The sequence below is a fragment of the Fundulus heteroclitus genome, chromosome 2, assembly GCF_011125445.2.
Source record: "Fundulus heteroclitus isolate FHET01 chromosome 2, MU-UCD_Fhet_4.1, whole genome shotgun sequence".
Lineage (NCBI taxonomy): Eukaryota > Metazoa > Chordata > Actinopteri > Cyprinodontiformes > Fundulidae > Fundulus > Fundulus heteroclitus.
In genome coordinates this window covers 5,702,318-5,806,541 of record NC_046362.1, presented here as the reverse complement: position 1 = coordinate 5,806,541, position 104,224 = coordinate 5,702,318, and the positions used below count along the sequence as shown (strand labels likewise).

The following is a 104,224-nucleotide window of genomic DNA, read 5'->3' as shown; positions in this document are numbered from 1 at the left end:
TTAGTCACAATGACATTGGACTGCATTAACTCAGCTGTGCAGATATTAGAGAAGTATTGCAGGTAGTATGTAGCATCATGTATACACAGTTGAAACAGTGGAACCATCCTCATTTGTGTCCTCTTTAAAAAAAAATCTATCTAAAGCCTTAAATTATTTAAATACAGTATACAGAAGGATGTGTGGTATTGATTGATCATTTCTTTGTGCCAACAATGCTTCTTGGCAAGAATTCCTATGCTGCTTGAAAGCCTGTTATTCTCCGTTTAGATGGTTCCCAACTTGTAAATGAAAAAGGCGAGGAGATGGAGGGCGGTAGATGTAGCAGTTTTGGGTTGTGCTGATGGAAAACCTGCAAAATCCTCTCTGCCAAACACCTTATTCCATCATTAACTCCTGGTTGGAGTTTGTTTATTGGATTGGATAATTAAGGATTTCAGAAACAGAACCTACTTGCGTCCATCCGTCTGTCGACACTGAGTTTAAAATCCAGTCCCTAATGGGGTTATGGGATGACCAGTGGTTGCAGAACCTCATCTGTAAGCTACTCGGAGTCAGGTGTTTAAAATCAACTCTGTTGCTCCACCCACAATTGTTGGAATTATCTTTATTTGCCAAGTTTGTGGGTACAAACAAGAAATTTGACTTTGGATTCCAATGTTTTATCCATACATATCTATGAGTGTGTGTTTTATTATATATTATATATATATATATATATATATATATATATATATATATATATATATATATATATATATATATATATATATATATATATATATATATATATATATATATATAAATAAAAATAAATGTGTGTGTGTATGTTTTATGTGTTTTCCTTACAAATGAGGCAAAATCTAAGGGAAACGCCACATTTTCCAACAGTTTACATTTACCAACAAAAACACCCATTAATGCACTTATTTTCAGGTTCATTCTTACCTCAGATGAAATTATGCATGACAAAAAAGTCAACATTGTCAAAATCTGTTGGCAAAGCATAGCTGTTTATTTTTGCACTTAGGACTGGTCCTGCTTCGTTCTACATTGCAAAGCGTCGTAGAACAATGGAGGAATGCTTTCACGGCTCTTCCGAACACCCATACAGTAACGTAAGACAAGATAAAAGCTTTCAGCATAAAATAAACTGATTCAGATGTGTTGCATTTTTCTTTTTTTTTTTTGCAATTTACAAACACATGAAGGTCTGTACAGCAGATATTAAATCATGACATAAGAAGGATTTTGAATAAGAAATCCTGTTCAACTTCAAAGTGCGTACAGTAGCATGAAATCAAAAGGGCACGTATGGAAGAGGACCTGTGCAAAAACGAAGCCGTTTGGGGACACTTGGCTGCTGTTATCTGAGCTGCAAGAACAGGGACACGTGATTGTAAGTTAAAATGGGATTTTCAGCAGAGCTACAGAACAGTGGTAAGGCTTCAAACACTGTACTTACAGTGATATACGCTATGGCACAGTCTGACTCCACGGCTCCATACTGTGCCGCGGTGAAATCTGAAGATTGCTAAAAAAAATAATTACGTAAGAAAACTTACATTTTCTAAAAAAAATCGTTAGAGCAATTAAAAACTACATTTAGATTTGTTAAAACACCAATCAGCTTACATAGTGCAGACTCTCAGTTCGAGGACAACAGCAAACCACCATTGGTTGTTTTCTTTGCCACCAGAGCAGATTGAGAGAATAAACCCGTGTTAGTGAATTTAACAAGAATGCGTGTTGCAGAAAAAAAGCCCAGATGTGGCGGAAATCATTGGGAATCGTCGTGGAGTTTAAGAGCAAAGCGCACAAACTCGTTCTTGTTTTTGTTGTCCCGTCTGTGAACTCTCCCAGGCTAGACTAAAGGAGGAGGTGAAATCAGAGTGAAATCATGCTCTGGAGCTGTAAAAATCAGCGTCTCTCTCTGCTCCACATAGGCTGAGGGAACTGAAGGTTTGGTCACTTCTTTCCAAAGTTCAAATTGTTGCAGCCGGATGATTGTTTCATGTCGATGGTCGCGTCCCAGGAGTTTTTCTGACACAATAGCAAACCAGTCTATGTCAGCAGTAAGCCTTTAGAGTCTTGTTTCCCTTTTTGAAGTGGAAGACAATGACTGACAGGGAAGAATAGTTCTAGTCAGCCAGTGTTTTCTAATCCCAGTTAGAAGGCAACGTGATTATCTTTCCTCCCCCAAGAGCAGAAAAGAAAGTAGAGTCCAAAGAGAGTGAAGAGAGAGAGAGAGAGAGAGAGAAAGAAAAAAAACCCAACCGAGCTGCCAGGACTAGTCTACATCTGAGGCATCGTTGTCTGAATGGAGGTAGTTGTTGCCTTTTACCCGGACGTAGTGGACGTGCCGACTGTCGTTGGCCGGCAAGCCTCCGCAGGAGCAGAGCCGCCTGGTGAACAGGTTCTCAATGTCCTCCAGCTGTAAACCCTTCGTCTCCGGGAGGCACCAGAGGACGAAGAGGAGGCCCAGCACCGCGAGGCCCGCGTACATGAAGAAGGCGCCTGGGAGGAAAGGGAAACCATTGAAACAGCAGAACTGATCACAAACAGACGCAAATTCCTCTGCATTGTTGTGGCACAGCAAACGCTATTACCCAGTGAAGGTTAGAAGTTGAACAAAGTCACCCGTAATAAAAAGTTCAGCCTCAAACGTTATTAGTGGCAGGCAGGTGCAGAGGCCCCCGCTCTACCACTCACTGCCCAACAACTCCAGTGTTTAAAACAGCTTAGGAGTTTATCGTTAACGTTAAGTGGTGCACCACCAATGATCTTCCTGTGTGAAACACTGACTAGGAAAAACAACACAAAAAAATATTGTTCACTCAAAACTACGGTTTTCATGCTGACTTCCATGACCACGTGTGCCGTGCGCACCGACAGGGACCACAAAGGGTGCCACCAAACACAACCAAGATCAAGAAAATGACAGCCGAGGTCAGGAGAAAAAGTTGGTTTTAAAGAAATAATGTGAGTCTGGATCATTTATCTGTCTAGGAAAATCAGAAAACTGCAGAATAAATCTGCTGAGAAAAATCACTTTATTCTTTATTTTCAACAAGCATGAATGGGGCTGCGTGGTTGTGGGCGGGGTCCAGGCGGCTTGCCTACACAGAGAGCTTTGTCTGGCCCTTCAGCTATCAGCTGCTAATACAAGCTCACTTCAAAACTCATTACGTATCGCTCCAGAACTTCATATAGTTTGATGCCAAAGGGCCCAGTGGGTAGTCGTCTATCAAACGTTTCAATTCCTGTTCAATTCCTGCTTCTCCTTGTCACATCTGGATTTGCTGCTGGGCAAGGCACTTAAACCCTACCAAGTTAGCAAGGAAGAGGCTGTGAGTGCACCAAACTCTTGAAGAGCTCCGTTTCCTTAAACCCCATTTTGCTTCCGGGTCTTTCCGGCCAGGAAATGGTAAATGGACTTAACTTTAATAGCGCTTTTCCAGTCATACTGAACACCCAATTGCTCTCACTAACGCACACACATTTGTACACCAATACAAAATGTGTTAGTAGGCAACTTAGGGTTCAGTGCCAAGAGGGAACTGGAATCGAAACCCACAAATATCCAGTTGCAAGATGACTACTCAACCCATCAAGCTACAGTCGCCTGGGAATGAGGCTGTAGACTAGCTATTCGCTCAGTCTACAGCCTTTAATGCTGGTCTATAGCAACAGAAAGTTCTCTACGACAATAACCTGTAGGCTGAGGCTATAAAAATGCATTTCTTTGACATCTGTAACACATTGTTCTAAAAAAAAAAAAAAAGCTGAAAATATGTATCAAATAGTTGGGGAAAGAAAACATTCCCCCAGGAATGGATTAGCCAGGATACATCAGAGCAGAAAGAGACGATACTCTGGTGAGGGTAACTTTTAAAGGAAGACAAGTTCAAGTTGAAAAAGCTTGTCAGCGCACACCGAAAAGCGAGAGCCCTGACCAGAAGTCTCACCATAATACGTCAGATACTCTGCCACATGAAGAAATGTCAACGACACCAGGACGTTGAAGATCCAGTTGACGCCAGCGGAGCAGGCGTTTCCGGTGCTGCGCGCCCACAGCGGGTAGATCTCCGAGTTCACTGTCCAGGGCATCGTGCCCATACCTATAACACGGGTAGCACATGTAGTCATTCATTGTTGCACTACTTTGCTTCAGATGTTTGCACTAGAGAGGAGAATGTAGTTTGGTATGATTGACCTGGAGCGAACGACGCAAGGTAGAGAATGAGGCCCAAAAGGACGACCCATGAGTACGGCGTAGGACAGTGGTTGTAAGCCCAATATGGGCTGGTAGATTCCTCTGTCCTGTTAGAACATCTGGAGGGAAAGCAGATCAGTTTTAGATTTTAACAGATTCTGATCCACCCATCACATGCAGACGATGGTCTTGCCTTCCCCAGGCTGCGCTATCCGTTGATGCCGGATCGACAGGAAGGCACGAAGAGTCGAAGACGCTGGTGCCGTTTTCAAGGTAACAGAATCCACAGTCGGGATCCAACATGCACAGTTCACAGGACCTGTGGGAAGGACCGGCGTTAAAAAAAATTAGCCTCACCCAGGAATCCTGTGACTGTCAGATCCAAAGGAATTAAAAAGTATTTTAAAAGAGCCAGCAGAGCACTTAACACCGCTAACTTCTCACCTTTTTTTTTCAGAAACAACCATGGAAGATGCTTCAGATACAGACTAGTCCTTTGGTAAAGTGCTAACCATCCACTGGTGTTTAAATGAGAAAGCAGCGACGCCGTGGTGTTTTTGTCCTGATAACCTTGTTCTACTGCAGCTGCTAACATTCAACTCAAAATTCTGTCGATCACTAAAGGATGTGGTGTTTTGGTTGTTTTATAGCCAAATACATTCCTTTATCTTCTGATGAATTAAATCTGATACAGTCCAATATAATATTGTAATACTCAGTTGTCATATGCCAAACCTGCACATGGCAGGAAATCAAAATGACACTGTCTTCACGTTTAGAGGCAGTGCGTTTGTTTTTCAGAGTGAGCAAACTGCAAAAAAAAGAAAAGAAAAAAAAGAAAATTGTACGTGCTCACCAGTTCTCAGATCCTTGCACTGGCTATGTGTTGCATGTAGCTTCACAAGCTGTTGCAGAGTGACATTTCTGTTCTTTTTTTTTTAACATGCCTGTAGTTTTATAATCGTGTTTGACTTCAATTTTGAATCCGAGCTTTTATGACACATATAAATGCGTGTTTGTGTCTCCCTCTGCCTCATGAAAGGCAGACAGTGAGTCTGCTGCGTCTGCAATTTCATTTTGTTCCATTGAGAATTTGGGTGCTTGACTCTTTACATGAAATAAGCTGTTAGAGATACTTTCACTCACTTTGCTTGCTCTTTCAAAAAGTGAGGTTGCCTTCAACGGCAAACGGGAACTTGGAATTTCACATAAAACTCGTGTGCAAACAAGAAGTCTCGACAGGATGGTTTATGAACTCAGCTTTCAAATCCTTTCTCAGAAGAGCCACTTCCCGTGAGCACGTGTTTTTTAAACAATGAATTCCTCTACATGCACTAAACCACTGTATAAAATACTAGGATTTTTTTTTCTTTCTCAAAAAAACTGCCTAAATCAGTTGAAAGCAAATATTAAACTATTGTTAGGAAAAGCAAAGGCTGCATGAATCATGACACAAGAACTGCAGGTCATTCTGGTTCTGAACAGCTGGATTCTGCAGGGGAAAAAAGGGGAAGTGAGTCTTTCATGATATTTTTTTTTTTTTTTTTTACCCGTAAAGTCTGCAGGTTGAATTGCGAGCGTCGACAGGGTGGAGGGTAACAGCAGGGGAGTTTTGGGCCGACAGCAGGAACCCGACGGCCAACAAAGCCAGACTCAGTCCAGTACCTGCATTAGAGTAAACAAAAAAACTAAATACAGCTGAGAGGAAGGAGGCCCACATCAGCCACCTCAAGTCCAATCAGATCATCTGAGCAGCGGCATGCCGAGTTACCAACCTAACAGACTGCCCAGGGTCAGCTTCCTGCGGCCCACTCTCTCCACGAGCCACACCCCGACCAAGGTGAACACGAAGTTTGTGGCTGAGGTTGCTGCGGCCAGCCAGATGGCCTGCTTGTCTTCCCGCACCCCCGCCATCTGCAGAATGGTGGCGCTGTAGTACCTTCACGCGAACGCACAGAGGTGAAGTTAGAAGGAACCCAGGCTCCAGTAAAGGCGGTAATAACGTCACAATTAGGCGTACATGACTGTGTTGATCCCAGACAGCTGCTGAAACATCTGGAGGCCACAGCCGACGACCAGAGCCCTGCGAGTCGGGCCGTAGCTCAGCATGCGTAAAATGACTACGCCTCCTGCAGATCAAAAGTTAACACGGTTTCAAAGTGGCGCCTAAATACAGCTCTGCAGAACGAGGCTCCATCCTCACGCGGTCCTCGGACCTGATCCCCCGTCCCTCGCCTCCTCCTCGATGCTGCCTCGGATGGCGTCGTACTCCTCCTCGATGTCCCGGCCCCCCCGGATCCGGCCCAGGACCTGCCGCGCCTCCTGGCTCCGCCCCTTCTGCAGGAGCCAGCGGGGGCTCTCCGGCAGACAGATGAAGCCAAAGAACTGCAGCGCGGCGGGGAGGACAGACAGACCCAGCATGTACCTATGAGCAGGGGGGAGGGGGGAAGCAGGGAGGGAGTGAGGAAGAGGACCGCCGAAAGAGACAACTGCTCCTTCTCCACAATTTCAAAGCCTCCCTACTGCCAGGCCCAGGAAACGGCAAAATCCAAGTGGAATACCTCCAGCCGTCGTGACTCATGTAGCTGAAAGCCCCGTCCACCACACTGGCAACGAACTGGCCTCCGGTGATGAAGAGCGAGTTCATGGTGACCAGCTGGCCTCTCAGGTGAGGGGGGGAAACTTCTGCGATGTATACAGGAACGGTCATGGAAGCGATGCCTGGTGGGAGGAAGCGTTTTTTTTTAACAGTAAGACTTCAACGTAGTGCACGAAGATTTTATGTCGCAGTTCAGCACAAAGAAGAGGAAAAATGATGACATCACGAACGTTTATCTGGGCCAAAAACGAGCGACGCGTTTTTTTGTGCTTCGTCCTAGTTGCATTTACTCTGATGGACCTAAAAGGAACCACGGCAAATAATTGGCAGTAAATTGGCAGTTAAAGGTCTTTTTGTGAAGACTTTAGAGCAGGCGTATCCAAATGGCGGCCCGGGGGCCACTTGCGGCCCCTGTGCTGATTCTGTGTGGCCTCAATTGCATTTCAAGAAAGATTTCGCAGACCAACACTTTATTATTTATAATTATTACAGATAAGTTAAAATCTTACAGTTGATTTAATGGGAATCTGGTCCAACACAAACATGTGTCTTTTAATAACGGGTAGTTTTTTAAAAACTACCCATTCTCCTTCATTTCAAATAGGACTACATCTATCCAGCCGCGCAAATCTGATTGGAATTTATTGATCAAAATTGGCTAAATACAGATAGGCCATTTTGTTTACTTAAAATGATCATATTTTGTAGAGCAGGTAAAAAAAAAAAGTCACAACTGTTTGGTTATGTTATTTTTTTTATTCATTTTCTGGCCCCGAGTGCTTTTGACATGACAGTTACGGTCCACGAGCCGAACATTTTGGACAGCCCTGCCTCGGAGGTTTGCTGGAGAACACGAGTGAACGAGCGGGATCCTGAAGGGCCAGGAAAACCGCAGATGTGGAGAGGTTTAAAGCAGATCCGAGGTTAAAACAGGCCTTTTTGGAAAGGCGCCAAAGAGGAAGCCATAAGGAGTCCTATTTGCAGCGTGTCACAAGACATGTTGACGGCTGTGCTCGTCTCTGCCTTTTGCACGGCTGCGTCAGGGAGCGGGGATGCTTTTCTTGAGGAGGGATGGAAAAGCTGGTGACAGCTGACAGACGGCAAGATAAACTGAGACAAATACGATTTAATCCTAGAAGAGATCTGTTAGAGGCTGAGGTGGAGGTTCGCCTTCCAGTGGGACAATAAAAAGCATGTCGATAAAATAGAAATCGTATTGTGTCGATGTCGATGACTATCAACAAATTCAAAACATATTGTAAGTGCAGCCCTGGCCGTTTTATGTTGTTGCCTGATGACCTATTTTTAGATACATAACACACAAACACTGAATTCAAACTCAACCCTTTATTTAACCAACGTTTTACCAAAACTGCAAGTATTTAAAAAAAGAGAAAGAAAAAGCGTGCTCTCTGAACTCTTGGAAGGGGGCGGAGCTTGGTTCCTGGGTCTGCGTTTGTGATTGGTTGAGAGGTGTAATGACTGCAATGTTAACCTACATGGCTATAATGCAAAAGGAAGGAAAACTGTTACTGTATTGAACCTTTTTTTTTTTTTTTACTATCATCAATATACGTTTATTGATTGATATATATTGAATTATCGTCTAGCTCTGATTTAGAGCAAGGCTTCTTAACTTGCTCTACAGTTTGGAATGGCCCAGTCAAAGTCCAGGCCTAAACAGGTGTCTACAGATGTTCACCATCCAAGGTGAGTGAGGTTGAGCTGTTTCGCAAAGGAGTATGAATAGAAGTTTGTGTGTGTAATATAATCCAAACACTAGTTCCTGCTGGAACCGCAGCAAAAAGCGCTACTACAAAGTACTGACACAAAGGGCGTCAACGCGTGGCAAACTTTCCAGATTCTTAATGGTAAAAGCATATTCCCGTTCACAATCACGCACCAATTGGTGTTGGTCTAAAATCCCATTAAAAGATACGTGAGAGAAGGTGAAGTATGAATACTTACCAATGCCCAAACCGACTATGACCCTGCCCACCAGGAGGACCTCTTTGATCTGGGCCACACCCAGGACCACCCCACCGACACTGAAGACGAAGCTGGCCAACAGGATGCAGACCCTGCGCCCCAGCCAGCCGTTCAGGAAGCCTCCGCTGAGGGCGGACAGCGCCGCCGCTCCGACGGTGCTGGAAACCAGCAGCTCCTGCCACAGGGCGCTCAGGTGCATCTCCTTCTTCAGCAGCAGCATGGCTCCAGACACCACCCCCGTGTCGTAGCCGAAGAGGAAGCCTCCCAGGGCGGAGAAAAAGGCCAGCAGGTAGACGAAGAACGGAGTGGAGGCGTCTCGGCCCAGGAGGCTCTCCCCGGCGTGTCCGGATGGAGGCCCGATGAGACTCCGCTCTCCATCCTCCGCAGCTTTCTGCCTCCTGCGGTCACTCATCTGCTCCAGGGTGTAGTCATTGAGGCTGCGGGGCGCAGGACAAGGCCGGGGTTAGTGTTAGACATCTTGGAGAGGACGGACACGGCTCCTGCGCGGATCTCGCTGCGCATTTATGGAAAGCGACCAGCAGCACGGCTAGGACCCATCGCGTCGCAAACTAATGCAGATTTCGACACTCTCATCGCTGGTTCTGAAAAGAAGGCGTCTCGTTGTCTACCAGATGTGCGTCCTCCGCTGTCAGAACCAGGACTTAACGCTGCTTTCTGGCCGACAGACGATCAGGTCCCACGATCAGTCCTGTTTGCAGTGTCTGCTCACTATTCTGTCCCCACAGAGGCTTCAGTCGTACGGAAAAAAACAAAGCACGACCAAAACTGCACTTACGCAGTATATCGACTGAACACGTTTGTTTGTTTACCCCATCCAGCTGTTACTTGCTCTGGGCGGCCATGTTTACGTGACGTAGGCAGCCTGACTTTCACTTAGAAAAAGTTGCCAAAAAATAAATTAATTAAAAATTAAAACGCAAAAAGCGCCTGTCTGATTTTAGGTTTAGATAAATCAAACTTCTCAGGCAAAACGAGACTCTTACAAGTCAAATTTGAGTTAAGTATAACTATACGTTGTGTAAAAAAAAAAAAGAAATAAAAAAAGGAAAGGAAGAAATACGTATAATGCAACTATACGTATTAACAAAGGTTTTAATCAACTGTGTGATATTGTTATCCGCACAGTTTTTAAATAATAATTAAAAAAACATTGAAGCTGAACTGCCTTTCACGTTTTTTAGACCAGAAATACCCCTCACAACATGGCGGAGATATTGACGTACGACCCCGGACGCTCGTGCCTCGTCTTCCCCCTGTGTGTGAAGAAACTTGAATGATTGGTGCGGAGGGGGGCCCTCGGGACCCTTCAGTTCCAGCCGCGGCCAGACTCACTTTACTAACCGTGTCGGTGTCGAAGATCGCCGCTTTCTCGCCGCGTTTCATTCAAATAGCCGCGGACGTGGATCGGAACAATTGTCTCTCGCTGGTTGTTTCCCCCAAAAAAGTAACATTATCTCAAACGCAAAGATTTGCTCAATTTGACACTTTAAAAGCCATTTAAGTTAAAGGTGAATTCAATGGGTCCAAATTCGCTGAGCACGCAAGTCCTAAACCCAACCTCAATCCGTTTCTTTGTTGACTCAGACGTGTGATTTGCTTCGCTTTGTTTGTTTACCTTTGCTGTACGGGATTCCTGTTCAAATTGTGTCATTTAAATCCATCCACCTCCTAAAAAGCGCGTTCTGAAGCTCTGCTGCACACCATTTCTTCCTCGGCAACCAGGAAGCCTGTGTGGGATCATATGATAGGGTTATGGCTGATTGAAAGGAAAAGGAGGAAGTGGTCATCTGGAACCTGTTCATCTGGATCATCAGAGACAATCAACAAAGCTCTGCTGGTTCTCAAAGGCGGACGGACTACTTGACTGAGGCTGATCACTACCGAGTTGTTTTTTTATTTCTTTTAAAGTTAGGTCCAGTTTCGGAAGTGTCATATTTTCTCATATTTGATATAGTTATTTATCAAAGCACATCAAAATATGCTAATTATTTTTTTTCCCTACAACGGTCCAAAAATATGGGATGACCCAAGTGCCAAAAAACATGAATCTGGAAAAAAGAGTAATACATCATAGAAGTGGGCTGAGTGGCTTTCCATCTCCAGGTATAGGGAGTGACCCATAGACATCAACGCCCCCATGGACTGACACAGCCTATTGGAGCCCGACCGCCATCTTGGATGGGTCTCTCATGGGCCCCCAATGCAGTTATTTGTACTGATGAAGCTGTTTGCCCAACTAAAATAAATTAAAACTCCCCAAATTTTTACCCGGTTTTCACATAGGTTGATTTGTTACAGAGGGCAGAGATCTGGCTATGATACAGGACGCTGTCATACATAAAAAAAAGATGTTTTCATGCTGAAAACTTTGTTTCATGCCCTTTAACAAAGAAATCTGTGGTATATTAATAGATAAATAAATAGATGATTTCATACTGAAATACTTTGTTCAAGATTCTTTTTTGTCATCGCATGTCACTGTGGTGAAATTCCTTTCAGGACATACTCCGGCTTAGGGTATACACAAAAAAACAACAGACAATAAACCTGCTTACAGCTTTTTTTTCCACATGACAGCGTGCAAAAGATAAAAAAGATAAACAATACAAAAGTTTCTGTCAGAGTTCGAGGGCTTTGATATGAGTCCGTTCGCAAGTGATATGAGCCATGATACATAGGTTAGTCTGTCCTTCACAAATCACAAGTAATGAGGTAATAAGGCGCTTTTGTGCAATGATTTTGAGGCTATTTAACAAAGATAGACTTGTGGAATGGTATATTATTAAATGTGTAAATGAGTAAGTGTTTTCATGCTGAAATAACTTGTTTTTAGCTCTTAAACAAAGAGAAATGTTTTATTACATATTAATAAATGTATTAATGAATACATTTTATATTTTAATAAATAAACAAGTCTCATTGTCCGTTTAAATCTCTCTCTCGCACATGTACAATCCTGACCCTTCTCTACACACCAACAATAATTTCTAAATTTTTCCTGCGTGCTGTCCATGCAGAAATACAGGTTTTTTTAAAGCCCAGGAAAAGTGTCCCTTAAAATCATGTAATTCCAGTCTCTTATACTGCCCTGATTGCAACTAGGGCTGGAGTTTAAGACCGTTTAAAAAGAACAATTTTGTACAGTTTCTTAGATGTGCTGGCACTCTTCAGCCTTAGTTTGTGAAATACCGAGATAACAAAAGCATTAAATTATGGTCCATGGGTTGGGTTTTATCGCTACGTAAAAACACATCTTTAGAATCAATCTTGGCCCAAAAATTATGACCTGTCATTGCAATCGCAAGCTGGAGAAAATATGGGCAAAATTGCACCCGCTAGCTTCCTCCACAGGGTGGCCGAGCACTCGGAGGGTGAGGAGCTCAGTCATTCTGGAGAGGCAAGGAGTAGAGCCACTGCTCCTCCACATCAAGAGGAGTCAGGTGAGGTGTCTCGGGCATTTGCGCTGAACGCCCCCTGGTCACCTCCCTCAGGAGGTATTCCAGGCATGTCCCACCGGGAAGAGACCCATGAGGTGGCCCAGAACTCGCTGGAAAAACCATAGCCCCTTTTCCACTGCCTCAGTTTGACCGGGCTCTTCTTGGCTCTGCCGGCCTGCGAGTATTTCAGGAACAGTTTTTTTCAGGGCCAGCCCCGGTTTCTCCGGCCCTGTTCAGGAGCAGGGTCAAACCGAGCGGACTCAGGCAGAGTTTTGACATGAACATTCTGCTTTTCAGTGATTGGGTAAGGTGAGGACAAACGAGGTTTCCAGAAAAATGTTAAACTGAAGGACCACCATGAACAGAGTAGGTCAATACGAAATAGAATTTTACTATTTACAAACAAGGAACCAAGCCTGGATGAAACAAAAGAAAAGATAAAGGCAACTTCAGCTTTCTATATGCAGACAGGCCGGTCCTATTTGTTAACTTAAATCAGATTCCTGGATTTAGCAAGGCTTTTTAATTAATTTCACACGAACATGTTTTGTCTCATATGGCCCATTCACAGAGAACGCGACTGAGGCAGCCTGAGCGACGGATTCACATAAAAAACAAGCTGCAGAAAACTGCTGTTTTTCTGCAGTACTGCCACATTTATGTGTCCAAAATATTTCATTGTGCAGTACAATGCAGTAATACTGTAGTGCTTTTTCATTGATGCCGTTTGTGTCCAAATTATTGCATTTACTGCAGTAATACTGTAGTATACAGTAGTAATACTACAGAAAAACTTAACTTAAGAGGTCAAGCGCTTTCATGATAGTTGTCGCCTATACAACATCCAGACACAATGTACAGTCTCGTTTAACCATTCAGTTATCACTTGCACATACTCATTTCTGAGACAACATAAGCAGTTAAGGAATACTATCCACTAAGTAATAATTACCATCACGCATCACAACTTCATTCATTCACGTTAGAAACTTAGTAAAATAAAGCAATGAACAACAAGCTTTCAATTTCAAAAGCACCTTTTTGTGACGAGCTCCTACGACACGGTTGGACAATGCAGCTTTGTCCATGCTCTCAACTTTTATCAATTTGCAGCAGGCTCCGGATCTAGCAGAATGATCTGTTTTTGGGATTCGTTGACAGCCACTTAGCATAGCTTTTTTTTGGCAAGCCCTGCATCCTGACTCTGGCATTTTCCAGGCATGGCATTATGCGGCGACTCAATGGGACTGGCAATTCACCAATTCACCTGCAAGAAGACTGCACGCACCAATGCATACGCTGTTACGCACAGGTTAATTACGTACATCCAAGGAATCTAAGAATGTAGTGCTGAACAAATAACAAAATAATGAAACTTTAAAAAAACCAAAGGACATTTAAGGACTTCTTTTTAATAACTTTCCAGGGCTCCGACATTGGTTGTTTTTTCACATTTACAAATTTTCAAGGATATCCGGGACCCATGTGAACACTCTATTCAATATTCACTCATGAATGCTACACCATTCACTCCACCATAACCACAGTCATGTTTGCTGATGACACCACAGCTGAAGGTCTGATTTCTGTTAAACATGAGTCGGCCTGCAGAGAGAAGGTCAAGTACTTGACACTGTGGGGCCAGAAAAAGAACCTGGACCTCAACATCTCAAAAAAGCAAGTTATTATGGACTCCAGGAAATTAAAACTTTTCCAGATAAAAGGGGTCTGGTGCGAGTGGTTCATCTTCAAACAAAAAACAACATCATTGAAAGACCTGTAACAAAAATGTGTCTGTTATGTGAAGCTACAAACTGATAAAATGGTAGAATAATGAATGTGTAAACCTGATTTGTCTCTTATGTATACTTATATGGAGACATATGTTTATTTCTGGCTCCTTTAATTTAAGTCTGATAATTGCTATGTCTTTTGCCACACGCAATTAGGCACTGGCATGTAGGAGCCATTTTTCCTTTCCTGTGTTTATCGCCACCAGGGGGCGTATTTCATTTTGAGTTCTGAGTGTCTGATGGGGGATGGGGTTATTTAAGGTCAACCATGATTGTGTTCAGGTGTTGTTAATGGGAAGAGGCAACAGTTTTCTACTGTGCTTGGTTTGGATTGAAGTGGAATGTTTGTTGATCTAAATGGAAACAGTAAGAAAATGGACATTGTTCTGATAATAAATGACTTTATAATAAGTCAAATGACTTTATAATAAGTCAAACTGAAGATCAGCCTTGCGAATCCTAATCGAGCGCACGTAAAACCAACGCCTTTCAGAAACAACAACCAGTAGCCTAAAATATAGGATTTTAGCCGGTACAACGCTATTTCCACAGGAAGTTAAAGCGTGTTCACTTTCCTCGCCAGCTGCAGCACACAAACTTCTACAGGTCCTTGCTAGAGATCCTCCCTGATGTATTGCTGCACTGTGTGGTTCTCCAGCTGCCCTCAGGAGAACAGAGCTTTTGCTCTGTGTATTTCCATTAAGCCTGTTAAGCCACAGGCCTGAATGTATAAACAGATGGGACACTTTGGTCAGCAGATAACTCTTGCAATTTGTTGTCCTGTGCTGTTAAGATATATATAAAAAAGTGCCACACAGTTTGGTTTGTCACAATTTGTGATTTTGACAGCAATTCTTCCTAAATTACATACAGATGTAGAGAGAGGAGTAGCAGCCACATGAGGACCTGGACAGTATGTCAATGTTGCTGCCATATTGGGGGGTTTGGTATACTGATCAAAGGAACAACCCAGAATAGCTGCAGTTTAGTAGATGGTCGGACCCAGCAAGGCATCATAGTTTGTTCCAAGCTCAAATCCTAGTACTTGACCCTTTTTCATGCTTCTAACTCATCAACGTTGAGGACAAATTGTTTTACATTCTGCCTGATATATCTCACCAACCCACAGGTAAAATATAGAAAGATAATCAGTGCTACTTACTTTGCCTTTCAGTGGTGGTCCCAACTTTTTCCCTGATCTGTGCATATTTGTATAAAATACACCTTGATTTACAATGTCATGTGGATATACTTAATAATTTTAAATGTATATGTGATCAATTAATCTCAATCCCTAAAACTCAAGCAAGTGGTAAATTCCTAGAACTTTGTGCCTTTACAAAGCTTTCAAGAACATGATAAAAAAAGGCCCATTTTTATGTGCGTGCCACATGATTAAACTGAATATTTGAGCTTGATGGGAAGAGATGACACAATTTTTTTGTTTAAACTAAATATACAATTTAAAAATCTATTTAAAGATTTAAAAAATGTTTAACATCTCCACTGAAGGGACGGAGTAAATATGACCATATAAATTTGTATATTTTATACCCTAAAATACAGATTTTTTTTGTGCCTTAAATAAATCAAATAGTAAATACATAATAAAGTAAAAATAATTAAGCTGCTCCTCCTGAATTCTTCGTTTTGTATTACCTTTGTATTTTTTATTTATTAGTTCCAATTACCGTAAACCTTGTAGACGCGCGGCAAAAGTCAAACTAGAGTGACGTTTCCGTGACCCGTCATATTCTGCGACTCCAGGGGCTCTGATCGTTTATTAAGTTTGATTAAAAAATAAATAACGGTAGAAATACTTGAAGTATCAGAAGTACTCGTACTTAACTTGCTTAAATTGATTGAAACTAAAGCTTATCTTAATTAACGGTCGTAAAATATATAGTTGGCTTTTTAAAACACAGCCAACTTGGGTGTGGCATGACTAATATTTAGTACCGTTCTGGTTTTAAAGTGAGGTTCAGACAGTGAATCTGCAGCTCATGGGCACTAGAGGGGGACTAAGTTTGTTCCTGTGGAGTCAGCGAAACAGCGCCCCTTGAGTCGCTAAATATGATGGTCGCAGAAAAATGTGCAACAACTATTAATAACTCTGAGAAAGTTTCTTTGTCCTTTCATCCTGATTGTATGTCTTGTATTAAAATTTCTATAGATAGACCTACATTTAAAACACGTTTAGCAGGACTATCTGCTGTGTCGTTAACAAACGCAAAATGAGAAATCCCATGAATGAAACGAAGCGTAAATAACTGTCGAGTATTTATGAAAACAATACATAAACTATCACAAAACCTAAAATGCTTTACACTGGGAGGTGGCGCCACTTATCGGCTCATAGTTCTTCCAAACAATCTTGACGGGACAAACTCGGTCCACACTAAGGTCGGCGTGACGGCGCGCGCTCGTGCTGCGCCGCCGCCGCGCGCCGTCCGTGCGCTTCCAGCCTCCTCTCCTCTGAACGGGAAGTTTTTCCTGCCTCGAGTCATATGATGCGAGCGAGCAGCAGGAGCAACAGGAGCACGCCTGTCCCAAAGGAACCAGAGGCCTCTCTCGCAGGAACAACATAACGGTCCCGACACACGGGACAAAATGGGGAACACCTTCTTCGGCTAAAAGGAAAGTTGTGTGAGGAAGCGGACTGACGTCAGCGCTGCCTGGGACCGAAACTCCTCGTCACTGACAGCTTCCCCTCGCGGCCAAAGCCAGCTGCGGATCTACTGTAGCTACTGTAAATCTTGCGCAAACATAACAGTATGGTGTGAGGATGCATGCGGCTGTCGGCGCGGCGTGTTCTGGCGGCTTGGCCTCTCGCCGAACGCGTTCTCGCTTCTCGTTGCGAGGGAGCACTGATTGACCTAAATGCACGTCAAGCCTTCGGCAGGAAAACAGCTCCTCGACGATCATGGTTAACAAAGAAGAGTTGGCGGAGAGGCTGAGGAAGCTGCTGGTTCGGCTGAGAAGCCCGCAGGAGGACAGGCAGCTGTCCACGCTGATCCAGATCCTGCAGGATCTGCTTTCCCTGGCGCAAACGGACCATGGTAGGACCCCCCCCATCCTAACCCCACATTGTTCCTGCTTGTGCGCCATAGGCTGCTGCTGGTAATAACCAGGCCAACTTTTAGGTAACCATGCTGCAGTAGATCAGGATCAGGATCACATGTTTGCCATGTTTTAGATGATGGCTCCAGCATTTCAGTCTTAATTAGTAGCTGATGTAATTGTTAACAATTTGTAGGATCCAAAAATCACAAGCAGTGGAGGTTCTTGGCTGAGAGAGGACTTTGGGGAAGTACCTATGCTCCAAAACCCCCTCAGATCCTTTGTGTGTGTGTGTTTTAAATATAATTTGAATAAAATATTTAGTCATTTCTAACTATGTTTGTGTGCCGTGTAAAACATTCCGGTTCAGGATTGAATGATCTCTGTTTTATAATATTGAATAAAGTTGAACAAAGCTGGACTAGCTTCCCTGTAAAAATGCCAAAGTAGTCCTTTTTATTTCCCACTGAATTATAATTTAAATCCATCCTAAATTTGTCATTAGCCACTCGCTGTATGAAGCACATTTTCCCCCATACAGGTGGGGTTTATTCCCCATTCATTAGTAATACAACAAGCAGCAGGGGAAACAAAAATAGCTCGGGGCTCAACTGATGTATACTTTTACTTTGGTTACTTGGACCACCCCCAAGACTTTGTTGCCCTGGGCGGAGAGCCTCTTTTCCTATTTTAAAAAACCACCGCTGGACATTAGCGGTAAAATGGGTAGTAGAAAGTGGTAAAAAAATAACATCTAAATAAGTGCATCTTAACTCCTGCAGACTGGCCAGCAAATCTGGCCACCTTTAAAAAAATAAATAACAGGAGTTTGATAGGTTGCAGATTTGAATCGATTTCCCTGGCATTGAAAAAAAAACCTCAGCAACGACCTTTGAGAGGCAGTCTATCACTTTGCTAAGGGGTTAGAAGCCCATTTCCAAATATTCCGTTTATGCATGATAAACATTTAAGTTGCCAGTTGTGCAAGAATGGATGTTTCAGCACACTAACCCCCAACTTCAGAAAAGGCTAGAGGTGCCTCAGTGGTCCAGTCAAAGGCCGGATCTTGGCGGGGCTACTTCTAGAGACGGTGAGGGAGCTTCCTTTCTCCAGACCTCATTGGGTTGTTTCAACACTCCACCTCGTAGCTGCTGTTGTTGCTCGTGGTGGAGCCGGAGCTCATTCACAATCGTTTATTTCGGGGTTGCTACTTCGCAATGATCGGACGGTGCAGAGTCCCCAGAATACGTGCCGGGGCTATGGCGTTTAAAATGTCCAGGTTTATTCTTAAAGCCGGCGTCATGTTACGAAAGCCGGACTTATCCTCCCAGTGGGAGTAAGCTTCCTGCTTAAAAGTACGTACAGCTAAAAAAGCTGCAGCAACTGAATCCAGCAGACAGATGCCAGTCTGTCTATTGGATTTGAATTCTATTTGTTTGTTTTTTTGTCACATTAAAGACAGAAGCAGTCCTCTGTTGAAAGCTAACCTCTGATGCTCTTTGTTGCAGCGGCGGAGCTGTTTGAAGACAAAGACGTTCATGTACCCCTCACGGTGGTGCTTTCCTCTTACGCGAGCAGCAGAGGAGTCCAGGAGGTAATAACCCTTCACGTCTTGTCCACCCGCTCCATCTTTAGCTTGTGTTCAGATGCCGGACCAGTTTGCTCTTTATGATGTGTAACGTCATCAGAAACGTCTCCGTTCCTGATGAAGTCACACATCATACCGCTGCAAGGGCACATGCTGTGTTTGGACAGAAGTTACCTGTAAAGGAGATTTTCACATCTGATCCAGCTTGTGTATGACACCTGGTGTCCACTGTGTACCTGTGTTTATAAGGGGGGGGGGGGGGCTTTGCAGTGATGCAAACTGAAAGTCAGATTGTGACACCGTAAAAGCACGGGCATGACAAACTGCCCAGGCTTCACCGAGACGCCCTGAAAGTGAAACGGCTCGGTCATTTAGAGCAAAGTGCCTTGCACGATTCCTCTTTCCCCAAATATCAAAGGCGTTTTAGTGAACTGTCCGCATGCCTGGTAAATGTTTCAGCGTTCCAACAGAGTCTGCGTGCTGTGTCCACAGGTGGGCCTGTCGTTGCTGTGCCAGCTCATCGCAGTATCCCCGAACACGCTGGAGGAGCTCGCCAGACCTCTGCAGGCCAGCAGGGAGTGGGAGGTCCTGGGAGTCCACCAGTAAGTGAAGGCAGTCCTATTGGTTAGCAATTAGTATCGTCTGCACCATGTATTAGGTCACACCCTTCTTCTCAACATCAGTGGGGGGGAGCAGTCACAAAGAACTGGTTGCCATGTTGGGTAGACTGGAATGTCTGCCTCGCACCCCGAATGCCAGTGAGATAGTCGGGCCGTTCCATGGACTCTCCCAGAGACCGATGCCGTCTAGATATTCAGATTGTTGCGACCTAAACGATAAAAGGTGAACAGTACGACCGTCTGAAGCGGCCGGTTTCATCGCCGCAAAACCGTTGGGCAACAACGCGTGTCTTCTTAGCGTCGATGAATCGAAAGGAACGGAAACTAGACGGAAGGGACCTGCTGATCTACAGGGTGAACTTTTCTTCTTGTGAGCCGCAAGGTTTTGATTGAGAGAAGTTGATTCAAAGAAACACTGGTTTCTATCAGACGAGTTAGAGCCGATTAAAGAAAGCTATCGAGGAGATCCGGTCTAATTCGGACCATTCTGGCCTAGTTTTAATCCAAGCGGATAGATTAAAAGCAGAAAGAAAGCTTGAGGTCAAAACTTCCGAACGTGCTAGCATTCACAGCAGGATCCACTCAGGACAAGGAGAAAGGGCCTATTTGGTTTCAGCCGCGCGTCATGTCCGTCTCTTTGGCTAAGAGACACGTCGTGGCACAGAGGAAAGTGTTTCTTCCATCAGACACGGAAGTAAGCCTAGCAGTGGTGGCCTCTATTGCTCCAGGGTGTCTGCGGGATCTGTTTTGCTCCGAGGGCATTCTCGTCACATCACCGAAGCTTTAGACACGCAGGGCTTCACTCAGTAGTCATCTTGGAGCAGCATACAGTCCAAAGAACTGTTCAACGCAGCCTGCAAAGGTTGATCACTGGAGGCTCTGTGACTGGGTCAGGTCCAGCTTCTTCTATCAGTCAAACGTCTTCTTGAGAAGTCTGTTATCTTCCTGCACATCACGAGGTACCCGTCAGCCAGTCAAAAGCAGAGTCTTGCTGTAACCACGACAACAGATTGACGCAGAGCGCAAATGTCACATCACCGGATTTGAGATGGAACCGGAACAGATGCAGAGTGATGGTATCGGTTAATATTTTATACAAACAGGAGAGTGCGACAACAGTTTTGAAAATCTGAAACATATTTGTTTTTAAGAGAGATTCTTATAAGTGGGCGGGACAGCAAAGCTTTCTGTAAGTAGGGTTTCTATGTGTAACCTAATGTGTAGATTAGATGACATCATCTTAGTGCTGATGAAGTTCAGTCAAGTATAAGTCCTGGATGTGGAACCACTGGTAGTTATGTTTTAGACTTTTTGTACATTTGTGATTTGTTTCAACTGATTTTTATCTGTATTTTTTATTTTATTGTTTCTTTTTGTGTTTATTTATTTATTTGTTTGTAGGCTGTTAATGTGGACCTATTTGTGTCTTCAATAAAGTAATGATGCTGATGATATACCAGTGGGCCATTGTTAGGTAATAATGCTAATGCCTGCTCTGACCAGTCCCTGGTTTGCACAGGAAGTCCTCCGTCACTGAGAGAGTAGAAGGAAAGCTGACTCCACCCCTGCTGTTATGAGTGACCTTTAATCTCTGCCATCATTGTAAAAGGAAATAAAAGCCCTCAGGTGTGCAGCTATGTCGATATCTTCCAAAGCGGGCAGCCATCCACAAATATACAAGTTAGCTTTCTAGCTGTCATAAAAGCCCAGAAGGACAGCGATTAAAACAACCTTTCCCTGGTGGTAAACTTCGTCAAAGCTGATTCCAGAGGCTGCTGGGAGACTTTCCCTGTTCACAGTCAAACATCCAATTTGGGTATGCACTATGAGTACCTTCATTTGACAGAGCAGCCCTCAGGAAAAGCGCGTTGCCTTTCCCTTCCTGGGACATTCACCAGGTTCTTCTCACCCGTTTCCATACTTTGAATAGCCAGAGTTTTCTTATCAGTTCCCGCTATGCAAATTTTCAACACAGGATGCAGAAGGTTTTGATGCAATATCACTGTATTCAGTATTCCCTTTGCAAAGAACGCAATAATTGTTTGCGATATTCTTAGCATCATGAGCTCAGACTTTGCATGCCCGTCAGAACCAGCGTTGGATTGAGTGATGTCCACACCTGATTCTAGATGCTACAGGTCAACAGAAGGTGTTGGAAGCCCAGCGGAAACAGAGGATTAACGGGCAGATATTGTTTTGGTTCTTCACCAGTGATATTGCCATCACATGATTTTCCAGTGTTTTGCAGCTCTGTTTACAATCCTGATGAGGTTTTGTATTGCTTGTGTGTTCAGGCACATCCTGAAGGTCCTGTCCCGGTACATAGCAGACCCCCGAGTGACCGTGGTGGGAGTCAAAGCCCTGGCATTACTGCTCCGATCAGGTGCGTAATATCTACACTGGGAAGAACTCCTGCAGACATACACTATACAGCCAAAGGTTTCTGCTCACTGATCCTAATCCTGTGGGCTCAGGTGCTTGAGTACTCTCCATGGCCACAGGTGTGTAAGAACAGAAAGCCTACGCACGCAGGCCATTTCTGCAAACATTTGTGAAAGAATGGGGCCACTCCAAGGAGCTCGGTGAGATTTGGGATCAGATTGGCTCAAGAATAGTGCACAAAGAGAATAATTGCATGGGTTTATTTGGCTGAAGAGCATCCAAGCCTTAAATCACCAAAGATAATGCACAGACTGTTTGATGCAGTGCTATAAAGCATGTGGTCAGCAGACTCTGGATCAGTGGAAATGTGTCCTTAGGAATGATGAGTCACGCCTCTCTAGCTGACGATCCTGTGGACGAGTCTTGTCTGTCTGCATTTCATCAAGTTTGATGCTGAGTGGATGATGTTGTGGGACTGGTTTTTCAGGAGTTTGGTATGCTTGACATCTTCTGTCTCTCAGCTTTGTGGGAACAGAATGGTGATGGTCCCTCCCTGTTCCTATATAAATGTCCACAAAGACATGGGGGGAAAAGTTTGGCGTGGAGGAACACGATTAGTCTGCAGTGCTGAGCTCAATGTGACAGAAGGGCGTTGGGATGAATTATAGTGGGCACGATAAACCGGGCCTACTCATCCAACATGTCTGACCATAAATGTTCTCCTGAATAAATGGTCAGAAAAGACAAATGATACGCTCCTAAACCTTGTTGAAATCCCTTCTCTGAGGAGGTGAAAGTGTTATAGCTGTAAATGAGGCATTCAACCGTATTTAGATTTTTGGCAGTATAGTGTCAGTGACTGTCAAAAGCACTAATGAAGTTCTATCTCTTGATGTGACTAAACTGTTCAATTCCAGCTAAAGTATGTTATGTGAACTCTTAATGTTGACCAGTAACTTCATCAGCCAGATATTGTTTTCTGGACAGGCTTCGCAGCTTCCTTCACAGCTGCCTCTTTCACAAGGCTCAAACTTCGACCAACAGCTACTAGCTATACAGGAATAATCTGATTGTCTATGTGCCTGTTTATCAAAGCATGTTACACGCCTGGAATGTGGGGTTTCCCTCTCCCGCGTCAACTTGACTGACTCGTATATACTCTATTTTTAGAGCAACACTTTCTCGGAACAGCCTGTTTGCACAAGTTCATATCTAACCAGATTCACATGGTTTATTTATTGAGGAACATTTGTCCTAGCTGGTCTCGGTGGTAAATGTTCAAGTGTAAAAGTACAAGTGGTCTACAATCTGCGGAGTAAACGAAGGATGCAGTCAGTGGCTGCTATCCAACTGCTAAACTCAGGTAACTAAATCAGCTTTGACATAGAGGGGAATTTCTTTTACAACAGGTTAAAGCTGTCGTATTTGCATTCTTGCATTCTTATCGTATGCAGTTGTGAAAGCCAGAGTGTAGTGACGTAATGGGTCTGTTTGCAGTACCAAACACTTGTTGGATTGATAATACCTTCTGAATATAGTGAACTACTGGGCTTTCTAGCTGTAGCTGCAGCTACAAGCCCTAAAGAACCTTAGTGTTTACCACCTTTGCTGTAGTAGAGTGAATATTTAGCAAATTCCTCTTTGCAATTTTTGCTCCAGCTGAGTTGGATCGGATGGAGAGGTTCTGTGATCATCAGCTTTAAAGCCTTGCGCCAGATTCTTAGCTATAGATTTAGGTCTGGACTTTGACTAGACCATTATAACCCACAGAACTGATTTGATCAAAACCAATCCATTGTTTATTTAGCTTTATGTGTGGTCCTGCTGGAAGGTGAACCTCTACCTCAGTCTTGGATCTGTTTCAATCTCTAAGTTTTTCTTCCTGTGTTTATCTCCATTCATCTTCTCATAAACACTAAGCAGGTTTCCTTGATTAGCTGATAAAAAAGCGTCCCCATATTTTAGCACTCTGTCACAACCATGTTTCACTGATGGGATGATATGTTCTGGTCCATGTGCAGTTTTACTTTTCTGTCACGCAAAAAGCTACATTTTGGTCACATCTGAGCACAACTCCGCCTGCTTCCAAAGTACATGGAGAGAAGGCATCATGAAGTGGTAACGTGAGGGCTCCAAGTACTGCGAAATCAAATTATTAACAAGCCGACGCGTTTTGGGCTTGTGGTCGAGTCATAACAAAACAACAGTTGAAAAGGTGCAACGAAAAAAAAAAAATCAAATCAGCCAATCCCACGTTTACATGTTAATAAGCTGACTAAGCAATGAAGGTGGTGGGGTTTATTTTCCGGTTGGACCATAACTAAAAGGTAGAGTCAGTTTCGCCAAGTCCCTTTTTGAATAGCTGAGCATGTGCAAGACCGTTTTACCTGCTCTTCCGCTCCTCAGGGGGATCGCGTAAAAAATTATCCCAAATCCACTCTGGTATTATTTCTTTCTCCTGAACACCACCACATGGTGTTCTCTTTACCTGGGGTTCTGAAAAAAGGATTCTTTACATGCTGAAACCTGATTTCTAAATAACTTCTCAACCAGTGATGTGCAAACTTCCTATTCTTTATCTTATTACTTTCTGATGCACAGATACATAGTTAATGGTTGTTTAACTTTGCCTACAATTTTGGACAGATCCTATTCCTCTGCTGGTGCTGGATGAAGATGAGGATGTGTTTAGCCTGGTGGTGCAGGTGATGAAAACCTTTCCTACCAGTGAGGAAGTGCAGTTCCAAGGTTGCATGGCTCTGCAGCTGCTGCTGGACAGAGGTGGGTAGACACTCTTTCTGGTGTAACAGTGTTAAAAGAGTGAAAGTTCTTCTCATTTAAAAGAAAAAAAAAAAAAATAACAAAACAACAGTTTTGGAGCAATTTCCAATGTGAAAATGCTTGGCCGTGTTGCACAGAGGCCTAATTGGGAAAACCTCCAACACTGCCTTCCAGTTGTAAGCAGTGTTTGTAAGCATGATCGTGGAGGACTGATGATTTCGGCTTGTTTTACTAGAGGCAAATGTGTTCAGTATCACCTGTGGCCAGGTCAGCTTGGGCCCCATTAAGTCCAAGGACAGCCATGTCAATAACTGCAGGACAGGAATAACAACAGGAGGGCTGAGAACGGGGAGGGGGAGTCTACCAGTGAAATGTCTGAGTCATTCAAATGCTAGTGAGACGCTTATAAACAAATGCTTAAAAACCAGAACCGACTGAAGCTGGGTCATTAGGAACGATGGGCCGAAGTTCCTCCACAATATGAGAGACTGAAGATGTTCTCCAGAAATTGACTGCTTCAGGCTATTATTGCTAAAAGTTTGTTACTGTCTGTGAAGTTCTAGTATACCTTGGAGTTGAAAATGTTTTTTTATTTTATTTGTTACATATCATTGATCAAAGAGATTTATGTTTTCTCTTTCCAGTAAGTGATGACCATCTGGTGGAGTTTGTGGAAAACCAGGACCATGTTGTGGTTCTCTCCGCTCTGCAGAGGTTCTCTGGGAGCCACGAGCTTCTCACTCAGGCCATGAAGGTGTTACTGCCTTTAGCTCGCACAGGTACGCCCCCAGTCTATCACAATGTTGATAATAAGAGACAGAAAATGGTTTACTTCCATCAAACCTGACTTATTAGTTGTTCTCTGACTCCTACAATAGAAAGCTGTCTTTGCTAGTCCTAAACAAAGGTTACAGTGAACCGAAGAGAAAGAGGTTCTTATCTTTGATTCAGCAGCTGTGACCACAGTGTGGCAGTAAACCTGTAATGCTTGTTTAGCTATCTTGATGTAAATCTGACTGCATCACATGCTGTGAAACATGGATGATATCATTCTCTCCCTTTACAGAAACAAATCCTTTTCAAAATTTCCCCCATGGGAAAAATAGAGAGGGGAAAAAAGAGTGAGTCCCGTGAAAACTCTGGTTTATCTGGCCGCAAACTTTGTTATTTTCTCCATATAACTGGATTTAGGAATTTTCATGAAAGTATTCTTTTTGTCTGTTGAATATCAAATTAATTGGTAGAAAGCACAAAGACATCCAAATTCTGACAAGTTCTAAGGTGCTGCTTTACGACGTACTCTTAACAAAGGTGAGATTGTTCTCTTTTGCTTTTCTATCACGCTTGAAAGCTTCAGATCATCAAAGTGATTGTGATAGCAGACAAAGAATAAAGACACATTGAATAAAGACACCATGCAGCTTTCAAATGATTTCATTTATCCAAACAATCTGACCCTGTGTAATAAAAGTCGCCAGGTATCAGGTGTGGACATTCAAGTGTTGGCTCCTTTACCACTGAGGAAATGTAGAGAGCAAATCACTTTATTAAATCAAAAGGGACACAAAAATTTGGACACTAACCTAGTACATTATTAAAAATATGTCATTAAAAATACACCTCCCGGACTGGAGTATTAAGGCTCCTGTGACGTATGCTGCGTCCATGCCTCCGACCACTAGGTGGAGCTTGGCGCTTTGTATTTTTACAGATTTTTTTAACTTGTGAAAAATTTTGTAAAACTTGCCTCATTTTTCTTCCACTTCACTTCAGAATATATTGGAGTGTGTGGATGTGACAAAAAAATGTGAAACAGTTAAAGGGATATGAATACTTTTACAGTGTGCATGCTCTCACGTTATTGGCATTTTCTGCCACCACATTTGTGGCTTGTGCTTTGAATTCTGGTGGATATTCTGTCTTCACGTGTCTTTGAAATGTGCAGGACGATTACAGAGGACAATGCAGTGAAAAAGAACAACAAAATGTTAAGCACAACTGTTTTTTCCCCCCCCTCTGTACTAAAGTTCTAGTTGGCAGAAATATTTCTGCACAAGAAGTATGTTCTCGTGTTTGCTCACGACTTATTAGCTAGCATAGAAACCTTCCCTGAAACGGATCGACTCTGCCTTTCACGACCGCGACCCTCTGGTGAGGTGAACATGCGTCTCTCCTGCAGGCAGTAACGTGGAGGTGTTGATGTCGGGAGGCACTCGGTGTTACAGCATAGTCATCGCTGCCATGGACGCCTTCCCGGAGGTGGAGGAGCTGCAGGAAGCCGCCTGCCTGCTGTTCAGGAGGTTCACATCAGGTCAGAGCACTGCTGTAGTGGGGCGGAGCAGGAAAAAGGGTTGTCCTGCTTTTTAAAACCACGCTTCTCCTCCACCAATAGGAGTTGATTTGCTAGGATTTGTTTATAAATGTCATCTCTGCTAAAATTTTATATATATATAGAGATTTTAACATACAGCTAAAAGTAGATGGTCACATGCACCTACCTTTTTTATTCTCACTGTCTACTTTCTTTTTCTAGGTCAGCTTGGATTAGTAATATAATTAAAAAAATTATTACTTCCAATTATTAGATTTTAATACACTTAAGATCACAGGTGTCAAACTCTTGGCCCGCGGGCCAAATCCGGCCCATCAAGGCAATTTATCTGGCCCTCAAGAGCCAGAAAAGGCATATCGTGTCATAAAGTAGAGGCATATATCCTTTTAAAGTGTACAAAGGGGCTAAAACTGTGCCTCCTGTAGCGAATGTTGATTCTTTTTTTTAACTGTGTAGTAACAGCATCCTGCCACTAGTTTTCCCACAACACGTTAAAACAACCCAGAAAGTTCCAAAAAGAGAAAAAAGTGAGGCAGAATGATGAGTTTAAAGTGTAACTCACCACAATATCAACTTTTTTTCATATAAACCTGTATAAACTGGGCCTAATGGTGCTACTTTTATGTTACTGTGCTTTTTCTTTATACCTCTATGTGAACTGGAATGAAATTATGAAATCAAAAGTATCATCTATACAGGTGCAACCGGCCCTTTTAATGACTTCATGATGCCAAAGTGTCCCCGTAAAGAAACGAGTTTGACGCCCCTGCTTAAGATTATTGTCCTTTAAACCATTTATCAAAGCCCAGCCTATGATGTCATGGATTAGTAAACTTCTGATAGGTCAGTAGAAAACATCTGAGCAAACTTGAGGCACGTCTGTGGATGTGTTTCCTGGCAACACCTCAAGCACGCTGCTGCTTTGAGTGACATGGTGGGAAAATGGCCAAGATGTCACGGAGTGATCCTTGGACCTCCTCAAGCCTGGTTAAATCCTCGGCTACGATCTGCTGCTAGCCTTCAGGCATAAACACCTTGGAAATGTCCAGCGAGGATACCATTCAGGAAGGAGAGCCTGTCCCGTTCATGAAGGTGTTGTGGTGCAAAACGTGCACATCAACCCCAGAGGAATGGCAGAAAAGCTTTGGAGGTTGCTGCCCAAAGCTGGTTGGTGTGTCGATACCCACATGGAAACAGGTCCTTCAAGCTCATGTCCTTCAAGTAACATAAAAAGGGCAATTGGGGACAAAGACTTTCACTTTTGGAGACATTTTTGGGCTAATGATAACTAAAATTAAAGGGTTTAGTTGTATTGAGCAGCCTTACGTTTGGACAGAGATGGGGGAAGCTTACATGTCTGAGAACGCCATCCCAGCTGGAAAGCATGGCGGTGGCAGAAACTGTGTCGTGTGGCCATTTTGCTGCACGAGGGTCGGATGCTTTTGAAAAAAATGGCACCTTAAGTCAAGAACATTATGTGGAAATAAACAAGCAACAACTCATTGCATCAGCCAGGACACAAACGGGTCTTCCAAACAGACAACGACCCTGAGCATTCTGCCCAGTCAGTTTATGGTGTCTCAAAGACGACAAAAGTCGATCTTTTGGATTGGCCATCGCAAAGCTCTGATCTGAGTCCCATGGAAAATCAGTGGGTAGAGCAGAAAAGGTGTGTGGGAGCAAGGTGTCCTACAACCCTGGCTCGGTCACACCAGCTCTGTCAGGTGGAAGGAGCCAATATTCCTGAAACGAGTGGTAAAGTCATACAGGTAAAGGTAACTACACCAGATACGGAGGAAATGATGTAAGCTTCTGAAACACTGTTACATTGCCGTTGGGTAAATGGAGATCATTTGGTGAATCCTGACTGACCTAAAACAAGAAAGGTTTAGTCTGATTTAATGTCGGACTGTAAAGAGAAAAAAAGGGTGATGTGGATTTTTATGCACTTTGTGTAAAAATCTGGTTTCTCCACTATACAATATATGTTTTCCTTGTTATGAGAGAAGATTTTATTTCTATTTTTATTAATTCCTCTCTGAGCTAAAGGAAACCAGAGTAAAACAGTAAAGCAGGCATTGATTTCCCCTGTTAACCACTAACTGGAGGATCTGCTCATGTTGACATAGGAAGATTGCATTGCTTGTGAAATCAATACAATGGTGTTTGGATTGGACTCAGCTGGATAAACCTATGTCCTTTTTCAGACCCATTAGGGTTGTGATCCAGATCTTTTTCTTTTTTTGTCTTACATGATCCTGCAGAGAGCTTCTACAACATCCTGGTGCAAAACGGTGTCCAGAGAGTCTCTCTGAGAGCCTGTCAGACTTTTCCTGACAATGCTGCCCTGCAAGCTGCTGCCCTCTCCTGCCTGGCTGACCTCAGTGAGCGCACACATTCACCAATGATGCTCGAGTCAATCACGTCCCAGAAGTCAGTCTGCACAACCTAAGAGTAGAACAGAAACTAGATTAATCTGTAGCTGCGGGGTCGTTACCAGTATGCCAAAAGGCTCAAAAAATCCATTCTAGATATTATTTTGATTTATGTTCAAATGGATATACCGCAGGCAAGTAGGTGGGCAGAAATCAAGTGTGTATGTCGGGCAGAGATTCCTGGGGTTGGACAAGATGAGACACGATCAGTCCAAAAGAAAAGATGGAAGTCTTTAGTCTGACAGGGCCCAGGGAAGAGCATAAATGATGCTGTTGATGAGGTGGTAGAAGTCGGGCGAAGAGGCTGATTGACATGCGAAAGAAACCAGAGGGCGTTCCATTTAGTGCTGTATTCATATCTTGCTGCCCAGTTTTATTTGCCAGCCTTTTATATCTGAGTGAAATGTCTCAATGAGGTCCATATTTTATTGCAACATAATCTCGCAATGAAACAGTAAAGAAAACAAAACTAAAAACACCCTGAATGTTTTGATGTGAATACTGTTTACCACCAGGAAAGCGAAAGGAAAGTTGTGTTCTGTCTAGTTGAATTTGGATTGTCGGTGGAGATTAAAGCACCCACAACCCATGAAAACGAGCAGCAGGTTAGCCTTCGGAGCTGCTTGTTGTGAATAAACGCCTTTAGCCAAAACCTTCGAAACACTGACGCTATAAAAGTCCTTTTTCTGCTTTGAAAATGTGCTACAAAATATTCTTGGCTCTTTGACAAAGGTGACTGTGACCCCACCTGTAGTGTACCTTCAACCTAATAGGTCTCCGAATGCTCCACACTAGGGTTTAATCCCGGGAGACGGGATTCCCGGGAAATCTGATCAAAACTATTTCCTGATTCCCGGGAAATGTTATGACGGGAAACGGGAAATGAAAGTAAAAAAAAATCCAGTGCGCTCCTATTGGAGTGCGCGTCTATTGTTGTCTTACGGTAACATTGCATTCAGTAGCCTACCGCCTAAGGATGTCTACTGCCAGCTTTGTTTGGGAGCTTTTTAAAAAGGTTGAAAATGAAAACGCAAAGTGCATGTTGTGTGACCGGATTGTCAGCTGTCCTGGGGGGTCGACAAGTGGATTGCGCAGACATTTAGAATCTCAGCATAGTAAAGTTCCTGAAGAACGCCCATCAACTAAACGTCTGAAAACGCTAGATTGCTACTTTAGCAAAGCTAGCAAGTCGCTTGGTGAAATACTAGCGGAGATGGCAGCTTTTGATGGATTTACGTTTAATAGTATGGCAAAATGCGACTATCTCAGATCAGCACTTAAGAGAGATGGACATATTCTTCCCAAGAATCCCTCTGAAATCTCCCAACCGGTTAGAGGTTTTGCTAATGAAAGAAAAAAACAAACTGGCCAATATAGTGCTGCGGCAGATAGCCTAGGCCTATCACGCACGCAGCAGAAATGATAATTGCAAACTTTGTAGATGGACATAAACTGTGTTCTTTTGGCCTAATAATGATACAAATAATATAAAAATGTTAGTTTGGGATTTGGGAACGCATATTTGAGTGATATTATACATTACTTGGGCTAAAAACAACAACTACAAAAAACAGCTATTTCCCAGGATTCCCGGGAAATGCGTCGTCTTTTCCTGGGATTTGATACATGTCATTTTCAGGAAAAATATTAAACCCTACTCCACACATGCCATTTGACCAAGAGGTCATCTGGGGTCATGGAGGCACATGTATGAGGAGCCTCTTCGAGTCTGAGCTAGGACTAAGGGATATTCTGGTTTGGGGCTGGGAACTGGTGTTAGGATTGAAAATGCTTACACTGACGGGATGCTCCTCACTTGTAATGGTCATTTTAAATTTTTTAGATATTTTTGTTTCTTATTTCATCCACTTGCTTACTAGTAGGACGTGCGGTTCCCATTAGGCCTTTAGTGTAGAACTTGTTCTGCGCGGTAATCAGACCGCCGTGTCACCTTGCAGCTGCGACCCTCGTGCAGAGCAAAGCGGTGGCCGAGCAGGGTCTGGAGGACGGAGAGACCCAGGAAGAGGACAGAGGCGTGGAGCACATGGGCCTGGGCTGGATGGAGGACTGCTGTGCAGCGCTGGAGCTCCATGCAGCTGATCCGGCTGTTCAGGTGAGTCCTGCAGCTTCGAGCCGCGGGGGACCTGAGAAGGCGTTTAAGTAGTCTGCTAATACGAGACCCTGTTGAAATCTCAGGAAGCTGCGAGCTGGGCCATTCATAATCTGCTACTGCACGGAGCCCACGTCAGCCCCTCGGAGGAGGAGCAGGATGCCAGGTACGTAAGTGCAGGAAATGGTCCTTGCAAAGGATTTAAGAGCTGCTTCATGCGGGCGGGATGGTTGTCTTTCAGGACTCCTGTTCACAGACAGCTGATGACCGCCATGCTGCTCCACTCCTCCTCCCCCAGTGTGTTCATTGCAGCTACCAGCGCCATCGCCACGCTCATCAGCAACAACAGTGAGTCCTCACAAACACACGCTTACTCCTTATGGGCCTGTAGCTGTACTTTAACTTTGACAGTCATATCTATTTATAAGCATAAAAGATGGACTTCTTAAAGAAAAAGGGGGATGCACAAAGCTGTGGTAACTGCAGAGGCATTCAGTCCTGTTGCTTAACCCATGTTAAGAACAGAGGTGATAGTCAATGAACAGAGGTCTGGTTTATGTCGATACTATGCTTGCTTTCAGAGAGTTGAAGTAGGGTGTGGATCTCTACCAAACGTGATAGGGTGGCAAGTAAAGAACCGTGGCTCTGCTTTAGGAAGTAGACTGTGGCCTAGAAGCATGTTAGATATTAACAAAACATGTACAAGGACACTTAGCCAGTGGCGAGGTCTGGGGTTGGCGTCAGAGGTTGAATTACATTAGATGATATCAGACAGGAGTTCCCATTGTTAAGTAGGTTAGTTTCTCTTAAATCTTCTGTTATGCCATTCTTAAACTTTTTATTTGACTTTAATGAGATGGGAGAAAAGCGGTCTGAGTGAGCGGAGCTACATTGTGTTGCCAAAAGTGTTTTGGCCTTCTTTCCCTCACCTGAAGCAGAGGGGCATTGTTTTCTTAACCAGTAGAGTTTAATGTGATGTCAGCCCACGTAGCTATAACAGCTTTAACTCCTCAGGGAAGGTTTTCCACTAGGTGTGGAATTAGGTTAATGGACATTTCTGACCAGCCTTCCAGGTGCACATTTATGAGGTGAGGTCAGTTTAAGACTGGGCAATGAAAACTTCAGAAAAACCTGAAGGTTCGGGAGCAGACTTCATTCACAGACCAATGCGTTTCGGCTTGTGGCTTAACTCAGGGTCATTCAGTCTGATATTATACAAGAATACAAAGTTTCTGCTTTAATTCAACACAGGAGTTGAGATCAGTACACTGTGCAGGCCAGTCAAGTTCTTGACACCAAACTCTCTCTCTCTCTCGTGTCTTTATGGACTTACTTTGTGTGCTGGCACACAGTCATGTTGCAAAAAGAATGGGCCATCCCCAGATGTTCTCACAAAGTTGGAAGGATGGAAATGTCTTGGGACGTTGAAGCATTGAGAGTCCTACAGCCCTACACCATAACGCCCCCCCCCCCTGCACCAAACCTACACTTGACACTGCCCAGTCAGGAAAGTACCGTTCTCCTGGAAACTGCCAAGCCCAGCGTCATTAAACAGATCGTCTAACAGAGAGGTGTGATCCATCAGGGTATTTTACACTGCTGTATCCAGAGGTTTGCACAGTACTTGGTTGATGTAAGGCTCAGCCATGAAAACCCATTCCATGGAGCTCTCTCTGTACTGTTTCTTGAGCCAGTCCAAAAACCAAATTAAGTTTGGAGGTCTGTAGCTATAGATTATGCACAAAATTGATGAGCTCTGCACATTTTTGTGCCTAAGCATTCACTGCCCTGGCTCTGTGATGCCTGAATTGCTTTCACTCCCAGTATTCTCCTATAAGTATTATGCTATAGTCCCACAAACGATTCGCTGCGGGATTCAATTCAATTCAATTCAAAAATGCTTTAGTCCCAAAGGGAAATTAAATGTGGTTGTAACTCATCTTATTAGTTTATTCAGTAGTGAGGACATTTCATGACTGGATTTATTGCCAGATGGGTTTCTTGTCTATCACTCTGATAGACAAGACTTGCAAGAGTGACCCACTCTTTTATATATCTTTGTCAAAACCCACTACATGCCTGGGTTTTTGGTTTGGTTTACATGTGGCCTTGGAGGTGATTGGAACATATGAAGACAATGATTTTGATTGAGGACCTAATAATTTTAACAATATGGTGGGTCTTAAGCAGATACCCATCTATCCATCATCTTCTGTTTATCCAAGATGGTGCCGTGGGGCACCAGGCCCAGAAGGGCAACCCAGACATGCATCTCCTCAGCGACACATCTCCAGCAAAACCTTCCAGCTGAATAAACTCCCCGCCCTTTCTCTGAGGCTGAGCCCGGCCATCCAGGAGAAGACGCTCATATCTGGGATCTCATTCTTCCGGTCAGAGGTCAAGCTCAGAATGTAGACAAACCAAGCAATCAGGGGCTTTATGTTGTGCCTCAGCTCCTTCTTTACCTCAACAGCCTAGAGCAGCGCTGCATTATCGTAGACCTGTCACCAATCTGTCGATCCATCTCCTGCTTCATCCTGCCATCATAAATAAGATACTTAAAATCCACTTGAGCCAGAGACTGACCCTCGTACTAGAGGGAGCAGCTCACTTTCTTCCAGCTGACAATCATGGTCTTAGAATAAGAAGCGCTGACTCTCATCGTAACGGCTTCATACTAACAGAACCACGTCATCTGCATAAAGAAAGCTGAGAACCTTAGGTTCGCTAAGCAGGCGCCCGCCTCTACTTGACCACACATAGACTTCCTGTTCATGACCATCTCCAATAGGATACGTGATAAATGGCTGCTCCGTTAGAGTCGTACCGACACCTAAAATAAGCTCAGCTTGAAGCCACCCAGGGGCCTACCTTCCCCAGTTCCATGAACAGCCCTCAGTATTTCTGCTCCGTTGTTCCGTGAGCAGGATGAAAGCAGGTCACCTATTTTACTCCTAGGGTTACTTTATGGAGAACAAAAACACAATATTCAGCGCCATGAGCTATTGAAACGTACACATTTTGGCTGTCGCCTATTCTAGATTAACATACCTATAAATTCAATCTACAGGTATAATATTTTAGCAGCACAATTAATAATTGTTGCTTTTCTGTTTTAAACAAACACAATAGGATTCTATGTTAGTTATTAGCTTTTTGAGTCCATTTTGTGAAACTTTACTATTTTACACAACGCTGTCGTTGTGAGAAAGCGTTCACCATTCAAAGCAAACAAAAGGGGTAAAGCAGTGAGGACCAGCCTGGTGAGGGGACTGAAGGACTGAAGGACAGCTGTAAGACTGAAATAGACGGTTTACAAGATTATATGATGCTCGTCATGGAGAACTTTGGCACTAGCAAAGAGACAGGAGTCAGACTTGGAGGAAGCTGACAAAAAGCTAAAGGAGGAAGATACGAGTTTTTAAATTGTATAAATCTGCATTATTGTTCCAACTGTAAAGTTCGCTCTCCTTTCAGTTCAAACAAGGTAAAAGGGAAAAGCCAGGAAATTCAAGCTGATTTTTTTACTTTTTATTCTGCATTGCATTTTGGCAAAAGATTAGAAAAACAGTCGGCTGCTTTTGCTGCATCTATAGGAAGTCTCTGCTTTTTCTCGCAGGTAGAATGAGCTCCTTGTTGCTGTCTGGCGGCCTCCATGTCAATCTGGTGGAGATGATGAAGAGACATGCAAGTTCAGCAGAGGTTTCCATCAGTGCCTGCAAGTTGTTAAAGCTTCTTTTCCATGGAAGGTTTGGACCAACACACATCTGCAGACCAAACACGTCATTATGTACATTAACACAAACAATGTGGAAGAAAACCCAGTGTGGGGTGTGACGTTCAGGATTAATCATTGAACATAAAGGCAAATTTATTCAAAAGTCAAACCAAAAGAAGGCTCTATATGTCCAAAAGGCTTTGAGTCATTATCAAGGTCACCGCCTTTAGGTGGAAGAGGTCAGGATCAGATTTCAAAATGTCAGTGCTTTCTACAACTCTAACTTTATTGTGGCAGAATGAACTGAAAACTGAGTAGAACATGGAAATGAAAACCTTTTCTGATTTTTATTTTAAGGAAATCAAAGCAATCTTTCCTGCTCTCTGTTTAAATCTGTTTTTCCTTTCTCCAGCATTTTTTATGATGGCCTCCATAAAGTGGCAAGTCCTTTTCAAACGATAAAACTGACTAATACGGGGCGGGGCGCTTTGTAAGGAATGTTGATGAAAAACTTGTAACCAAGAACAGGGATTTTCTCTTTCTGTTTCTTTTTGATAGATGGCTTTTTTTTTTAATGTATCCCCTTCAAACGTTATCTCTAAATGGACTAAAAGATGTATTGCTCTTGAAAATGTCGCCTTAATGTTCAATGAATGTTTTTTGGGAAAGATTATTTCTGAACTGTGTACTCTACTCTGGGTTTATGTCAGTATTGCTTATTCATATATACATAATGAAGTGATTTGTCTTCGTACCTGTTGTTTGATTACATATTCTGAGAAATCTAGGATCATATGAAAGTTGTACCTCTAAATTAAACTAAATGTGATCAAAACTCCTTCCTTGAGTTCTGGCTCTGGAGCTGTTTGTTAGTGAGAGAACACTGTCGTTGCATTTGTAGGACTGCCAGCCTGGATGAGCTGAACTTGGCCATGAGCCAGATCCTCGCCACCATGAAGGTCCACAACTTCCAGTCGGAGGTTCAGCTGGCAGCGCTGGAGGCCAGCCTGGTCTTCCTCTGCCCAGGTAGGTTCACGGGCCGCTTACTGCTCTGCTGCCAGGGTAGCCGTTTTTATCCTGGGGTTTATGCACAGCTCTGGTGCTGCTTCTCAGGCTTGTTTTCTAGCAGTACTGCGTTCTGCACTCCACATGAATGACAATGATTTTACATTGCTGTAAAAACATTGTTAAAGCTCAAATATATGTGCACATTTTGTACATCTGTTATATGATCCTGCTCGGTTGCACATTTCCTTAAACTTGATTCTGCTATTGTTGTGATGAATTTTTCATTCACTTTTCCAAAACACCCCTCTCCATTGTCAGCGTACGTTACATCAGAGTCTGCAATAGATCGACAACATAACAGGGGAACAAGTTGACCTGTAGTGTAATTTAAAAAAAGAAGGAAAGAAATTAATACAGAAAATCGTCAGCCCCGGTGACCATCCTGCCTTAGATTTTAGTTGGTTCTTTTATTTTAGGAGGATGTGGATTTCACTTCAGACGAAAACACTCCATTTTATTCATCAGCCTGTATGAGAGACGTTCTACTGCGGCCAATCTCCCTAGCTGGTAACACCACAGAGTGACCGGTGAGGTAGAGGTTGCCTTATATTGAGAAATAATCTGTTTGCGTTCTAGCATTAGTGCGGTCTGCACCCATTCCGCAGCAATGCTTGGTAAAGGCTTGAGTGATGAAGGGTCTCCAGGAATATAAAGCCTCTGTGAAAAGTAAATTTCTTGTCATATGACCAACCTGACGAAAGTGTGAATTGCTGTCCAGAAGTCCTGGGCCATGTGTGTCAATGAGCCCGCCTCAGTCTGGCACCTCCCACAAACGGTGGGATTATGTGAGGCTATGTAACCTACGTGGTGTCCAGTAGATTCTGTGTCGTAGTTTAAATTGATTAATTTTGTTCTAAGTGCCCTAGACATCTTTGTTAAATTCTGAAATGTCGTATTCTGTTCCTGATCAGTAAAAACCAGGCTAGGGGCGGTTTCTCAGGCTGCTCACTGTGTGGGGAGTCCCTTGTCTGTGCCCTATACCAGCACTGAGTAATATTTAGAAACCTCATGGGTGAGCTACTTTTTAGAACTACAATATTGTTTTTTGGGTTTTATATTTTTTACCTTTGTGATAATTCACATGCCTCCATTTTGCCTTTCATTTTGCTCCTGGTACTCTTGAATTTCCCCGTTGCGGGACAATAAAGGTTATTTCCATTTTAGATTTATTTTTAGAGTTTCTGACTGTTTTTCAAAACTTTGACCTACAGATACTAGTTTCTCTTTAGGAGCTATGATTAACAGCTTTCCTGAAGTGAGTGGCCATTGGTTACCTAAATCAGAAGCTGAGGAGACATCAGATTGTCCATGTGTGACAGGATATGTTCTAAGGAAGAGCAGCTGATTGTGGAGTTAGCACGGCTATCAGTCCTTAAACAGATTGATGGCAGAAGCACCCATGTGTATTCCCCAGAGAACGTAGATCCTTGGATCACCTTTTATCTGCTAAGATCCTGCTGCCTATTAAAAGCTAATTACTAGCTGAAAACTAGTTTCATCTGATTTCCTTTTTAAACTAGCTGGCTGCCGGTCAGGGTCGGTAAAGCTGGAAATTAAGGCCACCAGTTGAAGACAGGTTGTTAACCCAAGCAACAAGCAAGATGTTGAGCCGCTAAATCTTTTCCTCTATTTGTCAGCGACCCAAGCACATGGAGTAGTAGACACACTAAAGCTGTTTGTGGTATTCTCTGCTCTTTGTTTCCTTGATTTCTGCAAATGTGTAAGTTGAATATCTTAACTTTATCTCTGACTACTGGATTGAATGGAAGTGGTGTTCTCACAGTCTTAACACAACACATTCAGAAGAATCTGTTCATTCTTTCTTGTATTTAAGAATACATCAACCTAACTGAAAACGCTTTATGCTTTTATTTTTCTGTAAATGACGCAAAAGAACCCAAGTGAGAAGTGTAAGTGACTTTTGTCCTGTGTTCGGAGGAGGAATGCAAAGCTCTGCTAGCCACCATGTTTATTTCCTCTCTATGTGCATCTTTTCTTGCCTGTTTTTTGTCTGAACTTGTGTCTTTACTGTGTGGGACTTGCCAGACAGGAGTTTAAGGGAGAACGGCGCCTCCGTTGCGGATCCTGATCTGGCCGACGTGTCGCTGAGAGTCCTGAAGAACCAGTGTGTGGTGGAAGGGGCTCACACTCTCTATCTGGAGGTCCTCAACAGGGTACGTGGAATAATTCTCTCAATATTCTCTTCTTCAGTATTTACAATTTTTTGGTTGATTTTAATTTTTAAACCAGGTTGTTGCTTGGGAAAAAATACTTTCTTTTTGTGTGCATGTGTTTGTAGTTTATCAGCAGGCCCACCCTACAGCAGTGTGGCCTGAAGGTGCTGTCATCCCTGGCTGACTGCTCAGGGGCAGTGGACCTGCTGTGCCAGCAGGGGGCAATAGACACAGTGCTTCATACACTACAAATGTTCCCAAAGGAACGAGGTACGTCACTGTTTTTGACAGAAGTCAACCAAAGTTAACTAAAATCGACTGCTGTCGTGGTTAAAAATGCATTTAAGAGAATAAAATCTGTTAATTGCATTATTCAATTTGCCAGTATCTTATGCTTGTCTCTGTGTAGTAAAAAGACTCTATCTACGTCTCTAAGCTCAAGAATTGAGATATCAGATTCTAAAAAATATACAACTGGATCTAGATATGCATTTTTTGAATGCGAACATCCAGTCTCTGATTTTTGTGAAGCTCATACCTCCCAATACGGATCAGAATCAACTTTATTCAGAATCAACTGTATTTACCAAGTTTGTGGGTACAAACAAGGAGTTTGAGTTTGGATTTCAACACTAACATTGTGTAAAAACCAGTGCCAGTACTCATAAAGATTCCTAAGACTAAAAGTAGCTCTTGGTGACGACATTTAAGGAAAACTCTTTTTTCTTAGAATTTTACCTCTAAGATAAAAGTTATTCACAAATCATCCTGGGCCTTAGGAGCTCCTATAGTGACAGAATGTTAGGAGTGACGTGGAGAACTTTTAGCGAGCCTAAGAGAGTCTGAAGCAGGGGAGATAGTGGAAACAGAGAGAGCTGATGGCTGATCCAACTGAGGATTAGGGGATAAAAAATTAGCATATAAACTTCTTTAACAACCATACAATTATTATGCAGATAAGATAAACTTTATCATCCCCATAGGGGGACATTAATTAGTTTGAGCGGCCCGACGTGTTGAAGGCGAGGCTCTAGTGACATAATTTTATTGAGATCAAATAAATAATGGGAAAAAAATAGAATAATCATGAATAAAACGTGTAGAAATGTACAAAGAATATATATAAAAGAGGTGATAACATATTTTCTGTATTGCATGATAATGTCTGTAGCCTAAATGGTCATCTAGAAGTCTGCTTGTGTGATGCCATCTCCTTGCTTTTTATCGCTGCATGGAGCGCTTCTCACTTTCCAGGCTTGTGCGTAAAAGTGGAGAAAGAGATGCGTTGATCTGCAGCAATACGCTTCAATGTCCGTTAATTGATCCAAAGACCAATTTACCTTCCAACACTCCTCTATTCTCCTCCAGAGCTGTGTGCTGGGCAGCGTTGCTGTCCAGTTTGTTTTTTTCTACCTTCTTTTCCTCCATTTTCTGTCAGTCGTTTTGCCAAATACAATCACTCTATACAAGCAGGCAGTTCCAGCAAAATGCTGATAGGTGAGCGCGCATTAATATCAGACAGATAAAGTAGTAAAATGACTGGCAAGTAAAAATAAATAAGCAAATCAAAATAACGATGAGCATGTAAATAGGGTGTGGTCAAACATTTTGATTGTCTGACAATTAATTGATTTAGCTAAATTTCCTCATCATTACTCACATTTGTGAATACAGTTTAATCCGTTAATTTCTCTCCTTTGATCACTTGGAGCGCATTTGTGTTGTTGTTTTTTTTCTTGTAATATCAACCAATCACAGCTCTTAAAAGATGTCACACCTAGCAACGGGATCAACCACACCTCCTCACTAAGGTTAACATTTCTGTCATCTCTTTACTCCGAGTCGCTCTCAGCATCAATCTGAATCACTCTTAAGCTGAGGCTCAAGGCTTTTTTAGGCTAAGCTACTAGCTTTGAGAGGACTGAGAATCTTTGTGAATACGGACACTGATCTACAACAGAAAAACACAGTATGTACAGGGGAGTTTGACTTGACTATAATTTCTCCTTTGGAACTATTAATAACAGTTGAAACATAGATATTTTCACTTTCTCGATAATCGGGAATTCTTTTGGCAAGTCAATCGTCACTGGAAAATAGGAATAGGAGTGACTTTTTAAACTCCTTAGCGATGTATATTGGCAATTTTCTACATTAGCGGAGTTACCATTAGCAACTGCAAACAGCAGCCTTGGCATACATTTGTTGCCATCAGAGCTTTCCCTTTACTATGGGATTTCTAAAAGGCTGTCAGCTTCTCCAAATCCAGACCTATCATAACAGATAGAGTTGGGCTCTTCGAATGAATAACGCAGAGCGACTTGCTACAAGCTAGCTCTTATTTACAGACATCTCCCAACCTGTTAAAGTTACTTAGCATCCAGAGCTAACAGCTGGCATGCCAACATAGAAACCCGTTTTCTTTGTAGAGTCCTCTTACTTCTCTGCATTTCCTCTGACTTTTTCAAGCTCCGCACTTCAACTGAAAATAGCTAACTTGAGTCTGCTTCCCTCAGTAACAGCTTCCACACCAAAGAATGTTGTTAGCACAGCCCGTTAGCTTTCCAGCATGCTGCGTTCACTGGTCAAAGAAGACAAACTGATGTTTAGCTTGTGAACTGGGTCATGCTGGTCTCCAGGTGATTTCTCGACGCGCCTCTGGTCAGATCAAGTAACTTGTCCGCAACTATACGACTTTCTAAACAGTTTCCAGTTTATGAAGCCTTCAAGAGCGAGTGGCAAAACTTAACGAAGCTTTATGCTGACTGATATGAAGCTGTATAAGCAGCTGTCCATTCGTGAAAGTAATTTTGATCTTCCCAATTTTTCCCAGAGATACACTACTGGGGTCTGACCCTGCTTAGCTACCTCGTGATGAAAAAGAAGCTTTCGAGGATGATTGTACCAGTCTTGGCCTCTGTTGTGGTCGCCTCCCTCAGTCAGTACAGGCAGGACTCTGAGATGGTGTTAAAGGTGAGCTGAACATTACACTGGGACTAAATGTAATGTATGCTGCTTAGTAACCATGCTTCATTCAGTTTAATCACCTCCTATGTCAAATATTTCATTATCTGTCTAATCCTTACATTTTACATCAAATCAAGAGTTTTAACTGTTCGATGATTCAAACCCTCCATAGAAACACACAAGTTGTCTTTATGTTTTAGGGTTAAGGTCAGGGAAGAAAAACATGTCACTGTCACATTTTTTCCTTTTCTCTGGAGACCTAAAAGATGAAAATTTAATGTCTGGCTTTCTGGTGAACAACGCGCCCGTTGAAGCTGCTCTCCAGGCTGTTTTTCTTGTCTTTTTCCAATGACACTTAGACACAAACGTGGGTCTTGCAGTGTTTTCAGGTGGCATTGAGGATGCTGGACGCCTGCTCGGGGGCAGCAGCAGAACTGCAAAGAGAGGACTTCGACAGGCGGGTCTTCCAGCACCTCCGGCAGGAGGGTGAGCAGAGCGTCAGCCCAGTAAGTGTCAAGTTCAGAGAGAAAGGAGAGTAAATACGCCTGATGATCATCAGCAACCGGGAAAAGTCACCAAGTGGAAAACACGCCAATCTTCCCAGGACTGGCATCTGAAGTAAATTAACCCCAAAAGGGTCAGGAATTGCAAAACCAAAAATACATACATCAAGAGCTATCTCCAGCTTTTGGAGTTAGTTAAAGTAGGATTTGCTCCTTTTAGGTTAGTTTTTGATTTTGTTCATGAGCAAGACACCGCCAACATCCTGACCTCAACCTGACCCAAGTGCTGTGGAGGGACCTTAATGAAGCAATGCTGTAAATAGAGAGAAAATGTGTTGCTGCTAAAGGTGGCGCTGCAGGCTGCTGAATCATGGGGTGTGCTTAACTCTTCTCATATGGCCTTATGCTTTTAGTGTTAGCTTTGTTTGATAAATCACAATGTGGAATCAATCTGGTTTTTACACTTAATAATAATAATAATAATAATAATCTGCTAATGTCACAGATTTAATTAAATCATCTTTGAATGTGTTGATAAATGGAAACCGTTGAACTGAAACGACAAGGACCTTCTTTCTCTCTGCCATCAGCTGCGGAAGTCGGCGTGTCTGGCCTTGTCCAAGATGTGGTGCGACTCGGATCTACACTACAGCATGCTGGAGAAAGCCTGCATGGACGGGGACACGGTGATGGCAGAGTGCCTCATTGAGCTCGGTGCCGACATCAACAAGACGAAAAAAAACGAGTCTCTCCTTTTTCAGGTTAGAGGCCAAAACATTTTGGATTAAATTGGGACCCAGTAGTGTTGCAGCTCAATATATAGATATATTGTTGTTTTTGCGTTCTTGAGGTATGCGAGAAAGGCGGTCCTCAGGAGCTGGTGGAGCTCCTGCTGAGCAGAGGCGCTCCTGAGCAGCACCTGCGCAGGGCTCTGGCTGTGACCGTGAAGAGGGGTGATGGGCCAGCCGTCATCCTGCTGCTGGGCCGGCTTGGCTTGGACCTGAACAACAGCGCCCTCTGTCTCGGAGGCCTCAGACTCGGTCGAATGGATGCCGCTTGGCTGAGCCCTCTGCTGGCTGAGCGAAGCATCGCATACAGTCTGCGTTACAACAGTCAGAAAGGTTCTCATATTCTTTCTCATTAGGGTTGTAAATTATCCCCCGGCTTTGGAAAAAGCCCACAGTGGCAGCTTCAACCTGAATAGTCTGTTTTCATTCTTCAAGGTAAAGGTGTAAGTTTGGCGAGGTACATTCAGTCTCTGCAGAGGACCAAGAGCGTCAGTGGCTTTTCCAGACTGCTGTCAGAGCAGTGTCTGACTTCTGGCTATATTTCTGATGAAAGCGATGACTCCAGCTTCAGTGCCATGTCTGTGGAGGACAGCTTGTTCATGAACGACGACATAGAGAGTGATGGTACGTTTCTTTTGTTGTTGCACTCTTGATTATCACATAACAGTTTCCTCAGTAAACACAAAAAGCTGTTTTCAAATAATGATAAAAAATAATATTTTTTTAAGGGGAAATAAGCTATCAAAACCAACCCGATCATATCTGAAAACGTCTCTGCCCTTAAATCTAATAACTGGTTGTTCCGCCCTTGGTGTCAGCAGTTGCCATCAAGCATGTGCGATAAGTGGCAGTGAGCCTTTTACCTTGCTATGGAGAAACTTTGTCATTTTATGGGCCGTGCTAAAGCATCTCATGGGAATTTCTAGGTACATCTCACAAACTGAAAAGTACAATATTTTCACTCATTTTATAGAGTGAAACTCGTATTGATTAATTTCACATTGAGTGAAATATTTCAAGCCTTTGTTGTAATTTCCATCTGGGTGTGGTGGCTGTTAATGTACCAACTCTAGCCTCAGTCCACTAGTTGTGAAGTTCCCACAAATTCTCGAATGGAGAATTTTAGGCTGTGGTTCTCCCTGGTTCTGGTGCATCTTTTCCTACCACACTTTTTCCTTCTACTCAATTTTTCGTTAATATGCTCTGTTAACAACCAGCTTCATCAAGCAATGACCTTTCGTGTCTTCCCATCCTTGTGAAAGTATTGATGGCTGTCTTCTGGAGATCTGTCCAGTCAGCAGTCTTCCCCGTGATGGGGCCACCTACTGACCCAGAGTGAGAGACGTTTAAAGGCTCAGCAAACTTTTTGGCACTTTGAGTTAATTAGCTGATTAACTGAATTGAATTAACTAAAATTTTGGGTTTTCGTGATCTGTAAACCACGATCATCAAAACTGCAAGCAATAAATGCTTGAAATAACTTCTCTCTGTAGTGAATCTGTATAATATGACTTGCATTTACGTAAATGAGCAACAAAAAACATAGAACTTTTTCATTTTATTCTATTTTTTTAGATTAACTTGTAAATATGGCTTTCGATTGGGCCACTCCAAAACTTGATTTTTAATGTTTCTTGAGCCCTTCAGTATGAGGTGAGCTGATGAGCTTTGGAATATTGTCTTGCTGAATATGCCCAGCCAGTTGCACTTAAGCCTAAAGTCACAAACTGATTGCTGGAAATTCCTCTGCAGGATTGTTTCTGGTTGGAAAGAGAATTCATGGTTTCCTGCTGGACTGTAGGTATGATGTTATTTTTCCCTGTCAGATATAACGGGACATAAACCTAGTAGGAAGGACCACAGATAATTTCTCAAAAGACTTAGCAATCATCAAAAATGGTGACAAATGGTTTTATTTTGGTCACAACTTGTGTTGGTCTTAGAAATCTCTCATGTCTCTCTCTGTCTTATTGACCAGAGTCCTGAACCGAGGCAGGTGAGGCTTGTAGTGTTGTAGATGTCGTTGGAGGTTCTACAGTGACCATCTGGATGAGTTGTCATCACCCTCTTGGAGTAATTTTGGTCAGCCGGCCCTTCTTGGGAAGCTTCACCACAGTGTTTTCTCCCACTGCTGTAGCGTGGGTTTCAGTGGGGGGCTTTTAGTCCCAAAACCCAAGAACTGGGCTTTTTAATACTTTGGAGTGTTTCCCCCTTATAAACGAGACGCTAATTTGAAGACTGCTTGTTGTATTTATTCACGTTATCTTTGTTAAAAATGTATTTTTTTATGATGACGATGAATTGAAGTAATTAAATGTGCCAATAAACTAAACTAAAGAGAATCTATCAGAATGGACATATTTTTACAGCACTGTATTTATTTTAGTTTTGTTCAATTCTACTTGTCTGACATTTTTGCGCTTTACTTTGCTTAGGAAGTGATTCTGTGTCGGGGGCTTTCTCTCCTAAGTCAAAAAACAGCTCAGCAGAGGAGCTGAGGGGCGACTCCTTCAAAAGGAAGCAGGGTCGTCACAGACACGCCAGCGCAGAGGTCAGTCCTCCGGGTTCATGTTTTCCTTCCCACTCCGAACAGTTCCATTTCTGTGTTTGCTTTACTTTATGAACTTGGCTCCACGGTTCTCTTGTCTGTCTTTTTGCTCCATGTGCAGAGTCCTAAAGCGGAAAAGGAAAATGGTGAACCCATACACAGAAGATATGGACGGGCTAGCTCCAAGTCAGGTAACTTTGTCCGAATAAAAAAGGAGACGCAACAGATAAATATTTAAAGTGGCAGCTTCTCCTGCTTCACCAGATGTTTTGTGAAACTTGAAAAGTTGAAAAGGGGTTTAATGTTATGTCAATGTTATTGGGCTCAGCACAACAAGACGAGGCAAAATTTTACTATGGAGGAAAACACTGAAACTTGCTGTTTTATGGCCTTGTCTGATTAAAGGTGATCCTGGCTCCCCCAAAAAAGCATTGAAAATACTCCATTTTGTGTTCAGTATTGTTACAACCTAACTGTTACCCAGATATTGATATTGAATTAACTTACTAGGTTTGTTGTAGCTAGCGTGTACTCTGGGCGAGGACTGCCTTACATGAATGCACTTCTAGTTTAGACATTACAGTCAGGCAGTCTGGTAGACAGCTCAGGGGCCCTGTTACGGTCCGATCAGGTATTGACCACCAAAGGCGGACAGAGCACACAGCTTCATTACTTGAGTAAAAGTACAGATACCCCTTGCTAAATTCTACTCAAGTACAAGTAAAAGTACTGCAGTCAGATGTCTACTTAAGTAAAAGTACTGAAGTACTTGTTTTTAAAAGTACTTGAGTATCAAGAGTACATTTTCTAAATATTGCATTACTACTGCCACAGTGCTTACATTTATGTACAGAAATGTCCTACACATCGAGTTATGAAAAATGTTAATGTTAATACCTTGGAGAATGTAAAAGGAATTGAAAGTAAAACCAAGTCATTTAATCTTTTTACCATGTTGCTTTATTTAACATTTCTCACAAGGCAGTAGCACAATGGCAACACTCTGCTCACCTCTGCTAGAGTTTGAATGGATTTTTTGCACCCACATTTGAACCTGACTGTGTTAAACACACCGCATACTATGGAACATCAAACCAAATGCTCGGCTTAATTTTTGTAGGCAGTGATGAAGTTCTGTTTGGGTAAACACAGCAAACACTTGAAGTGAAAACTATCATTCAGTTGTTCCGAAAATTGAAATAGTCGGGCGAGGTGGGGCCACGGGTTGACACATTCCCGGGATGGAACTGCTGCGTCTTCATCCATTGTTCGTCTCTTGTCTAATAAATCTGACCATGAAGTTGATTTCGGCGGAAAGCTGAATGTGATTGCTGATAGGCTGTCCCAATCAGTGGCGCCTTGCCGGCTGCACAATCCAATCACGTTTGAGAGGGAAACAACAAATTAAAGGTTTCCGAGATTTTTTTTATTTTATTTTATTTTTTTAGAAGATTTTTTTTTTTTTTACTCACAGTTATGGATAGAAATGTAGCGGAGTAAAGAGTACAATATTTACCTCTCAGATGTACTTGAGTAAAGTCATGAGTACTCCCCAAAAATTATACTCGAGTAAAGTACAGATCCCTCAAAATTGTACTTAAGTACTGTACTCAAGTAAATGTACTCCGTTACTGTCCGGCTCTGTTGACCACTGAGCTATATAATACACTGGAGTACTGATTTTGCCGAAAAACTGAAGTCACTGGCCGCCATCTTGCTACTCCCTACTCTCACAGAATCCCATAGGATTTGGTTGCAACAACAAGCAGTTTTCTGGCTGAGTGAAAACGTTTCACAGGTAATTCTACAGTCAGTGGATGTACTAACACTATCAACTACTAGGAAATTAGGTGCTGAAATATTTTACATGTTATTCATAATAAATATATATATATGTATATATAAGTATGTGTATATGTATATTTTTGTATATTGTTATTTATATATTTATAAATGTGAAATATTTATATTTAAATGAATAAAATGCAAAATATTTCAGCACATGACTTTCTCAGTACTTGATAGTTTTAGAACATAACATAAAAGTATATGGCATTTGACATTTTAAAAGTCTTAAGCCCCCCCTGAACATGAGAAAATCCTTGTTATTCGATGCTGTAGCGCACATATTCCCTAGTTACTGGAGGAAAATAGGGAGAACCAATATGGCGGCTGGTGGCTTCAAAGCGACTCGTTCTAACAGCGGGCGATTAGCACTCCAGTGTATAATATAGCTCAGTGGTCCAATCAGGTAGTGACAGCGTACCGTAATGCTCCAAACATCCATTAGGTGGAGCGGCTTCGTTGCTTACTAAAGTCGTACTTGCACATTTTAACAGATTTTTGAGTGCATTGTACCACATAAAATTGGCGCACCATCAATTTGTGAGAAGATTTAAGGATTTTAAGTGCGCCTTATAGTCCGTAAAATAGGGTTCTGGTATGTCCTCTCCAGTGCTGGGGTCTGGTGAGAATTCTGCTGCTCTGCCCAAAGAAAAGGAGCGGATCCGCCTGGTGGATCTGTCAGGGAACGAGTTGGGTTCTCTGTCTTGCTTCCTCGATGACGCGTTTGTCCAGCAGCAGCTGCGGCACGTCCTTCGCCTGGACCTGAGCAGCAACAGTCTGCTGGAGTTCCCCTCTGCCATCTGCCAGGTAATGCACTGTGGATTCAAACATCAATGGGTCACATATGAGAGGAGAAATGTACTCTGAAGCGCTTCATCGTTTATGTTTCGCTGCAGAGTTTGAAGAGCCTGACCCGGCTGGACCTGCAGGGTAACCAGCTTCAGTGGTTGCCAGACGACCTGCTGGCTCTGCCCTCACTGAGCATGCTCAATGTCTCTCGTAACTGCATCGGTCCCGTGCTAAGCTTTGACCCTGCTGTCACCTGCACGTCACTGAGGCAGCTCAATCTGTCCTTCAATAAAATCACCACATTCCCCTATGAGCTGGGCGGCACCATGGAGAAGCTAGAGGAGCTCTTTATGGAGGGGTATGCTGTTTGGCAAAGTTATAATCTTATACAAATTAAGACAAAATCACCTATTTAAAACATCTTATAAGGTACTTGAAACGAGAGAATTGAATATAGATTTTCTTTCTTTTTACGATTACTGTATTTACACTTCTTCAAAAGGACAAAATCCTTCGCTATTCCCCATATTTTTCCTACTGCAGTTGCCTTCTAAAGAATTGCAGCCTGGTTAAAAACAACTTTTATTCTTCTGTTTTTCAGGAACAGTTTGACTGACCTGTGCTCAGCTCTCCATCTGCCGGAGATCAAGCTGCTGGATGTGAGCAAGAATGATGTGGAGAACATTTCTCCTGACTTTCTGACCAGCTGTCCCAAACTGGAGACGTTTAATGCCTCAATGAACAAACTCTGTAAGTAATAACATGAGAGCAACTTTCTTATCAAAAAAATGTTTTTTCTGCAAGACAGATATTTTCTCCCTTACTGACAGATTGACTCACTTATCAGAAGCTTTACTAAAAGGCTGCCTTTCCAATCGCCTTTTGCATTCATTTGTAAATGTGCTACAAGAAATAACTGACTCCTTTTGCCAGCGCACCACTCGGCTCCACCCGCTTGCGAGCATTTAGGGTTTTTTTTCAGCGACAGTTCAGAACCTTTTTTTTTTTTTTCAGGGCTAATCCAGGGTCTTTGGGCCCTGCTCAAGAGCAGGGTCAAACCGAGCTGACTCGTGTGGAGTTTTGACGTGTATGCACTGCTTTCTAGGGATTGGCTGAGGGCGAGGAGAAATGAGAAGCGTTTTCTCCGAAAGTCCAGAAAAAACGAAGAGCAACGACATTAATATTAAGGACCACCATACACGGAGTGGGTCAAACCAGAATATAATTTTACTTTTTACAAACCATGGATCTCGTCTGAAGGAAAAAAAACAAAGTACACTTCAGCTTTATATTCACAGACGCGCCGTATCAGATCTGTGGCTACTGAGACGTTCGTTCATTTTAAACACTGAAAACAGAAACGTTTTGCGTCTGAAGAGTGTCCATCAGTGCACTTCATGCAGTAGAAGGCCGCTGCTGTCTGCCTTTCAGATTGGGAGCAGCCCAGTGGAGTGGCGGGGCGTTTTCTCAGAGCTGCCCACTGAAAGCTCTCCACGCTGATAGCCTGCAGCCGGGGAGCGCTGCAGGCTGCTGCTCCTTTGACCAAAGATCTCCCAGCGCTAATTCCAACCTATAAAAAATGTCACTGTGGTTATAACTCTGTTGCGGCTTTAACATACCATATTTCTAATTAAAATGATGTTGTGCCGATGTGTTAACGGAACGGAAAAACAATCCCAATTTTAAATGGACCACCTTACTTACATCCTCGGGTCCTTGATTTATTTAAGCAGGAACTCCCCTGAGATCAAGCTTTTTGTTTCAAGGTAAACTTTTCCAAGTACACACACCATTAAAAGTTGTTTGAGCTTAACTATCCGAAAGCAGCCATAGGCAATACATAGTGCAAGGTCCAGTAAGGATAGCAGTTTTACAGAACTCTTTGAGACAGCTTTGAACTCTCTGACTGTAAAAAAGCATCCAGTTGTGGCTGACTTTAGACATTATTTCATGATCTAAGAGCAAAATAAGAGACTGCAGTTATACCAGGTTCAGGAAAAAGTCCTGTCGAGCACCGCAAATCATATCATGTTAAGAATGTATGCAAATAAGAGGGGAGGTTCACTCTGAAAGACAGGCTAACATACAACCAAATGCCTCATTATTTGTAGAATAAAACTCTATAAAGTGTCATACCAGGGTAGTAATACCACAATCGAGATTTTTTCCCTTTTGAGAAGAACCAACTTTAACCATACCGAGCTGCCTGGAGCAGCTGAGAGGCAGTTTTAAGCTGTTAGAATAGCACCACCTGGTGACATCTGCATGATGGTGCACTTTAACTTTTCTTCAAGTAAACCTTTACTTTAAGAAAAGGCTTAGATGCGCAGAAGAGCCTTTAAATTAAAGCTGAAAACAACGCTCTTTCAAGCATCTTACACAAAAAGCACAAAGATTGCTTTGTGAATTTATGAATTCTAACATTTCTTTTGCTTTTTATTGGTTTACATTTTATAAGTTTCATTTGTTTCTTTCTTTTTGTGATTATGTTTTTAGCTTGTTAGTCTAGTTTGTACTTCTCATGTTCCAATACAAATAAACTTGCCCCTTCTGTTAAAGTCTTCAGAAATCTTTGCAAAAAGGTTGTTTCTAAATCTGCCCAGTAGTCCCATGAATCAAACTTAGCGATTCCACAAATTCTTTCGTGGTCAGACGATCATTGCTGTAAATGCATTAGCTGACAAGTCAAGATTGCTTTGGGATCTGAGTCTAAAACGCGTAGCTATTCAGCCACATTCACTTTACATTTAAGATGTGATGGAATGAAATCAGCAGATCTTCCTGGTGTCTCTCCAGGTTCCCTTTCACAGCTGCCAGCCAAGCTGACCACACTGAAACTGGCTAACAACAACTTCACTCAAATTCCTGAGGCTGTACTGAATCTACCAAAGTACGTTCCACAGATCCCAGTCCTTTCAAGTCTCATAGTCAGCCCTTTGCTCTCTGGCTAAATGATGTCTGCAGTATGTAAGGCTTCCCCCTCTCTGTCCAGCTTACGTTCAGTGGACATGAGGACTAACAACATCGACGTGCTGCCTGGTCCGGGGTGCTGGGCATCCTGCAGCATCAGGGAGCTAATGTTCAGTCAGAACTGCATCGAAGGTCTGGATCTGAGTGGACCAGTCAACAGATGGGCAAGGCTGGAGAAGCTCCATCTGAGTGACAACAAGCTTAGCGAGGTGAAGGACAGTCTGCCTGAATGAAGACTATTAATGACAGATTCCAGTCCAGGACCACATCCACGGTTCTGTTGTTTCCCTCCAGGTCCCACCACAGATAGGCATGATCGAAGGCCTGACCTCCCTGGATGTGAGTCGCAACTCTAGCCTGAGGTCCTTCCCGGATGAAATGGGAAAGCTGAGCAGACTGTGGGACCTGCCGCTGGATGGCCTTCGTCTGGAGCTGGATCTAAAACTTATTGGCAACAAGACCAAAGACATAGTCAGGTCAGGGGTCGTAAAAGCCATTTCTGTTGCTGTTCATTGTAAAATATTTCGAAATCTAGTAAGCATAACAAACTTCAAATATCAATGTGCAGGTTCCTGCAGCAGCGGCTGAAGAAGGCAGTGCCGTACCACCGCATGAAGCTCATCGTGGTGGGGAACACGAGCTGCGGGAAGACCACCCTCATCAGGCAGCTGATGAAGCTGAGGCGCTCCCAGCTCAACTCAAAGCAGAGTGCCGTCGATGTTTTTGACTGGACCATCAAGGAACGGGACAAGAAGAAAATGTTGCTGAGCGTCTGGGACTTCTCAGGTAGGCTTTCATCTGGAATGGGACTCGTGAATCTTTTTGGTCAAAGAACTATGAATCTCCTGCTTGTCAAACAAATAGGTTTGAGAAATATGTAAAAAAAAAAAAAGAAATAAAATCATTAGGCTGCAATAACCTGGATGCAATGATTCTCACTTATAGACACATTGTTTTATGCATCTGTAGGTACAATTTCAGCATTTAGTCTTCCTTGGGAATCCAACTCATTTGCATCCTGAACTATGAGAATATGGCTGAAGTCATAGTTTGTAAAGAGACTACAAAGGATCAAAATGATTTTTTTGTGTTATACGTACAAAACAATCTCCTGCCTTCTATTCAAAGTGTGGGCTTAGAAGAAGCGTTGTCTACAATGCTTCTTCTTAGCCCTTGTTGGGGAATGTTTTATGGTCTGTTAAAACCAAATGTAATTTTCTGGCTGACATAATTTCTAAAGGTTTGCTTGGCACAAAGAACAACACAGCACCTCACCACAGAAACAATCCATACCCACAGTAAAACATGGTGGTGGTAGCATCATGATCTGGGATTGCTTTGCATTTTTATGTTGAGATGAATGAAACAATACAGTTCCAAATCTCCAGTTTTCTTCTTGACAGATAAACAGGGTTTGGATTTTTGATTATTTTTTTTTTTTAGCATCGCATACTCACACAAATCGGCAACAGAATGGCTTCACCTGAAGAAGATGTAAGCTCTGATTAGGTTTGACGTGTGAAGCCGATGGACCTGTCCCAAAGCAGACAGAATGCTGAAATGCAACCAGGCTTTCAAAGTTTTTATTTTTTTTTATTTCTTTCTTAATTCATTTCTTTGTTTCAATTCTATTTTACATGTCAAATGAAAATGTTTATTCATAGACTCATGTTTGGATTTCACAAAAACCTGACATTTTAACAGTGGTGTGTAAGCTAAGAGCCATTGTAAAATGATCTTTGAAACGCATCGATTCTACCCTTGTTTGCTCCACAGGCGGAGAGGAGCTCACCGGCTCTCACCCGCTCTTTCTCACATCCAGAGCTCTCTACTTGGTGGTATACGACCTCAGCAAAGGAGCCAGTCAGGTGGATGCTCTCAAACCCTGGCTCTTCAACATAAAGGTGAGACGCACGCTAAAGCCTTCCACAGACTTAGGATAAATACATGCTTGTTGTACGGGACATCTTTCACTTTATTTGTTCTCCGTTACGTTTTCCCAACACATCCCACCACTTGTACTTCAGGCGGTGGCTCCCCTGTCTCCAGTCATCCTCGTTGGAACCCACACCGACGTGAGCGAGGAGATGCAGCTGCAGTCCTGCCTGAGTAAAATCCGAGAGGAGCTGCTGAACCATCAGGGCTTCCCGGCCATCAGAGATTACCACATGGTCTCGCTCTGCGAGGACTCGGACTCCATCGGCAAACTGCGCAAGGCAATCATTAGAGAGGTCACCAGCTTCAAGGTAAAGGAAAACAAAGAGGAAAGCAGGCATCGCGTTGCCTAACTTGTTCACAATACACTGTTTTTTTGTGTGTGTTTGCTTGTTAGATCCAGGGCCAGCAGGTTATGGGTCAGTTGGTGCCGGACAGCTATGTGGAGCTGGAGCGCAGAATCCTCCAGGAAAGGAGCAGAGTGCCACCGGAGTTTCCTGTCCTCAGGTACGATAAGCTCCTGCAGCTTATCCAGGAGAGTCAGCTGCAGCTGGAGGAAGCTGAACTGCCTCATGCCATCCATTTCCTCAGTGAAGTCGGTCAGTTGAGAGCGGTGCTGTATTTCTGACACACTATAATGCCTAACATCTGTTAAAATCCTGCGTTCTTGTTGAGGAAAAGTTCCTTTTCTTTCAAAGCAATTTGTTGCTATTTAAGCAACTTTAGGCCTTCAAGGAAGTTTATGCCTTCATTTTAATAAGTTGTAATGTTTTTTTTTCATTCAAGGCATTTTATTACACTTTGATGACCCTGCGCTCCAACTTCGAGAACTTTATTTTATTGACCCACAGTGGTTATGTAACATCCTGTCTCAGGTAAGCCACCTCTGTGCAGTATAGCCCTGAAATCTAACATAACTAACAAGGGGCACATAATGGAAACATGTGGTTATTATTGTTGGGTATTAGAATGAAGATGTATATTGTGGCTAGCCCACTTTTTCCTCACCATTCTTTCTTTTCTTTTACAACAAACTCAACACTGAGTTGGGGGTTTTAGCTTTTGACCTGAAATCTCATTCAGGTGTGGGCATCAAGTGCAGTAAATATCTTTCTTATTGGCATTACAGAGAGCAAATGTAGAGAACCTGAGGTACAATGCCCCACCCCCGCCTCTCCAGATATTCCATCCAAACAGTCTTCTGTAATTGCAATATTGCATATGTATTGATAATGCAGTAACAACTGTGTTATGATATATTACCCTGGTCTATCATCAACTCTCCCTATTTACGATTGGTGTTCCACAAAGCTCTGACCTGGGGTCCTGTCTTTTTTTATACATGAATTCCTCCCCGTAGTTCTAATTCACCACTAAATAGAAGACACACAGTAATTCATTTTCCCCAGGGATCAGTCCATTCAACAGTAATGACAATGATTTCACTTTGTGCCCAACTCTTGTTGACATTTCCATAGTTAGCCCTTTCTTCAGGTAAAAATCTTTGAAAAACACACCAATGATCTGTTGCTTTACTCTTATCTAAATGCTATTAACAAGGTGCGTATGTGAGAAGTGTTCGATATATGTGGTACCCCTCCTCTATGCAGAAACTGACATTGAGGAGCTGTGGGCTCTTGGAGCAACCAAAAGGAGTGGTTCAGCGTTCTGTTGTGGAAAGGTTTCTGTTAGAGACCAAATGTTTCCCAAAGAGCCACATGGTCCAGTTCTTCAAACTTTTGGAGAAGTTTCAGATTGCCCTTCCCTTTGGCGAGGACCAGCTATTGGTACCCAGCAGGTAGGTTTAGATTTCTACATTTGCAAATGCATCTTTGCAAAGGTGCCAAGTTCCTCGTGCTCTCTGACTCGTCCTGTTTTGAACAGTTTGTCCAAACAGAGGCCAGTTATTGAACTGCCACACTGCGAGAACTCTGAGGTGATTGTACGTCTCTACGAGATGCCGTACTTCCCCATGGATTTCTGGTCTCGGCAGATCAGTCGCCTTTTAGAGGTCTCCTCGTATTTGCTCTGCGGAAGAGGTAAATTCAGCAATGGCTGCTAGCATCAGTTCTGTCACACTCTTGCATGTCTGCCCTTCATTTCAATGTTACAGGAAAACATGGAGTAGGGAAATAATGCTCCCCTATTGTTTTATTACGCATTTAACTTTGCAGCATACAGAATTTGATCACCGGGTATGGTAAACCAGGTTGCCATTAACCTTTTGGACATTTGACTCAAACATCGCTGCAGTGACCCACTAATGTCATTACTTAACTTAATGCGGTGCATGTACATTACTCAACAAAGGATGTTGGATGCTTCACACTGAAATTACAACTGCTAGCATCTCTTCCTGTCTGATCAATTCATCTCTTAATTATCTGACCTCTTGTGGGTGCTGCAGTAGCATTGAATTGAAATTCCTAACACAGTGATGACACTAAAAGGTGACAGAGTGTACCTGGCCATGACACAGCTCAACACAGTGACTCACGGTTGCGGATGTTGCGGAGCTTGATGTTCCGCAACATCCCCTCCAATTCCCCACGTGTAGACCCGCTGGACAAATTCTCAAAAAAACAAGCTAACATGGCAACACTGGAAGCAGAATTTCAAGAACTGTATCACTTTTGTTTCTCCAGAAAAGGTGCTTCGACCCAACCGGATTTACTGGAGGCAAGGCATCTACCTAAGCTGGTCCCCTGAAGCATACTGTCTGATGGAAGCTGCTTCAGAGGAGCACAACCCCTCCAGCTTTGTCAGAATAACTGTGCCCTCATCCCAAAAAGGTACTATGGTGTTTGAAAGGGTCTAAGAAATACCTGGAAAGCACACGGTACTGTTTTGAACATGATAAAGGAATAGTACTTACAGGTAGTTAAAGCTAAAAGGATGGAATTATTTGCACTGACAATTGTTAGCATTACATGTCAGGATAACATTGAAAATTAAAAAATATTTTTTCACGTTTTATATGTCATAGTATTCCCTGTCATGATAATGCAAATAAATATGTTCTTGACAGTATAGCTTACTATGGAACCCTATTGTGTCCCCTTGCCCAGGCCGAGTGTTGCTGGGCCAAGTGGTGGACCACGTTGACTCCGTACTGGAGGAATGGTTTTTTGGTCTGCTCCACACTGACGTGCATGGCACTGGAGAAGCTTTGCTCAAGAAATGGGCGCTCTACAGTTTCGAAGACGGACAGGAGTGGAGCAAAATTCTGTTGGAGGACCTTTGTAACTGTTTTGATCAGGGTACATGCGTTTAATTTCTCAATAAGAAATTCAACATGTATGCTGATGACATGATCTTTGTTTTGTTCTTCTCTTGTGATGATATGTGGTTGACATTTACAGTGAGCTTAAATGTGCTTCTAAAAGTCATTTCTCAGGTATTGTCCCAACCTTATTCAAACTTTCAAAAACTTTATGACCTTATCAATTGCAGACTTTTTGCTGGTGAACCCAGAGAATCCACGCTGCACGCTCCCCATCTCTCAGATCGCTCCGGACCTGGTATTGGCTGACCAGCCTGCTGCAACATTGCTGGACAGTGAGGAACTGCAAGTAGACCTCTCCAAGGAGAACAGACTTGGTACAGGGTTTTCATTCTTTTTTGTTATTCAAGTCTCCTGAAATAGTTTGTTCTGTAATCACTTTAAAAGTGGAAATCTTTTTTTCTTTTTTCTGTTTTTTAAGGGGATGGAGGTTTTGGAACAGTTTACCGAGGAGTTTATAAAAACGAAGAAGTTGCTGTGAAGGTTTTCAACAAACATGCTTCTGATCTTTATGTCCACAGACTTCTCAGACAGGTACTGCTGAAACGTTTGTGCCGCAGCAATGGGGGTTATTGTTGCATTTTTAGACATCTGTAGGAGCCGATGATAGGCTGGTTTTTATGAACTCTGCTTCTTGTTAATTTGAGAAAAATAAAATCAGTGGATTTCCTTTCACAGGTAAAACTTATTTGCTACTTTTTCAGGAACTGGCGGTTCTGGGCCGTCTCCGACACCCCAGCCTGGTGGGCCTGCTGGCCGCCAGCTCTGCCCCTCAGGTCCTGGTGATGGAGCTAGCACTCAGAGGCTCTCTGGACTCCCTCTTTGACAACGGGAACGGTAGCCTCAACCGAAAGCTACAGCACAGGATCGCCCTGCATGTGGCAGATGGACTCAGGTAGAACGCTAGAAATAATTGCAATATGACACTTGGTTTCTGCAGGTTATGTTTAAAGTCTGCATGCTCATATAAAATAAAGTGCAGAGTTAAAATGCCAAAGGATAACACTGGAGTTTATTTTGAAGATGTATCCCTTGTGAAGTGTAAAAAAAATCCAACATTTATGTACTTGCCCTGGCTCATCTCTTTTTTTTTCCATTTGACAGACATAAGTCATAAAATATAATACCCCCAACAGAGAACCTTGTGTTTAGGCAAACATAGTTGCGTTGCTTTTACATCCTCTAGATTATTGTCATAAATTTGTCTCAAATTACCACAGAGTCCAGACTGTGTTTGAATTTTACTTGTGCCTGTTGATGTATATTCTACACATACCACAGATCATATTAGAAAGATTATGCCCCCTTCTGAGTTAGACTCAACTATCACTGATTTTGCTCATTTTCATACAAATACCTGATCTTAAATCAATTGTATGCACTATAGCCACAATACATCCTCTTCTAAGTCCTTGTAATGGCAATCTAAGTGGTGTTTACGAAATGATTGAGGGGTCTGTCATCTCCTCCTAGTGTACGTGTCTCTCTCTCTCTGTATTTGTGTGTGTGTGTGTGTGTGTGGCCACATTATCTCAATTTTGCCCTCCGCGGCCAAAACAATCCGCACCGCACACCTGTGACAATTTCTCAACAACGCAGACAGTCCCGTGCGGAAAAACCTGGCGGACCAGCAAGCGCTCCTTCTGGTGGAGGTTCATAAATATGGACATCTTGATGATCCGGGCCAAAAACATCACCAACTTGTTAACAATTCCTGGACAGAAATCGGCATCACTCTTGGAAGAAAGTAATACTGCATTCAGGCCAAACACCTTTTGAGCATCAAGGCCATCGTGTTTACATCCAAAGTCAACAGTAGACGCGCATCAGAGGGTTTTTGAGAGGTCCTGAGGCGCCTCACGCGCATCTTGTGCTGTGCATTTTGAAGCTTTCAGCGGGTTTCGTGCTGAAAATTTGGCTCGACGCGCTTTAAGTGCCTCGAGAGCGACCGATGCAAGAGTTGGAAAATGTGAACTTTAGCAGCTGGACGTGGGGCGTCAACCAATCAGAGAGACTATGCTATGTAAAAATATTTTTACTTGGGATCACTGATAAATGTTAACATCAAGATTCAGGTTCGCACATAAACAATTTCTCCGACTGTGGTAGTAAAGTCAGTAAAGGTATAGATGCTGATCACACTAAATCTGTAACAGTATTTAGCTCTGACACAACTGTGTCTGGTGTCACTTTTTCACTCACCAAAGCTGACTCTTCTCCCACCCTGTGTGAGAGAGTCATCTGCATAACCCTGGTCTTAGAGTGTCAGCAGAATCATCCTGGCCCCACAGTCTCTGGGTTAAAAAGGGTTTGTTCAGGCCTTGAAGTGCTATTGCAATTCAAGAATACTTTATTAATCCCAAAGGGAAATTAAATGTTGTTTTAGCTCATGTTCTAGGTTTTTATTCCAAAGTTTCTCATTTTTTAATAGATTTGAACACATGCCACGATGCGGGGCTCAAAGGTGAGCTCCTGTACATTGGTGGCTCTTGATGAGCTGACACCAGCCTCAGTCTAGTTCTAGTGAAATTCCCCAAAAACTGCTAAATGGCTTTAGTTTGACAGACCTCTGGAGGCTGCGGTTATCCCTTTACCTACCACACTTTTTCCTTCCACTCAACTTTCACCGTGTGAAGCATCTGCTTCCTTATCAATGACCTTTTGTGGCGTACTTCTTTGTGGAGGTTGTCATGGACTTTATATATATATATATATATATATATATATATATATATATATATATATATATATATATATAAACCTAAAAATCACCACTTTTTGTATTACTAAGTGTTGAATCCATTTATAGTCATTGATTAATATCTGTGATCAGGTACCTCCATTCTGCTATGATCATATATCGGGATCTGAAGCCTCACAACGTGCTCCTGTTCAACCTGAAAACCGACTCCGAGATCATCGCCAAGATCACAGACTACGGGATCGCTCAGTACTGCTGTAGCATGGGAGTGAGGAGCTCCGAGGGCACTCCAGGTCAGACCAAGTCCCCCTAACACCAGTTAGCGCCTATGAAGGCCTGAGCTGTGACACGTCTCCGTCTGGCAGGTTTCCGAGCGCCTGAGGTGGCCCGAGGTAACGTGGTCTACAACCAGCAGGCTGACGTGTTCTCCTTCGGCCTGTTGCTCTACGACCTGCTGACCAGCGGCGAGCGCATTTCAGAGGGCATGAAGTTCCCCAGCGAGTTTGATGAGATCGCAGTGCAGGGCAAGCTGCCAGGTGGATAACGCTGACTCTGGGTTCACCTTTGTCCCGTCCTTGTTTTTATCTTTGAAAAACTAATTCAGAAATGGATCACTTTGCCCGCAGACCCAGTGAAGCACTTCGGCTGCTCACCTTGGCCCAGCTTCCAGACTCTGATGATGGACTGTCTGAGGGAGAGCCCACAGGATCGACCCACCTCTGCCCAGGTGAGGGCTTCACCAGCTGTTCCCCGTTCTGAAGTTAGCCTTGACATGAGTGATGGGCATCATAAATAATCTGAAGGCAAACCAGGGTGTTTCATTTGGTGTCTGATGATGTTTGACTTGATCTTTAAAACAAACTGCTCCCATGCTGTCTGGAACAACATGAGACATGTTGAATATCTGGGGACACCGGCTCCTTTTCTGAATCCATCTCTGCTTCTGTTGCATCTGTGATGCGTGCAGGTGTTCGACAGGCTGAATTCAGGGGAAATGCTGAGCCTGATGAGGGAAGTGAAGACCTCCAGCATGTTCAGCGCTCAGTGCGTCACGGCGAGCTGCAGCCGCGACCAGAGGACGTCGAGCCCCGCGGCCTGGCTGGGCGGGGGCAGCAGCTCCCAGAGGAGGGGCTTTGTCACAGCCGTGGACCTGCAGACCGACACGGTCACCACACGGGTATACACACGGATGCCAAAGCTGATGCCTCATGTTGGCCTTCTAACAGTAGGACATCCATGCTGCGTGCTTATTAAATGCAACGCCAACAAATTAGTATCCATTTAACTTTGTCATGTTGCAAACACGTTGAGCAGGCTATTCTAACTATTCTGTTCTTCCTCTGGCTGTGTTTATGGTTGTTGTCCTGCTGGACGTTGAACTTCCACTACCTAATTATCACATACAATCCCAATAACATAAACTGAAGTGTATGCTTACAGCATGAGAAAATAAGAACTTGTTGACAGGCAGTAATGTACACATATATCTAATATTGCAAGCACATTTCCTCTGGGAAACACTTTCAGCATCATTCATACCAAACACAGATGTTACACTTTCCTCTCAAACAGGAGGTCGATACCAGCCCCATCCTTTGCCTCGCAACAGTCCAGATCCCAAATGAGGAATCCGATTGGCTCGTGGCTGGCACGCAGTCCGGCTCCTTACTGGTCATCAGCACCCAGGACATGTCCACCTGGCACCACCTGCAGAGCGTCACCGACGCCGTCACCTCGCTGTACTTCCACGTAAACACTCGCCGCATGTAAGTCTTTGCAAAAGCCCCGAAATACCTGCTGATCCTGTGGTGGAAGCCAAGATTTGCAGCTTTGGATGATCCCTAGAGCACTGCGTGTGTGTACTTTAGAGAAGATCTTTAGACCAGGTTTAGTAAAGCTTTAAATCATCAAAAGTGAAGTGATGGGAAAGAGCTGGACATGTAAAGTGGTTGTAATGTGGGTTAGTTTGCCTGCTCTACAGAAATTCCATGTTTTCCAAAGTGTAGACATGGTCATGCTGATCGTCAAAGGGATTATCGTGAGAAAAAGAAATCATTTTTATTTCTAAAAGCATTTTCCCAAAACCTTGAAAGTTTACAAGGACAAGCGTAATTGGCGCATCAATCTGAAACGTGTTTGTTATTTGAAATGGGTAAATATGTTGAAAATGATCACATAATTGTCCTGGTAATATTCTTTTTTTATTATTCCTTCGCAGCCAAAGAAAGAATTATTTGCTGGTCGGGACCGCAGATGGATTTCTTAGTGTTTATGAGGAGTCTGTACTCATGGTAAGTAGTCATGACTCATGACTGTAAAGCTACGTTCACACTGCAGGGAAATGTCCCGTTCCGATCTTTTCACCCATAAAAAAAACAATCCGATTTGTGGCACTTCCGTATGTGGCACTAATTTGGATACGCATTGAATTTTTTTTAACGTGTGTGCAGTCAGAACAGTCATGTCGCACTTCATCCGCCGTCTACGTCACTGTCCTGCCTTTTCCCTACACATCCACACGCAGCAGTAGCAGCTAGCGCTCCATAACAGACCGTTGTTAATAGCTGTGCTGCTCTCTTCTCGCCTTACGCCGTCTTGCTGTGATGTTGTCTTAATATTATCGGCTCCCATTGCTCAACATAATTTATTTTTAATAAAAACAAGGAGAGAAGACGGCCGGTATCCACGTTTTGTTTCATTGTTGTTGAGGTTTTTTTTTTAAACAAAACTTTACTGAAAAATCCTAGAAACAATTACATTCACATTTAATAGTAGTATGAATGGCCACCTAAAAATTCCTGGACAGAATTGAGCATCAAGACCTGCAGTGTGAACCTGAGATCAACGTTGGGTGGTGATCATGACTGTCTGCGCTCCTCTCCTTCCAGCGGGAGAACGGCCAGCCAGTTAAAACCCTCGCCGTGGGAAACGCCAGCACTCCGCTCATGTGTTTGGGCCAGTCCACCCACTCGCTGGACAGCCGGTCCGTGTGGGCCGGCTGCGGGACCAAGATCCTCTCTTTCTCTGTCGACTACGACGTCTGCAAGTCCATCGACACGAGACCAAACCTCACCTTGCAGTGAGTCTCGTCTCAGGACGTTTTTAAAACAGAGCAACTTTCTATCTAGTGTGGTAGTTTGGTTGAATAGATACAGAAACTAGAGCGGTGCGATGCCTTACAAAAGTACTTTGCCAGATTGCAACCACACACTCCTGACTGTTTTATTGGGATTTTATATGATACACCAACACAAAGTGGTGCTTAAGAAATGGAAGAAAAAGATCAGGTTTTTCAAAAATGTGCCGGGTTATAAAACAATAACCCAAGCTTTCAAATTCTCACAGGGAAACTTTTAGTCCAACATTTAAGAAATGAAAAGAGTATCCCACCACTGCAAAGACATGGATGAGCACCTGAACCTTGAGGCTGGGTAAAGAGAGCATTAATCAGCGAAGCAGCCGTGATAACAACTGTATGCAGGAGCTCCAGCGCTCCTCGCTGGAAAACGAACACTCCACAATCACCCTGTACAGACCATCCTCACGGTTACACATGGAGGTTGTTGCGTCATGGTGTGGGTGTGTGTGGGGGGGTTGCTTTTCTTCAGCAGGGACAGGGAAAGCTGCTCAGAGTTGATGGGGAGACGCATGGAGCTAAATACAAGAAACATACAACCAGAGCTACAGTGGAATGCTTCAAATCAAAGCAGATTTATGAGTTAATGGCCTAGTCAAAGTCCAGGCCGAAACAAATTAGATTTCCTGGCTCTTAAAAACGTTAAAAAAAAAATTCACAGACTTTTTCTATCCAGTCTGATTGAGCTTCAGTGGTTTCTGAAGACCAGTGTGCAAACATGTCAGTGTCTTTGTATGCAGAGCTGGCAGACATGCCCTAAACAGCTCTCCAAGCTATTCCCCTAGAGGGGCTGAATGCTAATGCATCTCACTAAGTTGTTTTTTTAAAGTCTTAGAAAGCATGCATGCTTTTCCTTCCACATCTTTATTATACACTCCCTATCTTTGCTCTATGACACCACATCCCAATGAAATACATTGAAGTTAGAGATAAACTATGGCAAAGTTGAAAAGCTATGGAAACTTTAGCAAGGCAGTGCTGCAGTGGTCGTTTGCATGTGTGTCCCCTGCAGCCAGCAGCGTCCGCAGAGTGGCGAGGCGAGTGTATCCCGCCTGGTGGTGGACAAGCACGTGTATCTCAGCAAAGCCGGGACCCCCACCGTTGAGGTCTGGGACAAGAGGAGCGAGAGGATGGTGGACTGCGTCGACTGCGCTCAGATCATCAGGTACACGCCGCCGCACACGAGATTGGTCCTGTCGCACGTGTCAGACTTTAACTGTGCCGTGCCCCCGGCAGGCACCACTGGGTCTTCAGGCGGGGCGGCGGGGTGGAGCTACCCTCTGACGCGACGCCTTCGTGGGCCACAGTGAAGGCCCTGATGATGCAGAACGCCGCGGCTCTCTGGATCGGCACCAGAGGGGGCTACCTGCTGCTGCTGGAGCTCTCCAAGCACCAGGCGCTGCAGGTCATGGCGCCGGCGTGGGATTCCGTTCGCTCCATCACGTCCGCATTCATACGTGGGTACCCGACACGCGGAGTCGTCAGTCGTTCCATGGATTCAGTCCTGGGGATCCGTCTGGATCCAGTGAGCTGACTGGAGTTTAAAGCGTCACTCTGCCCACATTTCCAGACTGAATGCAGGTTGCAGAGAGAGTTTTAAGCGTTTGGTGTCATTTAGAACATTAGACATCTGCCTTTAAATCTTCTAACAAGGGTCTGGAGGTGAACCCCTCAGCGCTGCAGGTTAAGAGCAGCTCGTGTCTCTGTTGTAGCAAAGACAGTGTGAGAACAAATGAAAAAAAAGAAGGCAGAGTAAATAAAGATAAGTAAAGAAAAACATTTTTAAGCAGCTGGGTTGTTGTTTGGCTTTAGATGCACTGCTTCTCGGGGCGTTTGCGTGCAGGTGGGCTCGGCATGCTGCATGCTGGGACTTTTGCCTATGTGTGACAGTGTGGGCTCAAATGTTGCTTACACCCCCTTCTTCTTCTTCTTTCCAACAATCAGAGTCGACCAACTGGAAGAACGCGGTGCTGGTTTTGGGCCGCAGGCTCCCACGAGACAAGAATCGGGACGGTGAGCGCGAAGCGTCCTCGTTTGCCCCCGTCGCTTTGCGAAAACAGCCGCCTCGCTGTGCGACTTTCTCTGCAGAAGTGACACGTGTGTGCGTGTGTTTGTTTGTCGTCTCTCAGATGAGGAGACCGTGCTGATGGTGTGGAACAGCACGCTGCCTCTCGAGGTCAAAGACCTGAAGAAGCACTGTGAGAGGAGGGAGCGAGCCGCAGCCAGAATGAGAGAGCAGCTCCATCACGCCTGAGCGGCAGGTCTGGATTGGCTCGTCTCGTTCTTATTGTTCTACTTATGCTGAGGATGCGTCTGATTATCAAGGGTGGCACACTCTTCATCTGAAGATTTGGTGCTTTTTCGTCCCTTTGTTGCCGTTTTTAAAGATGTGGTTAGACACATGTATGTAGATAACACCTTGGCACCCAGGCAGGATGAATGGTTCTAACATTAGCTCTCAGGAGTTGATTTTTTTCCTGCGTAGTACCGTGATAAGAGACTACCTGTAAGTATCAGTAAGTCCAGTCCTGAAGTGCAGAGGGGATTGAAGGGGTGGGGCGGTTTTTCAAGAACTCTTGATGCTTACGCATACCGTAACCTTTAGGACAGGTTCCTGCTTTGAACTTTGTGTGAACCGTTTGGGGATGGCCCCTTTTTGTTCCAACATAAGAAAAAAAAAAACAGCGCACAAAGCAAAATCCATAAAAATCAAGTCAGGTTCTTACATACCGACAGAACTGCTTTGGGATGAATTAGAGCAGAGACCATGAGCCAGGAGATCAAATCCTATTAAGACACTACTTAACCTTGTAGAAACCCCCTCCTAGAAGGGATGAAGGGGATATAGCTGCAGAGTGTGGGCAGACATTTTTATAAACGCTGTAAAATAAGAATAGGATGTCACTCAGGTTCAAATGCGTGTGAAGCCAGACGAGCAGAAACAGTTGGCAGCACGATGTAACTGACCCTACTGACCCTACATACACGATTTGGACTGGGTGGAGACTAAATTCAAACCTGTGCACCTAGTTTACCTTTTGGCCCTATATTCATTCCAAGCTGAAGACTCCAAATTAGTGAACGTAATTGATTAAAAGCCCAAAATGATAACACTGTTTCCCATAAGGAGTGGATGTAAAAGGACTTAAAAGTATCTTTCTTAGGCTAGGAATCTGTTAAACTTAAGGTTTGTTTGGTTCTCATAAGGATGCTGCACTGCCATACACTGGTCTACTAAAAAAATCAGCAGCAGTGGTTTAAATGTGACCTACATCATGTACATAATGTATATCATGTATTTTACAGAGGAGTCAGCCAAAAGGGATCAACTCTTCAGCTGCACTGAAGACGACCTTTTACCTCAGCGTCTGACAACCATATGCACTTTTCCTCCCTGACCCTGGATGTTGAATAAGGAAAGACTTGCAGCACCCCAGGAGAATCCAGTCACAGATTTATTTTCCTCTTGTCTTTCAACAAAGTGCACTTGGAGGATAATGTGGTGTTTTTTTTTAATCAGGTAATCGGTCGTTGAGTTTTTGGGAGGTATTTCTAAAGGGACACTGTTGGTTTGATTTCTGTTTTCAAGTCTGAGAGCAGAGATGTTAACAGAATCCATCTCCCAATAAACAGATTGTTCACCCGGTGTACAATAGTACTGGTAATACTGGAAAGAAGGCATGAAAAGAAAAGCCATGAAAGTGTCAGTTTGATTATTTATTTCAGTTTGTATATGTATGTATCTGCATATTTACCAGTTTATTAAGCCACTCTACGTAGATGGGAGGAGTTAGTTCTTCTAATGCTGCCTGCTTTGTACATGTGTTGATGCTGTTTTTTTATTTACATCCTTTTAGCTGAAGTTACTGTGATACCAAAATGCAGCAAGTCAATAAAAGCTATTTTGTGTACAGATATGACTCTTGGTTTCTGTTGTTTGGGTCCTGTACACATAAGGGTCATGCGTTTGGCATCTCTGTTTCACTTGTAAATGAGAATAATAATGTACCTTAAATATTTCCACTAAGTAAAAAAAAAGGTGCACTGTTCGGTTTACGTGGTAAAAATGAACAAAAAGCCTTGCACTCAATCGGTTTATTGATTTTAATACTGATTTTTGAGAACCATCTGTGGAAACTTTTGCAGAGGACAGTGAAGCAGAAACAAGTTCTGATGGTTGTCGCATAACGACTTTATTTGGTTCTATTTGATTTGGTTTCTTGAACAGATGTAGGTTATTTTCCTCATTGTTTCTATTGTGATTTTGAACATGACCTGTCCATCCATCCATCCATCCAAAATGTCCCTGCTCCAACTGTGAAAGCCAGAGCAGGATTTGCTGAGGGAAGTGCTAGGTGTGCAGGCTAACGGCTATTAGCACCGCAAGCTACTAAAATATTTTTCTGAATTTTTGCTTTGAAACACTAACATCTTCACTGAAGGTGGTTGTTTATCACTGCTCTCCGCTACAGTTTCAATGAGGGGGAAAAAAAACATGTCTGCTAATGCGGGTAAATCTTTCCCTGTAATTATGTGTATGCCGCCATATTGGATTTCGAGGTTGCCGTCCCATTTCAAATGTTGCCAGAACGTTTCTGTTAATTTTTTTTTGTTCTATTGCTTAACCCTTACCTGTGTCGCTATGGCGGCACTTAGAAAATCAGACCATTTATTGAAGTGGTACGTGTTACTAAAGGTTTAGGAATCTCTGGAGAGATTGGGAGGGGTCTCCGTCTCTTCGCTCAAACCTTGGGAATTGTGACAGAAGAAGACTTTGTGCTGTGTTCACGTAATGGCGTTGCGAAAAGTAGTAACGGCGTCAACAAGGGATTATTCCAGTGCTGCAAACGATGAAGTGCTACTAAGTGTGGCTGTGTCACCGGATGGAGGAAAAAGAATCATAAAATGAATGGGGGGGAGTCTAAAAGCATGGATTGTTTTCGAATTTTATTCTTGAACTGGGGGAGGGGGGGAGGAGAGACATCGCAAGTTAAGCATTTCATGAAAAAAATATTTACAAGGAGGACGCAGTCCTCGGCGATACTGACAGAACATTAGTAGAAAAACAAAGACATGAGAGTTAAGTACCTCTGAACCTTAAAAACACTGCTCTGATATCCAAACTATCAGGATAAATATATACTATTTATATTGTATTTACAGAATACCTCAAATTTACAACATGCGCGTATTCCATAAACAAATATAAATGACTTAGGCACGCTTCAGGCTCAGACAATCTTAGGAGTGGGATACAAACACTGTCCTCACGGTTTTAACAAAGCTGACCATGCCACCAGGCAACCGTGACCTGTTCTAGCTCTGGATGGATGCTTAGAACAAATGAATGCGCAGAGAATTTCTCAGGCTGAATAAAAACTACACCGAAGTGATCACTTCTGGACCAAAGGGCAGTTGCGATCAAGAGTCAGCACACGGCTTTGTTCTGTGGTGATGAACTCAGACCTGAACCTTCAGAGACACTTACCAAGATGGCCGCCTACTTATACCGCCGCCCTGCATCTCAAAGATTAGACTTTAAAGGAGCAATAAGCGAAATTTACTTATTTTAGATAGAACTAAAAAATAGTTTTGGGAAGTACTAAAGGTATCTTTTTAGATGGACTATAGTTAAACATCACACACCCTCTCTGTTGTTCTGTAGTCTCTTGTTTAGATTGCCGGGCCGGCTGCGTGTGCACGTGCACGTGAACAGCTGCCACTCCCTGCTCATAAAATGCCACCGCCAGGCACAAAATGCCGGAGAGCACGGCCATCGGATCAAACTGTTCTCTTGCTAACAGCATTTTAAAGTTAAGAGTTACTTCCGTCTTCACCAAACATGTTCCTCTGAAAGGTGATGCTGTTTTGCTGTCTTTTTATCCTTTCCAAACAGGCTTATAGGAGCCGATGGCTGAGAAGGGGAAATAGGTGCTGAATGCTGGAGCAAGGTAGAGAAAGGTGTGGCTTGATGCACATCTTGTTTTGGTCTACAGACAGTGCCCAAGCTCCAACTAGTGGTGTAAAACTGCTTATTGCGCCTTTAAAAGACTTGTTAGTTTATAAATGACTGATGTCCTCCGTGTTTGGATCAGACCCAGACACGGAGAAGCAGCATTTAGTTGTTTTACACCAAGATTGAACTCCATGGGTTTGGAGTAGAGCTTGAGCGCTCTATTTAAACCATTCAGCCTGTAGGCCATCTTTTCCTGTAATGTACTTTTTTATTCTTCCCTATGTTTTTATCACGGTCTTGTGGCTGAAATGTGCTACACACATAAACCTGCACTGCCCTTGGCCAGAAGTAATTTGTTCAGTCTCGTTTCTGTATGTCATCCATAGTAGATACACTGGGACCAATCTCAATACTTTAAAAAGTCGGCCTCGGCTAAAACCTATTGGCTCCTTAACCCGTTAACCTTCAAGGGCCCACTGGTGGGCCCTTGAAGGTTAACAGGTTAATTTGGGGACCTTGATGCACACAACCATTTTTATACAGCAGGATTATTGCTGCAAACAGGCCTATACCCAGAAAGACCTTCAGGACTGCAGATTCCAGCAGGATGTACACTGGGTGGAGGGCAAAAACTGAAGGGGGTCAGGTTTTAGGGTGAAGTCAAGCAAATGAGCTGGACAATAACACTATCTCCTCCAAAACTGTTTGTTTTTAGGCTTACAGTCACGTAAGGTTCAGAGACAACGAACAACAGAGCAGCTACCTTCTCTACAAAGAATATACACTGAGGTGACGATGTACAACAATGACAATGGCTGACTAAATGCACGCAGAAGGGTGGAGGAGAGAAGTGGCCGGGTAGGACTGACTGTCGCAGTCAGCCTACAAGTCCGACTCGGGCATATCTGGCATGTCCGCCATCAAGTAGCCGATCCCGTAACGGCCGTTGGGAGCCGTGTCCGCCTCGGTGCCCCCGCTGCCGCTCTGCTTGCGGTAGATGCTTTTGCCGGGCATCGGCGAGGGCGCCTCGCTGGGGGTCTTGCCGTGAATCAGGCTGGCGTCGTCGTCGTCCTCCGGCCGGGGACTCTCCTTGATGACACGGCCCTTCTTGTAGGAGACGGTGGAGAGGCCGCTGGTGTTCTCGTCGATGATGTTGAAGTAGCGCAGACAGAAGACCACGGGCACAGGCATGATGGCCATCACCACCAGGGAGATGCAAACAGCAATCCCCCACGGAGGGAAGTCGAGGGTCCTCTCCATGGCCTGAAGGGGAGAGGGATGACAAGGTGACTACAGCTAGACAGCAGCTATCTGGTGAGGAAAAAAATCAGATCAGCTTTAACCACGCATTTACATTTTATTAATTTACGTGGTCATATTTTTGTCACAATACGACCACAAACATTGGCGTATATTATTGGGATTTTATGGGCTAGAGCACCAAAAAGACGTGCATGACAGTTGAAATCAATGCGGTTTGGGCATCTGATCAGGAAGCCCATTGGGTGCCTCGTGGGAGTTTTCTGGGCACATCGCACTGGGATGAGATCCCGGAGAACTGATTTATATGTTGTCCCCTTTACTCTGTTACCCTAAAATAAAATACAGTGACGTTATCAGCGGGAGCTTTTGTTACTTCAGCAGTGTATCGCATTGCTGACAATCAACACAGTTCTGGTAGAACATTAATCAGACCTTAAGCAGCCTAGGGGGGTGGGGTACCTCTGGAGGAGCTGCCGTGACCCACAGCTCAGGTGAAAGAATCTGCTGTCAGAGCTAGCTGCCCTCCACAAACCAGGCCTTTATGGAAGAGTGGCAACACGAAAGCCACTGCTGAAGGTAAGCCAGAAGAAACCTTTTTTTTTTTTTATTTCCCACAAGCCATGTGAGGGACACAGGAATTAGCTCTGAACATCCCCCTGAACACAGCAACCTCACGGTTAAACATAGTGTGGGCAAGCGTCTCTTAAGCACGGACCACATGTTGGTCCTGGACAAAACGGCAACCTGTTGGAGGCTGTAGATCGATCCAGACTGGGGTGGAGGTCCACCTTCCAGCAGGACGATGACCTGAAACATCCGCCCAGAGCTGCAAATTCATCAAGCTATCAAATTGAGAATTTTAGAAATCGATGTACCCATCTCCATCCAATGTGACTGAGCGTGAGCTGTTCTGTCCCCAGAAAAGGGGGAAACCTGGGGGGGTTTACTACAAACACGCACTACTTTATCATGTTCCGTAGCATAAAATCTCAATTAAATAAGTTTGTGGTTGTATCGTGACTAAATCTGGAAAAGGTCAAGGGGTGTGGATACATTTCCTTTGGCCTTTGTTCCTCTTGGTTCTAACATCACAGCGGTGCTTTGGTCTTTGTGCAGCAGAGCAAGCGTCCTGTTTTGTTGCTCTGGGCTTAAAGAGCGTTTAAACAGGTTTCTTTCCGAAACAACTATTTTTTTTATTTTGGTTTTTGAAGTGCTTTAATGTGCTTTCAGTTCGTTCCAGAGTCACCACGAGGCTGGACGTCTGCTGCCCCGGATCCCGGGTCTCGGGACAGCCGGTGCCGGAGACCTGGACTCACCTCCTCCTGGATCCAGGCGCTGTAGCTGGGTGGTGTCTTGGCCAGCTGGATGAAGCTGGAGCAGAGAAGCACCAGCAGCAGGATGGGAGTGATGTACTTCCACATGTAATAGTAGAAGCGGTAGGGAGTGAAGCCCAGCATGTCCCTCAGGTCTTCAAAGAATCTGCGAGAGCGGGGAGGAGAAGAGTTATCCGCCAGTGAAGATCGGCTTTTTGCCAAAAAGGGAATCGGGCCGTGGCGTTTCTTTCTGACAGTGACGTCTACTCACTTGTCGATCCCGTAAACCCAAGCGATGGCCACGTTCTCCAGCACCACGACGATGAGCAGGGGTAAGGTGGCGGAGTAGTCGTCGAACATGGTCACAAAGTAGTTCCCTGAGCGCTGAACAAACAGGAGACCAATGGAGAAGGCCAGCACGCAGCATCCCACTGCAAGAGAGACGCGGCGGCTCAGAGACAGGACGAGCTGCACGGTGCGGTCACATAGACCCGCTGATAGACATCGCAGAGATTCTACCAAACAATACGGCTTTCCATTGTTAGTGCTGATCATAAGGGTTACTATATTGTCTATTCTGTTACGTTTTTCTCTTCAGCTCCTTTTTGCTTGTATTTTAGGAGGCCTGCTTTATACTTCTGTATGAACTTTTGCTGCTTGCCACGAGGAATTTCAGGCACTTTACAGCTGTCATGTAGAGTAACATGTAATAAACCAGTAATATAGGGATGTTCTTGGTGATTATTGCAATGACAAAACCAGCTGTATTTTTCCCAACCTTTCCCCATCTGCCCTGCTGCTCTCCTTGAGCTTGAGCATCTTGGGCACTAAAATCAACATAATATCTGGTCCCCCAGGGCGACAGAAACGATATTAGTGGCAACCGGAGTATAGCAGCAAAGTACTTGAATTGTATGATCCCATTAAATATTGCGTCCAAGCAGAGCTTTGCAAATGCAATTTTGCTCACGGTGCATGATTGCAATTTCAGAAATTGTGCAGCTCTAACTGCGATCATTTCAAGCTGTTTTTTTTTAATAAATTCCAAAGAATTTGACGTTACAAAGACCAGTCTACACCAAAAAGGGGTTTGTGATCGTGAAATCACGAGTTCACAACCCAGTAAGCAGCGGCCCTCAGGATTCATATATGTCCGTTAGATTTCTTCCCCCCCTAAACCTCCAGCCCCTGCATCCCTTTATGACGGGGAATACCGGCCCTCAAAGAGCTTGTTTACTCTGCGGTTGTCCTTTCTGACCTGTGAGAAACTCCTTGCGGACTTTGAACGTGTCGATCAGTGGAGTGAGGATGCCCTCGATGGTGCCGAACATGCTGCCGAGGCCCAGGTTGATCAGCATGAGGAAGAACATGACGGACCAGAAGGGCGAGGCTGGGAAGTGGGTCATGGCTTCCGTGAAGGCGATGAAGGCCAAGCCTGTGCCTTGGACCGCCTGTTAGAGGGAGAGACAAACTCAGGAGTTATAAGCAGAATAAGCCCGGTCCTGACTTCACACATCCTACTTTAGGATATTTCTAGTTTTCTGCGTGAAGCTGGGGTAGTCATGGCTGTTAGGTCCATTGGTCTCCCTGCTTTGCCCTTAGGTACGGGTCCTGTAGCCCTGTGATGGTTGGGCGACATGTTCAGGTTCACGTTGTACCCCCGGCCAACGACCACCAGGCGGCCAGCACAGACGCAGTTCAGGTCTGTGAGAACCGGTTTTGGTGACTCGGCCCTTTGCTTCTTCTTGCTTTAAACCTGACTGCGCCTCCTATGACTCTGCTTTGTGCGTAAGGATATTAACCAAAGGCTTCGGCTCCAGCCCTAAAATCTTTCAGGTTGTACTGAGGCCTTTTTAGAAGGAGTAGAGAAGTTACAGCTTTATACTCCTCTCTCCAACCAGTTAGTAAGTCAGTAAGTAGCTGAAAAAACAAACACTGAGAAGTATTTAATTTACATGATGATGGATTCTTCAAGCCAACGTGCTTAAACACAGTCAGGATTAAAGAGGAACGTTGTGGTGGGTTGAATCTCTTATTACTAAAGCTCTACAATGGCGACCTGAATTTACTCACAAATGACGTCAACTTTTTAAACTATTTCTATGGCTTCTTAACTGAACAATAATAGTTTGAAGAGTGACGACCTCTGAAGATGAAACTAGTCCTATGAGAACAGGAGTTTATGTGAGCGAAGACAACAGGGGAGCGCTAGGCAACAGGATAATCCATCATTTGTTCATGACTGAAGGACGTCTGTGTATTTCCACACTGCATTTCAGACAAAGCATGGTAGATGAATGAGAACTACTTTTATTGGCTTGTCATGCTGATATTATCTGGTCTCTGAGTCTAGAGGTAAGCCAATCCCACTGGCGTTTGGACTCGCAGCTGGAGCTAAGGTCCAGCTTCCACGCTCAGATAAACCACAAAGACACCAGTTGGCCACGAAATCCTACTTAGGCAACACTCTACGGACGGTAAGAGGAACAAACGGTCTTAGTTTGTAGTCGCCGTTTTTGCACACGTACCTGATTGAGCTCGTCTTCAATGCTGCAGGACTCCAGCCCCAGTTTGGGGAACTCGTCCTCCTTCACGCCTTTGATGATCTCCAGCATCTGATGGTAGTCCTCGGCAGTGACCTGACTGACCTGAGTCAGGTTTATATGGAGGGGAATGAGGCTGGGTTCAATGCCGTTCCCCAACAGCGCCGCGATCTTATTAGCGTTTCTAAAAAAATAAAAAATAAATAGGAGGGAAAGTAAAATATGTCAGCTAGAGTAAGAAGGAAACGCCTCATTTAATTTCTCGGTGCCGCATTTAAAAACGCTGTGGAGGTGTGGTGAGGTGAGTTTCTGTAACACGCAGTAGTTTCCCACTCACAGAGCAACACATTTGCTGTTCATGATGTTGGCCTTGAAGCCCAGCACGGCGAACACCACCAGGGTGGCCAGCACGGACGTGAAGAAGTTGATGAAGGACACCAGCACCGCGTCGAAGTGGCAGTTGTTGTCGCGCTTGTTGTAGCTGGAGAAGGCGATGACGCCGCCGAAGCCCAGGCCCAGCGCGAAGAAGACCTGCGTGGCCGCTTCCCGCCACACTTTGGGCTCCAACATGATCTCCAGCTGGGATTAGAGCAGACGCACCGGGTCTTTAATGTTGGTAGCCAGAGCACACGCGTAAACGAGCATCGTGAGGCGATTCGGGGATGCGGGAATCGCAATGGTTTAAAGCTAGTTAAAAATGGCGGTGATTAGGTGGAGATGCTGTGGTTTATATTGGAGGTAACATGGAGGTAAACGCAGGGATTTTATGCCTCTTGAGCTTTTCATGCCGTGTTTTACAGTTCACATTCACTCACTGAGAAGCAGAGCATCATGTTATTTTTGGCTCTTAATAATGTATTTTTACCTATTTTCCTGCATGCAATGACTGTACATCACTACGTCCAACTTTCCTCTCTCAGACCCAGCTCAGAAGAGTCCACAACTTCTCCAGACGGCTGACTTCCACCCACATCGCTCAACGCACCGGTCCCACTATTGGCACCACAGCATGATGCTGCCACCGCCCTGTTTGACCGTTAGTGCAGCGTTGTCAGGTTAAAAGGGATGGCCTCGTTCAAACATGCTGCTTATTAGGGGGGAACAATACATCGATCCACATCGATATATCGATGCAATTAACCATGATTAACCATCATCGAAGCAAAATGAAAATATACATCCATATCGTCATTTTTAGATATACCTTTATTTTGAAATTCAGGCATGAGACTATGGTGAACAGGTGGTCTGTTATTATTATTATTATTTTAAAATTAGAATAATGTTTTTTTTAGTATTTAAATGCCTGATACCTGTAAGAGCTTAGAAACAAAATGGTCAAATCATATAAATTTTGGCATCTGGCTTTTCCCGATAGCAGCTGTAAGAATCAGTCTTTAGTCGATCTTGGAGTAGGGCCTTGTTTCTTGAGCAGCAGCCTTTCCGTCCACGTTGCTCTAGAACGCGCCCCGTTGTGAAGCGGTGAAACCGACAGCCCAGCAGTTTCTAGTTAATGGCGGCCATCTTGTATTGACGTGTAACCAGGCCCCCACAAATCTCTCTCTTCTAGAGTGTCGAGCCTTTTTCAAGGCTCAACATCTAGATCTGAGTATGAAATATCACCTTAGTTGGGGTTTATTATGCTCCATGAATATTGAAACTACACAACAGTGAAGCTGGTTTCCTATTCTGAAGTGTTATAAAGAACAAACCGTTTTTTTTTTTTTTTTTGTTCTTTTGTTTTTGTCATCTGGACAAAGGTAGTTCCATATCAAAAATATTGAATGCTTAGTTTAAAATCAGAAGTGGCTTATTCTCCATTAGATACATTTCATTTTAAACATTAAAATCACTACATGTGACCTCTGATACCTTTGTTTTCTTTGGGAAAATAGTAAAAATAAAAAAATGTAAATGCAAGTGTTGATGTCCGGCATGTGACTCTAAGACGGCCTACAAGCCAAACAGTAGTGGAACGCTCCTTTGTTAATTCTTGAACGAGCCTGGATTGGTTTCTGGTCAAAGGATTGAGCAAGGATTGAAGGTTTGATGCAGAAAATCCAAGAAAAATTTACAAAGTACCGTAATGGGAGAAGCTTTTCTTTTACAGAAATCTTTTAGATAGTGGAATACAAAATAAAGTCTAGAGAACTAAGCATTTTTGTCATACCCAGTTTGATCCCCCCCCAAGCAGATTTATCAAAACTTGCAAAAGACAAAACTGAACGCTTTCCCAGACATTTCAAGATTGTTTAAAATTGTTGAATTGTTTAAAACTGCCGATTCTGGTATATATGTTTAGAAACGACTTTCCCATCCCGTTTTTTTTTTGTGTGCCTTTTTTTCATCTACACTGAGTTCCTTGAACTTTCCTGTTGTGTTGCTCAGTCAAACGACTGGTTTCAGATCCTTTCTATGCTGGAAAACAGATCTTCAAGTAAAAAAAAAACCTTCCACAGTCTTAAACTCACTGAAACATGTAACCATGTCATGATTTGGAGAACTTCTGAATTTTCTCTTTGTTGGTTTGGACTTTTACCTTACTGCTTATTGTGATCTTTAAGTCTTGACGTTTTTTTGTTTACTTTTCAGTTCTCATTATACTTTTGGAGTTTTCCTTATCAGGTTATTCTTTAGTTTCCCAGTTTACTGGAGGGTTGTTTGCTTGAAGTTCGTTTCTGTTAGACATTTTCTTTAGTACTTGTTCAGCTTTGGTCATGTTTACTACTCTCTCCGGCTCATTCAGTTCACCGGTCTTGTTGCTGGACCGCTCCGTTTTCGATCATGGCACGCCTGACCAAGTTCATGCCCGCTTTTTTTTTTTTTTTTTTTGTTCATGATTCATGCCTCATCCTCCTCATGTCTGCCCTGTAAGCTTTTTTGTCTTTATTTTGAGTCGTCTATTCACTCACTGGCCTGCATTCGGGGTGTTACTCCTGAGTCCAAACCTGACAAGCTGACTGACTGTATTTGACCCAGTCGAATAATTATTTCACCCTGGAAAAGGCGTGGCTCAAATCATTAAAAGGCCCAAATGAATTCTGCCATCAAGCCCATGGTGTGTTAACACCCCGCTCACTGGAACTGTTATCTATGCTGTTCTTCCAGAGACACTACTCTCTGTCAGGAGATGCTTAGATATCCATGGCTATGTTCTGTAACGCTGGCTCTCGTTTATCTGGGCCCGGAAGAACCGCAGTGTCCAAAAGGTCAGACTCCTCCAGGAGATTTGTAACTACTCAGTGTATCCAAATTCACTTTCATCTTCTCCCAACTCCAAAGAAATGTGTCAGAATGATAAAGATGAGAGTGAGCAACCAGAAGGTTTAACTGATACGCCGTGACCTTCCCTTCCTACTGGACGAGTGGCCCTAAATGATCCCAGCACGTGTTTACCTGAAGATTTACCATCCCACCCTGTCAGACGACAGCTGAGAAACCCTGACAGCCACCACCACTCGCTGCTTCTCCTTAACATCTATCTCGCACTTCCCCGCGGGCTCGGAGCGGGACGCGCGGCGAGCCGCTTTGATGTCCGCAGGTACTTTGGAGACGGAGGCAGCAGCCAGATGCCAGACGACGAGACACAAAAGACAGACGTGCTCTGCTGAAAATAAGCGTCTTCTGCTGGCTGCTTACATAAGGACCCACTAACTGCTGTTTCCATGGTGACATGATTCTGTGGCCTGACGTGCTATTGGCCGCTTGCTGCCGAGGAACCAGCCTATCGCATGCGGTTGTACCCTCGGAGCTCGTGCAGTGAAACTATCAGGGAGTAAAAGTGAAGGAACTGTAAAAATACAGAAGTGTGTGAGTGAACGGCGGCTGCTTAAAAGGGAAGAGAGCAAATACACATTTGATGGATAATAAAATGGCATAAATGGGTCTCTTATTTGGAAATCCATTGTAGAGGAGCGACCAAACAGCCCCGAGTCTGTTGTGAATGGGAAATCTGGCTTCGGACAGGTCTTACCTTGGGTGTGAACATGTGTCGAATGCCGTCGATGGAGCCCTTCAGCAGCAGAGCCCGAGTCAGGAAGCAGATCAGGACAACGTAAGGAAACAAGGAGCTGAAGTACATCACCTGCAAGGAGGAGAGACGTCTTCTTTAGTTCTTGTCAGAAAAAAAAAAGATGTCAGAATAGATTATGCTTGAGTCTTTGAGAAACTCTAAGAATAAATGTTGTTTGGAGTGATTGCCTGACTAACTGGGCAGCAGGGATTATCATCAGTCGACGAGAAAGACCTTTTTTACATTAATTCAAACGCAGACAGTGTTAAAGACTCCAGTTTCCAACTGAAAGGTGAGATGTATGGTGAGGCTTTGGTTTGGTTAGTTGCAGGTGACCAAAGAGAATTCCAGGTGTAATCATCATGTGGCTTCATCTGGGGACTTTGAAGTAAGACAATAATAGTAGTAATTATGAAGATCCTGTGTTTCTAGAGCCTGGTAGGTATGGGCTGGTTACTGGCACCAAGGTATAAGAAGGTTGTAAACAGTAACGGCTTCAAAACCAAAACTGAAAATGTGCCTAAAATCATGCTTGTGGGTTGCCCTTTAGAGGGACAGTGTGTAACTAATTTGGCTTTTAATTAGCAAAAATCAAGTATTGCTTTTATAAGTACATATTCTGGCAAAGTCTAATAACCTCACATGAAAAATGAAAGTGTTCTGATAACTTAGAATTAGTAGTTTATAAATACATAGCTGGCATTACATCCACTGGGAGGCGCTATGATGCGTCGCTATTTCTGATTACAGTAGCCGAAAGGGGACAAACTTGTCAGCCATATGCATTTTCTTATCTGTCTTCTATATGAAGACACGCTGCAGATGGAGGAGGAGTATAAACAAGCAAAGATGACCGTAGATTAATCTGTTTGCTGTTTTCTGTTGAAATGGAGGACCATCCAGACTCTATGCCCAGCGAGAGGAAGGAGAAAGTAACCGAGAAAGAAAAACAGAAGTAATAACCGGGAGAAAACCAAAGGCTATAACAGCTATTATTAACAGGTGGAGACAATTCATGAGGGAGCAGTGAACAAAGCTACTGCACTTTTACTTTGCTTAAGTAAAAATACCCCACTTGGCTAACCATTAGCTACTAGCAACACTAAAGTTAGCACCTGCATTTGTAGCCTTTTTTATATTTATAAAAAAACAAAAATTAAGATTATAAAGCTGATATCACACCAGTCTTCTGTCTTGACCTGTATATTGATGTGTTAAACGTTTGCTACATACACATTAATAAAAGAATATGGGTTTGCGGCACAACCAGGCTCGCAAAGTGGGTTGCTTTTAAAGCGCTTCCTCTCTGAGTAGTGCATGTACACTGGGATCAAGAGTGTGGATTTAAGTGTTGGGCAGCATCAGGTCTGAGAATATTACTTTGGCCTGTCTCTTTTCTGATTTTATTTTTTCAAATTTAAGTATGAACTTACCATATGGGTATGAAATTCAAATGCTCAATGCATGTCCCGACCTCTTCAGATAATTATAACCCCCATTAGTCAGGATGTAAGTCTTGTCCTTGTGTTTTTTAGGTTTAAGCATGCAGCTTGGCAGGCGAGTGGACCATCTGTATTGCATAGCATGAAATGAAATCATTTTATTATTGGGCTGCTGCTGCGATTCAAGTCAGCTTTGTTGCTGTTGTAGCAGTCATGCAGCAGAATATTTGTCCCAATATAAACATGGCACCCACGTTTCTGTGCTGATCAAATTCTGTATTCTAAAGTGTCAAAAGCATTGCAAAGCATTGCAAAGCTATTACTTTCCTAAGCCATCAAGTCTTCCTCCACCATTGAAATGAAAGGCAAATATGGAAAACTGTATTATTTTGCCTTGTGGGCTATCACATTTTGTATGCCAGGATCATTGACAAAGTTAGGGATGGGTTTTCATAAACAGTTTATCGAGATTTACGTCCGATTCTTTCTGCACTCAGACATTTTTATGTGGTTCTTCACCAAGACTAGTTGACCCAGATCTCAAATCTGATAGTCATGTTTGATCAGAGAAGGAGGGACTTAAAGCTTGAGAACAGGGTGGAGAGGCTGAGTCATCAGCCCGGCACACGGCGACACATGGATTTACAGGATGGGCTGTAAGGGTGTGGCTGCAGACTCTTTGAGGTGGTGTCTGGTTGAGTCATAAGCACTGTTAGATGATTCAGAAACATTACGCCTGTTGCTTGGTGGTCCATGTGTGTGGTACGTCTGATGGAGACGATGCCGTCGTAAATGAATTCTCTTAATGTGTTAAACATAAAGCATTTATTATATTTTAGATCTGAGGTAAACGTATCCTGACCTTTTTTAGTATATGCACTAGCGGCATTACATGTGCTACACTATTAATGTTCTTAGGCACTGAATTAATATAGCACTTTTCTAGTCACACTGAATACTCCATGCACTTTATACACACAGTCACACTTCCACATTCATACACCAATACATAGATTAGTAGGCAAATAGGGGCTAACTTGGGGCTCTCTGCCTTGTCCAGAGACCTATCAAGATGTGAGAGGAGGAAGCTGGAATCAAACCCACAACGGGGCAGCCACATTATGTCAAGTTCAAAACAGGATTTGGACCAACACGGAGACTTTTCTTGTTTTCTTCACTGTTACCAGGCTGCAGCTCTCATCAGAACTTTTCTGATGAAGCCCTCCCAGGGCTGTGCTTTTGTTGTAGCTCACAGCTGCAGCCTCGGTTGGACTCAGCTCAAAGCCAAACAGCTTTGGGCTCCAGACCATCGACTTTACGGTCGTGTAAAGAAGACGCCTATACAGTTAAAGATTACATGTGCTGCCAAACAGCAGCTGCGTCTGGTTAAGGTCAAGTTCTTGCGAATCCCATCCTTATCTTCATACATGGACCGGTTTTCCCATGACGACGTGTAAACATTTTTGCTACACACTAGAAGTAGCCACAATTCTAAAACGAGTCTAAAATGTTCAATTATTTATCATAACCCACAATGCTGCAGATTATTACCCCAGTTGTATGGTATAATAGGCCAAAGGTGGCCCCCACCACCGTCTCAAGCTACACAAGTCCCTTTCTTTTGCCAAAGTCCTCACCAAGCCAAAATGGAGCGTATTACCATAGCAAAGACGTGCTCGGATCCCTTTTCACGCTCACAACCACACTCACGGCCGGTGCAGAAAAACTATTTTTGGCCAAGAAATTCCTCGGGCACGGCCTTTGTGCAAGCTTGGTAGGTGTGAGCATTTAGATTCTCCTGTAGCACAGGGAGCAGAAGAAAGTCGTCAGACAACTGGATCTGCAAACATGCCGGGAATGAAAACTCTGTCCACACTGACATGGAGATAGGTTCTGGTGAAGGAAAACAGGTATTTTAAGTTAAGGAAGTGGGGATCTTTTTTAAAACCGTGCATGGACTTGACTTTTTACGGAGTTTTTTTTCAAGCCAAAGTAGCCATTTTGGTATTTTTTCCACATTTATGTTGCTTCGTCCTGGCTCTGCTTCACTTCACCTACAAGCTCCCAAAAGCTGTACAACTGGAAGAAAAGTTCAACTGTCTCAGGGAAACCATATGCTAGTATTGTTTTGGAAGAATCTTCATTTAGTATTGCTTTAGCCATGCTCAGGATCTTCGTCTATTGAATTGTTAACGTTGACGCTATTGCCACGCAATAGGGATACAGTATCATTGGTTTGAATCACGACGGCGGTGTAAATGCTGTTCTTCATTTTTCTGTCTCTTGACACTGTAGGCAAACTGAGATTAGACAGCGAAACCTTCATCAGAACCTCCTCTTTTAAAGGCAAAGGCCGTGACTGCTAAAACGAATTGTATTCATTTCAGCTGCACACTCTTGCTGTTCGTGTCTGACTTGATGTCACGGTGAATCAACTTCCGCGTCAAAATGTATCCTTTGAACCCAGAAGAACCTCGTTAAGGCCTGTCACCTGACTGGAGAAACTCTGCGATGATTAAGATCACGCCGTATGGAGAGATGATGAGCAGAGAGACCTGCCTTTTTTTTTTTTTTTTTTTTTTTTTTTTTACCGGTGGACTAATCCTTCCAGATGCTTTGTTCCACTAAGCTGAAGCAACGTGAGCCAGAAATCCTTCAAAGATCACATGTAGGCTGAGAAATATTTCGGAAACACTTTCATTAGAAAGATTTCTCGAGTAACATCTCATTGGTCTCTAATAGATTCTTCAGACCGCACTAAACTGAGCTAATTCCGCCTGAGAAAATTCGCTTGACACTACAAGAAAAGAGCCATTACTTCAGTCACGGCTGCCCATTTTTTGGCCAGGCTCCTTTCAATTTGAAAAGTTAACTGAGCCAAATTAGCAAGATTGTAGGGCAGCTGTAGTAACCCATTTTCTCTCTTCTAACAGGTTGCTCACGGGAACGAATCTTACGTCTTAGAACAGCTTCGCAGTTTCTATATTTAACTTGGATGTAATAGAAAGTCTCCTCACCTTCCCAGAAGACTGGATTCCCTTGATCATGGCGAGGCACACCATGGACCAGGCAGCCAGCAGGCTCAATGTCATCTTCCAGTTGAGTCCTCCGCCCTCAGAGATGTTGTCGGAGATGTCCAGGGCCTCACGGTACCAGTAGTAAGTGGTGGCCGAGCTCTTCTCACACTCCGGCACCACATCTGCGGTTAAAACCGACACGGGTCAACTCAGAGAACACCAAGAGTTGCAACTGTAGGAGAGGAACCCAGCAAGGTCCGTAACACAGGAACGCTCCAGTCTTGATGTGGACATCGGCACTGCCCGTTGGTACAGCGTGAAGGTTCCTGATCTGAGATTTGGACCCAGTCTGAATGGGGTTTGCATGTTCTCCTTGTGCCTAAACTGTTTTCCCCAAGGAACTCTTCAGCTGGCTTCTGATTGTTTATGGATTGTAGGTTTTAGCATGTGTTTTTTTGTATTAGCAGAAAGAAAAAAAATCAAACAGGTCAGACAAGATGTAGCTTTTAATCTTTATTTTGCTAAATCAGAAACAAATGTTTAATTTTTTTTCTTTCTGTAAGACCCAGTTTCATCAGTTCTGATTTGACTCTAGATTATTTTCAGAGCAATTTGTGGTTGACCTATTGACTTCGTCTGGAATCTGTTTGTGCCTAACTGCATTTGAAAGAGAACCAATTATTTTCTCTTATGACAGGCTAAATAACCATGACATGTTTCTTAAATGTTAACTATGCTTAATAAAAGTAGGAACATTTGTGCAAATGCATTAGAATATTAATTTATTTTTCTTTCAGAGGAGGAGAGCTTGTATGGAAATCATGATAAAACTGATTGTACTCTAAAGAATTGTGCATAATATTTTTCTCACATCTCCCTCCTATGGATGCAAATGGAAACCGTTTAAGAAAGCTGTGTTGCATAACCTTAAGTTATCAGTTCTGAACCTCTGTTTCTTACTGTGCAAAGAAAAACTATCAAGAATTAGTGTTCCTGACAGCCACAGAATCAGTAACCAAATGTTATTCCTCCTGAACTCTTTCTGTGCCTTACATGTACTGGTCTTGTTCTTGACAAGTGGACATTCATGCCAAGGCAGGGGCTGCTGGAAGGACTGGGAGAAGTAGAAGAGACTCCAGCTGATGATGACATTGTAGTAGAGAGCCACAAAGAAACACACCTGTAAGCCAAGAGAACATGTTAGACATTAGACACCCAAAACATTAGGAAACAAAATTCAAACAACACAGTCTGCTTACCGGCATCAAGGTTAACCAAAGTTATAAGAGGTTACAGTTTCAAAACTGATAAAAGCCTTCTGCCATACTGTTCCTATGATCTGAAGTCCTTCTAATGAGATGGCAGAACAGAAAGGTCTCCGCTGTCTGACTCACCACACAGCTGGCAAAGCCGATGCCCCCCAGGCGAGGGCTGATATAGTTCCACACGCCGATGCTGCCCCTGCGGATACGCTGGCCCACTGCAAGCTCCAGGAAGAACAGCGGGATGCCAATCAGTATAAGCAGGATCAGGTAGGGCACCAGGTACGCTCCTGCCAATCATAAATATACCACATATTAGACCAGGGATACTACGCAGTTACAGAAAATAACTGTGGACATTATCATGTTTCAGTTCCTTAAACAAACATGGGGCAACTTTAGAGACATGCTGTGTTTTTCCCATCTTATCCCCCTTATGAGGTGTACAATCAAACTATTGTGGAAACTAGAAAAACAAAATACAGAAGTCTTAAATTACCCAGACTACAACTGCATTGCACTTTATAACAACTGCATTATAGTCAGAACTTCTGGGATCAGGCTGATTTAACAACATCAGAACGGGCTGTAAGTGTGTGGATAAGTAAGATGTAAAGAGTCCCATCTATGTACGAGGTGTTCAAAGGAATGGTTCAAAGGAATTTAGAGAACCATAAACTCTTTGTTTTAGAGACTCTATTATTCAAAACCAGAAATGCTTAGACGGATCAAACCTGAACTTGAAAATTTTACACGGAACACAGATTCCTTTAAATCTAGAAAAAGGCTGATGGAAACTGTAGTGTATTCTAAACTTTTGAAGTAGGGCCTCAGTCAGGGCACCCTTTGTGTCAGAGCCACCACTGACACAGCCACAGTCTAACACAATGGTGGTGGTAGTGTCATGGTTTCACCTTTTCAGGACCTGGACAAAGTGTCAGAGTTGATGGTACCATGAGTTCTGCTCTCTTGCACCGAATCCTGAAGGACAATGTCCGACCACCCGCTTGTCAAGTTAAATGAAGGGTTTGGCTTTTTCAATGTCTGGACTTAAACCTGATTAACACGTTTAATGAGTTTAATGATCCGAAACATTTAAGTGTGGCAAAAAATAAATCCTAGAGATATGTTAGGGGCAAATAGGTTTTCACAGCACAGTGTGCCGTAACTGTCTACCAAAGATTGCTTTGCCTTCAAAAACCCTTCTGCTCTTATTGACCGTTGAAAGTGCTAAAAGTCATGCATTCCCGCAGCAATCTGAGGATCAGGCTGGACATCAGGGGACTGCCGGTTGGGGGTCTGGAATCAAGCTCTCCGTGTCTCAGTTTCCAGACGACTACTCTCTCCAGCTGAGCCACAGCCACCCCGTCATGTCTTGTGGACAAAGCACAACAACAGATGTGAACCCCGGCGGGTCGGCCGTATTATGTCTAGTTTCTACTGATCTCATTGTTTCATACGGCCGGGCGTTTATTGAAATCTTTTCCTGAGTTTCGCTTTCCCTCCCAGATTTGATCCAAGACGGGAGTAACAGTACAAAAGAAATCAGCGTGTGTGTCCCATCTATGTGTTGATGTAAGGATGTGCTCTGTACAGCCTGTTTTTGATATGAAAACAGACGATTCTGCTTTTGCCCACACACACAGCTGAGTATCGGAGGGGAACCTCTATCTGCTCTCTATTGTGCAGGACAAAGATAGTCAGCAGTTTCCAACAGAGAAAACAGCCTAATAAGTTTTATTTCCCATCTCTTTTCTAGTTCATTCTTGCAGTACACTACAGGTTATTTTCAATTCTTGTGCATCAAGGCAAGATGTCAGCCTTTTTTTTTTTTTTTTTATCACCATGTGGAATCACGAGGCATGTGAACAGTTATCATGAATACAAGATGAAAGTATATCTAACCAACCTCTGTTTTGGCCAAACAGTATTAAACAACCAACAAAAGATAGATTATTGCTTGACTCTCAAAGTTCCAACCCCTGCATAATATTTCCTATAATAGCTTTTAAAAGCCAGCTAGTTCACTTTGCATACATTTGCCAATAGGCACAAGATGCAAAGAGTGTTAAAAATGATGCAAAAAATAGGATCATGGATGAAACCTAGAAGGCGTAAGTGCTCATGCCAAGAAAAAAAACAGGGAAAAGTGCAAAATTCGACAGTTTTTGCACACGTTGACAAGATACCTACGTCATAGCTTAGGTATACTGTATGGCTATTCATTGATTTGGTTTTCTATTGAATGGAAGACTTTGCTGACTGTATAAAGTATCGCTATTATTAAAAGATATATGATTAATGGGGAGTAATTAATCACCACAATCGCCTCTGATTATTTAGATTGTTTTAACAGCTATGTACCACTAGATTAAATGCAAAAGGTAGACATTCACAAACAGATGTGCAATACTTTTTAGAAATGAAATTTTAAATATAAAAAGAGGAAATAAATGGTTCATTAAATAAACATTCCTCTTTTGAACCTGGGGCAGCCATATTGGATTTAAGGTTGACGTAGCTTCTATATCTGCACACTTTAATTTTCCCAATTCCATCCAGGATGTTTTCTTCTACTCTTTTCAACTTTGACTTGGGAAATTTTGATTGTTCAGAAAAAAAGGAACAAACCATTATTTGTAGTGAAGTTGATATTGATAATTGCAACAACAACAACAACAACAAAAAAAACCAGGTATAAGCTAAAGAAAAGTAATTGTATTGCTTGTGACTGAAAACATGAATCATGTGTGACCTCACACAGTCCCCAGATAGAAACCAGGGGCACAAAGTTAGGAACATAAAAAACTTAAGATGTGGAAATATAACCGAATCTAGCCAAGCACTATTCTGTCAGTAGAAAAAACGTTTTTTTCTCAGTCTACTCTTAACCTGTGAACCACACGTTAAACCTTAAACTACCCTGTCAAGAGGGTCAGACAGAGGGAACCCAGCTCTCTGTAAAAACACTACAAACTCACTAAGGCCCAGAGGAAAATGGGAATACAGGATCTCCCACAGGGACATGCACCAAGCCCCAGATCTGCCATTTTAATCAAATTATAGATGAGCACAGCAGGTTCCCAGGAGTCGTTTAAAGCTGACTTGAAAAAAGGACAGAGTCTGGAGAAACACACAAAGAGGCAGAACTAGAAATGTGCACCTAACCTGACCTAAATATATTTAGCAACCTATCCAGAGGGTACCCCTACCTGCAGACGGCCGGAGATCGGCACCAACCCCCCGAGGATCAGGGATGTACGGCGAATAGATGGATGGTATATCAAACTTTTCAGGGGACCTACATTTTATCAAAGCTTTGCTGATTTTTGGTATTTAACAGAGTCTTGTTCCTGTTGCACCTGCGCATGAAAATAAACCGGATTTTGCCATTCCATGCAATTAGTTGTGAAAGAATTAGGAAAACCAATTAAATATTTTTGGGAAAGACAGTTATTTAATTGCCCTGAAACATCAAACTTACCACTGACCTATACAAAAAAGCATTTTTCTAGCTGAAAAGGGGGAAAGGTGATGACACCCTACCCCCCAAAAGCTAAACCTAAGCTCACAGGCTAAAATCACTTCACTGAGGTGGGTATCTACCAGTCTGAGGAAGGTCTATCCCACTCCGCACTTCCAGCAGTGAGACATTTAATGAGTTTCCTGCTTGTGCAGCATAGCATGTCAACAATCGCGATCTTGGGTTTGACTCGGCCCAGGTGATGTTGCAGTGAAGCACTCCCAAACCATGGTCCTTCCAGCTCTACGCCTCACAGCAGGTAGGAGCTTCTTCTGTGTTGTATTTGGTCTAGGTCAAACAGGTCTTCTGCTCTGGTGTCCAGATAATTACATTGCAGACCCTTCTTTTAAGATAACATCATTCTAGACATTGTGCTCTCTGTCTATACTTACTCAGGTAAACTATAGCTTGGCCTTCATATTTCTCTTCAAGAGCAAATGTTTCCTAATGTACGCCTCCCATAAAGGTGTCACTTGTGCAGTCTCTTTAGGGTTGTAGACACTAGCAAGATTCTAGAGCTTTCAGAGACTTCCTTTAGCATCTTGCGGTCTGCTTTCAAGGTGTGGGCAATTATGTTTGAATGTCTTCTACTACTAGTTCCCATACGGTAAAGTGGTTTGTTTCAGATTCTTTTGAGACCTCTTGTAACCCCTTACCATATTTATAAATGCATTTCTAAAGGCCTCCCTGGGCTTTTTTGATCTTACCATGGTGTTCATCCTCACTTCAACGGTCAGGAGCACACCAAATTAAATGTCTGAGGTTTAACGTCAACCCCCTTGACGCGAAATGCCTAGGCGTAATTGTAGGGATATCCTAATTTGTACCTCACCAATCATTGCCTTTTTTTTAATTCCATTTTTAAAAATTCATGAATCTGTAATGTTAAATTGATATTACATTTCCATGTGAATTCCAAATGACCGTATCTAGCAGAGCAGGAAAACCTATTAAACTAGATCAGTGACTGTTGTTTTCTTTGTCCAGAAAGCTCACCGCCACATCATCTTTCTCAATGACAACACACCCAGACAGAGAGTCTGTCTCCTCCCAGACCAACCTGTCTGTGTCAGTTGCATTTAATCAGCTTTCATGAAGCAGGATGCAGCTTTGTATAATCTCCAGGTGGGAAGTGCATGCAGCCTCTTCCCACCTTTCTAGGACACATACATGCAGGGCCTGTGTGAGGAGGAGCCAGTCAGTTTTTTGACAGCAATGTGTGTAAATGTGGTTCCTGTTAAGACAAAGGCAGCTGATTTCAGGAAGAGTTTACTGATGTGCTTTTTCTGCATGTTGCATCTCAGAGGGTAAAGCGATCTGTCCCTAAGGTCAGCAGACACGTTTGTAATGTGGGCACATGCTAATTCCTCTCATCAATCTCACATGTTTTAAAAAAGAAAAAAGTGGTCCACTTTGATTTATTTCCAGGCACATCTCACAAAACGTTAACACGTAGAAATAAAAGCAAAGTGGCTACAAACAGCTGAGCACATGTTTGTCCTTGGTTTATTTCTTCTAAATGTCATCTCAGCTCCACCTCGTGCCCTCTGTGTGGCTTGTTGGAGCGTTTTGTAACATTTGGTTGAGAAAACCAGGCTGAAACAGGAGTGTTGGTGATTTGCAGTTATTCAAATGCTGTTTATATGATCGTCCCCCTTTATTTTTTAATGCAGGCTGAAAAATCTAATTACGTCGAGCTCAGATGAAAGAGAGCGTCCGCCTTTAACTTTAGACTATTTTATCATTCTTCCGAATTTTGTATTTTCAGGGAGCAACTAATACATTAGAGATAGAAAACGAAGAAAATTCAAAGTACGAACCATAAATGTGTCACTATCAGCCTAGACACTGTTTTCCGTACCAGATAACTAATTTCAAAACGCACCTTGCTGACACAAAATATGAAACTAAATGAAACAGCATCACTATTTACTGTACAGCTGATCACGTGTCATCTCAAACTGCAATAGCTGTTGCTGAAAGCAAAGTATAATTTTTCATTTATTTATTTTATTTTTTTTACAAAAAAGGCATTTGTAATGAGAATATGTGAAATAGATGAAGAAAACATTTGAGTGAGCGCTCTAACTTCACCCACAGATCCTCTATGAAGGAAACATGGGTGCAATTAATCCACGTGAATAGAGTGGACTTTATTTTGCCTACAAAAAAAACATCTCTGCAACATAGGGTTTATGAAGTTATTTGATTGTAGGCTTCAAGGGAAGGAACAACCGTGGCCTGTGGGACAAGTAGACAGGAGTTTGTGCGTTGACAGATAGCTCTCACGGTGATTAGCAAATACAATGTTAAAGTTAAAGGAAATTATTGTCTTCTTGGGGTTTTTTCCTTTTGATGTTGGTGTCCATGGCTAGCTTTGTCAAAATAAAACAATATCTAAATGTTTCACCTGCAAGGTTTTACCCATTAAAATTATCCGGAACAGCAACTTATTTTTTTTCCTCAGTGTTTGAGCCAAATGACTGTAGGACACTGAGCAGGACAGAAGCCTCGACCCGACACTGTTCTGCAGGTAAAGCCTCACCAGTAAAAGCCAGACTGATTACCTGCTGATATTTGAGACTTTCAGCTGCTTCCATCCACTGCTGCTGTTTTACAAAACCAAATGCGCGGTCCTGATTATTGACATTACTAGCGTGAGCTACGAGCCAGAAAAGTTAAAAGTTCCCTCCAGTCTGACCCTTTAGCCTCAGCTCATTCTCCTCAGACAGCCTTCCTGTAAAACAGCCAATAATTACTGACTTTCCGGTGGCTCCAAATAACACCTCCAAGTGTCTAATTTGGCTAATCTCTTGTCTGCCTTACATCATACTTTGTCATTATATTGCCCAGCTGGATTCTGGTTGGGGATCCGTGGCTACGGTTCCATGCCATGATTTTCTAATCAAAGAGCACTTTCCACAAAGAACCTACTATTTCTAAAACCGCACGTGCTCGTCGCGTGCTTCAATCCGGCTGAGGTAACATACGCAGACTTTGGCCTTTTCAAAGCAGACGCAAACATTTCAATAATCAAAATTGAATTTGTTAAATACCCTTATGGCTTTCCGGGGGACCGAGAAACAGGAGGCAGGGGGACGTGCAAGGGTGAAAGAGCTGCAGCTCTTGGCAACGTGGAGGCGTAAAGAATGATGAACATTTTATCTGCTGCAGAGTGTTGTAGCGTGCAGAAACGGGCTCCGAGGTCTGAAAAAGCCTGAGTTGGCATGTAAGCACAGCTGAGGGACAGATAACGGTGATGCACAGTCAGAGTGTGGAGAAATTTGGTTTTCGTTAATTCCTACAAATCCTCAAAATTGTCAATAAACTGTTATTATGTTTTATTATGTGTGAATATTTTCCAGCAATGAACAAATATTGCCCCCTGTTGTGAAGCTTCTGATGTGTTTCTATTACTGCTGCTCAGTACGAGTGGGAGGAAGCCATAGCCGCCTACAGCAACGCTGGAAATGAGGCCCGCTGAGAGTCACTCACCGCCTCCGTTCTTCTGACACAGGTAGGGGAACCTCCACACGTTGCCCAGGCCTACAGAGAAGCCAACCTGGGCCAGGATGTACTGGAGCTTGCTGTTCCAGGCCGGGCGCTCCTCCTCCTCGCCGTCCGAGCCTCCTTCCTCCACATCGCAGTCCTTGCCTTCGCCTTCGGGGCTGTCGACGATCAGCGAGCTCTTCTTGAAGGAATCGTCGCAGGCGTCCTCATTGGAAAGCAGGTCCCTGACAGACTCCGTGACATCGTCGTCAAGCTCTCTCTTGACGGCCTTGCTGTTTTTGGGCATTTGATAAAGCACGCACGGGCTGGGGGGGGGAGTGGAACGTCGATTTTTTTTTTAAGTCCTGGGTGGGCTTTAATGGCGGTGCCTGCGACTGGTAAAGTCCCCTTCAAAAGAACTTTGAGTTCAAGGGGGAAGGGGTGGGCGTTTGAAATCAACGGCCCAAGGGGGGTTCAGAGAGTCTGTGAAGGTTGAGCGGTTAGTAAGTGCTTTATTTCTTCATTATCACCAAATGTCTGTTGGGGGAAAAAGAGAAACAGCATGAACAGTAAATAACAGGGAAAATAAAAGCCTTTCCAGTCATTCTCATCTCACTTTATAAATACCAGCAAGACTACTTCCCCTTTAGCTGAGCCTCTTGTATGGTAATGAAAACGTAGAAAACCTGGACCAGTCCAAAGTTTACACACACTCATCATTGGGATAAACATAATCATTATTTTATTTTAAACTGGTAGTTTCCTGGCCCAGACCTCCGAGACCACACAGGAGCTATAGACACCGTACCAGCTGTCAAGCATGGTGGCGGTAGCATCATGCCGAGTGGACGGTAAATGAAGAAGGCCTCCTACTAAATTCGTCTAAATTTTAGGTGTCAGTAAATTTTCTGTTTATCGCTCAGGCCTACTTTACAGTTTTAAAAAAAGCCATGTCAATGACAAAAAAAGCAGCCAATTTAAGTGAAGTCTACTATTTCTGCCCCTGTCCCACCTGCTGCTGTGCACTGCCAGTCAGCTGGCTGAAAGCAAGATACCCAACCTTTGTCTTGTCTAAAAGTTAGACCAAATTGGCTGTTTGGAAATATGCAAAAAATATATATATATATATATATTATTCCCACTCCAATTAAAGCTGTAGTTGGTAATCCTATTCAGAAACACTTTTTGTTAAACTGGGTAAATCATCCTTCCATCCTGAAAGTGGATAATACATTATGTATTCAGAAAAAGGAGGTTAAAAAAGTTGATCTCTGTGGGAGCTGCAGGCCTGTAAAAACCCTGATCGATCCCTGTCAATCGGTGCGACTGGCAGGGATTGGTCAGAGTTTTACCTGCGCGCTTATAGTGTTTATATAGCCGGTTAGCTTAGCGGTTAGCCTTGTTGTTAGCCGTCCATTGTAGCTCCGCAGCTCACACGTATACTCTGAACATGGCTCAGGAGTCGCAAGTCACAAGACGCTAACAAGCTTATGAGAAGAGGAAGAACTCAGTAGAATGAAATAAAACTTGATTTGGGAGATTTTCTTCACGCGATCCCCCTGAGGAGCCGAAGAGCAGCTAAGACGGTCTTGTGCATGCGCAGTTATTCAAAAAGGGACTTTCTCGCCGACTCTACCTCTAAGGTTTCGCCGTTTTAACACAAGGCACAAGCAGCATAAGATATGAAATACTTTTATTGTCCCACAATGGGAAGATTCGGGCATGAGAGTGGCAAAAACACATAGACAGAGCTACACAGTTGATTAGTGTTAAGAATAAACAGCTGACTGCACCTATGCAGATAGCCTGACTAATAAATACACCAAAATCAGTTTGTAATACTGATGTTGCTGACGTTACACAATAGGCACTCGAAAGTACTGAATATTTAATTTTTTTATATATTTATGCTCAGGTCTGTGAATCCAATCTAAATAATAAATACATGGAATATGTAACAGCATCACAAGTATAATAGTCAATACACTATGATTATATACTATTATTTTAGCAGCTGTAGAAATGATTATAGGTTTTCTGTCAGAGTATGTGTTACAGATTGTGTTTGTAAATTCCATGAGTTACTGTGTGTGTGTTTTTTTTTTTTTTTTTTTTTTGTTATCCCAGATGATCATAACTGAGATCTCCATCCTCATGCCCACACGGATACAGTGTGATTTGGGATGCAGCCCTCCCATGGAAATCACGTGGGCATCGATGAATGGGGATCTTTTTGTTCTCAGACGCAGTTCTGGGAAACCCAAAGGCCTGGAGGGTGCTTCGGGCCAGGACAGGTGGAGCTATCACGTTTTTAGCCTCCTGAATATTCGCGGAGACAAAGCTCAACCCGAACATCTCCTTCTTTCCGCCGCTCCTTCACAGAAGAGGACCCCCCCCCACACACACACACACACACACATCCTGTAATCCCTCTGATTTTCTTTAATTTTTCATTTCTCCGAACGAGCGTCATTTCAGACCATTGCGGGCCACAGCCTTGCAGGGTGTGCGCGCAGCCGGCCGGCCGGCCCCGCTGGCATCCAGACGCGGGGAAGGTGCGCAGCCTCCGCGTCTGGAGCATCCTTGCTTTCGGTTTTAAAGGAGACGCAGCCACTTCTAACATTTATTGCGCGTCCGTTTATTGTCATAAAGGCTTCTTCTAAATAAAAAAAAAATGACAGTGGGGGTCCTGAGCGGAGCACGCTTTTCCTGCCAACCTATACCGCAGGATTAAATGGCGATTAGATTAACGCTCCCAGATTAGCCGTTGAAGAAGGGGGGAAAGGGGGGCCGGTGATCCCAGCAAAAAAAAAAAAAAAAAGAAGAAAAAAAAAAAGACGATTATAATTTTTTTATTATAGGAGAACAGAACCAGAATGTTCAAACGTAGTTCGTGTAAACATAACCAGGCAGTTTAGGTGAAAATCCAACACACAAAGGAGGGGAAATTACAACGCCTATTTCAGTTTCTTCACTCCCCCAAACGCCATAAGAAATGCGGCCAGGGAAAGAGATTTAAAATATAAATGAACCCAAATGTGAATAAAAAACCCCGGTGATGCCATGTGCGCTCGATCGTGGGTCCTCTCCGGCACAATTTGTTCTGGAAAGAATTGGCATAAATTAGAGCTCCGCGCGCTTCATGACATCCATGTGAGATATTTCATCATTTCACCGGCCCGCTCCATCCTGCTGCACTGGTACCTCACCCAACCCACTCTCACACACACACACACACACATACACGCACGCACGCACGCGCGCGCGCCACACACGTACACGCGCGCACATCCTCAGATGCCTTTGTCCTAAAACCCACCATCATCTGCGGAGAAAAAAATGAAATACAATTTCAAAAACCTTATGGTCTTACCTGAGCGTAACAGCACCTTTTTTCTGACAGGCTGCGTTTCAAGGGATGAAGTTGTGAGCAGACATGCACGGGGAAGACATCATCACTCGCTTCAGGCCAACCGGTGTATGTTGCCTCATCCGACTTCAGCGCTCAATTTCTATAAAGCAGGCTGCCTAGAATGATGGCGGCTTCGAAGGGAGGGGGGGGGGGGGGCCCCGCCCTCAATGCCCAAAAAACGACACTCACCCGCGAGCCAGTCTCGATTGTTTTATTTATATCCACATTAATATGCAGGTTTGTTTGGCAACAGACGCATTTTTCACACGTTTCTACGCGTAGAAATAAATAAAATACGCGTCTTTGTCCTCAAGTGTCCCCCTTTTGTGTTGGGCGGATTGGTTGAACCCACGAGACTACTACGACTCAGCGAGGGGAAGTAGGCTGGCACGCGGATGACATGCAATGTGCCTGTGTTTATAAAAGCGCTGTATGCCCCACAATGGCGGCAGATTCCTTTGGCCATCCCTGCGAATTATCTTCACGCGTTGATCTGTCTGTATGAGAATTAAAGACCATAATTTGTGGTTTACTCAGAAGAAAAAAAAAAAAGACAACATGGTTTTCGCTCGTCGTCGGAAGAAAACCGCCCGTCATCCACTGACTCAATTTCCCAGCATGTCGCGACGGAACAAGTGCAGAAAGCCCAGAGCGATGGAACTCCATTCAAATCATACGACGCAGTTAAATAAGACAAAAATCACAGACACCAAGATGATACCTGGTAGCCTAAACTGAATTCATCAATGATATTTCAAAATAAAACCTATTTTGTCAGCGTGAGGTTACGACGTCAGAAAATCAATAAAGAAATAATAATAATAATAATAATAATAATATTTTAGGGTACTGAATGTTAACCATTGAAAATACAAGAACATTAATCCAGTGTAATGTTCGGTGGTGGTTGAATTCTATTAAAGTTTTGTTTTGATAATAAATCCTGAAAATAAATGTAATCAGAATTTAACCTATGATTGGATGCCTTACGTAGCAGAGAGTAAGGATCCATATCTGCTTTGGTGATTGAATGTTTCATCCAGAAACTACGAATACGTTTTTTTTTCTTCATTTTTAAATATGAAATATTTATCAGGAATATAAATGTATATATAAATGCATATACATTTTATTTACAATCATTTACAATAATTTTCGTTCTTGTGGTTAAAATAGATGAGCAACATTAACATTCTTCACGTTTTCTAATAATAAAACAAGACTGCTGCTGGCCGAAGTGAAACCAAAAGATTGGCTTAATTTTTTTATTCTTATCGTCTACTGACCGCTGGAGGCTCTTTTTTTTTTTTTTGACTCAAACTTTTTTACACCAAGTACATTTTTTTGATTAACAAAAACATATCAAATAAACACTAAAACAACCAAATTTCTCTTGAGACTAGACAAGGCTAAGTATATGAAACAAAAAAGTAAATCTTTAAAGTCGCTGTGCGCTCAAGCAGGGGCAAAGCTATGGGTGGGCCTGCCTGGGCCTAGGCACACTCACTTTGTTTCAGAGCCCACCCAATGAAGAGGCTTTTTCTTCAATTTTTTTTTTTTTTTAGGGTGTCACCTAATGTCATCACAAAAATCATCATAAAATAAAATGAATCAGAACATTTTTTTGATTTATGTTTGTCCAAAAGATGAAAACAGCAAGCTCCATGTTCTAGTTCTCAGTAAACCGGCAGCACAAATGCGCATTTTAGCGCCGCGGGACTAGATGAAGCCAAATGGTGGAAGAGAAACTGTCAGCATGTGAAGGAGGTTGGATATTGTCATGATGTGTACCAACTGGGACATTTCTCTTAGGGGGCACAGAGAGAAACAGAGGACTAGCCAGGTCTTTATGGGGTAGGTGCGCCGTGGGGCTGCTGCATCCCCATGCGCTTGAATTCAGGTAAATATACTCAATTTAGTGACACGGTAATGTCGGTCTTGTAGCTTCAGCACAGACCCCTCGTTCCTCTTCCTCGCTCTTTTAAAATAACACTTTACAATTTGTATTTATGCATTTTCCCCACTATGTTTATCCCTTGCGCACAGAGCAGAAATGAAAAGAAGAATATTGTTTCCGTTCCCCTCGCCATCTCAACCAGATATCATTGAACATAAATGATGCTGGGACCTGGCAATCAGTTCCCAAATAGCCTATTGTTTTTATAAAGCTATCCAGGCTGTGTAGAGCAGTGAGACGCAGTGAAGCGCAGAGCCTAAAGGGCTGCGCCTCTACAGAATTTGGGGTTACGATACATAAATAAGTGCTCTTTTCTGTAGGCTTAAGACTGATACTAGTGGGTTAAAGGCGAAGCAAGAGTCCATGCCTCACTGGATCCGCTTGGAGCACAAACATAAAACATCTACTCAGAGAACAATTACGCACTTAGAGACGTTGTGCGCAAATATGGGGGAAATACTGTCTGGTCAGGGTGGAGGCTGACATGACAAACCTGTCGCTGTGAAAGGTGACGAGAAAGGTTAAGAACTGAAACCATCTACAGGAGCAGGAGCAGATCAGAGGAAAACTCAGCAGCAGGATTGTGCGTAAAGACGCAGCTTCAAGTGGCGCAGCACTTGAAGCATGCGGCCAACCGTATTTACCCCCTTTTCAACTTTTTGCTCTTTATTACTCAAGTTGAACAAAAATCCCACACTACCAACCAATAACACTTGCAGATGCTAAAATGATCTTGGTGTTTGCTAGTGGACGCTTATGCACACACACACAAAAAAACACACAACAGATGATGGTTTAAATGATTTGTTTGAAATCTTGAAGAAACAGAATGTTTCCGCTGGACTCGGGGTTGGGTTTCAGGATGGCACTGAGGAGGAGAGTTTAGTGATTACTGCACAAAATGATATTTGAAATATCTGATGTGTTTGCAGAGACTTACTGTTGATGGGGATGGGAAGGATCCTGTAGAGAAGGTGAGTATTTTTTTTAAAGGTTTTCAGATTCGATATTTGTGGAATGGATTCTTGTTTCATTATTCCAGGAGAAAATGACGAAGTGGCAGTGGAGGAATGGGTATTTGCAGGGTGGACAGGCATGTGATTCGTTCATGCTAGGGTCTGGGGAGCAGATCCAGGAGGGACCAATCAGGGAGGCAGTAACCTTCTGGAATGAACCCAGAGGTGCAAACACAGATTACATCTATGTTGCCTCCCTACTTTGTTGCTGGATCAAATCTGAATTTAATAAAGTCAATCAAGCAATTAGGATTCCATGTTTAGATACTCTTTTTATAGAGCATGACGGACCTGGCACATGTAGGCAACCAGCCGCTTTACACTCACTTTATTAGGTACACCGGTTCAACTGCTCATTAACGCAAATTTCTAATCAGCCAATCACATGGCAGCAACTCAATGCATTTAGGCATGTAGACATGGTCAAGACGATCTGCTGCAGTTTAAACTGAGCATCAGAATTGGGAAGAAAGGTGATTTAAGTTACTTTGAATGTGGCATGGTTGTTGGTGCCAGACGGGCTGGTCTGAGTATTTCAGAAACTGCTGATCTACTGGGATTTTCACGCACAACCATCTCTAGGGTTTACAGAGAATGGTCCGAAAAAGAGAGAGCATCCAGTGCGCTGCAGTTCTGTGGGCGCAAATGCCTTGTTGATGCCAGAGGTCAGATGAGAATGGCCAGACTGGTAAGAGCTGATATAAAGGCAACAGTGAGTCAAATAACCACTCATTACAACCAAGGTGTGCAGAAGAGCATCTCTGAACGCACAGTACGTCGAACTTTGAGGCAGATGGGCTACAGCAGCAGAAGACCACACCGGGTGCTGCTCTTGTCAGCTAAGAACAGGAAACTGAGGCTTCAGTTTGCACAGGCTCACCAAAATTGGACAATGGAAGACTGGAAAACACGTCGCCTGGTCTGATGAGTCTTGATTTCTGCTGCGACCTACGGATGGTTGGGTCAGAATTTGGCATCAACAACATGAAAGCATGGACCCATCCTGCCTTATATTACACCACCATCAGGCTGCTGATGGTGGTGTAATGGTGTGGGGGATATTTTCTTGGCACACTTTGGGGAACTTAGTACCAATTGAACATTGTGTCAACGCCACAGCCTACCTGAGTATTGTTGCTGACCATGTCCATCCGTGACATGGTCATGGCATCCTATGAACACAGTGTACCCATCTTCTGATGGCTACTTCCAGCAGGATAACGTACCATGTCATAAAGCACAAATCATCTCAGACCGGTTTCTTAAACCTGACAATGAGTTCACTGTACTCAAGTGGCCTCCACAGTCACCTGATCTCAATCCAATAGAGCACCTTTGGGATGTGGTGTGTTACGGCCCCTGGCCTCTTGAGATTGCGCAGGCTTGTATTAGTTATGCAGATCAACTGTGGGAGAACACCTTCCTGATTGGCTGCCGGGAGGCTGCAGAGGAGCTGCGACCTCATTGGACCAGCAGAGGACTGCCACGCCAATCAGACGCTGATGAGGCCCACCTGCACCATATAAACAACTCTTGAACATTCCTTCAGTGGGGGGAAGACAGGTAGTAGAAAGCTGCTTGTGCAGTTGTTGGTTCACCTAGCTTTGGTGGTTGCTTTTGTGTTTGCATTGGGTTGTTTCAATCAGTTGTGCTTGCTTGGTTTGTTAAGCTGTTTTTCTTCGGTTTTAACTTTACTTTATATTAGCTCGAAGCTCAAGTTTGGGAGGTTTTAAGGCTCCTTTATGTATACCTTTATTTTCTCTATTTGTCCTCTTGGGTGGTTGGGTTATCTTTAACCTGACCTGCTTGAACCTTACGTATTTTGTTTTGCATTTAACATCCCCAAAACCATTAGCCCTTTTCTTTGGTTGTATTAATTGAGTTAAGAGTATTGTGTTTTGGTTATTGTAAAAAAAAATTTAAAAAAATGGATTGGCAGACTGGGGTGGTGGTCCCCCTATTTAAAAAGGGGGACCGGAGGGTATGTTCCAACTACAGAGGAATCGCACTCCTAAGCCTCCTTGGGAAGGTCTATTCTGAGGGTTCTGGAAAGGAGGGTCCGTCGGATAGTCGAATCTCGGATTCAGGAAGAACAGTGTGGTTTTCGTCCTGGCCGTGGAACACTGGATCAGCTCTACACCCTCAGCAGGATCCTGGAGGGGGCATGGGAGTTTGCCCAACCAGTCTACATGTGCTTTGTGGATCTGGAGAAGGCATTTGACTGTGTCCCCTGAGGGATCCTGTGGGGGGTACTCCTGGGAGTATGGAGTACCTGAACCCTTTAATAAGGGCTGTCAGGTCTCTGTATGACCGGTGTCAGAGTCTGGTCCACATTGCCGGCAGTAAGTCGGACTCGTTTCCGGTGAGAGTTGGACTCAGCCAAGGTTTCCCTTTGTCACCGATTCTGTTCATAACTTTTATGGACAGAATTTCTAGGCGCAGCCAAGGTGTTGAGGGGATCCGTTTTGGTGGCCTTAGGATTGCGTCTCTGCTATTCGCGGATGACGTGGTCCTATTGGCTTCATCAGGGCGTGATCTACAGCTCTCACTGGAGCGGTTCGCAGCCGAGTGCGAAAGCAGGCTAGGATGAAAATCAGTGCCTCCAAATCCGAGACCCTGGTCTTGAACCGGAAAAGGGTAGAGGGCCTTCTCCGGGTTGGGGAAGATGTGCTGCCCCTAGTGGAGGAGTTCAAGTATCTTGGGGTCTTGTTCACGTTTGAGGGGAAGACGGAGAGGGAGATCGACAGGCGGATTGATGCGGCGTCTGCTGTGAAGCGGGCGCTGTACCGATCCGTTGTGGTGAAGAGAGAGCTGAGCCAAAAAGGCGAAAGCTCTCGATTTACAGGTCGATCTACGTTCCTACGCTCATCTATGGTCACGAGCTTTGGGTCGTGACCGAAAGAACGAGATCCCGGATACAAGCGGCTGAAATGAGTTTTGTCCGTAGTGTGTCTGGGCTCTCCCTTAGAGATAGGGTGAGGAGCTCAGTCATCCGGGGAGGACTCAGAGTAGAGCCGCTGCTCCTCCACGTCGAGAGGAGCCAGTTGAGGTGGCTCGGGCATCTGGTCAGGATGCCTCCTGGACGCCTCCCTGGTGAGGTGTTCCGGGCACGTCCCACCGGGAGGAGACCCAGGGGAAGACCCAGGACACGCTGGAGGGACTATGTCTCTCGGCTGGCCTGGGAACGCCTTGGGAATCCTCCGGAGGAGCTGGCCCAAGTGGCTGGGGAGAGGGACGTCTGGGCCTCCCTACTGAAGCTGCTACCCCCGCGACCCGACCCCGGATAAGCGGAAGAAAACGGACGGACAATTATTGTAAAACCCTTCCTTTGTAAATAAATCCTTTCACATGCCACTCCTTTTCTCTGCACACAGTTTTATGTTACCTCCTACGAACCCCTAGACAGAGGGGGCGTGACAGGTGGAACGGGAGATTGACTTCATGGTGTGCAGCTGACATATCTGGAGCCTCCGTGTGATGCTATCATGTAAATATGGACCAAACCCTCTGAGGAATGTTTCCAGTACCTTGTTCAATCTGAGCTACGAAGGATTAAGGCAGTTCTGAAGGCAAAAGGGGGTCCAACCCAGTATTAGCAAGGTGTACCTAATAAAGTGGCCGGTGTGTGTACATGGTATGCCCGAAAGTTCATAGAAAAAAAAAAAAGGAAATAAAATGTGTGGCAAACTTTAAAAGGGACTTCTCCTGGCTTGTTGTGTCTTTGTTCTTGCCACACTTTCTTAAAAGGACACATGGGTGAAGGCCACAGCTAACAGTTTTCCTGTTGTCAGATATTTCCTTTGACAATTGGGGATCTCTGTAGGTCCTCCAGAGGTGTTTCTGTTCAAAAGACATACATAATTTAGAAAGACACTAGCGTTTCTGAGGTAAAAAAAAAAAAAAGAAAAGTCATATTTGTCAAGACAGACAACTTTGGTCTTGTGGAAGCCAAAAATGTGAAGTGAAAGAGGAAGCTTGTCTGCACCCAGCCAATGAACTTTTTGCAGAGGTCAAACAAAAAAAAAAAAAGAAAGTCTTAGCCTCAAGCAGTATAAACATTTAAATTCTGGCATTTTGTTTTATCATGGCTCGGAGTAATTCAGGGTAGGTTGTGAAGCTGTGAAGAAAAAACAGCAGATTCAGTTTGTACAAGGGTTTTGAAGTAAAGCCTGGAGGACAGGTAGGACTCTTACTTCCAGACACTGATAGTTCACGACAGTCCACCACTTCTGGATTCCCTGAAACCTTGTTATCATTTATCTTGCTGTAGTCAGTTGTTAGTATGGACATGATGAAAACAAGCCCTGAATCAGGTTAACAGCTTTTGTTAGAACACTTTTCACCTAACTCTGCGAATGGCTACCTTAAATTCAACAGCTGTGTGAGCTACGGTTTATTTCCTCATTTGACCTACAGCCCTCGAAGATATTTAATTCAGCACAGATGCACTATATATATATATATATATATATATATATATATATATATATATATATATATATATATATATATATATATATATATATAACTAGATTAGATAAACATTTTCTCTAATCTCTCCTCATTTTGTAATAGATGCAAAATTGCAGAAGGCATTCTTGCACATCTTTTTTGGTTTTGCCTGAAATGACATAACTTCTGGTCTAGTATCTTCTACTTCTTACACCTGTACTTAAAAAAACTGTTACACCTGATACTGTAGTTGCTTTATTCGGATACGCCAACACCCTGAAAAACCTGGAATGTAACACATGCTCTGCTCTAACTCTTAGTTTATTGATTGCTAAGAGATGCATTCTAAAACTTTGCAAATCTGATTCAGCTCCCAGACTTGAGACCTGGCTGAAGGAACTTGTAGGCATTCTACATGTGGAAAGACTGAGATATGCACTTTCTGGTAATACTCTGTAGTTTTCCAAGATATGGAATCCAGTGTTAGAACATATAAGGGACCAGTGATGTTCTCCTCACTCAACGTCCTTACTTAAGCATCTTCCAGACTCGATGGAAAGTTGTAGATTGGGATACTGCTGTGTCCTTAGCCCGCACCTTCATAACTCATTCAGCATAATTATTTTGTTTAACTTGTCTTTGTTATTGTTGTGACTGCTGTATATTTTATTTGTTTATCTCCTATCAGTTGGGCATTTCTGTTCTCCTGTTACTGTTCGGAGACTTTGCATTGTCTCTGTGTTTTTTGAAATAATTAAACCTAAAAACTTTAATAAACAAAGTGTTTTTTTAAATAAAATAAAATCATCCACTCCTGTGAACACCTCTCCACAAATTTATCAAATGCTCCAGCAATATTACTTCAAGTTGTGTATTCTGCAGCTCCATTTTTTAGGTACTTCTTTCTGATTACATTTCTGTTTTCTTGTAAGCACGCTTTGTACAGCTGGTTCACAGGGAGCTTTAGGGACAGAAAGATATTTCAATTTCAGTTGCAGGACTACTGTTTTCTTTGAATTAAGTCATGGGATTTAACTTCTTTATAACAGAGGCGAGTTGTGCTCCAGGTGTAGATGTACCACCTCCACCTGAATGTCCAGGGGTCCGTTCTTCGTACGTTGCTTAAAACATCCGAGATCAAATGACACATCCAAGATGATTTCATCCGGCTAATCCATGATCCGGCTAATTGGGTTCTTCCAACACACCTGTTGTTTACGATTAGTATCACTGGATTGAGTTATCTGAGATAACTGCGCGTTCATGCGTTCGTTTAAAAGGGGAAATGTATCGATAGTAGAAACATTGATCAGCAGCGCTGTTATTGGTTGTTCAGCATGGCCAAAGAACGCCCACAGTTTTTCTCCCAAGCAGAACACCAGCTTTTAATGGAAGGTTATGCTGAATTTGAGTCATTAATTAAAACGACAGGGAACACCACAAAATCTGTTAAAGCCAGGAGAGAAGGCTGGCAAACAGTAGCAGACAAATTAAATGCGAAAATACTGTCCATGTCAAATGTTTCCATCTCTTTCTACAGTATGTATTTTTGCTTTTTAATAATTTCATATTTACTCTGTTCTTTTATGTCAGAGCCTCCATGGGAGCCACTAGAACATGGGGGGAAAAAGTGAAGTACAAGAATATTCTACAAAATGGTAGCCTTTAATAATTATACTGTATTTTAAAAAGCAGCTTCTTCCTCTTTTTTAAAAGTCACTGTTAATGATGTGTTTGTCTGTTTTTAACAGCCACCAAGAAAAAGGATACCCCCCCCCCCTCCCCCGGTTGTTTTTCCTTTTGTTGCATGAAGCATGTTTAACCCTTTCTTTTTCTTTCACAAAATGACACAGGGTGCCATCCGTTCCCTATATAAACGGCTTCTTCAACAAAAAAATGTAGTATTTTGACCTGAAAAAAACACAAATTAAGAGGAGAAATTGAACGCCACAACTTGAAAAAGAGAAACATTGCACTAGAGATCAAGTTGATTCAAAAGGATGTTCAGAGTAAGTTCTAATACACCATTTGACAGTAGTATTGCTGACTATATATATATAAGATATAACTATCTCTTATTGCAGACAAAAGATGATTTGCTGATTTTTCTTTATAAAGAATTGTTTAAATAAAATGACAGGAACTAAGCATTATTTGTTTCGTCTTTTATTAAACATTAAAAAATGGCGTTCCACAATTCTGTCCCGTCCTCTGCCACTAGGTGGTCCAAGTGCCCTGGCTAGACAGACTTGCCTATCTCCTCCGCTTATAAAGCTGCGATCTAATCCTGTTTACATGAAATAAGCCTGCTGGTGAGCAGGATTAAGCTGGCGCACATGTTGCTATGACAACAAGTCCAAGATCAGTTTCGAAGAACCAAACGATCCAAGATCATGCCAAATCGTCAACAATCAAATCCAGCTAACTGAGTTAGCGACGTACGAAGAACGGACCCCTGGTCCGTCTACGTTGAACATTTACAATAAACCTTTTAAACGGAACTCTGTCTTTGGCTGAATCTTGGGTTCACACCTAGAATCATTACATTAAGACTACAACTGCATGCAGCAGTTTTGGGACAGTCGGCTCCACAAGAGTCAGTAAACCATACCCAACAGAAAAGACGAACATGAGAATTTACACATTTACTCCAGACCAGTGAAACACTTCATTTTGATGGGTTTTTTTTCTCCACAGTGTTGGGACCCACATCACATTTCTTCACTTAAATATCGTCACCTTTACTTCAACTTAAAATATATAACTATATATAATATTCAAATATTCTAAATGGAAGGTTGGTTCAATTTATACACCTACAAGTAAATCAGTATCAACTCCTTTTTTAGATGGATGGGTGGGGCCTAATTTAATTTCAAAACTTCCTGTTTCCCTCTGGTGCGTCTGTAGTGTCAAAAAAAGGAGTGTTTTTTTTTTTCATTGATTATGAATGAGCTACACATTTACAATGCACCATTCTGCTTCATCTGTCACATTACGGCTAAAGTTTCAGCTGTCAGTCCTTTGGTTTTTGAGTTCCTCTCTGAGAACACAATAATTTTCCTGCACCTTTACAGATCCCATTGGTGATTATTTATTATTGATGATAACGTCTGCTGGTAACATTGTGAGCTCCATGTTCCTTACATGGCAGTAATGAAGGAACAAAAGAAACATATAAAGCATTATAGAGTGGGTTTATGAATATAAAGTTAAGTTGAATAAACACAAACCATTTACTATATGATGCATACTGTTAGCAGCAGTTTTATTTTCAGAAATGTTGTCACCTTCACCTTTGGGGTATAAAGAATATAGACAACAAAACCTGATCACTGCATAAACATTTATCATACAGTAAGTGCTTACACTTTAAAATACTTGAAAGTTAATCTAAAAAAGGTAGAAATTTTAGCTTTGGTAAATGCTGGGCGTTCAAATGTCAACAGTGTTCTAGTGGAACACTTCATCAATGTGATGTAACAAGAACATTTACAGGGCTTCACCCCAAGAACTCTGAGGTTCCTGAGTACAGCTCACACATAGATTGAAAGATATTGTTATAAATCTCCAGAAAGTATCACAGTGATTTGATTTCTTTAAAAAAAAAAAGTGCCTTTACACTTCGTCAGCAACATGGTGGCGTCTGCTCTTGCCTCTGGAAAACAACAAGGTGAGCTTAAACGTTTTATAAAGGAAGAACAAAAATGTAAATTACAATCTGAGCATCTAGGGATGTCATTTGTTTACAGTAACTCCACCAGAAAAAAACAAAAAAA

The 104,224-nt window shown here is 43.2% G+C and overlaps 3 protein-coding genes across 7 annotated transcripts; 1 reads left to right on the top strand and 2 right to left on the bottom strand.

Annotated features, from left to right (window-relative positions):
• Positions 1–1,178: 1,178 nt before the first annotated feature.
• slc2a13b (solute carrier family 2 member 13b) lies at positions 1,179–10,818 on the bottom strand. 5 transcript variants are annotated; one of them, XM_012865721.3, is made up of 13 exons: positions 10,491–10,818; positions 8,784–9,241; positions 6,778–6,937; positions 6,433–6,641; positions 6,237–6,345; positions 5,992–6,155; positions 5,767–5,881; positions 4,410–4,535; positions 4,217–4,335; positions 3,969–4,121; positions 2,345–2,517; positions 1,466–1,534; positions 1,179–1,375 (listed from the first exon to the last, which is right to left on the bottom strand). In XM_012865721.3, the coding sequence occupies exons 1-13, from the start codon at positions 10,634–10,636 to the stop codon at positions 1,367–1,369; spliced, it is 2,010 nt and encodes a 669-aa protein (XP_012721175.2). In that variant the 5' UTR covers positions 10,637–10,818; the 3' UTR covers positions 1,179–1,366. The 5 variants fall into 5 exon arrangements, 4 of the variants coding, with proteins under 4 accessions (XP_012721175.2, XP_012721167.2, XP_012721195.2 ...); XR_001166343.3 differs by having other exon boundaries at positions 1,466–2,517; positions 10,491–10,816; XM_012865713.3 differs by having other exon boundaries at positions 1,179–1,534.
• Positions 10,819–16,542: 5,724 nt separating this feature from the next.
• Positions 16,543–65,703, top strand: lrrk2 (leucine-rich repeat kinase 2). The gene is made up of 52 exons (XM_036146248.1): positions 16,543–17,114; positions 18,624–18,709; positions 19,196–19,305; positions 21,618–21,706; positions 24,352–24,486; positions 25,131–25,265; positions 26,666–26,797; positions 29,083–29,202; positions 31,212–31,366; positions 31,450–31,529; positions 31,605–31,711; positions 34,983–35,112; positions 35,983–36,107; positions 38,196–38,323; positions 38,449–38,593; positions 41,157–41,296; positions 41,671–41,796; positions 42,384–42,554; positions 42,644–42,914; positions 43,017–43,205; positions 45,017–45,132; positions 45,251–45,320; positions 47,585–47,781; positions 47,871–48,121; positions 48,365–48,513; positions 50,560–50,653; positions 50,756–50,942; positions 51,028–51,209; positions 51,302–51,519; positions 52,510–52,637; positions 52,761–52,979; positions 53,066–53,267; positions 53,455–53,543; positions 54,279–54,466; positions 54,553–54,707; positions 55,314–55,460; positions 55,737–55,928; positions 56,122–56,268; positions 56,373–56,485; positions 56,656–56,846; positions 58,785–58,945; positions 59,018–59,188; positions 59,279–59,379; positions 59,620–59,829; positions 60,225–60,418; positions 60,871–60,943; positions 61,541–61,731; positions 62,801–62,953; positions 63,025–63,245; positions 63,733–63,801; positions 63,918–64,049; positions 65,095–65,703. Exons 1-51 carry the CDS (start codon positions 16,979–16,981, stop codon positions 64,040–64,042), a joined length of 7,614 nt encoding a protein of 2,537 aa, XP_036002141.1. The 5' UTR covers positions 16,543–16,978; the 3' UTR covers positions 64,043–64,049; positions 65,095–65,703.
• A 1,014-nt stretch (positions 65,704–66,717) lies between these two features.
• slc6a15 (solute carrier family 6 member 15) lies at positions 66,718–93,123 on the bottom strand. Its single transcript, XM_012865701.3, has 12 exons — positions 92,982–93,123; positions 89,615–90,145; positions 82,729–82,886; positions 82,388–82,514; positions 81,335–81,516; positions 76,837–76,947; positions 73,201–73,442; positions 72,849–73,047; positions 71,579–71,771; positions 70,592–70,751; positions 70,324–70,486; positions 66,718–69,007 (listed from the first exon to the last, which is right to left on the bottom strand). Exons 2-12 carry the CDS (start codon positions 89,913–89,915, stop codon positions 68,627–68,629), a joined length of 2,217 nt encoding a protein of 738 aa, XP_012721155.2. The 5' UTR covers positions 89,916–90,145; positions 92,982–93,123; the 3' UTR covers positions 66,718–68,626.
• Between the last annotated feature and the right edge of the window lie 11,101 nt (positions 93,124–104,224).

Coding starts and splice junctions, on each gene's coding strand:
- slc2a13b (XM_012865713.3), bottom strand. CDS start 10,636: ATGATCCAGATGAACAGGTTCCAGATGACCACTTCCTCCTTTTCCTTT. Junction 9,242..10,490: donor CAGAACGCGCTTTTTAGGAG/GTGGATGGATTT, acceptor TGCGCCCCGCAG/CCTCAATGACTACACCCTGG. Junction 1,535..2,344: donor GGCACGTCCACTACGTCCGG/GTAAAAGGCAAC, acceptor TATTTTTTTTAG/CAATCTTCAGATTTCACCGC.
- lrrk2 (XM_036146248.1), top strand. CDS start 16,979: ATGGTTAACAAAGAAGAGTTGGCGGAGAGGCTGAGGAAGCTGCTGGTT. Junction 18,710..19,195: donor GCAGCAGAGGAGTCCAGGAG/GTAATAACCCTT, acceptor CTGTGTCCACAG/GTGGGCCTGTCGTTGCTGTG. Junction 24,487..25,130: donor GCAGCTGCTGCTGGACAGAG/GTGGGTAGACAC, acceptor TTCTCTTTCCAG/TAAGTGATGACCATCTGGTG.
- slc6a15 (XM_012865701.3), bottom strand. CDS start 89,915: ATGCCCAAAAACAGCAAGGCCGTCAAGAGAGAGCTTGACGACGATGTC. Junction 82,887..89,614: donor GTGTCAGAAGAACGGAGGCG/GTGAGTGACTCT, acceptor TATGATTGGCAG/GAGCGTACCTGGTGCCCTAC. Junction 82,515..82,728: donor TCGGCTTTGCCAGCTGTGTG/GTGAGTCAGACA, acceptor CTTGGCTTACAG/GTGTGTTTCTTTGTGGCTCT.